Genomic DNA, 139,756 nt, shown 5'->3' on the forward strand with positions numbered 1-139,756 from the left:
TCATTCATTCATTCAACAAATATTTCTTGGCCACCTTATAATGTTCTGGACATCGTGCTAAGTGCTAGGATACAAGAGTAAAAAGAAATTGACATTGTATCTACATTTTTAGACTGGTAGTTTAAGAGGACAGACGTCAATTTTGAAAAAAATCTATGTGTTAACAATGTACCTGCTATTAAACACTGTGAAGAAAAGTTACGTGGAGATTGGACCAGGGTAGTAGGGTGGTCAGTACAGGCTTGATTGTGATGGACATCTAAAAGATGGTTAGGTGTCAACTAGGTGAATAGGGCCGAAGGAACTGCGTATACAAAGTCCCAGTACCCTGGGTGGGACATCAGGCGTATTCTAGGAATTATAGGCCAGAGTGGCTTGAGCTCAGAGAACAAGTGCAAACCAATGACCGGCAATAGGAATCAACAAATGAGTGTGGGGTAGGGAGGGGCAGGGAGATGGGAAGAAGTGAGATAATCATAATTTCTTCAACAAATTAACTCTGGATTCAGTACTGAGAACTAATTGTAGGAGGCACAAGTAGATGTGAGAAAACCAGTTAGGGGGCTACTGCTGGAGTCCAGAAGAGATAACTCTTGTGTGACCCGGTTGGGAGTGGGATAGATATAAAAAGGTGGACAGACACAAGAGGAGGTAAAAGCAACAGGATTAAATAGTAACAGGCTGGGTATGAGGAGGTGAAGGAAACTGTGAGGATGGCTCCTGCATTTCTAGCTGAGTCAGGGAATAATGGAAGCACACCAGACTTGAGCAAGACAAACTCTGCAGATCTTAATTTCTGTTTCTGCAAAATAAGAGGCAAACTTTAAAGTCCTGTCCAGTTCTACTGTAAAATTGTGTGATTGTGTTATGTAATTCAATCATTTATTGAAAATAAGGAGTGGCCTAATTAGAGTAGAAATTCCTTATAGGTAAATGTGTTATCTGTTGTTACATCAAAAAATTATCCCAAACTTCAGTGACTTAAAACAACAGACATTATCTCGCAATTTCTGTGGGTCAGAGATTCAGGAGCAGCTTAGCTGGTGGTTCTTGCTCAGGGTCTCTCAGGTGGTGGCATTCAGAATGTTGGTAGTAGCTACAGTCATCTGAAGGCTTGACTGGGGCTCGAAGATTCATCTGCTCCCACAGTGGCTCACTCACAGGGCTGTAAGCAGAAGCCCTTACTTCCTCACGGGATCCTGGCAGGAGGCTCCATTTCTCACCACATGGGCCTCTCCATAAGGCTGCTTGAGTGTCCTCATGACATGGTGTCTGGTTTGCCCCAAAGCAAGTGATCCCACAGAGGACCAGCCAGAAGGAAGCTGCAGTGCCTTTTATGATGTAGTCTTGGAAGTCACATGCCATCAATTCCACTTTATTCTTTTGTTAGAAGCAAGTCACTAAGTCCAGCCCACATTCATGGGAAGGGAAATTAGGCCCCATCTCTTGATGGGTATCAAATAATTTGTGGTTATATTTGAAAACTACCACAGAAAAGTTTAAATCTTGACACTTCGCGAAGTGCTGGGTACCTTTCCTTGACAGTAAATAACACTGTTGTATAGGTTTAAATTAAAATAAAACTACTGTGTTATAAACTAGAAAACAGCTGCCTAGAATACTCAATGCTAAGTTCAGGACGAATATTTATCATTTATTTATTTATAGCTCTGTAATGAGGCAAGGAAAGTCTAACAATGTACAAAGCTTAATGGGTCATAAACTAATAGATATTTGAGTCAAAAATTGTGAAATATCATGGTAAGTGATCCTCCATGTAAATGCTTTATGTTGTAGAATACATAATGAATTCTAGAAATTACTCATTGTTATGTATGAGAATCAAATATTTTATATGTGAATCACAGTCAGAACTGAAGGATTTTAGAGCTTGAAGAAAGCTTACAGATGGTCTGTCTAATCCAGCTCCCTTATTTAGTAGATGAGAAAACTGAGTCCATTAAAAAAAAAAAAAGAAAAAAAGAAAAAGATGTTCCTAGTGTCTCACATAGTCAGTGGCAGGAAGCCACTGCTGATGGAATGGATGGCCGTTTCACAGTAATACCGGGGAGGGGATTTAGTGCTTTTTGAGCTCCTTGTCTAGTTCTGAAAATCTACAATGCCTTAAAACAATCTCTGGGACAGGCCCAAAAGGTGTATGTAACATTCTCCCTCTTTTAACATTGTTTGCAAGTAAATTACAGACTAGTCCATTGGCTCTTTCAAGGTCACTTAGCAACTTGTTGGTAGGAATTGGGAATAAAGCCAAGGTTATAGATTTCCTCACTTGGACCCTTTCCACTCCATTTATTACTTACCTCTGAAATGTTATTGCTGTTTACCATGAACTAAATTGGCTTTATTACCTAAGCAGAGAGGATTAAGCAATAACTTTTACCTTGTCTTTGTTGAAGACTATATGCTCATATCTGTGATCACATTATGAATTATGTACCTATGTAATTCAATCTTAGATAGGGAGAGAATAAAGGTAGGAATCCACCTGTGGTTTCTTGACTCTTAGTTTAGGTACATTGGACATCAAACCTCTATTGACTGTACTGAAATTTTATAGCTTATATCAGCAGTTAAATTTGTATGGCTTACTAGGCATACAAAGCAGATGATAAGATAGTTTTATTTACTTTGCCTGTTTTTACTGAAGTCTGTTATATTGGTGAACACATTGTGAATATGTACTTAAATATGTAAGATAGTGTGAATAGTATGAAATATCACAGTTTACAGCAGAAGATTCTTATTTGTATTTTTTCTATGTATAGGTTTTAAAAATAGTGATTTTACATTGTTGTAGCTTTTTAAAAATAGTGAATAAAATTTTTAATTAATTACTTACTTAATTAATTAATTTGGCTGTGTTCGGTCTTTGCTGCTGCACGTGGGCTTTCTCCAGTTGCGGTGAGCGGGGCCTACTCTTCCTTGCAGTGTGCGGGCTTCTCATTGAGGTGGCTTCTCTTGTTGTGGAGCATGGGCTCTAGGCACACATGCTTCAGTAGTTGTGGCACGTGGGCTCAGTAGTTGTGGCTCTCAGGCTCTACAGAGCAGGCTCAGTAGTTGTGGCACACGGGCTTAGTTGCTCCGCGGCATGTGGGATCTTCCTGGACCAGGGAAACCCATGTCCCCTGCCTTGGCATGAGGATTCTTAACCACTGCGCCACCAGGGAAGTCCTGTGAATAAAACTTTTTGATGGAAAAATATTTTAGTATGTTATGGTGCTCCAGATTAATTTAATTCTAAACTGTAGTAAAATTCTTGGCTTGAACGAAACTATATTTTCCAAAGAAATAGTTGGAAATGAAAGCCCTATTTTATCGTGTTATCTATGTTCATTTCTCTAACAAGTATTTATTGGATGTCTCATTTGCTGTACTTATAGTTCATATATTTCCAGTTACTGAGTCCTAGAGTGCCTGTAGACACTTAAAAGTCAGCATCTTCCTAACCTGCCTAATTATCTTCATCTCTCAGTTCTACTGTTTTTACAATCCGCATTTATCTTAATGGTACCCATCAGAAACCCTGAAAACATTTTCACTTCTCCTTTTCTCTTACTTCTCAAATCTTTTGAAAGATTCTATTTCCTCTTTTTCATCCTCACAAACCTCCCAAGTTCAGACCCTCATCCTCTTGTTTTAGAGGCAAAACTGTCTACATAAGGCATCCCTCAGAATCTCAACATCCACTTTCACTGTCATGGAACCTCTCTCCCAAGCAATCCACACGGCTGCCAGTTACTTTGCTAATATAAATCGGATCACATTATTCCTCTTCTTAATACCTATTATGGGAATTCCCTGGTGGTCCAGTGGTTAGGACTCTGTGCTTTCACTGCCAAGGGCCCAGGTTCAATCCCTAGTCCAGGAACCAAGATCCCACAAGCTGCACGGCATGGCCAACAAACCAACCAACAAACTAAAAACAAACAAACAAAAAAATAATACCTGCTATGGACTCCTATTTCCTCAAGGATGAAGAACAAATTCTGAACTTCCCGAACGGACCTCAACTTACCTTTCTGAAGTCTCTGGTTGTAAATATTCTTATGTCTAAACATCAATGCCATCTTTCCACTGTGTCTCCCAAGCTAATTGCCTTTCCCCTCACTTCTCTTAGGGAACTTCTACTCATTCCTTTACTCTCCCCTTCTCTGCTTATCTTTCTCTTCTCTAGGCAGAGTTAATTACCCTCTCTTCTGTCTCCTTGACAATAATGTGTTTATCTTTATTATGGTGCATATTACACAGCATTGTTTATTTGCCTTTCCTATTACTGAATCTAGAGGGCGATGACCAAGTGTTGTTCAAACTAGTAAAGGCCTGGAACTCAATGTTAGTTCCAGATTAAAAAAAAAAACACCTTCCATTTATAAACCAGACTTGCAAAAATGAATTTTCTTCATTTTTAAGAAAGACTTATATGTGCTAGTGAGACAAATGCTTTATAACTAATCATTGGAATCCCAGAATGCAGAATTAGCCAATATATTGTGGCGGGGTAGAGCAGGATTCTAGCATGGAAGACTTAGTAATAGATTGTTCATCAGATGTTTTCTAAAAAAAAGTAGTTTTAGCAAATGTGATTTTACCACTTAAAATCTGAAGTGTTGGAATTAAACTGAGAAAGAAAATTTTCAATTAAGCCTTATTTTTTTTTTCTACTGCAAAAGTAATACAGAAAATACTGAAGAATAGAATAAGGGGTGGGGGGAGGGGTGCCCATAGAAACATTATCCTGAGACAACTCTGGGTTTCAATTTTTCCTTTTTTCTAACACTTCATAGTTTGTTTTTTTAAACATAGATGTGATCATACTACATGGTTAGTTTCATAACTTGCGGGGTTTTTTTTTCGCTTAATACTATACTTTTTAAATTGTTACCTAAAATGCTACAAAGTATTTATGGTTACTTTTAAGACATTTAGTTTCCATAATCTTTATTTTTGCATCTTATAAATAATATTGTGACATACAGCTTATGAACAAAACTTTTGCTCTATTTCAGATTATTTCATTCAGATAAAATCTGATACAGAGTATGAACATTTTTGTAGGTTGAATCACAGCACCAAATTGTTTCTAAATAGGTTGTTTCAGTTTACACTCCCACTCACAATGTCTGGGAGCACCCTTTTAATCTCACCAGCATTGAATATTATCCTTTACTTAAATGTTTACTAATATGATAGCTGACTGAAGTATTACAATTTTTGTCCTGCTTGCTGTTGAAGAGTATAGGATAAAATCAAGGCTTTGAAGTCAAATAATACTGGGTTTGGTCACAGCTCTGCAACTTCCTAGCTGTGTTATAATACATCAAGCAAATTACTTAACTCCTTTTTAAAAATAAATTTATTTATTTAGGCTGTGTTGGGTCTTTGTTGCTGCCCGTGGGCTTTCTCTAGTTGCGGCAAGCAGGAGCTACTCTTCGTTGCGGTTCCCGGGCTTCTCATTGCGTTGGCTTCTTTTGTTGCGGAGCACGGGCTCTAGGCGTGTGGGCTTCAGTAGTTGTGGCTCGCGGGCTCTAGAGCTCAGGCTCAGTAGTCGTGGCACACTTCCCAGACCAGGGCTCAAACCTGTGTCCCCTGCACTGGCAAGCAGATTCTTAACCAGTGTGCCGACAGGGAAGTCCCTACTTAACTCCTTTGAGGCTCTCTTTATTCATCGGTCTTTTAAAAAGGTCAATAATAATATTTACCCCAAACTCAGGGTTGTTGTAATTATTAAAAGAAATAGTCAGGTAAAGCATTTCACACCATGCCTGGCATGTGACAAACGATAATGAATGCTTCATTTTCTGTTGCAAAAGTATGTTTGATTAGTGTACTATCTAGGAATTTACACAATACTTTGACTATCTTTATCCACGCAGCTTGTTGTGGAAGGCTGGACAATCACCTGGATAATTCTTGCACCCCAGGGAGAAGGTCAGGGAGTAATCTTATAGTTAAAAATAAAAGCACACACCTGGTTCCCATTCTTGAGGAATCTAAAGGTTTTTGAGTTAACTCTTGGGGCTTTTAATTGTTCAGAGAGGTCTCAAAGGGCAATGGTGAAAACTCACTAAAGAGTAAATTTAGTGAAAGTAATCAGGGGAGGGAGTTCCTGGAAAAGCTATTGTCTTAGGGAAGGCAAATGCTAAGGCAGGAAGGATATGAATTATTTGTTCTATAGAAGTTAAGTACACTCGTGAGGTTTTATTTGAATCTAAAGTTTACTAATAAAAAGTATATAAAGCACTGCAAACAGAGCAAGCTCGGCGAATCTGATTTTGTGCACTTTCTCTTTCTATACTCAGAGCAAGTTTTGCTCTTTGAATCCCAGCAGAAAATACAAGGGGCTTGGGATTAGGTGACACAACATCGACCAGAAGTCTATCTAGTCCCGACCACTAAAGTCAGTGGGCTAGAGTCACACCATGATCAAATGCCTAACTTTCACAAAGCCTAGGATAATTTAGGTTTGGCTGCTCTTTGGGGTCCCACTTCCAACATTTCCCTTTTAACCGACTTCTTCCAACTGCCGAAGAATGCCAGAGATAATAAAAATTTATCAAATATCCTTGCCTGGATAAAAATCTGCACCCTCGATTGGGGCCATATCCATTGAGGTTTCGGTGGCGGTTTAAAAATTGCCCCTGAAAAAGCAAGTTTTTCTAGTTGGGTAAATTCTGCCAAAATAATGTAAAGTTCTTTACTGCATGCATAAATTCCTCTAAGGCAGGTCTTTTTCTCTCTCCAGGTCCAGGATTTTCAAGCTGAACAGCCAAGTAACACGCTCGACTCGGTTCTGGATTCCCTCGGGAAAGAATTCCTCCTTGGGGGCGATAGAAACGCCCTCGGTGAGTTTTCTGGCACCAGCGGGAGTTTCAAGTTTCCATCCTTCGAGGGGAGGCGGCGGGCCCACTCCCAGCTCCGGGTTGGGCGGCTCCTCTTCCCTGAGCACCGGGCTTAGCTCAAGCCCAGTCCTCCCCGGAAGGAGTCCCCCACCCCCGCGCTCTCCCTCTTTCCCTCGGGGCTCCGGAGCCGCAGCCCCGCCCTCGCGCATCCCCGCCTGGGACGGGGACCCCAGGCGACGCCCCGCGCGGCGGGCGGCAGCGAGCCCGCGGGGCTGGGAGGGGCGGAGGCGGGGCGCGGGAGGTCTGGCGGCGGCGGCGGCGGCGACTGCGGCGTTGCTGCTCGGGACGCGGCGCTAGGCCGGCCGGCCGGCAGGGGGAGGCGGGGGGCGTGGGGCAGCCCCGCCTTTCCCCCGAGGAGCCGCCAGGCAGCCATATTGCGGAGCTGTCTGCGGTGGCGGCGGCGCCTCTCGTCTCTCGCGGCCCATCGCTCCCTCCACCGCCTCTCCCTCCCTGCCGCAGCCGCGACACCCGGCGCCGCCGCTCAGCGCCCCGGCCACACTCAGGGCGGGAAGGAGCCGCCCGCTCTCGGGGTAAGCCGCCGGCGCCCTACCTTCCCCCACTCCCGTTCCCGGGGTTCGCCGGAGACGCAGAGGTGGCGGCGAGAAGTTTCGGGGCCCAGTGCTGCCTGGCGGCCGCGCCGCGAGGGCCGCGGTGTCGCTGCCCTAACAGCCCGGCTGGCCAGGCCGCATCCGGGGCCACGGGAGCCGCGAGGCTCTGCCCGAGTCGTGGCTGCGGCCTGAACACGCCGGTGCGCGCTTCTTCTCCCTTCGGGCGTGGGTCCGCCTTCAGCGTCCGCCCCCGGACCCCCTCCGCCTCGAGCTCGGCCGTGTTCCCGCCGATCGGGTGCGGCCCCGGGCTCGGCCTGGCTCGTCCCTTCTAGGCAGTTTGAGAATACAGATTTAAGCCTAGGAAAAATTACGTTTTGCCATGTAGGGAAGGAATTTATTACAACTTCTTCTCCCCGGCCTCCAGTTTGAAAGTAAGGGTGTTGAATTACTAGAGAACGTGTGTTCCGCCCTGGTGGCAAAGGGATGTTGCGTTACGGGGTTTGGGGCGCGAACCGCCCTCAGCCACCCGCACCCGCGCGGCGAGGGCCGCCGTTCTGGCCCCGGCTCTACCTGCTGCTTCTACTGCTGAAGGCGGCCTCCGAGCCCCATAACTTTCTTCGGCCTTTGAGGCAGCCCAGTTTAGTATCTTAGACCCCAGTAGACAAGTTGAGTACATTACAGTCCCCCCTTCCTTTTAAAGGGTTGTAAACTTAATTCCCGGGCTAACTTTGAAAGCGGGGGGGGGGCACTGCATTATTGCAGTTTAAATAGAGCACTTTACTTTTTATACAGATGTGGCATGGTTCTTTAACCATTCACAACATGTATTTAGCGTTCTTTACCATTAAGGAGTGGTTATTAATGAGGCTGGAAATAGGTTAAAAGTCAATTTCATCAAAGATACATTTTAAAATACAGTTGAGATTTGTGTGGAAGACATTTTAATGAGTTCTGTGGCACTAAGAGGGGCATGATGTAAATGTAAAAGCCCAAGATAATAAGGGTTTATTTGATAAACGAGCACTTGGACTTAGACATTGCAATCTATTGTTTATGGAGCATACATTTTTTAGAACACTAAATACTCTTTTATATTTCGGACGGAGATCTGAATGAACAATTGCCCCGTTCATTTTGCTGGATAAATAATGGCTTAATCCATTTGCCATAACAGCATTATTATCGATGGCTTTAAGAAGCGTGACTAATATTCAGGATTGCATTTTTTTTTTTTAAATTCAGTATTACATTACTTTAACCAGTGGGCTTTATCTTCCAGAGACTAATTACCTCAAATGTGGTAAATTGTATTGAATAAAACATTTCTTTTGAAGTTAATGGTATCCTGTAAAGTTGATTGCACTTTTGCTAAACCACTTTTTTAAATATATGATGGGATTTAATAAACAATACATTATTAGTGAGGAATGAAGACATGCATTGAAATTCTTTACAGTTTTATTTAAATGAGACAAAATTTGTGGCATTTTGGAATGTTAAATTCTTGCCCTAGTGGATTATACATTGTTTTGTTCACTCCTGTATTCCCAAGCATGGCAGAGCATGTAGGAGGGGCTCAGAAGTTAAATGTAATTAATTTCAGCGTGGGGAAAGTATGTTTAGTCTGTTCTTTGTTTTGGACATTTGTATTAACTGGCAATTAAACTGATAACCTTTTTTCTGTGGAGGTAGGAAATGACAGATTCTGCTGTTCTTTGTTTTGTTAACTCTCAGTCTCAGGGAGAGAACAAGGCTTATTTCTTCTTTTTTTGCTTCACTATTCCCAAGAGCAGAATTGGATTTTATTATTCATTTTTATCTTTGGCAGGCAGATGAAATGAAAGTCTTTATGTACTTTTGTCTTAATTTCAGTTCTCAATCTTCTAATGTAATCTGTGTATAGTCTAATACAGTGGAGCCTAAAATCTTGAATGATGATGGGAGTCTTGTTTTTTCTTCCATTTTTAACTTGATTCAGTTCAACTTGTGCAGTTTTAAAATGGCAAATTTTAACCAATATTTCCCAAAGACCAAAGCCTAAAAATATGTGTTCTATTAGGATTGTGAAGATAGCCATGTTGGTGAACATACTTGATAGGGTAGAGTTAATATCATATCGTGCTATTGCTGTGAATCTGGGAAGTTGAGGAAGTCACCCTTTCTTGGATGGCTTGGACCTCCTGCAGACCAGGAGCTAGTGGGCACTTCTCACGACCCTGATATTATCCTTGGGGTACTGGATTTAGTGGAACTGGATTGGGTTGCTGTAGACTCCAGCTTTACAAGGTTATTTTAAACCTCATGGTGTTAAAAGCCCTTCAGGGAACTTCCCTAACTTATGCAGCAAGTATATCCTCACCTGTTGCGTGATAGAAATGGCCAGTCTGACCCCAGAGAGTTCCTGAATTTCTAGCCTCTTTCAGAAGAATCCTGCCTTTACTGTTCATATTAGTTCCTGGTATATTTTTCAATATTAACTTATAATGAACATATTTTAAATCATTTTTAAAGACTATAAAATTAATAAATTTTATGACAAAGTTTAAAAAACCCAGAAAGATGTTAAGGAAAAAGTAAAAGTTCTCCCCAGCTTCCCAGAACCCATTCCCCCACCTCTCCCAGTCCCGGTCTCTTTTTCAGAGGTAATTGCTATTAACTATTCCTTATAGTATATAGAAAATGCCAATATTTATGCAAGGGTAAACATATACTTTATATATTCCTTATTTGCGATTTTAAAGTCTTTAAAAATAAGGTTATTTTGTAACAAACATTGAAAGGGTGTTTATTACTGTGTTGAGCCTTAAGTAATTAGTATTTCTCAGATTTTCATCATTTGAATGAAATAAAAATGGAATTTCTGGTAATCTCAAAAGTGTTCATATACATGTGCAAATTTTCTTGATTAATGATTGAAGGTGAATTCACTTTTTTTTTCTTCTAGGGTATGGTATATAACTGACACTGAAAAGTGGTGTCCTTTAAAAAAGGGTTTATGATTTTGAGTAGTGAAATGTCCCTATTATATATGTAGCTTTTTACCTGGGAACTGTTTGGAAAGGAAATATGGTCCATATGATTCAGTTCTTTGTTTTTTTGTTCCATTTAATGGTGAATCCTAGCTTTAACTTCCTGGAAGAGAGGGGTTCTTTCAGGTTATTAGTAGTTGTATAGGTTTTTTTTTTTTTTTCTTTGAATAACCAGTATGTATAGAAACTCTTGCAAATTCACAAAGTTATTTTTTTCCTATTGCAGTATCAGTTACCTTTTAGAAGAATTCTAAAGTACATTTTCTAGAGGCTAGTTATATATGTAAATACGGTATGCATATGAATAGGATGCTCTAGTAACACTGCTTCCTTTTCTGCTTTTCTACATAATTTACATACATTTGAAATAAGAAACTTTTGGGTTCTAGTAAAGTTGATTTATTTGAAAATGATATTCTCTTTACTGTTAACCATTTAGAGAAGAGGTCAGCAAACTGGTTTGAAGGCCACATTCAGCCTACTACCTTTTTTGTAAACAAAGTTTTATGTGAACACATTATGGCTCATTGGCTTACATATTATCTATGGTTGCTATTGTGCTACAACAACAGAGTAGTTGCAACAGAGGCTGTATGGGCCACAAAACCTAAAACGTTTACTTAACCTGGCCCTTTACAGAAAAAGTTTGCTGACCCCTGCTTTAAGGTATTATTCATACATTCAGACATTTATAATCATATGCCAAATATTCTTTGCATTTGTTCAGTAAGATAATGAGAATGTCACACTCTTAATGGGAATATACTTGTGCCATTTTGTATACCATAAAGTTTTTGCTTAAGTGCTCTTTGTGTGTATAAACTGGAGTTCATATTCAGTGTAACAGTGTTGTAAGCATAGTCTTCTGTGATGTGAATTCTGGGTGTTTCTTGTTTTGTACCTTAAAAAACCCCCAAAACTTCTTGTTTCTGTAAATTAACTAATAGCCTTTTGATAAATTAACCAGAGTAGTTGTTTGTAACTGAAAATCCTGTTAGTACTCAGAATGATGTGGGTGCGAGTATAATAGAGGGACCATTAATAAAAGGGAGAATGGGGACATAGGAAATCTCAGCCATGGTTAATTGAATCTAATCACCCTTTGGCTTCTATTGAGTGTGTGGGATGGACTAAACTTTTGTTAGACATCATGAGCGCTCTTGATATTTAAGCTGTCTCTAGATTCTAGACTTAAGGAAACTATAAAAACCTAGTTTGGTTATTAAGCAAAGTTGGTATATACAGTTGACACTCCACATCTGTGGGTTCTGCCAACCTTGGATTGAAAATATTTGGAAAAAAAACTCCAGAAAGTTCTGAAAAGTAAAACTTGAATTTGCCACATGCTGGCAAGTATTTACATAGCATTTACATTGTATTTATGATTGTTTACATAGCATTTATATTGTATTAGGTATTGTAAATAATCTAGAGATAATTTAAAGTATATGAGAGGATGTGTGTAGGTTATATGCAAATATAATATTTTATATTTATATATATGTATTTATGTATGTATATAAATGTACATATATTTTGTGTAAGGGATTTGAGCATCCCTAGATTTTAGTATCTGCAGAGGGGTCCTGGAACCAATCCCCTGTGGATACCAAGGGATGACTATACCTAAAGTGCTTACTATTTACATCTAATCATCAAGCAGCATGATAATTATAGATATTATTAAATGTGTCTAATTAGGTGGCCTTTAAATTTAATTTGATTGTCAAATTAAATGAGATTATTGAAAGAGACTTAGGTAGAGATGATGAAGGCCTGAATTCGGGAGACCTCATTGGGAGAAGTTTTTTTATTTTTCCTACCACGTTCATGGTTGCTGTCTATAGCCTATTGCTTTCTAGTTCACTTACTTTACAATGTAAAAGATGAGAGGAAAGTATTACCCTTGATAATAATCAAGTGAGTATTATATATGAACTTAATTTACCAACAAAATCAACAAACATCTGAGGCCTTACTGTGAGCCAGACACCATTCCAGTTTCTCAAAAGGGGGATTGGATATCTCAAAAGTTAGAAACTTAATGATAGAACTGCCATATAGCCTTATTGACTGCATGAGCAAATACTATCTAATTTTAAAGATATTTAAGAAACATATTAACTTTATTCTGTTTTGAAAATAAACTACTGTAATATCTAGTGTTTCAAAACATATATAGAATTGTGAGAATTCCTCAGGTTAGTTTGAGACTTTTCTTCTTTCCTTCTACCTAGGTGACTTACATGAACCTATCTTTGTTTTTCCATTTTTAAGCATTTATTATATGAATTTTTGATGTTTCCTTAACTGTAAGATGAAGAAGTTGGACTGGATTTAGTTTTCTTACCTTTTAACATTTAAACTTAATTTTTGCAAATGGTAATGTATTGTTTTTCCACCTTCCTAGGAAGCAATACAGGTATGGGGTTTCTTTTAAATTTAGAAAATTCATTTAGAAAAGAATTTAAATTCAGTGTAAAACTTTGCTTTGTGCCTTATATTTGTTTTAAGTGCTGGAAATTTGCTTTGCATTTCCAGTAATGTGTGTATTGCTTTAAAATGTTGAATATTTTATTTCCTTGAACAAAAGTCAGTTCCTACAAAAGCAAGCACTTAATACCTTATTTAGAACTGCATGTCACCCTTACAGGATATTAATTTACAGAGGTGACTATACCAGTATTAATGTGCACTTACAACAAGGCTTTAGAGGTAGTCTTTTTGACCTGAAAACAACAGAGCATAGAGCTTTAACTTCTTGAAAAGCTCTGGTAATTGGGATGAGCTTGTCTAAAATGATGTCAGAGGAAGGCAGAATAGGATAGCCAAAAGAGCACAGGACTTGAATTTAGAAGGACCTATGACTTTGTTGACTAGCCTTATTACTTTGGGCAAGTGACTTATCTGAATCTTAATTTCCTTAATTAGAAGAACAAGGGATTGTGATACTTATCTTGGGCCAAGGGAGGAAGGGCAGTTATTAGGAAGATCAGATAATGTTGGTGAAGTGGCTGAAGAGTGAGCATTCTACACATAATTCCATTTACTACCCTTATCCTTGCTTTTGGCCTTACTTCTTTTTTGCAAAATGGAACTAAAAATTCTTGTCCTCTCCTTCACTTGTGGAGTCACATGGCATTATATAGGTAAAAGTACATTATTATTGCTATTAAATTCAGTACTTAACAGAGCTAAAAAGTTTAATAAGCATAGTTCTTTGTATATTCAAGGTTTTAAACCTGTGGGTCTGTGAACTTGAATAGTGAAAAAGTTGCATCTTTATTTACACGTTTTCTTCCATTACGAATGTGGGCAGCAGTAGCAGAGACTGTTTCTAATAGAAATTGCAGATATTTTCATGATGCATAACTGTTATTGCAGATCTCAAAATGACATTTAATACCCATTATTACTTAAAGTTTAATTATTAGATACACTGGTAGATATTGTGATTTAAATGTTAACAAAGAAGCATATATATTACTGTATCATATATTTGTGCTTTTTATATTTTTGATATTATAATTCAGTATGATTGATTTTTTTAATGTAATATTGTGTATTTTATTTTGTGCATTTAAAAATACTTTTCTAGGAAGGGGTTCATAGGCTTTACCAGAGGGGCCCGTGTTGGGGAAAATAATGATTAAGAACTTTTTTTTGTAGATGCCATTATTGTGTTGATTTGACTGCCAGAATGACCTTACTAATTCAGTTTATACTTCTCTTTGTTACCCTGCTTCCCAAACCCACAGTAAGTTGTCAGAGGACTGCGGAGAGACCACAATTACGTTCAGAGAAGGTGTCTCAAAAGACAGAAAAATAAGTACAGTTAGGCTTGGGGAAAAGAAATTCTTAAGAGTAAAATTAGGCAGCCTGGTATAAATTATTGAAGCATCACTGTAGGCCCAGTATGGACAGACTTAGCACCTGTTTTACCACCTGACAGGTGGGGAGAGTCTGTTGTGTCACTGACTAATAGAGCTCAAGGTGTTAAGCGTGAGGCTGTTTTTTCCATTGTACTGCAGAAAAGAGGCTGTTTTAGGGTCACCCTCAGAGTTAAAGGACAAAGAGAATGTTTTATGTGAATGTTTCATCTGAGAAATGTGGCACTGTTTTAGTACGTATTCATACGTTTTCTGGAAATGGGATATATATATATGCTGGTGGCATCTCTTAATACTGCTTGCCATGACTGTGCTTCATTGGTTCTGTGGGAGTCAGAGTGGAAAAGAGGTAGGGTAAGACCACTTTAAGAAATTTAGGAAGAGTGGGGAGGAAGGAGGAAATTCTATTTCAATAATTATTTATTATGAGGGTAGAGGGGAGAAGAGTTGAGTTTTATTATACATCTTTGGTATACAGTGGTTTAGGTGATTATATGGTGTCATTTTTTTAGAGAAGAAAAGAAGGCACCGAAACAGTTTTCAAGATGAACCAGTTAGAGGTACAAACTCAGGACATATATCTAGGTACCTTGGCTTTTCATGTTACATTTTGTTAAATTGTCCATTCTACTACTAACAGATGCCAGTTTCAAGGAAAAAATATGCTAATACAATCAAAGGGGCACTAGAAATGTACTATTGAGGTTAAATAATATTATCGTGATATAAATATTTTTTAATGATCACTAAGTTGGCTAAAAACTTAGGTTTTAACTACATTTATACACAGCTTCATCCTAAAAAATTTAAGGTAGAATTCTTATGTATGTCATGATATCTTATGAATAAACTGGTATATAGAGAATTTAGTGAAATATATTTTTAAAATTCTTACCTGATTTTTAAAATTAGTAACTTAACAAAAATAAGACCCTGATTAGTATTAGTGCTCAGTTCTGTATATCCATATATCCTTTGTAAGGGTCCCTGTTTTTTTACTTAGTTATAATAGATGGCTACGTATTCTGCCTTGTCACTTATCCTTATGTAAATGTTGACACAGTTTGTCCCCCTTGTTATCACATAATTTCAACATTAATTGTGATTTTGATTTTAATCATTGGCTGTTATAATATCTTTGTACTGCTGAGAACATCTTGGTACAGATTACTTTGTTTTGTATTTATTTATTTGTGGTATATTTAGGAGAGAACACGGGTCTGAAAATACACATTTTTAGAAGCTTCTTTTAGAAGTCAACCGTATCCTTATTTGCAAAGGCTTTTTGTTAGGCCCCTCACTTCCCCACAGTTCATATAGATCATTTAGGCTTGTTGGAGATTTTAAAAGCTTAATGTGTATAAACTTGGTTTTGTATATGTTGGCCTGTGATATATTTGTACTTTTATGTCACCAGAGCACTCATATTAAACCTAAAACTTTAATATGGATGATTTTGCTTGAAAGGTCCTTTTCTATAGAGTATAATTTGAAGTAACTCTAATATAGAAAACTGGGATAAATTATTTCTTAAAGGAAAAGGAAAAAACTCTACCTTTATTTAGTTCCAGTATTTGAGTAATACAAAACTTAAGAAAGTCAGCAAAACCTGACATACGTGATGTTTATTTACCTGCCTAGCTGGTCCTATGTTTGATGAGTACTCTTTCTGTAATTTGAGTGCTGTAACTTTGTTTATAGTCTGGCATCCAGTTAGTGTTCACTTTTTCCCTTTGTTCTTCCTTACCAGTGAGAAATGGCACAGGAAGGGCAGAGCAGCCAAATGGTTTAGCAAACAAGAATGATCAGTACATGAGCAAGCTCTCGAGTATCTGCTAACTTCTCTAGGGTGTGGCCATGGGGCCTGATATGCTAATAGAATGCTAAATCAAGAAGGTAATGTAAAAATTGATCTAGGACAATTAAAATTCCTGGTACTGTACGCTGGTAGGAACAAACCTGAAACACCTCTATAGGGAGACATAGACAGCTCAGGGCTTGCAGGAATTCCACACTGGGGAGTGGGATAGGGACATGAGCTTTCTGTCCAAAATTACAAACTCCATAAAGGAACAAGTCATAATGAACTGGAAATAGAAAATTATATAGTGACATAAAACAAACATTATAGGGGTAAAAGGAGGATTCAATACAAATTATAAAATAGTATAGCATTGAAGTTTTTTTGAAAGACCAAAAGTGAATTTCTAGAAATTAAAATATATAATCACTGAAAATTTAAACTAGTGGACAGGTAAACCATTAAGAACACCTGCAGAGAATTAGTGAGTGGAGGAATGTTGAAGAGAGGTAAATAGATGGAAAGTGTGAAAGAGTAGGCATGGATTAGAGAATAAGATATCCAGTATGTATCTAATAAGAATTGCTGAATGGGAGAGACAATGGCTAATAATTTTCCAGAATTTAAGGAAAGCATGAGTCTTCAGAATAAGGAAGCCTACCAAATCTTCATCAAGATAAATAAAAGCAAATCTGAAGAACACACACACATACACACACACAAAATCTTAAAGGAAAGCAGAGAGAAAAGGCATATTACCTCAGAGAAATGAGTTAAATTGCCAGCAGACTTCTCCTCATCAGTAACAGATGCCAGAAGAAAACTAATATCTTCCAAATGCTGAAGGAATAAGTTACTTTATAATTCTATATGCAATTAAATTATTACTTAATGAAAAGAAATATTCATTAGATATAATAATTCTAAACCTTTACCCAATAACATAGCCTAAAAACATATAAATTAAAAACGGGCAATTTATAAGAAGAAATTAACATCCACAATGTGAGTTGGGAAAATTCAATACATTTTTTCTCAATTTGATTAACTAGACTAAACTTTGAGAATAGAGAGACTACAAACAAAACACTAAATACTTACTCTGGCTTGATCTAACTTATCAGATGCAAAACATACATTATTTTCATTTATAGCTGGAACAATCAAAAAAGAAATGAGGGCTTCCCTGGTGGCACAGTGGTTGAGAGTCAGTCTGCTGATGCAGGGGACATGGGTTCGTGCCCCAGTCTGGGAAGATCCTGCATGCCGCGGAGCGGCTGGGCCCGTGAGCCATGGCTGCTGAGCCTGTGCGTCTGGAGCCTGTGCTCCACAGTGGGAGAGGCCACAACAGTGAGAGGCCCGTGTACCACAAAAAAAAAAAAAAAAGAAATGAAACTGACCAAGCACTAAACATAAAGGAAATCTTAATGAATTCTTTGACTAGAGTATATAGTAAACTTAGAAATAAATAATAAAAAGACAGCACTCTGTCCCCAGGCCTCTGACCATTCTATTTGAAAATTTAAAACTTACTATTAGTAGAAATCATAATTGGAAACCTGAAACACCTAGAGCTAAACAATGAAAAAACTATAGGGCTTCCCTGGTGGCGCAGTGGTTGGGAGTCCGCCTGCCGATGCTGGGGATGCGGGTTCGTGCCCTGGTCTGGGAAGATCCCACACGCCGCGGAGAGGCTGGGCCCGGGAGCCATGGCCGCTGAGCCTGCGCGTCCGGAGCCTGTGCTCCGCAACGGGAGAGGCCACAACAGTGAGAGGCCTGTGTACCATAAAAAAAAAAAAAAGAAAGAAAGAAAAAACTATATATAAAAACCTATGTGGGAAACCACTAAAGTGATACTTAGAAAAATAGTGGAGTTTTAAATATAAGGTATTTTCCCCAAAATTATTCCCTCCAAAAGGAGATTTATTTTTGTTTCATAGGAACTGTCACATTGCAAGATGTTCTCTTTCTCTTGAGCATGGAAGTACTGTTTAAGAAAGGTGCATTGACCTGAAATGCCTTTACTACATGTCAGTTTGGAAAGCTCATGGAGCTCATCTGATAAGTGATTTAAATGTAAAAAAGAGGCTAAGAAGTCTAGAGGAGATCTGGTTTTAAAAGTCACTTAAAAATAACACATCTAATTATACTGTGGATATTAAAATATATTCCAACAATACAAATAGGAAAAAACAACCTCCTACTAATGTCTTCTATAAATGGGTAATTGTGGCTTGGGATAAAAATGTTAATTTTAGTGATAGATTCAGAAAGTACTTTATGGGGCTTCCCTGGTGGCGCAGTGGTTGAGAGTCCGCCTGCCGATGCAGGGGACATGGGTTCGTGCCCCGGTCCGGGAAGATCCCACATGCCGCGGAGCGGCTAGGCCCGTGAGCCATGGCCGCTGAGCCTGTGCGTCCGGAGCCTGTGCTCTGCAACGGGAGAGGCCACAACAGTGAGAGGCCTGCGTACCCCCAAAAAACAAAAACAAAAACAAAAAGTACTTTATGTAATCTGGAAAACTTACTGTGATTCAGAAGTTTGATATAGATGCTCATGTCTGGTGTGTGAGGAATTTAGATTATTTTACATAATCAGATGATAATTACTTGAAAATAGTCTCACTGGCAAAATAGGGAGATCATTTCATGTTTGGAATTGCCTTATGGTGGGACATACTTAGTTTGTGACTTTAATGCATGTTATTAGAAAAAAAATTTGGAAATTACTTAGGTAAACTTTCAATTTCAGGGATTAGAATATGAGCCTCAGAGTAAAAGCCAATTAATGAGAAGAAAAATGATCAGAAAAAGGACAGAAATTAACAAAACAGAAAAATAAAAGAAACAAGAAGATCAACAAAACTGAAAGCTGGTTTTTAGACCAATAAATGAAGCAAACTTCTGGCAAGATTAATCAAGCAAAAGCGAAGGCAAAAATTAACAGTATTAGGAATGGAAAGGGGATCATACTGTAGATGTAGTAGAGATATAAAAAAATCATGAGAGAATACTATGAATAACTTTATAGAAATATGTCACTAAGACTTGTGGAAAAAGCAGATTTGACTGTGGGGTGTAGGGATTTAAGCCATGTTTTAGCCATGTTGTATTTGAGGTATCATTTAGATATTGAGCAAGCCAAGTTAGCCAAGCAAGTCTGGAGATAACAGTTTTGGGAGTTACTGGTTTATAAATGATGTAAAAGGTTGGTTTTTGAGACTGTTTTAAGACCTGAGATGAATTTGATAGTAGGGATGAAAAGAGGATTTAGAAGTGGAAGATAGGACTGAAGTACAGTTAGATTCATGAAGGTAGGTGATTGTAGGTAGGGAATATTTATCTATCATTTCATAGCTAAGAGTTAGGAAGTGAGGAATTTAATACTTCTAACTGAATTCCATAGCCCACTGTATTAGATAAGAAATTTCTCTTGATGAAGTTCCCTGTATAGGGAGAGGTTTATTGACATGTGATTGGCTAAAATTTAGAGAAATGACCTTACTTCGATCCTTTGCTTTTATTTCAATTTGGAGAATTTTCAGTTTTATTAATAATAGTATCTTAAAAAGCAATTGATAATGTATTTTTAAAATACAAAAGTAATTCTATATTAATTTAGTTGATAGTGTAATGAATAAAATTTCTTGGCAAAGATATTACTTATATAAGCCGATTTTCAGGTAATTAATATATTTCTTACTATATGTTTTCAAATTGGAATGATAATCATTTTTTCCTGGATAACTAAATGGTTAAAAATGTTACATCTTTTGGTAGGTTTGTAGGGGGAAAATCCAATTTTGTTAGATGTTTGTGAGAACATTTACCCTAAAATAGCCCATTGTTTTTCCTGGATTAAGATTTACTTCTTTTGCCTGAGCGGGAGAAGATATAATTTAACATTGGTCTTCAGAACAATTCTGTATTTCCGTGAAGGCCATTAGCTTGCTGATGAGTAGCATGCAGATTACTGGTGTGCAGACTATGGCTGTTTTATCCACCTTAGGTGAAAAAGTTACTCTTATGTTATTTGTCTCTACTTGGACTTTTAAACTTTCAAGGAAGAAAAATAATTTTCTTTAAAAAGTTATCTTTTTGTAGTTTACATTAATCAGTATTTACTTCTTTGTCTTTGGCAGTACAGAAGAAAGGTTGAAAAGTGTTCCTGAATTCATTTCTTTAGAATCTGAGTCTATCTGTTCTCTTCTTTGCCGTCCCTCTTCTCTACCAGTCTGGGTATAGGGGTGAACTTGACTCAGAAAGAGAAAGCATTTGGCCCTTAGTAATCTTTCCTTTGCTATGTGTTGTCTGTAATTAAATGAAAATTTTTAGTTGATGATTGAGATGTTTTATACTATGTTATTTGAGGTGTGTGCTGTTTTAAATCACAGATATAAGTATTTTAAAGACTGTGAAATAATAGAAGACATTGAAAATTAGAATAAAATGAGAGCTCCGTGTTAATTGTAACATTTTAAAATGTTAGTTTTAAGTTTTCTTTATACAAATTATATTGTTAAGCAAAAACATTACTATATAAAAAGATAATAGATCAATTATGCTTTCTTTAACAGAAGAACAACAGAATTCATAAAAGTGAAGAATTTTTAAAGAGGGTGACAAAAAGAGAAGGAAAATGCCGAAACCAGTAAGTGTATTTTATTACTTTTGACACTGCTTACTTAATAAATATCACTGGCATTAAGTTCCTTTTGGAACAAGGCAAAGTATTATGGTAGAGTTTTGGGGGGAAAAAAAGCACTGATATTACTGTTGTTTGTTTTAGATTAATGTGGCTAGAGTACGGTGTTATGTGGGCCAGTGATGAAGAGGTTTAGGTGACACTGTAATTAAGATTACTACAGGTTATGGGGTCAAACTTAGTTCTTATCCTCGCCCTGCCACTTAACCCGACTGACCTTTGTTAGATTAGTTCAGTCTCTCCAATTCTTAATATCTTCACATATAAAATGGAGGGCTTCCCTGGTGGCGCAGTGGTTGAGAGTCCGCCTGCCGATGCAGGGGACACGGGTTCGTGCCCCGGTCCGGGAAGATCCCACATGCTGCGGAGCGGCTAGGCCCGTGAGCCATGGCCGTTGAGCCTGCGTGTCCAGAGCCTGTGCTCCACAACAGGAGAGGCCACACCAATGAGAGGCCCACATACCGCAAAAAAAAAAAAAAAAAAAATGGAGATATAATTAGTTACTTATTGGAGATTCTGGTGAGGATTAGAAGATCCTGGTACATATACATTCAGTGCTCAGTAAAAAGTAACTTAGTGTTAAACAGGAGAAAATAATGAAAGGTCAGAAAGATCCATGCAGTATTAATTTTCTCGTAATTCTAGCTTTGATGCTAGTGATACCAGTGCTGATATTATATATAGTCCTAGATTTTTGATTTAATGGTATATTATATATGATCATTTTATTAAGTTTTATAATTATATAATTTGTGACTAAGGTTTATCCTTTTATCTTAGGATAAATGTACTTTTCTTCATCTAACAAAATCGGGGGATTTTTTCAAGAATTTTTTGGCCAGTTATCTTTTTAAGAAAATAATTGGTTGTGGTTATTTGAATTTTCTGACATGAATGTCACTTCCGAATTACTTTTAAAGATTTAGCAGGTAAAAAAGTGCATTGTTGGAGGGAGAGAAAAATAGAAAGAAGTAAAAAGCATAATCAATACAAAGCAAGAATTAAATTTTTCTATTTGCAGATGACATAATTATGTAAATAACCTGGAATCTACAAAACTACTATTAGAACTAATAACAGAATTTAGCAAGATTGCTGGACATAAGGTTATATTTTTTAAAAATCAGTTTTCTGTTTTATATACTCGCAGCAAAATTCAAAAAATGAAGTAAAAATTCCATTTGTAATAGCATCAAAAACAAAGTATTTAGGAATAACTTTACAGAGGCTGTACAAGATCTCTACACTGAAAACTTATAAGTACTTAAAAAGAACAAAATACACACAAAAATAAACACTGGTCATAGATATGTCTAGAAAATATTACTACAATGTGTTCTCCCCAAATATATTGGTAGATTGAATGTAATTCTAATCAGTTGAATCCCTTTGGTAAAAATTGACTAGCTGATTATAAAATGTTTATGGAGGAGCCAAAACTTATGTGGAATAGCTAAAGTAATAGCTAGTGGGAAGCAGCTGCATAGCACAGGGAGATTAGCTCAGTGCTTTGTGACCACCTAGAGGGGTGGGATAGGGAGGGTGGGAGGGAGACACAAGAGGGAGGGGATATGGGGATATATTTATAGTATAACTGATTCACTTTGTTGAACGGCAGAAACTAAGAAAGCATTGTAAAGCAATTATACTCCAATAAAGATGTTAAAAAAAAAAAGACAAGGGTGGGGCTTCCCTGGTGGCACAATGGTTAGCAGTCTGCCTGCCAGTGCAGGGGACACAGGTTCGAGCCCTAGTCCGGGAAGATCCCCCATGCTGCGGAGGAACCAAGCCGGTGCGCCACAACTACTGAGCCTGAGCTCTAGAGCCCGTGAGCCACAACTACTGAAGCCCGCATGCCTAGGGCCCGTGCTCCACAACAAGAGAGACCACCATAGTGAGAGGGCCACAAACTGCAACGAAGAGTAGCCCCCGCTCGCTGCAACCAGAGAAAAGCAAAGCCCTCACACAGCGACGAAGACCCAACACAGCCAAAAATAAATAAATAAATTTATTTTAAAAAATAAATAAAAAAGAACAAAGGTGGAGCACTTATACTCCCGGATTTCAACACTTATTTTCAGGCAACAAAAATAAGACAGTGTGGTATTAAAATATTAGATAATAGGATCAGTGGAACAAATATACATCTCCACACACAAAGTTGTCACACAGTTCAATGGGGAAATTAAATTCTTTTCAAGCAATGATGTTGGAACAAAGAGTTATCCATACAGAAAAATATGAATCTTGACTCTTAAATCACAGTTAACACAAAAAACTAACTCTGAATGGATCACAGGCCTAAATTAAAAGGCCAAAACTATAGACTTTTAGAAGAAAATAGAAAACAATTTTGCAGTCATGGGGTAGGCAAAGCTTTCTTTGATAGTACAAAGAAAGTTGCAAGCATTAAAAAAAAAAATTAAACCTCAAAATTAAAAAGTTCGCTATTTGGAGAACGGAGCCCGTGTTTCTGCAGAGTGAGAACTCCCGGTTTGGGGGTCTCTTCCCTCTGCCGCCACGGAACTGCCCTGGAGCCCGAGGGGAGGCGGGCTTCCTGAGGCTGCCGGCTCTGGAGGGGCCCCGGCGGCCGAAGCCGCAACAGTTGTGGGGACTGCGGGCCGGCCGTGTGGATGAAAGGCTCCTGGTGCTGCAGCCAGGAGTCAGTGCTGTGCCTCTGAGGTGGGGGAGCCAACTTCAGGACACTGGTCCACAAGAGACCTCCCAGCTCCACATAATATAAAACGGCGAAAATCTCCCAGACATCTCCATCTCACCGCCAACACCCAGCTTCACTCAATGACCAGCAATCTACAGTGCCGGACACCCTATGCCAAACAACTAGCAAGACAGGAACGCAACCCCACCCATTAGCAGAGAGGCTGCCTAAAAATCATAAGTCCACAGACACCCCAAAACACACCACCAGGCGTGGACCTGCCCACCAGAAAGCCAAGATCCAGCCTCATCCAGCAGAACACAGGCACTAGTCCCCTCCACCAGGAAGCCTACACAACCCACTGAACCAACTTTAGCCACTGGGGACAGACACCAAAAATAATGGGAACTATGAACGTGCAGCCTGCAAAAAGGAGACCTCAAACACAGTAAGATATGCAAAACAAGAAGACAGAAAAACAGCAGATGAAGGAGCAAGATTAAAACCCACCAGACCTAACAAATAAAGAGGAAATAGGCAGTCTACATGAAAAAGAATTCAGAATAATGATAGTAATGATGATCCAAAATCTTGGAAATAGAATAGAGAAAATGCAAGAAACATTTAACAAGGACCTAGAAGAACTAAAGATGAAACAAGCAATGATGAACAACACAATAAATGAAATTAAAAATATTCTAGAAGGGATCAATAGCAGAATCACTGAGGCAGAAGAACGGATAAGTGATGTGGAAGATAAAATAGTGGAAATAACTACTGCAGAGCAGAATAAAGAAAAAAGAATGAAAAGAACCGAGGACAGTCTCAGAGTCCTCTGGGACAGTATTAAACACAACAGCATTCGAATCATAGGGGTTCGAGAAGAAGAAAAGAAAAAGAAAGGGACTGATAAAATATTTGAAGAGATTATAGTTGAAAACTTCCCTAATATCGGAAAGCAAATAGTGAATCTAGTCCAGGAAGCACAGAGAGTCCCATACAGGATAAATCCAAGGAGAAATATGCCAAGACACATATTAATCAAACTCTCAAAAATTAAATAAAAAGGAAACATATTAAAAGCAGCAAGGGAAAAAGAACAAATAACACACAAGGGAATCCCCATCAGGTTAACAGCTGATCTTTCAGCAGAAACTCTGCAAGCCAGAAGGGACTGGCAGGACATATTTAAAGTGATGAAGGAGGAAAACCTACAACCAAGATTACTCTACCCAGCAAGGATCTCATTCAGATTTGATGGAGAAATTAAAACCTTTACAGACAAGCAAAAGCTGAGAGAGTTCAGCACCACCAAACCAGCTTTACAACAAATGCTAAAGGATCTTCTCTAGGCAAGAAACACAAGAGAAGGAAAGTCCTACAATGACAAACTCAAAACAATTAAGAAAATGGGAATAGGAACATACATATCAATAATGACCTTAAATGTAAATGGATAAAATACTCCCACCAAAAGACACAGACTGGCTGAATGGATACAAAAACAAGACCCATATATATGTTGTCTACAAGAGACCCACTTCAGACCTAGAGACACATACAGACTGAAAGTGAGGGGATGCAAAAATATATTCCATGCAAATGGAAACCAAAAGAAAGCTGGAGTAGCAATTCTCATATCAGACAAAATATGCTTTAAAATAAAGACTATTAGAAGAGACAAAGAAGGACACTACATAATGATCAAGGGATTGATCCAAGAAGAAGATATAACAATTGTAAATATTTATGCCCCCAACATAGGAGCACCTCAATACATATGGCAAATACTAACAGCCATAAAACGGGAAAGTGACAGTAGGGAGCCGGAGGAAGATGGCGGAAGAGTAAGACGCGGAGATCACCTTCCTCCCCACAGATACATCAGAAATTCATCTACACGTGGAACAACTCCAACAGAACACCTACTGAACGCTGACAGAAGACCTCAGACCCCCCAAAAGGCAAGAAACTCCCCACATACCTGGGTAGGTCAAAAGAAAAAAAGAATAAACAGAGACAATAGGATATGGACGGGACCTGCACCAGTGGGAGGGAGCCATGAAGGAGGGAAGGTTTCTACACACTACAAGCCCCTTCGAGGGCGGAGACTGCAGGTGGCGGAGGGGGAAAGCTTCGGAGTAGCGGAGGAGAGCACAGCAACAGGGGTGTGGAGGGCAAAGCAGAGAGATTTTGGCACAGAGGATCGGTGCCCTCAGGCACACACCAGCCCGAGAGACTTGTCTGCTCGGCCGCCAGGGCGGGCGGGGCTGGGAGCTGAGGCTCGGGTATCGGCTTTCAGTCGGAGCGCAGGGAGAGGTCTGGGGCTGGCGGCAGGAAGAGACCCTGAAGGGGTTAGTGCTAGCCCGGAGGGAGTCCGGGGAAAGGGTCTGGAGCTACCGGAGAGGCAAGAGACTTTTTTCCCTTTTGTTGCCTGGTGCGCGAGGAGAGGGCATTCCCCTCCCTCCCCTCTGCCTGAGTGAGCCAGAGCCCCCGAATCAGCGGCTCCTTTAAACCCGTCCTGTCTGAGCGAAGAACGGACGCCCTCCGGCGACCTACGCGCAGAGGCGGGGCCAGGTCCAAGGCTGAGACCCGGGAGCTGTGAGAGCAGAGACAGGGAAATCTCTCTGTGCAGCCCCCGAGGCAGCGGATTAAAGCTCCACGGTCCATTTGATGTGCCCTGCGTCTGTGGAGTGCATGAATGGACAGCGAATCATCCCAAATTGAGGAAGTGGACCTTGAGGACAAGATTTAAGACTTTCCCCCCCTTTTTTTTCCTCTTTTTACAACGAATTATCCCAAATTAAGGAGGTGGACTTAGCAAGATTTCAGACTTTTCGCCCTTTTCCTCTTTTTACAACGAATTATCCCAAATCGAGGAGGTGGACTTGGAGAGCAAGATTTTTGATTTTTCCCCCTGCTCTCTTTTTGTGAATGTGTATGTGTAATCTTCTGTGTAAGATTCTCTCTGTATAGCTTTGCTTCCACCATATGTCCCAGGGTTCTTTCGGTCCGTGTTTTTTTTTCAATAATTACTTTTTAATTTTAATAACGCTACTATATTTCATACTTTATTCTATTTTACTTTACCTGCTCTTTCTTTTTTTCCTCCCTTCCCTTCCTCCCTCCCTCCCTCCGCTCCTCCTTTCCTTCTTTCTTTTTCTTTCCTCCATCCCTCCCTCCCTCCCACCCTTCTTCTTTCCACTTTCTTTTTCTTTCCTTCCTCCCTCCCTCCCTCCCTCCTGTCTTTCTTTCTTTCTTTCCTTCCTCCCTCCCTCCCTCTCTTCTTCCATTCACTCTTCCTTTTGCTTTCCTTCCTCCCTCCCTCCCTCTCTTATTCCATTCACTCTTCCTTTTGCTTTCCTTCCTCCCTCCCTCCCTCTCTTCTTCCATTCACTCTTCCTTTTGCTTTCATTCCTCCCTCCCTCCCTCCTTTCTTTCCTTTCTTTCCATCCTTCCTCCCTCCCTCCTTTCTTCCTTCCTTCCTTCCTTACTTCCCTTCTTCCTTTCTTTCAATCTCTCTTTCTTTCTTCTACTAATTATTTCTCTCTACTTTTTCTCACTGTTATTCTGAGCCGGGTGGATGAAAGGCTCTTGGTGCTGCAGCCAGGAGTTAGTGCTGTGCCTCTGAAGTGGGAGAGCCAACTTCAGGACACGGGTCCACAAGAGACCTCCCAGCTCCACATAATATCAAGCAGCGAAAATCTCCCAGGGATCTCCATCTCAACACCAGCACCCAGCTTCAGTCAACGACCAGCAAGCTACAGTGCTGGTCACCCTATGCCAAGCAACTAGCAAGGCAGGAACACAACCCCACCCATTAGCAGAGAGGATACCTAAAAACATAATAAGGCCACAGGCACCCCAAAACACACCACCAGACGTGGACCTGTCCACCAGAAAGACAAGATCGAGCTTCAACCACCAGAACACAGGCATTAGTCCCCCCCACCAGGAAGCCTACACAACCTACTGAAACAACCTTAGCCACGGGGCACAGACACCAAAAACAACGGGAACTACGAATCTGCAGCCTGCAAAAAGGAGACCCCAAACACAGTAACATAAGCAAAATGAGAAAGCAGAAAAACACACAGCAGGTGAAGGAGCAAGATAAAAACCTACCAGACCTAACAAATGAAGAGGTAATAGGCAGTCTACCTGAAAAAGAATTCAGAATAATGATAGTAAAGCTGATCCAAGATTCTATTTCCCAGATCCAAAATCTTGGAAATAGAATAGACAATATGCAAGAAACAGTTAACAAGGACCTAGAAGAACTAAAGATGAATCAAGCATCGATTAAAAACACAATAAATGAAATAAAAAATACTCTAGATGGGATCAATAGCAGAATAACTGAGGCAGAAGAACGGATAAGTGAGGTGGAAGATAAAATAGTGGAAATAACTGATGCAGAGAAAAATAAAAAAGAATGAAAAGAACAGAGGACAGTCTCAGAGACCTCTGGGACAACATTAAACGCACCAACATTCGAATTATAGGGGTTCCAGAAGAAGAAGAGAAAAAGAAAGGGACTGAGAAAATATTTGAAGAGATTATAGTTGAAAACTTCCCTAATATGGGAAAGGAAATAGTTAATCAAGTCCAGGAGGCACAGAGAGTCCCATACAGAATAAATCCAAGAAGAAATACGCCAAGACACATATTAATCAAACTGTCAAAAATTAAACACAAAGAAATCATATTAAAAGCAGCAAGGGAAAAACAACAAATAACACACAAGGGAATCCCCATCAGGTTAACAGCTGATCTCTCAGCAGAAACTCTACAAGCCAGAAGGGAGTGGCAGGACATAATTAAAGTGATGAAGGAGAGAAACCTGCAACCAAGATTACTCTACCCAGCAAGGATCTCATTCAGATTTGATGGAGAAATTAAAACGTTTACAGACAAGCAAAAGCTGAGAGAGTTCAGCACCACCAAACCAGCTTTACAACAAATGCTAAAGGAACTTCTCTAGGCAAGAAACACAACAGAAGGACTATACCTACAATAACGAACCCAAAGCCATTAAGGAAATGTGAATAGGAACATACATATCAATAATTACCTTAAATGTAAATGGACTAAATGCTCCCACCAAAAGACACAGAGTGGCTGAATGGATACAAAAACAAGACCCATATATATGCTGTCTACAAGAGACCCACTTCAGACCTAGAGACACATACAGATTGAAAGTAAGGGGATGGAAAAAGATATTCCATGCAAATGGAAATCAAAAGAAAGCTGGAGTAGCAATTCTTATATCAGACAAAATAGACTTTAAAATAAAGACTATTAGAAGAGACAAAGAAGGACACTACATAACGATAAAGGGATCGATCCAAGAAGAAGATATAACAATTGTAAATATTTATGCACCCAACATAGGAGCACCTCAATACATAAGGCAAATACTAACAGCCATAAAAGGGGAAATCGACAGTAACACAGTCATAGTAGGGGACTTTAACACCCCACTTTCACCAATGGACAGATCATCCAAAATGAAAATAAATAAGGAAACACAAGCTTTAAATGATACATTAAACAAGATGGACTTAATTGATATTTATAGGACATTCCACCCAAAAACAACAGAATACACATTTTTCTCAAGTGCTCATGGAACATTCTCCAGGATAGATCATATCTTGGGTCACAAATCAAGCCTTGGTAAATTTAAGAAAATTGAAATTGTATCAAGTATCTTTTCCGACCACAATGCTATGAGACTAGACATCAATTACAGGAAAAGATCTGTAAAAAATACAAACACATGGAGGCTAAACAATACACTACTCAATAATGAAGTGATCACTGAAGAAATCAAAGAGGAAATTAAGAAATACTTAGAAACAAATGACAATGGAGACACGACGACCCAAAACCTATGGGACGCAGCAAAAGCAGTTCTAAGGGGGAAGTTTATAGCAATACAATCCCACCTTAAGAAACAGGAAACATTTCGAGTAAACAACCTGACCCTGCACCTAAAGCAATTAGAGAAAGAAGAACAAAAAACCCCCAAAGTTAGCAGAAGGAAAGAAATCATAAAGATCAGATCAGAAATAAATGAAAAAGAAATGAAGGAAACGATAGCAAAGATCAACCAAACTAAAAGCTGGTTCTTTGAGAAGATAAACAAAATTGACAAACCATTAGCCAGACTCATCAAGAAAAGAAGGGAGAAGACTCAAATCAGTAGAATTAGAAATGAATAAGGAGAAGTAACAACTGACACTGCAGAAATACAAAAGATCATGAGAGATTACTATAATCAACTCTATGCCAATAAAATGGACAACCTGGAAGAAATGGACAAATTCTTAGAAATGCACAACCTACCAAGACTGACTCAGGAAGAAATAGAAAATATGAATAGACCAATCACAAGCACTGAAATTGAAACTGTGATTAAAAATCTTCCATCAAACAAAAGCCCAGGACCAGATGGCTTCACAGGCGAATTCTATCAAACATTTAGAGAAGAGCTAACACCCATCCTTCTCAAACTCTTCCAAACAATATCAGAGGAAGGAACACTCCCAAACTCATTCTACGAGGCCACCATCACCTTGATACCAAAACCAGGCAAGGATGTCACAAAGAAAGAAAACTACAGGCCAATATCACTGATGAACATAGATGCAAAAATCCTCAACAAAATACTAGCAAACAGAATCCAACAGCACATTAAAAGGATCATACACCATGATCAAGTGGGGTTTATTCCAGGAATGCAAGGATTCTTCAATATACGCAAATCAATCAATGTGATACACCATATTAACAAGTTGAAGGAGAAAAACCATATGATCATCTCAATAGATGCAGAGAAAGCTTTCGACAAAATTCAACACCCATTTATGATAAAAACCCTGCAGAAAGTAGGCATAGAGGGAACTTTCCTCAACATAATAAAGGCCATATATGACAAACCCACAGCCAACATTGTCCTCAATGGTGAAAAACTGAAACCATTTCCACTAAGATCAGGAACAAGACAAGGCTGCCCACTCTCACCACTCTTATTCAACATAGTTTTGGAAGTTTTAGCCACAGCAATCAGAGAAGAAAAGGAAATAAAAGGAATCCAAATTGGAAAAGAAGAAGTAAAGCTGTCACTGTTTGCAGATGACATGATACTATACATAGAGAATCCTAAAGATGCTACCAGAAAACTACTAGAGCTAATCAATGAATCTGGTAAAGTTGCAGGATACAAAATTAATGCACAGAAATCTCTGGCATTCCTATATACTAATGATGAAAAATCTGAAAGTGAAATCAAGGAAACACTCCCATTTACCATTGCAACAAAAAGAATAAAATATCTAGGAATAAACCTACCTAAGGAGACAAAAGACCTGTATGCAGAAAATTATAAGACACTGATGAAAGAAATTAAAGATGGTACAAATAGATGGAGAGATGTACCATGTTCTTGGATTGGAAGAATCAACATTGTGAAAATGACTCTACTACCCAAAGCAATCTACAGATTCAATGCAATCCCTATCAAACTACCACTGGCATTTTTCACAGAACTAGAACAAAAAATTTCACAATTTGTATGGAAACACAAAAGACCCCGAATAGCCAAAGCAATCTTGAGAACGAAAAATGGAGCTGGAGGAATCAGGCTCCCTGACTTCAGACTATACTACAAAGCTACAGTAATCAAGATAGTATGGTACTGGCACAAAAACAGAAAGATAGATCAATGGAACAGGATAGAAAGCCCAGAGATAAACCCACGGACATATGGTCACCTTATCTTTGATAAAGGAGGCAGGAATGTACAGTGGAGAAAGGACAGTCTCTTCAATAAGTGGTGCTGGGAAAACTGGACAGGTACATGTAAAAGTATGAGATTAGATCACTCCCTAACACCCACACAAAAATAAGCTTAAAATGGATTAAAGACCTAAATGTAAGGCCAGACACTATCAAACTCTTAGAGGAAAACATAGGCAGAACACTCTATGACATAAATCACAGCAAGATCCTTTTTGACCCACCTCCTAGAGAAATGGAAATAAAGACAAAAATAAACACATGGGACCTAATGAAACTTCAAAGCTTTTGCACAGCAAAGGAAACCATAAACAAGACCAAAAGACAACCCTCAGAATGGGAGAAAATATTTGCAAATGAAGCAACTGACAAAGGATTAATCTCCAAAATTTATAAACAGCTCATGCAGCTCAATAGCAAAAAAACAAACAACCCAATCCAAAAATGGGCAGAAGACTTAAATAGGCATTTCTCCAAAGAAGATATACAGACTGCCAACAAACACATGAAAGAATGCTCAACATCATTAATCATTAGAGAAATGCAAATCAAAACTACAATGAGATATCATCTCACACCAGTCAGAATGGCCATCATCAAGAAATCTAGAAACAATAAATGCTGGAGAGGGTGTGGAGAAAAGGGAACACTCTTGCACTGCTGGTGGGAATGTGAATTGGTACAGCCACTATGGAGAACAGTATGGAGGTTCCTTAAAAAACTAAAAATAGAACTACCATATGACCCAGCAATCCCACTACTAGGCATATACCCTGAGAACACCATAATTCAAAAAGAGACATGTACCAAAATGTTCATTGCAGCTCTATTCACAATAGCCCGGAGCTGGAAACAACCTAAGTGTCCATCATCGGATGAATGGATAAAGAAGATGTGGCACATATATACAATGGAATATTACTCAGCCATAAAAAGAAACGAAACTGAGCTATTTGTAATGAGGTGGATAGACCTAGAGTCTGTCATACAGAGTGAAGTAAGTCAGAAAGAGAAAGACAAATACCGTATGCTAACACATATATATGGAATTAAAAAAAAAAAAATGTCATGAAGAACCTAGGGGTAAAACGGGAATAAAGACACAGACCTACTTGAGAATGGACTTGAGGATATGGGGAAGGGGAAGGGTAAGCTGTGACAAAGGGAAAGAGAGGCATGGACATATATACACTACCAAACGTAAGGTAGATAGATAGTGGGAAGCAGCCGCAGAGCACAGGGAGATCAGCTCGGTGCTTTGTGACCGCCTGGAGGGGTGGGATGGGGAGGGTGGGAGGGAGGGAGATGCATGAGGGAGGGGATGTGGGAACAGATGTATATGTATGACTGATTCACTTTGTTATAAAGCAGAAACTAATTAAAAAAAAAAAAAAGAAAAAAAAAAAAAGAAAGTGACAGTAACACATTCATAGTAGGGGACTTTAATACCCCACTTTCACCAATGGACAGATCATCCAAAATGAAAATAAATAAGGAAACACAAGCTTTAAATGATACATCAAACAGGATGGACTTAATTGATATTTATAGGATATTCCATTCAAAAACAACAGAATACACAATGTTTCTCATGGAACATTCTCCAGGATAGATCATATCTTGGGTCACAAATCAAGCCTTGGTAAATTTAAGAAAATTGAAATTGTATCAAATATCTTTTCCGACCACAACGCTATGAGACTGGATATCAATTACTGGAAAAGATCTGTAAAAAATACAAACAGTGGAGGCTAACCAATACATTACTTAATAACGAAGTGATCACTGAAGAAATCAAAGAGGAAATTCAAAAATACCTAGAAACAAATTACAATGGAGACACGACGACCCAAAACCTATGGGATGCAGCAAAAGCAGTTCTAAGAGGGAAGTTTATAGCAATACAATCCTACCTTAAAAAACAGGAAACACCTGGAGCTAACAACGTAACCTTGTACCTAAAGCAATTAGAGAAAGAAGAACAAAAAGCCCCCAGAGTTAGCAGAAGGAAACAAATCATAAAAAGCAGATCAGAAATAAATGAAAAAGAAATGAAGGAAATGATAGCAAAGATCCATAAAACTAAAAGCTGGTTCTTTGAGAAGATAAACAAAATTGATAAACCATTATTAGCAAGACTCATCAAGAAAAAAAGGGAGAAGACTCAAATCAATAGAATTAGAAATGAAAAAGGAGAAGTAACAAGTGACAGTGCAGAAATACAAAAGATCATCATAGATTACTACAAGCAACTATATACCAATAAAATGGACAACCTGGAATAAATGGACAGATTTTTAGAAATTCACAACCTGCCAAGACTGAATCAGGAAGAAATAGAAAATATGAACAGACCAATCACAAGCACTGAAATTGAAACTGTGGTTAAAAATCTTCCAAGAAACAAAAGCCCAGGACCAGATAGCTTCACAGGCGAATTCTGTGAAACGTAGAGAAGAGCTAACACCTATCCTTCTCAAACTCTTCCAAAATATAGCAGAGCGAGGAACACTTCCAAACTCATTCTACGAGGCCACCGTCACCCTGATACCAAAAACAGACAAGGATGTCACAAAGAAAGAAAACTACAGGCCAATATCACTGATGAACATAGATGCAAAAATCCTCAACAAAATACTAGCAAACAGAATCCAACAGCACATTAAGAAGATCATACACCATGATCAAGTGGGGTTTATTCCAGGAATGCAGGGATTCTTCAATATATGCAAATCAATCAATGTGATACACCATATTAACAAACTGAATGTGAAAAACCATACGGTCATCTCAATAGATGCAGAGAAAACTTTCGACAAAATTCAACACCCATTTATGATAAAAACCCTGCAGAAAGTAGGCATAGAGGGAACTTTCCTCAACATAGTAAAGGCCATATATGACAAACCCACAGCCAACATCGTCCTCAATGGTGGAAAACAAAGCATTTCCACTAAGATCAGGAACAAGACAAGGTTGCCCACTCTCACCACTCTTATTCAACATAGTTTTGGAAGTTTTAGCCACAGAAATCAGAGAAGAAAAGGAAATAAAAGGAATCCAAATTGGAAAAGAAGAAGTAAAGCTGTCACTGTTTGCAGATGACATACTATACATAGAGCATCCTAAAGATGCTACCAGAAAACTACTAGAACTAATCAGTGAATTTGGTAAAGTAGCAGGATGCAAAATTAATGCACAGAAATCTCTGGTATTCCTATACACTGTAATGAAAAATCTGAAAGTGAAATCAAGAAAACACTCCCATTTACCACTGCAACAAAAAGAATAAAATATCTAGGAATAAACCTACCTAAGGAGACAAAAGACCTCTACGCAGAAAATTATAAGACACTGATGAAAGAAATTAAAGATGATACAAATAGATGGAGAGATACACCATGTTCTTGGATTGGAAGAATCAACATTGTGAAAATGGGTCTACTACCCAAAGCAATCTACAGATTCAGTGCAATCGCTATCAAACTATCACTGGGATTTTTCACAGAACTAGAACAAAACATTTAACAATTCGTATGGAAACACAAAAGACCCCGAATAGCCAAAGCAATCTTGAGAACGAAAAACGGAGCTGGAGGAATGAGGCTCCCTGATTTCAGACTATACTACAAAGCTACAGTAATCAAGACAGTATGTTTCTGGCACAAAAACAGAAGTATAGATTAATGGAACAGGATAGAAAGCCCAGAGATAAACCCACGCACATATGGTCACCTTATCTTTGATAAAGGAGGCAGGAATGTACAGTGGAGAAAGGACAGCCTCTTCAATAAGTGGTGCTGGGAAAACTGGACAGGTATATATAAAAGTATGAGATTAGAACACTTCCAAACACCATACACAAAAATAAACTCAAAATGGGTTACAGACGTAAATGTAAGGCCAGAAACTATCAAACTCTTAGAGGAAAACATAGGAAGAACACTCTTATGACATAAATCACAGCAAGATCCTTTTTGACCCACCTCCTAGAGAAATGGAAATAAAAACAAAAATAAACAAATGGGACCTAATGAAACTTAAAAGCTTTTGCACAGCAAAGGAAACCATAAACAAGACCAAAAGAAAACCCTCAGAATGGGAGAAAATATTTGCAAATGAAGCAACTGACAAAGGATTAATCTCCACAATTTACAAGCAGCTCATGTAGCTAAATAACAAAAAAACAAACAACGCAATCCAAAAATGGGCATAAGACCTAAATAGACATTTCTCCAAAGAAGATATACAGAGTGCCAACAAACACATGAAAGAATGGTCAACATCTTTAATCATTAGAGAAATGCAAATCAAAACTACAATGAGATATCATCTCACACCTGTCAGAATGGCCATCATCAAATAATCTAGAAACAATAAATGTTTCTAAAATAAAAATAAATAATTCATAAAGAGTCATGTACCAAAATGTTCATTGCAGCTCTATTTACAATAGCCAAGAGATGGAAACAACCTAAGTGTCCATCATCGGATGGATGGATTAAGAAGATGTGGCACATATATACAATGAAATATTACTCAGCCATAAAAAGAAACGAAATTGACTTATTTGTATTGAGGTGGATGGTCCTAGAGTCTGTCATACAGAGTGAAGTAAGTCAGAAAGAGAAAGACAAATACCGTATGCTAACACATATATGGAATCTAAGAAAAAAAAATGTCATGAAGAACCAAGGGGTAAGACAGGAAAAGAGACACAGCCCTACTAGAGAATGGACTTGAGGATATGGGGAGGGGGAAGGGTAAGTTATGACAGAGTGAGAGAGTGGCATGGACGTATATACACTACCAAACGTAAAATAGATAGCTAGTGGGAAGCATCCGCATAGCACAGGGAGATCAACTCAGTGCTTTGTGACCACCTAGAGGGGTGGGATAGGGAGGGTGGGAGGGAGGGAGACGCAAGAGGGTAGAGATATGGGAACATATGTATATGTATAACTGATTCACTTTGTTATAAAGCAGAAACTAACACACCATTGTAAAGCAATTATTCTCCAATAAAGGTGTAAAAAAATTATACTTCAATAAAGGCATTGAACCTAAAAGAAAGAAAAAAATTAAAAAAATAAAATGGGTTAATCAAAAAAAAATTTGCTGTTTGAAAGACAAGAGTAAGAAAGTAAAAAGGCAAGGCAGAATGGGAGAAAATAATTGCAGTATAGCATTCTTTTAGAACTCAATAAGACAACCCAGTTTTTAAAAAGTGGGCAAAAACTTTGAACAGATACCTCACAAAAGAAAATATATTAATAGCCAATAAGCACTTGAGAATATCCTCAATATCTTTGGTTATCAGGGAAACATAAATTAAAACTACGGTGAGATACCACTTTATATTTACTAGAGGAGCTATAATTAGACTGATAATACCTTGCCTGTAAGGATGTGGATCAGCTAGAACTCTTATTTCTAGTAGGAATGTGAAAGTTAAAAGTAGTTTGGAAAACTGTCTGAATAATTGAGTGGAGAACGTTTTTTATTCCTAAGAGTAAGGATTCAAAATTATATATAAGGCTTCCCTGGTGGCACAGTGGTTAGGAATCTGCCTGCCAATGCAGGGGACACAGGTTCGAGCCCTGGTCCAGGAAGATCCCACATGGTGCGGAGCAGCTAAGCCCTTGCGCCACAAGTGCTGAGCCTGTGCTCTAGAGCCCATGAGCAACTACTGAAGCATGCTCACTATTTATGCCTAGGCTGAAAAGTAGCCTTATATCTGTCTCTTCTGCTCATATTCTGTTGGTGAGTCCTTAGTCACATAGCTATACCTAATTGCAAGAGACATTGAGAAATGTTCTTGTAGCTCAGTAGCCATATAATTCTGTCAGATTTTGGTGGTCAAACAACAGGTAGTCTCTGCTACAATCATATGGTTAGTTTTAAGGAGAAAAATCATATAATAAATTCAGAGCAGTTGCTAAAATTGAACAACTATTTATGATTTAAAAGTAAAAACCAAGACTTCTTAAGCTAAGTGTAGAAGAAAACCTATAGCAAAAGTAATTCTTAATGTGTTAACAGTGGAAGCTTTTCTTTTAAGATCGGGAACAAGACAAAATGTACAGACTATCACTGCCGCTGTTCAACATTGAACAGAAAGCCTGTGCAGAAAAATTAAAAACTCTAGGACTGGAAAGGAGGAAACACTTTGAAGATGTTAAGGTGTTTATTTATATCAGGGGTTGGCAAATTATGGCCCTTAGGCCAAAGCCAGCCCACCACTTGTTTTTGTACAACCTTCAAGCTAAGAATGTTTCTTACATTTTCAATGGTTGGAAAAAAATAAAAAGAATAGTAATATTTCATGACTTGAATATTACATGAAATTCACATTTCAATGTCTATAAAGTTTTGTTGGAACACAGTATGCTTATTGTTTATTATCTATAACTGCTTTTCTGCTATAGCAGGAGAATTGAGTAGATGCAGCAGACAGTATGGTCTGCAAAGCCTGAAATATTTACTATTTGTACCTTTATAGAAAAAGTTTCCTGACCCCTGGTTTATATAAATACAAGAATTTACACAGACTCATTTTAACAGTTGGCAAGGGAGCTGATAAAATGATAATATAAAAATCAATTGCATTTCTACAGAAGTAAAACCAGAAAAAATTTTGGAAAGATGCTTCATCATATTTATGACCCTGTGTTTGAAACGCTTTAGGCTAGATGAGTTTCAGTATTTGGAATTCTTTGGATTTTAGAAAGGTGAATATACAATGTATTATGTGCATATGTAGTATTATGAAATTTCCACCAAGGTCTGTTGCATCACATCAGTATTTCTATAGATCAGTGTGTGAATATCCATTTGAGGTGGGATAAATTAATTCACCAGGTAGACTTATTTCAATTGTTTTTGCTAGAAATTAGCTAATAAACTAGAGTTTTCAGTGCATTTAGGATGTCATGGGATTATGAACTTATAATTATAATAGCTATAAAACCATAGGAGAAAGATATCTTAAATGATTAATATGATTTTTCTGGAGGAATTTATAAATATTTTTTAAAAAGATCTTAAAGAAGACCTAAGTCAATGCATAGAAACAACCATACACTTGGATAGTAAGAGTCAATATTGAAAACATGTCATTTTTTACCCCAAGAGGCTGATGAATTTAGTGTAGTTCCAATTTAGATCATAATGTGGTGTTTTGAAAAATTTATAATTATATGTGGAGTCAAGAGCAAGAACAAAGAGACAAGAATAGCCAAAACAGCTATGAAAATAATAAGGGATGACTTGCCATACCAGATATCAAGACTTATTTAAAGATACAGTAATTCAGACAGTATGGTATTGGCAGAATAGTTCAATTGAACAGTCACATAAAGATGAATGAATTGCAACTACTCAGAAAAACATCAATGAATCTTAGAAATATAATTGTGAATAGGCAAACTATAGTGTAGCAAAATTTTTGTTTAAACCTTTTATTGACATAGAATATACATATGCAAAAGAATATATAAGTGTGTAGTTGATGAATTTTCATAAAATATACATATGTAATCATTACCCACATCAAGAAAGACTTTACTAACAAGTATTATACAATTTTAGTACAGCTATATAGCTAAAAATCAAAAACTAAACAATATTTTACATATAGATACCTACATTTGTGACAGAACTATTGTTTTTTAAAAAGCTAAGGGGATGACAAACACAAAATTTAGGTTAGTACTTACCTGTGGGCATTGGGGTCAGGGAAATTCACAAAGAAGAAATACATTGGTGACATTTTTTGTCATTTCTAGTTTTTAAGTTGAATGGTAGATTTATGGGTAAAGGAGAACGTTTTTTTTGTTCAAAATGTTCTGACACCAAAAAGGAAAACATTTCCTTTATTCAGAATGTTCTGATACCAAATATGTGGGTTTTCCATATGAAGCAGTTCTCCAATTCTATGTGGATACCAGTTGTGTGTCCTGCAATTTAATTTGTTCTGACACAACTACCCAAAATTAACGCAGACCCACTGGACTGCTCTGGACTTCTGAAGCTAATCACAGGTAGTGCAAGTGACTCACACTTCTGTCTAACTTGGCTAAAGTTTGGGGATTCCCACGATCCCCTCTTCAGATTCTCTAATTTGCTATATATAACAGCTCACAGAACTCAGGGAGACACTTTACTTACTTACTATTACTAGTTAATATGAAGGGTACTATAAAGGATACAAATGAAACAGATGAAGAAGGTGAGGTCCAGAAGGGTCCTGAGTGAAGGAGTTTCTTTCTGTCTTTGTGGAGTTTGCAGTGCACCACCCTCTCAGCAGGAAGAAGCAGGGAAGCTCTCTGAACCCTTTTGTTTAGGGTTTTGTGGAGGTTCCATTTCATAGGTGTGATTGATTAAATCATTGGACATTGATGATCAGCTCATTCCCCAGCCTTTCCCCTCCTGGGCAGTCGGGGTAGGTGTCTAAAAGGTTCAATCCTCTAATCATGTGATTGGTTTCTCTGGCTACCAGCCTCCATTCTGAAGCTATTAGGGCCCATCTGGAGTCACCTCATTAGCATAAACTCCTTTATGGTTGAAAGGAGCTTATTATGAATAACAAAAGATCCTCCTCTCACATCTATCACTCAGGAAATTCCAGCGATTTTAGGAGCTCTGCCAGGAACCAGGATGAAGACCAAATATATATTTATTGTTATGTTACAGTGGGTTTTATTTTGTTATGCTTCATTGTCTGTATATGTTGCAAGTATTTTATGTGTATTAATATTTCCTAAAAGATTATTTTAAAGAAGGAGCTCTATAAGATTTTTTTGATTAGAGAAGGTATTTCAGATAAAAGTACATGTGTGGAGGTACATGTGGTTGTTAGCATGAGTAAAACATAAGGGGAAATAAGTCTGATTTAGAGTTCTAATAGTGTGAGTTAAAAGTTAAAAAGATAGTTTTTTACCATGTCATGGTGAATTCTAGGTGAAGATGCTATCCTGGAGTAAAAATTATTTTGGTTAAGGCATGTTACGTTTTTGGTGCGATATCCAACTAGAAAGGTATTTACACCCCAAAATTGGAATTTAAAAACGGCTAGCAAATAAAAAGCAATAGATGTATGGTTTTTATAAAGTGAAGAATAATACATTTGCAGTATAAATAAAACTAAATATTTGATTTTTGTATTGAAAGAAATATGGAATAGTGAATGACATTCAAAGAATTTGGAGTTATACCTCTGCCCTGCCATTTGATATCCATGTGTCCTTGGGCAAGTGATGGAAACTTTTCTATAGAAATGAACTTTTCTATAGAAATGCACATATCTCCTAGTATTGTTGCAGAGGCTAAATAAGAAAATGAAAAGTGCAGGTCCTCGTGCCCACTGTATGTTAAGTATTCAATAAATCAAAAACAAATATAAATAAATCAAACTATCACTTTAATAAAGAAAATATTAGGTACATTATAGAGTTGCTTTTTACTGCCTACATATGATACCACTTTATTTTATAAATCAGATAAAAGTATTTTCTCTTTTCTACTGATTTTCCCTTTGTTTTTATTGCAGATCAATGTAAGAGTAACAACAATGGATGCTGAGCTGGAATTTGCCATTCAGCCCAACACAACTGGCAAACAGCTTTTTGACCAGGTATCATTTACCAAATGAAGTATGTAATTTTGACACCATAGTGTGGATGCTACTGCATACTTCTTTCTGTGTTTTTCTATACCTTTACTTATAATGCAACAATGTAGCACTTGGAATATTTCACAGTACCTGTTCAAATGTCTTGAACAACTGTAGGGGATAGTCTTTCTCATTCCTAGATTTTGAGATATAGGACTTTTTAAAAATAATTATTAGCAGGTATTTATTTAACATGTGTTATGCAGATCATTGTAACGAGAACTAAAAGGAGTTCAAAGATATTCTCCAGGGCTTCCCTGGTGGCGCAGTGGTTGAGAGTCCGCCTGCCGATTCAGGGGACACGGGTTTGTGCCCCGGTACGTGAAGATCCCACATGCCGTGGAGGGGCTGGGCCCGTGAGCCACGGCCGCTGAGCCTGCACGTCCGGAGCCTGTGCTCCACAAGGGGAGAGACCACAACAGTGAGAGGCCCACGTACCGCAAAAAAAAAAAAAAAAAAAAGATATTCTCCATAGTCCATGAGTGGAATAGGTGGAGATCCTAGACAGCAGGTGTAACCAAGCAATGGGCTTGTGTTCCCTCAGCACAGAAAGCCAAACTCTTGACAGCGAGAGTTTGCAGCAAAGTAAGGGTTTATTTCAGGGCACCAAGCAAGGGAGTGGGAGACAAGTCTCAGATCCAGTCCAACCTGGTCTTGAGTTAGAGGTTTTTTTTAAAAGGGAAAGAACAAAGAAGCTGGGGTTAATCATCATCTTGTGACATTTCTTAATCGTAGAAGAAAGGATGTCTCTGGTTTATGATTCACTAGCCAGGTGGTCCATGACTTGGTGGTCTGTTAGCTTATCTTGCCCTGGAGAAGTAAGCTGTACATTAATGATGATATCTGATGATACAACAACGATTTTAGTACATTAATGATATTATCAACAACAGCAGTTTTGGTCACCTGACTCTGGTTTATTAGTGTTATCCTAAACTTGGTTTTAGGGGGACTTGGTTTCAAGGGGATGGCAGGAGCAAAGGCACAGGCTATAAACAGACACCTGACAGCAGTTTGATGTCGTCGGCTCATAATATGCTAGCCTGGAGTTAGAACATGTTAAAGAACTTGGACTACTGATATTGTCTTTTTTTTTTCTCACTCTTGAGAGCACATTTGAGCCACCCTGGGGAGCTTTCAAGAGGAAAAAAAAAAAGCAATGCTTGGAAACCACCTCTAGAGATTCTGTTAGTCTGGGACCTGCTCTAAACTATTAGTATTTTTATTTAGGCTCCCTAGGTAATGCTGTATATAATGCTGTAAGTAATCAAGTTTCACTGAGAAAAGGAGGAAGGAGATTGGTGACCAGAGGTCAAGTGGTTAAGAAGTGAATTGATTGCAAAAAGGAGGAAGGTAACTTTTACATAAACTTTTATTGATACATATGAGCAGGAGAGCAATAGTCTGTGATCAAGCTTACTATTGACCTTAGAATATGGGAGAGAGAGTTTCTGGCATTACAGCAATAAATAACATATTAGATAGCTACTGATCCAAAATATGATGAAATAGAATTTAAAAACTCCTGGGAAGTTGTTTCTTCTCTTGACAAAGTAGTAAATTTAATCTCTTGATTAGATAATTAATGAACTTGAACGCCCTGATAAAGTCTGTTTGGAAGATGAAAGGCTTTTTTTGGTGTGAGTGAGCAAATTTTTAAGACAACAACATAAACAGCTGCATGCACCATACGTTATAGATATTTTACTTTTGTGAACTAATATTCACTTCTGTTGATTTCTCTAGGTCTCCTGTTTTGTAAATACATAGTCTATCTTACTTGAATAAAAATGTAGATGCAGTTAGCATTTACTACTTCATAGCATATTGAAATGTTATTTATAGTGAGCAAAATATTTTGCGTTAGTCAAAAACTAATCAGCAAGTGGGCCTTTTTGGTATTGGATAGTGAGAAATGAAATACTTGTTTTTTACTAAGCAGAATTGCTTTAGTTTGGACACGAGGGAAAATAAAATTACATATATTATAATGCAGTAATATGTAGTAGTCGAAAAGTGTGGGCTCTGGAACCACACTACCTGTAGTAGAATCCCAGCTGTAGCTCTTTGACTTCACACAAACAAATACTTTTCTTTGCCTCATTTTTCTCATTTGTACAATTAGGATGATGATAACATTAGTCCTTCAGAAGGTTTTTGTGAGAACTAATTGAGACTCCGTGTAAAGTACGTAGAACAGTATTTGCTATACACATTTCATATTGTAAATGAAGAGGTCTAAATTAAAGAGTATTGTTATCTCTTATGGGCTCTCTCAGCAATTAATTCTTGTAGTCCCTGTTCTATTTCCTGATAACGAGAGCCAGAATGCTAGGATCTAAAAGCAGGCATTTACCTTGGGTGTAGTGAGTATATGGGTGGGCTGTCAGGTCAGTAGGTTCAGGGTCAGGCCAGGAGCAAACCTAGGGTTAGGAGTTCTCTCAAATGAATCCACCTGTAACAAAACCTCATTTCTTTTTTTTTTTTTTAAATAATTTTTTTAATTAGTTTCTGCTTTATAACAAAGTGAATCAGTCATACATATACATCTGTTCCCACATCCCTTCCCTCATGCATCTCCCTCCCTCCCACCCTCCCCATCCCACCCCTCCAGGCAGTCACAAAGCACCCAAAACCTCACTTCTGATTAGGATGTCAGCTTGAGGCCATCTGCCCTGTGGAGGACTCTAGTTGAGTGCTTGAGGTCCTTTGGTTTGCTCCCTGCTGACTCTTTCTTCACTGGCCTCCTCTTCCAGCTTCTGCTTGTGGGATTAGAATAGTAATACCCCCAAGGAGTACTCAACATGATCTGTTAGGATGCAAGAAAAAATATTAAAATGTTTGTCTATATTTTTGTCTTTCCTCTTTCAAATTATTTTTTTAAAATATGCTAATATATTTGTGTGATAGCATTGTATAACTTCTAAATAAATATACATATAATGTAGTTATGTGCCCAAGTATGTTTTTACTTGTAAGTTCATGATTTAAAGTTTCCTAGAACACTTTTAGAAGTAGGGAAAGATGGGGCCTCTTAAGGAATTTCACAACTGTGCTCTCATTTTTCCTGGTGTGTGTGTGATAGTCTGAAGTTAGTTAAGAGACTGTCCCTTGTGCCCCACTGTGGCAAATCCCCCTTTTACTTAGCAGCATTGTGAATCACAAAAAGCCTGGAAACAGAAGCTGAGGCCTGTGCTTTGGTACACTTCTCTCTGCTGCTCTTGACATTTCCTACTCCTGCCACTCTTAGCTGGAATGTTTTCTGTGGAGCTGTTGGGACAGCCTATCTTTTGCCAAAGTTGAATTATGTGGGGTCTCTTTTGTCCACATTAAAGTTTTGGTTGTGACTTCCCTGGTGGTGCTGTGGTTAAGAATCCACCTGCCAATGCAGGGGACACAGGTTCGATCCCTGGTCTGGGAAGATCCCACATGCCACGGAGCAACTAAGCCTGTGCACCACAGCTGCTGAGCCTGTGTGCCACAACTACTGAAGTCCACACTCTCTATGGTCCACGTGCTGCAACTACTGAGCTCGCATGCTGCAAATACTGAAGCCCACGTGCCTAGAGCCTGTGCTCCGCTACGAGAGAAGCCACGGCAATGAGAAGCTTGTGTACTGCAATGAAAAGTAGCCCCCGCTCGCAGCACCTAGAAAAAGCCCACATGAAGCAACGAAAACCCGATGCAGCCAATAAAAAAAAGAAAAAGTTGTTTGCCATTGATCAGCATTTGCCATCAGTATGGGTCTTTATATCCTTACCATTCAGAAATTTCTCAGTTTTTTTTTTTTTTTAATGTGGTAACCTTTCCTAGCACAGCTAAATGTTTTTTCTTATTTTTAATTTTTTGCGTATGTCATGTCAGTGAAATTTTTAAACAGAGAAAGTAAACTGAAGGGTTCAGTTTGCTCTCTTGAAACCAAAAGCCTGACATGTTTTTAGATTTTTGACATATATACATTAATATGTATAAAATAGATAACTAATAAGAACCTGGTACATAAAAAATGAAATTAAAAATATATATATTTTTTGAGCCTACACCCCGACCCACGCTCAAACGTCACACCCCCACCCCAACTAGGCCCCCGCTCGCCCCTAAACCCCACCCCTGCCTAACTTCCACCCCCCACCTAAACTCTGCTGCCCATAACCAAGGCTTTTTTTTCTTCTTTTTTCTTTTAGATTGGGGTTCTGTTTCATCTTGTTGTTGATTCATTTATATTTTAATTTTTTCTAATCTTTTATTTTTCTAATTTTATCTTATTCTTTATACTTTGTTATTCTGCTCCTTTTGGCTTGTTCCCCCCCCCCCCGTTTTTTTTTTTTGCTGTTGTGGTTTAGTTTTACCTTGTTGCAGTTGTTTCAATTATATTTTTATTTTTCCTAATATATTTTTATCTTTATTTTTTATTCTTTGTTATTGTACTGCTCCTTTCTCTCTCTCTCTCTTTTTTTTTTTTTTTTGGCCATGCCACCCAGCTTGTGGGATCTTGGTTCCCAGGCCGGAGGTTGGGCCTGAGTTCTTGCGGTGGGAGCGCCGAGTCCAAACCACTGGACTAACAGAGAACCTCAGACCCCAGGGAAATTAATTAGAGGGAGGCCTCCTGGAGGTCCTCATCTCAGCACCAAGACCCAGCTCTACCCAACTGCCTGCAAACACCAGTGCTGGACGCCTCAGGCCAAACAACCAGTAAGACAGGAATACAGCCCTACGCATCAAAACAAAAAAAATGAAGTGACAAAAAATATGTTACAGATGAAGGAGCAGGGTAAAAACCTACAAGACCAATAAATGAAGACAAAATAGGCAACCTACCTGAAAAAGAATTCAGAGTAATGATAGTAAACATGATCCAAAATCTTGGAAACAGAATGGAGAAAATACAAGAAATGTTTAACAAGGATCTAGAAGAACTAAAGAGCAAACAGACAGTGCTGAACAACACAATAACTGAAATTAAAAATACTCTAGAAGGGATCAATAGAATAACTGAGGCAGAAGAACGGATAAGTGAGCTGGAAGATAAAATGGTGGAAATAACTGGCAGGGAGCAGAATAAAGAAAAAATAATGAAAAGAATAGAGGACAGTCTCAGAGACTTCTGGGACAACATTAAATGCACCCATCAACATTGGAATTATAGGGTTTCCAAAAGAAGAAGAGAAAAAGAAAGGGTCTGAGAAAATATTAGAAGAGATTATAGTCAAAAACTTCCCTAACATGGGAAAGGAAATAGTCAAGTCCAGGAAGTGCAGAGTCCCATACAGGATAAACCCAAAAGAAAAACGCTGAGACACATACTACTCAAACTATCAAAAATTAAATTTAAAAAAATGTTAAAAGCAGCAAAAGCAACAAATAACATACAATGGAATCCCCATAAGGTTAACAGCTGATCTTTCAGCAGAAACTCTGCGAGCCAGAAGGGAGTGGCAGGACATATTTAAAGTGATGAAAGGGAAAACCTACACCCCAGATTACTCTACCTGACAAGGATCTCATTCAGATTTGATGGAGAAATCAAAAGCTTTACAGACAAGCAAAAGCTATGAGAATTCCGCACCAGCAAAGCAGCTTTACAACAAATGCTAAAGGAACTTCTCTAAGCGGAAAACACAAGAGAAGAAAAAGACTCACAAAAACAAAACCAAGTCAACTAAGAAGATGGTAATAGGAACATACATATAGATAATCGCCTTGAATGTAAATGGATCAAATGCTCCAAACAAAAGACACAGCCTGGCTGAAAGGATACAAAAACAAGATCCTTATATATGTTGTCTACAAGAAACCCACTTCAGACCTAGGGACACATACAGACTGAAAGTAAGGGGGTGGAAAAAGATATTCCATGCAAATGGATATCACAAGAAAGCTGGATTAGCAATGCTCATATCAGATAAAATCGACTTTAAAGTGAAGACTACTACAAGAGATAAGAAAGGACACTACATAATGATCAAGGGATCAATCCAAGAGGAAAACTTAACAATTATAAATATTTATGCACCCAACATAGGAGCACATCAATGCATAAGGCAAATGCTAACAGCCATAAAAGGAGAAATCAACAGTAACACAACAATAGTGGGGGACTTTAACACCCTACTTACGCCATTAGATCATCTAGACAGAAAATAAATAAGGAAACACAGCTTTAAATGACACAATAGACCAGATAGACTTAATTGATATTTTTAGGACATTCCACCAGAAAACGGAAGAATACACTTTCTTCTCAAGTGCACATGGAATGTGCTCCAGAATAGATCACATCTTGGGTCACAAATCAAGCCTTGGGAAATTTAAGAAAGTTGAAATTGTATCAAGCATCTTTTCCAATCACAATGCTATGAGATTAGAAATCAATTACAGGAAAAAACAGTAAAAAACAAAAATACATGGAGGCTAAACAGTGTGCTGCTAAATAACGAGATCACTGAAGAAATCAAAGAAGAAATAAAAAAAAAAACCTAGAAACAAATGACAATGAAAACACGACGATCCAAAACCTATGGGACGCAGCAAAAGCAGTTCTAAGAGAGAAGTTCATAGCAATTCAAACTCACCTCAAGTAACAAGAAAAATCTCAAACAATGTAACCTCATACCTAAAGCAGCTAGAAAAAGAAGAAAAAATAAAACCCAAAGTTACTAGAAGGAAAGAAATCATAAAGATCAGAGCAGAGATAAATGAAATAGAAACAAAGAAAACAATAGCAAAGATTAATAAAACTAAACGTTGTTTCTTTGAGAAGATAACCGAAATCGATAAACCATTAGCCAGACTCATCAAGAAAAAAAGGGAGAGGACTCAAATCAATAAAACTAGAAATGACAAAGGAGAGATTACACCTGACACTGCAGAAATACAAAAGATCATAAGAGAGTACTGCAAGCAACTCTATGCCAATAAAATGGACAACCTGGAAGAAAGGAACAAATTCTTGGAAAAGTACAACCTTCCAAGAATGAACCAGGAAGAATTAAAAAATATAAACCGACCAATCACAGGTAATGAAGTTGAAGCTGTAATTAAAAATCTTCCAACAAACAAAAGTCCAGGACCAGATGGCTTCACAGGCAAATTCTATCAGACATTTAGAGAAGAGTTAACACCTGTCCTTCTCAAACTCTTCCAAAAAATTGCAGATGGAGGAACACTCCCAAACTCGTTCAATGAGGCCACCATCGCCCTGATACCAAAACTAGACAAAGATATCAGAAAAAGAGAAAATTATAGACCAGTATCACTGATGAACATAGACACAAGAATCCTCAACAAAATACTAGCAAACAGAATCCAACAACACATTAAAAGGATCATACATCATGATCAAGTGGGATTTATCCCAGGGATGCCAGGATTCTTCAGTATAGGCAAATAAATCAATGTGATACACCATATTAACAAATTAAAGAATAAAATGCAGAAAAAGCTTTTGACAAAATTCAACACCCATTTAATGATAAAAACTCTCCAGAAAGTGGGCATAGAGGGAAACTACCTCAGCATAATAAAATCCATATATGACAAACCCACAGCAAACATCATTCTCAGTGGTGAAAAACTGAAAGCATTTCCTCTAAGGTCAGGAACAAGACAAGGATGTCCACTCTCAACACTGTTATTCAACATAGTATTGGAATTCCTAGCCATGGCAGTCAGAGAAGAAAAATAAATAAGAGGAATCCAAATTGGAAAAGAAGAAGTAAAACTGTCACTGTTTGCCAATGACATGATACTATACATAGAAGACCCTAAAGGTGCCACCAGAAAACTACTAGAACTAATCAGTGAATTTGGTAAAGTGGCAGGATACAAAATTAATGCACAGAAATCTCTTGTATTCCTATGCACCAACAACGAAAGATCAGAAAGAGAAATTAAGGAAACAATCCCATTTACCATCGCAACACAAATAATAAAATACCTAGGAATAAACCTACCTAAGGAGGCAAAAGACCTGTACTCAGAAAACTATTAAAACACTGATGAAAGAAATCCAAGTTAACATAAACAGATGGAGAGATATACCATATTTCTGGGTTGGAAGAATCAGTATTTTGAAAATGACTATAGTACCCAAAGCAGTCTGCAGATTCAGTGCAATCCCTATCAAATTACCAATGGCATTTTTCACAGAATTAGAACAAAAAATTTTACATTTTGTGTGGAAACACAAACGACCCCATATAGCCAAAACGATGTTGAGAAAGAAGAAAGGAGCTGGAGGAATCAGGCTCCCTGACTTCAGGCTATACTACAAAGCTACAGTAATCAAGACAGTATGGTACCGGCACAAAAACAGAAATATAGATTAATGGAACAGGATAGATAGCCCAGAGATAAACCCACGCACATATGGTCACCTTATCTTTGATAAAGGAGGCAAGAATATACAATGGAGAAAAGACAGCCTCTTCAATAAGTGGTGCTGAGAAAAATGGACAGTTGCATGTAAAAGAATGAAGTTAGAACACACTAAATTAACTCAAAATGGATTAAAGACCTAAACGTAAGGCCAGACACTGTAAAACTCTTAGAGGAAAATATAGGCAGAACACTGTATGACGTAAATCACAGCAAGATCCTTTTTGACCCACCTCCTAGAGTAAGGGAAATAAGAAAAAAAACAAATGGGACCTAATGAAACTTAAAAGCTTCTGCACAGCAAAGGAAACCATAAACAAGACTCAAAGACAACCCTCAGAATGGGAAAAAAATATTTGCAAATGAAGCAACTGACAAAGGATTAATCTCTAAAATATAGAAGGTGCTCATGCAGCTCAATATCACAAAAACAAACAACACAATCAAAAAATGGGCAAAAGACCTAAATAGACATATCTCCATAGAAGACATACAAATGGCCAACAAATACATGAAAAGATGCTCAACATCTCTTATCACTAGAGAGATGCAAATCAAAACCACAATGAGGTATCACCTCACACCAGTCAGAATGGCCATCATCAAAAAATGTAGAAACAGTAAATGCTGGAGAGGGTGTGGAGAAAAGGGAACCCTCCTGCCCTGTTGGTGGGAAAGTAAATTGATACAGCCACTATGGAGAACAGTATGGAGGTTCCTTAAAATACTAAAAATGGAGCTACTCTATGACTCAGCAGTCCCACTATGTAGCAATCCCACATATACCCTGAGAAAACCAAAATTCAAAAAGAGTCGTGTACCACAATGTTCATTGCGGCACTGTTTGCAATAGCCAGGACAGGGAAGCAACCTAAATGTCCATCAACAGATGGATGGATAAAGATGTGGCACATATATACAGTGGAATATTACTCAGCCATCAAAAGAACGAAATTGAGTTATTTGTCGTGAGGTGGATGGACCTCGAGTCTGTCTTACAAAGTGAAGTAAGTCAAAAGGAGAGAACCAAATACCATATGCATATATATGGAATTTTAAAAAGCAGTACTGATGAGCCTCGTAGCAGGTCAGGAATAAAGACGCAGACGTAGAGAATGGACTTCAGGGCACGGTGGGGGTTGGTGGGGGGAAGCTGGGATGAGATGAGAGAGTAGCACTGACATATATATGCTACCTGATGTAAAATGGATGGCTAGTGGGAAGCTGCCACATAGCACAAGGAGATCAACTTGATGCCTTGTGACGACCTAGAGGGGTGGGATGGGGAGGGTGGGAGGGAGGCTCAAGAGGGAGGAGATATGGGGATATGTGTATTCATATGGCTGATTCACTTTGTTGTACAACAGAAACTAACACAACATTGTAAAGCATTTATACTCCAATAAAGATGTGAAAAAATAAATACAGAAATAAGATAGAAAGGGAAAAAACTAAAGAGAAAACTGTAAGAGAGAGTTAACATTAAGAGAGATATACCGGGGCTTCCCTGGTGGCGCAGTGGTTGAGAGTCCGCCTGCCGATGCAGGGGACACTGGTTCGTGCCCTGGTCCAGGAAGATCCCACATGCCACAGAGGGGCTGGGCCTGTGAGCCATGGCTGCTGGGCCTGCGCGTCCGGAGCCTGTGCTCCGCAACGGGAGAGGCCCGCCTACTGAAAAAAAAAAAGAGAGAGAGATACATCAATCAAATAAAAAGTGTGGTGTTTGGATTGTGGCTCAAGAAGCCAACTATTAAGAAAAATTCATAAGACCGTAAGAAAAACTTGTGCTCTAGATATTTGATAGCAAGAAATAACTGCTAATTTTTTTAGGTGTGAATAATGGTATTTTAACTATGGTTTAAAAAACGAAAGATTCTACAACTGTCTGAGGGTATGAATGAACAAAACATGTTTTTAAATTGTTATAATACAAATTTACCACAACATAAAACAATTTTAAAAAATGACTTAAAATGATAAACAAATGCAATTTGTAAATCTCATTTGGATCCTAAGTGGAACAAATTAACTGTAAAAAATACATATTTTAAAAATATCCACAGAAATTTAAACATATTAGGGAACTACTGTTAAGTCTTTCTGGTGTGATAATGGTATTGTAATGTTTTATTTTTGTTTTTGTAAGACTCCTTATGTTTAAGAATTTTAAAATAAAATATTTACAAATAAAATGGTGTATCTGGGATATGCTTCAAAACAATCTGAGAGGGGAGAGGTGCTGTAGATGAAGCAAAACTGTCCATGAGTTTCTGTCAAAGCTGACTAATGAGTACATTTGCACTATTGTACTATTCTAACTGCTTATTTGTATATGTTTGAAGTTTTCAATAATAAAAAGGTTTTTAAAGCCAAAAAAAGTAAAAAGAAATATTTATTGTTTATTTTAAACCAAGAATGTTTATTACTTAAGAACTAATGTTGAATCTTTTTGCAAAGCTTTTGAAATCTTAATAAACTCTCACCTCCCTCATTTTATTTTAAATATAGAATTAAAAATATGCTTTTGTTGGCCTTATCCTAGGTGTGGATTAATAATCCTAGTTTTCCACTTTATTTACCCTAATACTCCTGAGTACCTACCACAGGCTAATCATTCTTGGAGATGACATGGATATTAAGATGAATAAGGCAGTAATCTCTGTCCTTAGTTTTAAACAGCCAAGGAGGGTAAATAGACACTCTACTAAGAATAGTTAATTATGATAAAATAAATGTTCAAATAGCAGTATCGGTAAAGTACTATGGGATTATCAGTGATCAAGTGATTAATTTTATCTAGATGATAGGAAAGCTTCATTCATGGAAGCATGTTAGTTGAGCTGGGCCTTGAGGAATACATTATTTAACAGGTGGTAAAAGTACAGAAGAAACATTCTAGACAGGGGAAGAAGCGTGACCAGAGGTGTAGAAGTGTAAAATTTATGGCACGTTCCAAGGATGGTTTTTTGCTCAGTGCGGGTAGAACATAGCATTTATGATGGTGAATGAAGGGAAGTAGGAATGGGGGTGAAATCAGCAGCTGGATACCCTGAGGCATGGCATTTACATGTCCTCAGAGACTCTTATCGCCAAAATGATACTATTGTCTGGGCTACCTAATAGTATAGTTTTGCGGGTGGAGTGCTAAACTGAAATAGGAAAAGTGGGATTATGACAGCTCTGTGTCTGTTCCCCAGATTCTTCTTTTTATCTGTTTGGGTCATGATGGGAGATGAGAAGGAAAAGGACATACAAAAAAGTGGATCAAATAAGATTGAAATGAAACTACAAATTTAATAACCAAAACCTGAATTTAAATTTTCAGAAACGTTCCTTTAATTACTATGTTAAATTTAGGAAAGATCTTTTCTGTAGCAAAAGAATAAACCTATAATTTCTATGTAGTTTTGTTCTTTTTTTGAAGTATAGTGCCATCCAGTTATAATGTGAGTGTTGAACTAAAATTGGCTTTTTTTTTTTTTTTAAGGTGGTGAAAACGGTTGGTTTGCGTGAAGTCTGGTTTTTTGGGCTGCAGTATGTGGACAGCAAGGGCTATTCTACGTGGCTTAAACTAAATAAAAAGGTAAAGCATGTATGATAACATCCAGCTAATAATTAAGGTTCTTTGAAGTTATCATGGTCATGAATTTGTGCCAGGAAAGCTCAGAGTCTGACTGAGTTCAAGCTTCCTTTTACAGTTATCTCTGTGAATCATTAGAGGTATCATGTCTTTTAATTTAGTAAGGTACCATCAACTTATCATCTTCGAAAACAGAAATGTTCATTTTTGCTATTTGAAAACTCAGAAGTAAAAAATATTATGAGGTGTTACTTAGTACTTTGACCTTAATTTAAACATCTTAAGGATAAGCTTCTCAAGGGAAATTTCAATTTAGTTATTAGTTAGGATCTGTGAACTACCGGTCACATTCATGAGCATAGAATCTTTTACACACATACATTTTTTACGGGTTTAGAATCTTAATGGATTTAGAATCTTACTTATGTTTTACATCCTACTTTGTTCCAAAGAGAAGTTTATGTGACTGTGGTCAGTTATTGTGAACTTAATATTTTTGACAGTACTTGAAATTACTGTTTCAGGTGACACAGCAAGATGTTAAAAAAGAGAATCCTCTGCAGTTCAAATTTAGAGCTAAATTCTTTCCTGAAGATGTTTCTGAGGAATTAATTCAAGAAATAACCCAGAGACTTTTCTTCTTGCAAGTTAAAGAAGCTATCTTAAATGATGAGATATATTGTCCACCAGAAACTGCAGTTCTTTTGGCTTCCTATGCTGTCCAAGCCAAGTATGGAGATTTTAATAAAGAGATTCATAAGCCAGGCTACCTGGCTAATGATAGACTCCTACCCCAGCGGTAAGTGAAACGTGCTTTTATGTTATAGTCTCTGAAAAATCATATTTTAGAAGTTTGTAAATGGTTGTGCTTTTTGTTGTTTGTTTGTTTTAGATTTTTAAGTTGCCAGCTGGATCAGAGAGTATAGTTTTAAAAGTTATGACCCAGAAGCTACATAGATTTATATACTCTATAATTACTTAAAGTTTCTGCCTCTTCTCATTCCCACAAGATAAGCAATAAATGGAGGCAGTGATAATTTGGGCTTGAGGAAGACATGACTATTGTTGCTCATTAGTAAAAATTCTCACACAGGTAGATGCTTAATAAATGCTTTTGGAAATAATAAGTGCCAGGCTATATTTCCTCCGTAGAATTAAAATTAAGTTTCTAACTTTTCAAAAGGCTTTTTAAACTCAGTTTTCAGACTCCTAGTCTAGGGCTCTGTTCTCATCTGCAGCATACTGCTGTCTCTACTGAACTCGGGTCTGCTCACCAGACCAGGCAGGAAAGCCAGTCTACTGACACCTGGTTGTGGTGAAGGAAAGTGTAGCATTTATTGCAGGTGCCAAGCAAGGGAGTGGGAGACAAGCCTCAGATCCACTGCCACTTGGTCTTTGAGTCAGGGGCTTTTTAAAGGGGAAGAACAAAGAGGCTAGAATTAATCATTGTCTTGTGACAGTTTGGGAGTCAAAAGTCTGGTTTAAGATTCTCTGGCCAGTGGTCTGTGGCTTGAGGGTCTGTTAGCTCATCTTGCCCTGGAGAAACAACCTGAGTTTGTACATTAATGATGATATCTATAATAACAACTTTAGTACATTAACAATGTTAGCGACAGTAGGACAGTAGCAACTTTAGTCACCTGACTTGGTTGATTAGTGTTCACTTAGCACAGGATTGAGGTCAGAGGGGACAAGGAAAGGGAATAAAGTTTTGGATAGAGAGATTAATCAAAAACTCAGTAAGAGAACTTGGTTTAGGGGGACTCGGTTTCAATATAACAGTTATTTTAAAATAGTATGGCATAGGAAAACATCATTAGCAGAAGACCTAGATTTTGAATGCTGATTCTACCCTTTGCTAATTATGTGGCCTTAGTACATAACTTAAACTCTTTAAGCCTCAGTGTCTGAATCTGCAAACGGGATAACAGTTGTGCTCTGTCAGCCTTACTGTTTATGATTACAGTTCATGAACTGTATGCTTTACAGTTTTAATTGTGAATACAAGTGTTAGTTGGTAGTGTTAGTTATAAAATCTAGAAGGTAATCAAATGTTACTTTTAAATATCTCAGTTCTTAATTATAGTAGTGTACATGACCTTGATACTAGAATGTACATGGGGATTTTTCTTTAGAATCCAGAGAAGTTATTACAATTCTTAGCTCAGATTCCTGAATTTCAAAATTTCTATTTAAAGGCAAAACTGTATATTAACCTAAAATTTCAGTTCTCTATCACTTCCTCATAGTATTTAAGCCCTTAGGTGTAATTTCTTTTTCATAGGTACTAAATATGAAGAAAGACAAAACTACTTTGTCTACTTTTTATTAATTTCCTTTGGTTGTAAGCATTAAAGATTATTTTTGGCTAATAAATTATATTCTGTTGTTATATGCTTTATAGGTACCCTTAAGTACAGTAGCTGTAATAATTGATTATTAAATGTTATACTGTTCTGCTCTTTAATATTACAACAATAATAGTTATCTTAGAAGGTAAAATAATGCATGTTGTTCACTGAAAGAATCAGGAATATGAAATACTTATTAGTCTCTGTTTCTTTTTGATGATTATTCCAGCCCAAAGTTCCTTTTCTCAGATTTTTTAAGCACTAAACTGAGTAACTGATTACTGGTACAGTAGAATTTCATTTCAGTTAAAAGTTTTTATTTTAATTGAGGTATAATTTATATATAGTAAAACGCCAGTAGATTAGCTTTTACATCAGAACATAAGGTAACGGTTATATATAATCAACATTACCCTTACAATTCTTAATTGTTCATAGAATAGTCATGTTTCATCTCAACAAGTGTAACATAGATAGTTGTCCTTTCAGTGTTAGATCAGATTGCTGTTTGGGTGAGTACCGGATGGAGTAAGGCTTACATTTAATAGTCACGTGATTAAAAAAAATTTTTTTTGATACTGGAATCACTTAAACACAATTAATTTCACTTCTTTTACATGCATATGTGCTGTAACCCACTCTGTTTAGAAGAAGGAAGATAGCACAGGCTGTTCAAGATTTGGTCTTTAACTTTGAAGGTCCAGTCAGGTGTCCTTCAAGTTGTTAGTCTAAGGAGGACTAATTCAAGCTATCTAAGTTTAAAAGAGACTCATAAAGTCAGAATACTAAGTTGTTGGTTTAGAATGGAGAAGATACCTTCAGTCGTCGATTTATTCCATGTATAGTATATAACAAACTTTTATCACTAAGTATCTGGGGGAAAATTAGCAATCAGCTTATTTGGTGAACCTAAATCAAACACAATAATTTGATTTTGTTGGATGTTTATAATTCTTGTATTGAAAAACCCAGATAAGCAATCTGTTCTCCCACAGTAGAGTTTAGCAATCTGCTGATAGGAATAATCAGCTCCACCAGACAGTATCCCTCTCTTTTAAAAAGAGCTAGATATGCATAAATGTTTGTGTACCAGGTTTCTGACTTGGGCATTTGGGTGGTTTGTAATACCTTTTCAAGGTAAGAGGAGAAGGAACACACTTCAGAGGAGGAAGATTTCAGTTTTGAACCTATTGAGTTTGAAATATCTCTAGTATAAGAGCAGTTTCAGTAGATTGTTGGGGGTTGAAGCCAGATTGTGGTGGACTGGGGGTGGTGATGTGAGGTATGGAAATGAAGGATGGTGAATATGAACAGTTCACGAAAGAAATGTGGCTGTGACAAAGAAAAATACTAAGAGGAGGGAAGCATGAGTTTATAGACATGTTCTTTAAAAGATGGAAAAGAATTAATTCCTTTATTCACTCTACAGATTTTTGCCTCTTTTGTTCTGGCACTGGGCATAAGTGGTGAGCAACATGGATGTGATCTTTGCCCTCTTAACACAAATAAGTATATAGGCATACCTCCTTTTTTCTCACTTTGCTTTATTGTGCGCTTTAGGTATTGTGTTTTTTACAAATTGAAGGTTCGTGGCAACCCTGCATCAAGCAAGTCTTTTAGCACTGTTTTTTCCATCAGCTTTAGCTCACTACATGTCTCTGTGTCACATTTGGTAGCTCTCGCAATATTTCACACCCTCCACTAGCAAAATGATTATGACTCCCTGAAGCCTCAGATGGTGGTTAGCATTTTTTAGCAATAAAGTATTTTTAAATTAAGGTATGTACATTGTCTCTATGGATATAATGCTATTGCACACTTAATAGACTACAGTATAGTATAACCATAATCATATATGCACTGGGAAACCAAAAAATTTGTGTGACTTGCTTTCTTGTTGTGGTCTGGAAATGAACCGAAAATATCTCTGTGGTATGCCTGTATCTGGTAATATATGTAGGCAGAGGACAATAAATGATGGAGTGAAGATCCTGAGAAAATAGAGGGATAAGTCTTTTAAAGTCCCAAATAGACAGATTTAAAGCCAGGTGGGACAGATTAGCCTTACCGTGAAGAAGATCTCCTTTTTCCTGGACAGAAGAAAAAAAAAAAGTGGGAATTTTTTCCTTTTTTTTTTTTTTTAGTTATTATCTCTTTTTTTTTAATTTAATTTTTATTTTATAGTGGGGTATAGTTGATTTACAATGTTGTGTTAGTTTCAGGTGTACTGCAAAGTGGTTCAGTTATACATATATATATATCCATTCTTTTTCAGATTCTTTTCCAAAATGGGAATTTTTGGATACCTGCAAACCAGTCATGCAGATTAATAATACAAGCACATTATACAAAATGCAAACGAATGAGATTTGAAATTCAGAATATAAAAAGCTAGAACATAAATCTTAGTGACATTTAATTTAATTATACCTTCAGATTTAGTTAACATTGTAATATCTGCAATTGGCTGCACTGATTATGCCCTCAAGGCTTGCCTCTTGGTGAGCAACAGAGGCCAGATGGCAAGGGAGTATAAAGACAGGAAAAATGTGGAAACTTAAATGCTGTAAAGAGGAAGACAAAAATCTCCTCCAAAGCAAGAGCTTAAAAGAGGATACATAGAGAAAATGGTGTGTAGTAAAAACGTCATGGTCTGTCTGAGGCCCCATTAAGGAATTCACTCTAAATAGTGAGTAACTTGTCCAAGGGAAGATTATATTCCAAGATTCCCTTATGCTGCTAAGAAATCCGTGGGTTTACCTTAAAATTTTTACATAGTAAAAAAATAATATTTTAATACCACAGCTTTTGCTATCAGTAAAATAGGATCTGAGTATTCATCAATAAAGTTAGATAATTGTCATCATAATTCCCAAGGAGAATAGAAATACATAGCAGGATAGTGTGAACACAGCAGGTAAATTATATGCATGCTGAATTTGCTCATTTGGTGTTAAAATATTTGTCGTTGAAAATGAGAATGTTTGTGTTTGCTTACATTTGCAGAAGAAACACTGGAAGGATACAAAAGAAACTAATAAATTATTTGAAGTGTTGGGGGGTGGTGAAAAAAATGCCTTTTCACTTGTATACTTCTTATATAAAAGTATTATCGATAGAAAATAACAAAATTAAATTTAGCAGCAAAGAAAGTAAATACATAGAGTCATAGAAGAATTAAGACCCAAGAATTCTGATTTTCAGTCTGTTCTTGTCTAATTTTTTTAATTAATCATGAGGAAGTCATTTTCCCTTTTTTTGGCCCAATATTTTATTCATTTCAAATATTTGAATTCCCATAAACTAGCCATATAACTATCTTAAAAACATATATTATGTAAAATAGTTTCAGGATCATAGAATCTTTTTATTTTGAGATAGTTGTAGATTCACACACAGTGGTAAAAAACGATAGGGAGGTCTGGGTCTTGAGTATCCTTCTCCCAGCCTTCCGTAATGGTAACATCTTGCATGACTTTAGTACAGTATCACAACTAGGATGTTGACATTGATGCAATCCACTGACCCCATTCAGGTTTCATCAGTGTTACTGCAGTCATTTGTGTGTATATATATATTTGTTAATTCTGTGCAGTTTTATCATGTGTATAGCTTTGTGTGACCACCACAGTTAAGGCACTGAATGATTCTAGACTTTTAAAAAGAATATTTGAATCTTAGAGGCATTTTCATAGATTTTTTTTTTCCTTGCAGTGTTTTGGAACAACACAAACTGACAAAAGAACAGTGGGAAGAAAGAATACAGAACTGGCATGAAGAACATAGAGGAATGCTAAGGTATTTGGGTGGTTATTTTCTTAGTATTTTTTCTCAAATTAAGTTTTTTTTTCCATAGCATTTATTATTACATCAGATTATCCCCAACAGATTATTGACATATAAATAAATATAAAGCACTAAATTTTAATCCAGATTGTTTTTGTAATTTGTTTGGTATTACTTTTACTTATATATATTAAAATTAGCTTTATTTCAATAGGGAAGATTCTATGATGGAATACCTGAAGATTGCACAGGATCTAGAAATGTATGGAGTCAACTATTTTGAAATAAAAAATAAAAAGGGAACTGAATTGTGGCTAGGCGTTGATGCTTTGGGTCTGAATATTTATGAACATGATGACAAGTAAGTAAATTAGTTGCATAGTGAACTAGTCGTTATTCATTGGTCTATATGGCTTTGCTCTTATGTTTGTAAAGTTCTTTTTGGGCTAAATCACTCTTAACTGCTTTTTTCCCTCCCAACTTAAAAAATTTGTTAGTGCCACATAGGCTCTCAGATAACATATATCTGTTTTCTCAACATCTTGCAGTTTCAGAGTTCTCAAGTGTATTTTTTAAATAGAATGATTGACTTTTATTTGAAGTGTGCTTCTTGATGTCTTGTGAGTTATGTCTAGTAACTTAATTAAAATTTGTTCTTGCGTAGATAAAGAGTGATTCCTTAAATGTTATGCCTGGCATGTAGGTTGAAATTGAAATTAACATGTATACATAAGGAGCAGTGAGACAATGAATTAATAGGTGTATAATTTACTGTATTTTGTAACACTTTTTTTTGAACATTTATCTTATAGGAATTGTTTTGAATATTTTTAGACATTAATGAAGTAGAATATTCCTCCTGTATCATGCATAATGGACAGTGTAATTTTACTTTGAAATTGACCAGGACTATATACGTCAGGCTCTTAGAGCACTTTTCAGTAATGATAGTTACAATTGCTTTATTCCTTTCTTTAATTTACTGTATCACATAAGCGTCCAAGTCTGTGCCAGTAATGCCTTCTCCTAAGATGTTTCTTTTTATTCTGGGTTGGCTCCAGAATTTTATTTTCATTATTTACAAGTATCTAATAAAATACACATTCCTAAGCAAATAGAATAACTCCAAAAGAGAGGATTTTACTAATTTTACTCTGATATATTTTTTCATATATTACAAAGCAAGTTAAAATGCTATATCATTCAGAAGAGAAAATTTTGAAATTTTTGAATGAAAAGCAAAAATGACTTCAAGAGTAATTTTTGTGGATGAAATCTTTTCTTCTTTTTCTTCCTTTGGAAAATTTTTGAATGAGTTTCTGTAAGAGTACCTATTATAGTTATGACTACAGATAAAGATGGGGAATGTGAAAGAGGGGTTAGCTCAAGATGGGAGGGATTGGGATTGGGGATTATGGACAAAGGGGACTTTGGACTTAACTGGAATGGTTCAGTTTCTTTTTATAATGCGAATACATTCATCTAAGGGATGCTTTCATTTTTTAAGGTTAACACCTAAAATTGGTTTTCCCTGGAGTGAAATCAGAAATATTTCATTTAATGACAAAAAATTTGTTATAAAGCCGATTGACAAAAAGGCACCTGTAAGTAAAATTCTTTCATTTTATGTATTAACTCTAAATTTCTGCCGCTTTGCTATGATACCACTTGAAGAATGGCATTGTTCATTTATTGAATTGCTTCTGAGGAATATTCTCTTTTCATAGTTTAACTTTCCCAATGATGAAATAACATTAAGAATACAAGGTTTTAATCTTTTTACAACATGTAAATTACTAGAGTTTTATTTTAACTGAGATTTAACTATAAGGTAGGTAATATTTATTAGGAGGTGGTTGAAAACAATCAGCATTCCTATTTTAAAAGAACATGTTGGTAGCTAGAATTAGTAGAGGTTGCCCTACTCTAAATTAACTTGTTTATAGAGCTTTGCATTATGAACTTTGTATTTTCATAACTTGAAGCCTTGAACTTAAGAAATCTTTATATTTAAATAGATTTTTTCATTCCTCTAGTGTCACGTATACTCCAGTATTTTAACTCAGGTATTGGAAAGACAAAGATATGGAGAACATTTCTAGGTTAAAAAGCTTAACAGCCTTGAACAAAGGTCCAGTTTTGAGATTAATGGCAAGAGGCAAAACAAACAAAAAATCCTCCTCTGACGTGAAGGAACTGATGCTCATAGTTTCTTTGGAGAAGAAAAAAGAATAAATGACATTTAATGCACTGAGAGGGTAAGAACATTAGCTTCTCCACGAAACTGGTAGGGAATGAAAAGGTGAGGAACCAGTTAGTGAAAGTATGGCATATACATGAGGAGTGAAGAAATTTTGATTTCTAAACTATATGGAATATGACATTAGAAGTCATAGCACAGGTTGAAATTTAGTACAGATTATTGTGAGTGACTGTCCTTCATGAAGATTTTAAATTTGGGCTCCTTTATGTTTAGGATTTTGTTTTTTATGCACCTCGTCTGCGAATCAATAAGCGGATTTTGGCCTTATGCATGGGAAACCATGAACTATACATGCGAAGAAGGAAGCCTGATACTATTGAGGTACAGCAGATGAAGGCTCAGGCTAGGGAGGAGAAACATCAGAAGCAGTTGGAAAGGTATGGAATTTATAGCCTTTCATTTATAATTGATAGGAATAGGTTATCTAAAATTTAAGAATCCTCATCAGTTTCTTTAACATACTCTAAATTGACATTTTTACATTAGATTCATTGTTATTAAAATTGAATGACAGGGACTTCCCTGGTGGTCCAGTGGTTGGGACTCCCTGCTCCCAATGCAGAGGGCCAGGGTTCGATCCCTGGTTGGGGAACTAGATCCCGCATACTTCAAGTAAATATCCTGTGTGCTGCAACTACCACCCAGCACAGCCAAATAAATAAATATTTTTTAAAAAATTGAATGGTAGCATGTATTATCACTATCCTCTTTTAAAATGAGTATGTATAATTTTCAAGTTAGAAAGCTTTGACAAATATTTCTGAGAAAATGGCTTTTCATGACTCCGTGGATGTGCTTTTCTTTTACTGTGCTTGCTTTTTACTGACAGACTTCGGTATGGATGTAGTAGTTTGAAATTTTCAAGTTTGTTTTGTTTGTGATTTGTGTGTCTTAATTTTTCAGGGTAAGAATGTGCTGAGTATTTGCTTTGAAACAGTGTCAGTGACATTGTAGAACTGAAGTGAACAGTCACACTATACAGAGCTGAATAACAATCGCACTCCCTACCAATGACACTGATATTTTTAACCATGGTTCACTTAGACTTTTGAAAAAGGTGTTAAATATATTAAATTGAGATTTTTGAAATGTAAAAATACTGAATAAAATCCTTGTCGACCCTGGAACCACATTACTGGGTCCAGCAACATAATTCCTAAACCTGATTCTATATTAATTCAGACTTTATGCTTTATTTGAAAAAATTTAGAGACCAAATTAAAGTTAACCTCTATTGAGGACATCTTTGGAGAATAACACAATAATCTAAGAATAGAGTAGGTCCTAAAGAAAAAAAACTTGATGACCCCTAACCATATATATAAAAACGTGTCATGTTGGCAATAACATGATTTGAATCCAGCAATTAAATTGACCCTCTCCCAGGTATAACTTTGCTACCTATATTTTTAGTGTCTGTATTAGATATATTTTTTTCTTAAATGTTCTATTTCAAATATTTTAGTAATTCATATTGCTCCCCTCAATTTGTCTGCCTTAGAGAAGTTTACTGCTTCACAAAACATTTTTTTATACAGGCATGAAACTTTCCAGTAATTCCTGACCCCACCAATAAAGATGCTAAGTTGGAATGTTACTTTGGGCTCTATCATTTTGCACTGCTCTCATGTAGCTTAGAATCACATTGTAGTTCCAGTCTTACCTACTTTTTAAAATAGTTCTGTATTGGGCTTTACTTTCTCTCTTTTCGTATCCAGCATAGCCTTTCCCTCTCTCTCTCAAAAGACAAAACTTTTTCTCTCTCTCGTTCTCTCTCTCCCCCTTCCCCCTCCCCCTCTCTTTCTTCCTTGCTTCCCTTCCCATCCCTCTAAGGTCTCCTATCTGGAGATAGGAGAAATTATATCTCATGAGATATATGAGAAATTATATCTCATACTCATCAAGCTGTAATATGTCCTGACCAATCTGCTTGTCTATGATGTTGATGTGTTATTTACATTCTTAACGTAAATATATTTGTCTATTTGTCTTTTGTTTCTCACACATAGAGAGGAGTGTAGTATAATTAATAAACACCATTTGGTGATGGTGCTATATTTTAGTTACTGTAAGGCCTAGATGAAAGTGGAAGATTTTAAGTTTCTTTCTTTTTTTTTTTTTTTTGGAACAGTGACAACCCCATGGTTCCTTTCTTGGATTCCATGAAAGGTTCCAGCATTTCATTAGCAAGCATTTATTGACTGCTTTGTACACAGTGGGAATTCAGTAATTGTTTAATTCATTTGAATGCCTAGAGAATGTTTTTTTATTAGTCCAGCCACATAGGGATTGGCGGTCTTTCAGAAATGGCATTCCAAGTCTTCATTTATTCCCTGCTTTACAGGTCAGAGAGAAATGACAGCTGTGTTTGTGGAAACAATTTTGGTCAAGCCCAATGACAAAGTAGCCAGCAGACATACTTGGGGAATGCTCAGAGGTATGCTGCCTGTGCTGCTGGAATCTCTTGGGCAAGAACAGTAGCTGGGAAGAGGCAGCAAGAGGCCTCTTTCCCTACAGTACGTTGGCATATGTGGCCATATTCTCTCCTCATAACTCTGTAACTTTTTTTCTTATAGTGAAAATGATCTTACAGGGTTATTGGTCCCTGTAGTCTGTGTTCTTAAGTTATTTGCATCCAAATTGAATTGAGTTTACAGTTTAGAGCCAGGTACCTACATGTCAGTTGTAGGTTAGCTATGGGATATTCTATGTCATGGCTGGCTGGCTGTATCACTAGGACTCAGCTGGTGCCATGCAGAGAATACAGGCTTTGGAATTAAATAAATCTGGGTTTGAATTCTCTTCTGACACTTGTTGAAAAAGTAACTTCTGACCCACTGTTCTCTTGCCCTTACTATGAAAATAATAGTCCTAGTTTCAGGAGTTTTTGTGAGAAATACTAGTGTCAGTATAGAAACATTTAGCAAAGTACCTGATGTTTTTAATAAATAGTAGCAGTAAATAATTCTTAATATTATGACTACATAGTCTGAATGGAAGTTAGTTTGAGAAGTTAGTCTGAATATGTTTTAATCTTCACGTTAAGAAAAATGTAATTGAGGCCATCTGATATTCTTTAAAAAGTAGTATATTTTAAAATATTTTTTGCATATTAGTACAGAGAATTGATAGTTTATTAATGTGTTATTTATTTCTTAAAATAGAACAGATTGGTCAAATGAGTATTTCCAAATCCAAACTCTAAGTAAAAATATTTACATCTGTGGTTTAGAGTAATCACAAGAGGCTTGCTTCATGGGGAAAGTGGGACTTCATTTTGAGAGTTAGAGACAGGGATACGATATTTTCAGTAGATGAAGCCAACCTAAGCAAATGTGTAAAGATAAGGATATGCACGGCATGCCTAGTGGCCTGTGAATGGACCAGTTTGGTCCTCTAACAAGGTTTAGGGGAGAAGCAAGCTTTTTCAGTTTCATAAGGGAGACGACAGGCCTGCAAAAACTAGGTGTCACTAAGAAATGTGGAGAGCCAAAGGCATTTGTATTAATTGAATGGGATGTTAGTTGGTGATGGCTGTAGTCAGGTGAGAATTCTTACTAAGATATGAGACACGGGCTTCCCTGGTGGCGTAGTGATTGAGAATCCGCCTGCCGATGCAGGGGACGCGGGTTCGTGCCCTGGTCCAGGAAGATCTCACATGCCGCGGAGCGGCTGGGCCCGTGAGCCATGGCCGCTAAACCTGCACGTCCGGAGCCTGTGCTCCGCAACGGAAGATATGAGACACAAGCCTCATAAGAGCGCAGCAGAGTAAACTTGGCAAAATGCTTTAAATATTATAGTCAAGTTAAATATCAGCTATACATTTATTCTCTTTTTCAGTACAAAGACTGAATTTTCCCCCCAACTTGTTTGTTACCTTCTATCTTATTTCCTGCTTCCATATCTCCTTTACCTCTGTCCTTGAGGGTGAACAAATAAAACATCAATAGGGAAAAGCTAAATAACACCAGTGCCTATCTCCAGAAGGGGCCATCTGTGTGCCAGAGCTGGACCTGAAAGGTTCTGAGTTCATGGAATATTATTACAGCCTTTGTCTTGAGATCCGTTTTGTGGTGTAAGTCCTCATAAAGTGTCTCAGGGCCTCAGGGAGGGAGGGAGGAAGGTAACTAACTGTCTTGGAGAACTGTGGCAACACTGGATTTGATTGAGCAGAGGCTGGGGAATGTTGGGGGTAGGCTATTCAACATCTTAGAGTAGCAGACAGCCTGGCACGGAAAAAAGTAGCTCTTGGCTATACTAGCAATTCCTTGAAAAGTACTGTGCTCTTGCTTTCACAGACAAGCCTGCCTTTTCAGCTTTCTAAAGAATACAGAAAGGTCAGCAGCCTCTGCAGAGGCCACCAGGCCCTTGCTTTGCTCAAGGAAGTTGGGAAACTCAAACATGTCCTTAAACCTCAAGCACCCCTGTCTCCTAGAGGGGTGGGGGCTCCCAAATTCTTACGTCTCTTTATCTGTGTATACTCTTATGGGTTGAATAGGATAGGAAGAAAGAGGTGAATGTGCTGCAGAGTGAGTCCAAGTCTTGGCGGCAGAGGGGTGCTTAGTTACTGACTCCTGGCTGTTGAGAAAGTACCTTGTAGGGAATTCTAGAACAGAGGTGGAGCTCCCCTCGCATGAATGAACTCCAAGCCCTAGATTATTAAATGCTGTGAGGATTCATTAAAACCAGCTGGACAGGTATGGTCACCCTTACACTTAAGGGTCTATCTCTTGCTGACTTGCCACAACTGTGCCTGTTTATCCCAAAACTGGGTTGATTCTCTTTTCATGTTAGAGGCATATAGGTACTAGGAGCTGTAGGAATTTTTAAGTTTAGGTTTATTGAGTAAGGAATTGATAACAGAACTTTGCTGGTAAGCTTATCAGAGACTGCAGGTTGAGAAACTACATGGATTGGGCCTGAAATTCAGAATTGACATCAAATGGCAGCAATGTCTTTTAGAAATATTTAGGTATATTCAGCTAAGTGTCAGATGAAATCATAATCAATTTTTTTTTTTAACGAGAGAAAATTATTCCCATTAAAGTAGACAGTATTATCTGATAATTAACATAGGGTCTCTTTTTCATCGTTATACTTCTGGCCCTCAACATAGAGTCCGACCCACAGTAGGCCCTTGGTAGATGTTTGATGAATGAATTTGGCTATATTTAGATATGTACTATCATTCTAAGGGATTTGTCAAAGGAGATTAAACTGGTTTGTCATCTTGTATCTAAGCATAAGTTGGTACTACCTTAGAAATTAAACTTCTATTAATTGTTAATGGTTGAAAATTGTTGCCCCCCCAGGTTATTTTGCTGTTTAAAGTGAAACAGCCTTGTTTACTCCCTTCAAGCCTTTGTTACGTCCCCCAGTGGAGGGCTCCTGCTAATCTAAAGACGGCATGTCCTTGGGTATAGCAGCTGTGCAGTTAACTCCTTTTGTGCTGACATATAATTTACTGTCAAGAGTTCATTTTAAACAGTCATTGACTAAACTTTTTGCAGCCTCACAACTGTATATGTAACAGTGTAGTCCTATATTCTTAACTATATGAGTTTTGAACAAATCTAAGTATAATGAGGACTCTGTTAAAATATTTATGCTGTAGTTTCTTCTTAGGCTTCATATGAATATTTGCATATATTAATTTGTAAAAGCACAATTGTAATTCCTTTTAAGGGCGCAATTAGAGAATGAAAAGAAGAAAAGAGAAATAGCAGAAAAGGAAAAGGAAAGAATAGAACGTGAAAAGGAAGAGCTAATGGAACGTCTGAGGCAAATTGAAGAACAGACAATGAAAGCCCAGAAAGGTAAAAGTTTCTTTTTGACACTGGATTCAAAATTGTTGCTCTGTCATCAGCTAATAATATTTTTTACTACTGTTAAATCTTATTTGTCTTATCTAGAATAATTACATTTAATTGCCAATTTAATACTTGTGGAATTACATCATAAACACATTTAAGGCACATTCAACTATACAAGGCTCATATATTCTTTGTCTTTCATTTACTTAAGCACTCAAATATTTTTATGTGTACCCTTATTATATATTACGAATGCCTGTATGTAGTAATTTATTCCTGTCACTATTCAGGGTTCCATAAACAAAAACATGTTTTCAATACTTTCTGGTATTTAAACAAAAGTATTTTATGGATATGTAAGAACTTCAAGGCATCTAGGTAATTAAAGGCATTTTAAGCTATTCTGACTATTTAAACTCTTCTAGAACTGTCTCTAAATTTAATTTCAGTATATTAAAAAAATGCACAACACATAGTAGAAGTGTTTTGTTTGTTTGTTTTTGGTAACATGTTTGGAAGAACCTACGACCTAGGCAGTAGGTAACCAAAATGCTACAGTGTATATATAGAAAGGATACATTGGATTTAGAGAGTGTGGTTTATATAAAGTAACTCTAGAATATACTAATTTCAAACAAATAGTGGGGAGAACAAAAGAAAAAAGATATTGAGCAAAATAAGATGTTATGCTCCTTCCTAAGCAGTAGGATCTAGGGGATAACATAAAAATCTACATTATTTATAAAATTAAATTAATACCTGCTTTCCTGACAACTAGTAGGACCAGCCATTCACTTCTGTTGGAAATAGCTAATGGTCTTATTTAAGGTTTATTTTCATTCCTTACATCAACCTACCGTGGTGGGGAGATGCTGTTGAGAAGTGAGTAGAATAACTTGCAGATGGGTAGCTAGAGGAGGAAGTAACAGAGACTTATAAATCCACAAACTGATCATTCCAATTGCAAGATGATTGGAAATAATATTTCTAAGAGAAGAAATAGAAAAAAAAAAAAACCTGGATTTTATTCTGACTCATTAGAAGCCTCATTTCTCAGAGCTAGAAAAGACCTAGAAAGTATTTAGTTTAAAGCCCAGAGGTAGTAAAGAGACTTATTTGCAGACCATAACACAAGGGTAGAACTTGTTTCCTGAATTCCAACTTGATGCTGTTTCTCCCACTCTAGGTGCTTTTTCATCAGTTAAAAAAGCAGACATTTGTGATGCGCCTACTTTGTGCTGTGTTTTCGAAAGACAGATACATAGCATGCATGGGAGTGAAGCCTGTGTGGTTGACAGAAATGAGATGTATACATTAAAAATATTAATAAAGTGAGGTAACATGTACTAAGCACCATGTGAAGAGTACGAGCAATACTCTTAGAGGAAGAATACTGTAAAAAAAAAAAAATCTGGAATATACTAAAGTGTGTTTTTAAAAAAGGTAAGTTTAGGGCTTCCCTGGTGGCACAGTAGTTAAGAATCCGCCTGCCAATGCAGGGGACACGGGTTCGAGCCCTGGTCCGGGAAGATCCCACATGCCTTGGAGCAACTAAGCCCATGCACCACAACTACTGAGCCCGTGCTCTAGAGCCCGTGAGCCACAACTACTGAGCCCACGTGCTGCAGCTACTGAAGCCCGCGCACCTAGAGCCCGTGCTCTGCAACAAGAGAAGCTACCTCAGTGAGAAGCCCGCGCACTGCAACGAAGAATAACCCCCTGCTCAACGCAGCTAGAGAAAGCCCCTGCGTAGCAACGAAGACCCAATGCAGCCAAAAATAAATAAATAAAATAAATTTTTTTAAAAAAAGGAAAGTTTAAAGAAATGTATGATACTGCTCTGATTTTAAAGAGAAGATTGAAGGATAGCACTTTTTCATTTACATAATACATTTTCTTAGAGAATAGCTATTTACTGAATCTTTCAATCTTATTTATTTAGGATGTATAATAAAAATATTAATGGTTTACATACAGAAAAGTACTCAAGTAAAGAAGCACCAAAGAATATAAGGAAGATAAAACATAAGAAAGCATATAGAGCATGCCTGTCAAGACAGTTTCAAATCAGTCATTCTAAGGCAAAGGACATCCAGTTTGTTTTTTTGTTTGTTTTGTTTTGTTTTTCTCATAATACAGCTTTTCCAGGCTGTAAACTCTAAACTCTGCATGGTTGTCTTGTAATTTATGCTAAATTCTCATTCAAATGCAGTAACTCTGGTCATATCTAAATCATGATATTTAGTAGATAAACCTATAAGTTTTTGTTTGAAAAGAAACTTCCATACTTCATTATTGTCATTTTCTTGAAAAAAAATTTTATTGAAGTCATTATTTGAAATGTCATAAATCATTAAATAGAACCAGTCTGACATTTTGCATTGTGATAATTCATCATTGTTAAATTATTTAGCTTCCTTTATCATTCTTTTAACCATCTTTAAAATATATTGGTGACTATATTTGAGATACAATACAGCCAAACTTGCATTTAGTCACTATTCCAACAAATATCAAAGTGAATTTCCACCTTCACAAAGACAAACCACAGGAAAGAGTTGGGGGTATAGTGATTTCATTCATTCTGGATACTTGTTAAGCACCTAGTACTTAATAAGTACACCCAGTACTGTTCTAGGCATTGTTCTAGGTATTGGGGATATAGTATTGAACAGATAACTTTCCTACTCTCATGTAGCTTACAGTTTATTGAGGAAAGACAGTAATAAAATTAACAGATAATAAAAATCATTTTATGTAGTTCTAAGTGCTGTGAAGGAGATAAACAGGATAATGTGATAAAAGTAGTAATAGTAAGTAGGAGGGGGTTTAGGTATGCATTGTTTACAAATAGGAGCCAAGCTTTAATTCTGTCATTAACTTATGACCATAAGCAAGTCATATTAGCCTCTAGATTTCCTTATGTTCCTAATTTCTAAAATGGAGGTAAATAATCCCTAATTTAGCTTTTTGAGATTTTTTGATATATAAAGTTATATTAAAGTTTTTTGTTGCTGAAATTTTTTCATAGGTATAATAATGTGCATACCTCTTAGGTGTAAGGCTCAATGAATTTTTACAAAGTGAATTTATTTTTGTAACTACCCAGAACAGGATAGAGAACATTACCTGCCCTCAGGGAACCCCACCTTGTGTCCCTTTGCAGTCATTTTTTTCACCCCAGATGTGACATATCATTCTGATTTATATCGTCATGAGGTTTAGTCTTACCTTTTTTCTAATAGCTCTGTTGAGATATAATTTACATACCACACAACAATTTGAAGTGTACAATTTAATAGCTTTTAGTATGTTTGCATAGTTGTGCAGCCGCCATCACAATTTTAGAACAATTTCGTCACCCCAGAAAGAAGTCCCATACCTGTTAGCAGTCGCTCCCATTTATTCCCAGTTCTCCCTCCCTCAGCCTTAGGCAGCTACTAATTTACTTTTTATCTCTATAGACTTGCCTTCTGGACATTTCATGTGAATGCAGTCATGCAAAATGTGATCTGTTGTGACTTGCGCTGAGCATAATGTTTTCAGGGTCCATCACGTTTTAGCGTGTATCAAGGACTTTATGCGTATAATGCTACATTTTACTTTTTCATCAGTTGTTTCCACTGTTTGGCTGTTGTGAATATGCTGCTATGAACATTTGTGTACAAGTTATTGTGTATCTGTGCGTTTTCACTTCTTTTGGGTATAAGCCTGGGAGTGGAATTGCTGGGTCATATGTTTAACTTTTTGAGGACATGTGCATCTGATTTCTTAAACAATTATATGTCATTTAACATTCCTACCAGCAAGGCATGTTTTCTCCACATCCTCACCAACACTTGTTAATATTTATCTTTTGGATTATAGTCACGATAATGGGTGCGAAGTGGTATCTCATTGTGGTTTTGATTTGCATTTTCCTAATGGCTAATGAGGTTGAGTATCTTTCCATATCCTTATTGGCCATTTATATATCTTCTTTGGAAAAATGTATTTTCAAATTTTCTGCCCATTTCTCCATCATTTTTTTTTTGTTTTTGTTGAGGTATAAGAGTTTTTTTTAATATTTGTGTGTAAATCCCTTATCATATATCAGATATATGATATGCAAATATTTTCCCCTGTTCCATGGGTAATCTTTTCACTTTGTTGATGGTGTTAAATTTGGTTTTAAATTTGGATGAAGTCCAATTTATTTATTTATTTATTTTGGCTTTTATTGCTTATGCTTTCAGTGTAATGCTTTAGAATCATCTTGCCTATGTTTGAACTACATAGAAATGAATTCATGTGTACTTACTTATGGCTTCTTTTTGCTCAAACTTATGCAGGTAGCTGTGGTTTGTTTTTTCACATTGTTGTGTAATATTCTATTGCATGTATTTACCACAGTTCATGCATTCTACTGGTGATGGACATTTGTAATATTTCCAGTTTGGGGCTATTATAAAATAAGGCTGCTATGAGCATTCTTGAACATAGCACTTGGTGTACATACCTACTAGTTTGTGGGATGTACACATCTAGGAGTGGAATTTCGGGATCACAGCTGTATAGAGCTGTAGTAGATACTGCCACCAGTTTCCCAAAGTGGTTGTATCAAATTTCATTCCTACCACTGCTCTACATCTTCATCATTACATTCACCACTCATTATTATCAGGGTTTCTTTTTTGTTTTGTTTGTTTAGTTATTCTGGTGAATACAATGAGTACAGTGCATTTTCTTGATGACTGATGATTTTGAGCACCTAAGCAAATGCTTATAGCTGTCTGTGAAGTGCCTTTTCACTTATTTTGCCCATTCAAAAAACAAATTGGATTTTCTTCTTTTTCTTATTGATCTGTAGGAGTTCTTTACATGTATTATAAAAACAACTCTCCGTGGTTTACCTTTTTCACTCTCTTAATGGTGTCATTTAATGAAAAGACAGTCTTAACTTTAAGCTCCATTTATCACTCTTTTTCCTTATGGCTGTGAATGTATTATTGTTTACTACCTCCTAGAAACTTTGTTTTACCTTTCACATTTAGGTCCACAGTCCATATGTAAGTGATTTTTATAAGAGTCAAGGTTTGTTTTTTCCCGTACATATTTCTAACTGACCCAGACCCATTTATTGCAAAGACTTAGTACCATACATAGCATCACCTTTGTCACAAATCCAGAAGTCTATATGTATGGATCTGTTTCTAGACTCTGTTCTGTTCCACTTATTTATTTATCTATCCTATTGCCAATGCCACAGTGTTCAGTTACTAGTTGTACCTAAAAAGATTTTTAACTGACGTGTCATAAATAAGTCATAGGTATATAATAAAATGGTAGGAAGCATGTTTCAAAGACAAGGCAACTTTTGGGCTCCCATGTTACTTAACTTTATCTTTTATCTTTAATCTTTTATGGTATTAGTTGTTAATTATTACACATTATATACTTTCATAAATTATAATCCTGAAATTGAGAAAAGGAAAATAATTACTTGAAAAAGTTAATACAGAGAGCCATTTAGTTTATAACAGGGCAAACTAAGTCTCCAGAAGAGTTTAATATCTGCCAAGGCTGGACTTCTCCATTTCAGTCAACGGACTGAATATTCTGCATATTTCACAGAATAAACCCTCTCCTCCCATGGTATTGCTAGGTGATGCACCTCCTGGATCATCCCTGTGTTGGTAGTTTTCTCTTTGTTTGCTGTATTAACTGTACTTTTCCTTTCCTCTCATCTCTGGTAGCTTCCTTTTCTACTTATTCACAATCCTTTTCTTAATAGAGAGCTCCTGGAGAGGAAGTTCTGGAGATGGAAAATCCAAGAGAGGAAGATCAGCTGTTGAAATGTCTTTGCTGCAAACCTCTATGGGTTGAGGATGTGATAACAGTTTCTCAGTGGGATGACAAGCTCTGTAACTCTGATTTATCTTCTAAGTTGGCATTTATAATACAGCTTTTCTGTTGGGTTTCCCACCGCTGCCCAAGTCTGGTCTTTTCAGATTTTCTTCCTTTAATCTTTCATTCTCAGCCACAGGAGGAGCTTCACATGCTCTTCACATTTGCAGTATTGCTGTTTATTTGGTGGTTATAAATGTTTTATCTTTTTTGACGTGGGGAGGGGGCTTTTTTTTTTTCCTTCAATGCATGATTCTAGTGCAGTGGCTTACTGTTTTGCTAAAATAAAATTAGTAGTGTATTTGGGTCCCTGTCAAAGAGCTCCTGAATTTTTAGCTGGTTTTTCTTTATAGAGGGCCTGTGGATTGTGAACCTAAATGTTAAAGGTAGAATGAAGTTTCTAGAAGTTAGTAAAGGAGAGAATGTGTTCATAACCATAAGGAAAAGATTGATAAATTGAACTTTTATAATTATAAAGGGGACTCTGGCCCTTGGCATCTTTGCAGAGGGTTTGTAGGACCCCTGACAATCTGTTTCTATGTTATTGTCAGTGTTCCTCTGGCCTTTGATTCTTTCCCCGTGCTTTGCTTTTTTTCCACCTCTCCTAGATGAGCAGTGTCAATCATAGTATTTTTTTAATGACCTTGCTTGCAAACTCCAATGTCTGGATAATCTATGGGCCTATTCTGTAGTCTGTTTTCTCTTTTTGGGGTGGGGGGAGGATGTCAGGGGCTCATTTGGTCCTATCTGGTATACCTGGTAATTTTGATTGAATGCCCAACATTGTATATGAAAAGTTATAGAGACTTTGGATGGTGTTATTTTCCTTTAGAGAGGATTTAATTTGCTTTTGACAGGCAGAATATGTGCAGATCACCTGGATAGAGTTAACCTGGGTTTCAGGCTTTGTTAACGTTGGTCTCTTTCTGGTTTTCCCATTGCTAGTCTAGCCCTTTGGGGTGTCATCTGAAAGACTGCATATTTACTGGGGCCCTTCTGTCTTAGAGGGCCTTGAACTCCAACCTTTGACTCCCAAGCTGCAAGAGAGTGTTAATCTCTCTGATCACCTCTTTACCCTCTTACAGCTGCTTTTTGCTTGTTTCCCTATGTGTACATTTTAGGAGTTGGCAAATATCTTGAGGAGAAATACACATAGATTTTGAGACTTTTCTGTTTACTCCTTTTCAGGATCTTGTCCTTTCAAGCCTTGGATGCTTTGGCAGCCCCAAAGTCTAAATCTCTGTCTTCTTAGCCTGATAGAATACTACAGGCTCTGCCTCTATTCCACTCCACTGGGAATATTATATACCTATTTTTTTGCATATAAAATAAGCAAATACATGATATACACACAAAGATATGTTTTTCTTTCCACTTCTTTCTTTTTTTTTTTTTTGTTGGCAATAATCTCAGATATTATTCAAAAGCAAGACCACCCACCCCAATTACTCTGGTTATCCCTTCATAATGAACATATCCTACTTTTACAAAATTTTTCCTTGTGTCTACTTCAGTAAATTTTTTTTTTTTTTTTTTTTTTTTTTTTTTTTTGGTGGTACGTGGGCCTCTCATTGTTGTGGCCTCTCCCGTTGCGGAGCACAGACTCCGGACGCGCAGGCCCAGCAGCCATGGCTCACGGGCCCAGCCGCTCCGCGGCATGTGGGATCTTCCCGGACCGGGGCACGAACCCGTGTCCCCTGCATCGGCAGGCGGACTCTCAACCACTGCGCCACCAGGGAAGCCCTACTTCAGTAAATTTAAAAATTAATTTATTGTCTCAATTCTCTTCTAATTGTTTGGCTGTGGAAAATTGGCATATTAGATTGCACTGCCTGGACCAGCAACCAGAAGATCCCCTATAAACTTGTTAGAAAAGTAAATTCTCTGGCTCCATCCCACATCTATTGAATCAGAACCCGTAGGGGTGGTACCCAACAATCGAGTTTAACAAGTCATCCAGGAGATTCTGATAGAAACCATTTGAGAAACAGTGGCATATGAGAAACATGTGCTATTTACTTAATGGACAGGCAGACATGGAAGTGAGGGAATATATCAAATAAGAAAATAAGTAGTGGCCCAAGTGCTTTGACTCTAAATGGGTACAGAACAAGAATAGCCATGAATGAGACTCATAAACTGGTTCTATTCAGATACATATGAACTGCCCCTCTCTTCTGCTTGATTTCCATGGGCTTACGTTAGTGTAAAACCCCAAGTACATTTGTCTTGGGCAGATCTGTAAATTCTTCAGCATATGGACACTGTAGAGAAAGAAGTAGGATTGACCATTTCCTCCTAATCATCTCCCAGGCTGCATTACCCAATATGCAGTCTGTCTACGCACATGTTTCTGTCATCTGCCAAGCGGGGGCAGAAAAAAAAAATATAAATATATTTATATAAATAAGTACACTTATATAAATATAGATTTTTATATAAATAAATATAATACATATTTTTAAAATCTTCATTTTGGGTAATGTTTTTTAAAAGTACCAAAATGGTCATTATTAGAAAAAGCAAAACATTTTTGGCCTTCCTTATATCTTTTTATGACTTTGTTTTGTTTTTAGTTTGATTGCTGGGACTAAGGCACTAGATACAATTTTTCAATGCCTGAGGGCTTATAGGGTTTTAATCTGGCTCAGAATTCTCCACTTCCACTTCTTTCTTAAACAAAAGGTACATATATCCTTTTGCACGTTGCTGTTTTCAGTTACCATTGCTTAGATGTAGTACAGGTATTCTAAAATTGCTTTTTCAGTAAGTAATTTGTAATCATATTCTTAATTCTATGATTTCTAAGAATCTTGATAATAGAACTTTTATTTTCTTTTTTTAATATATAATAGTATTAGTTCTTTTCCCAGGGTAAAAATAAACTATTACCCTAGACTGGAAAGAGGAATAAAAAAATCTATAATCTTGAGATATTTTTTATTATTATTATTTTTTTACTAATACTGTTATTTATTTTTTATTTATTTATTTTTTTTGCGTTACGCGGGCCTCTCACTGCTGTGGCCTCTCCCGTTGCGGAGAACAGGCTCCGGATGCGCAGGCTCAGCGGCCATGGCTCACGGGCCCAGCTGCTCCGTGGCATGTGGGATCTTCCCGGACCGGGGCACAAACCCGTGTCCCCCGCATCGGCAGGCGGACTCGCAACCACTGCGCCACCAGGGAAGCCCCCCTTATAATTTTTATAGCTTCCAATCTTTGCCCTTGGGGGTGACATAAGAGTTGATTTGGCTTGCCAAGTCTTAGACCTGTCAAAATCAAGTGATGCTTGTGTTCAAACCTGATTGAGAAAGGGAAGCTTTCACAAATTTTATTAGCTTGAACTTAGAATAACTTCCCTGGTCTACACCTAATTAACTTCCATAACCATCTACATCAATATACTGTGTACTGTTAATGAGAGAAACAATTTATTCTTGTAACCTTTCACCTTTGTTCTGAAAGAGCTAAGATTCTAAAAGAAGCCAGATTTCCTTCGTACTCTCTTCTCACATGCCAGACCTCAAAAATTGTAGGTTCTCGATTTTTTTGACCCAGATAGGCAAAACATTGATACTATTCACATTTCTCATCTAATCCTTCTCCTCAAGGGCTTCTAACTGGATCCAAGGTCTGGAGGGATGTTTGTTTCATATAAATATATATATATATATATATTTTGGCCATGCCGCAGACCTTGAGGGGTCTTAGTTCCGTCTTAGTTCCCCTGACCAGGGATTCAACCCTGGGCCACAGCAGTGAAAGTGCCGAGTTCTAACCACTGGACCTCCAGGGAACTCCTGAAATATTCTAATTTGTGGGTTCACAAACTTTTTCTGTAAAAGACTGGATAGTAAATATTTCAGGCTTTGCAGGCCACATGGTCTGTTACAGCTATCAGCTCTCCCATTGCAGCATGAAAGCAGTCATGTGCAATACCTGAACGAATGAGATTGTGTTCCAGTAAAACTTTATTTACAAAAATACGGCATTGGGTTAGGTTTGGTCACTGAGCCATAGTTTGCCAATCATAGTTAACTGGAGAGGAAAGAAAGGGATCATTGTGGGATATATGACACTTCAAAACCTTCCTTTCTAGACTAGAGACTAGAGTAGATTTGAAGCTTTCAGTTCATTTTCAACATTAAAAAAAAATTAGAGTTTTGTGTAATTCTTAATATACCACAAAACAACCATTGCTCTGTCTACTATTCCTCAAATTAATACTTAGTACAAAAAAACTGTTAGAAAATAAAGAATATTTTGAAATTTAACTTTGTAACCCAGACTTATTTTTCTTTATTGGCTCATAGTACAGAAAGAATTTTTATTATGAGAGAAAATAAGGCGTTGTTTTCATTTGTAAACTTCTCTTATTATTTGTTTGCTTGTTTAGAAGCAGGATACAGCTGTGAACTTTGTGAGCTTTATTTTATGTATTAGTAAGCCAGATGGAAAGAATGATCATAAAAAAAGTTAGATGGGCTAGCTCTGATGTCCAAGTTTTAGAAGACGTATACTAAAATGAATAATCCTAGAATTTAGCTTCAGTAACATCCTTCGTTATATACATTTCATCTTTATAGCCAAATAGTCTCATAGAAGTTTTACATTTTATCTAGAATTTAAAGTCATTTTTCTTCCCAGTCTTCTCAAAACCTCCCAAGTCTTAACTGCAGTTACTTAAATTAGTTCTGACCAAGAACAACAAAATGAAGAACAGTAAGGTGATTTGTACATTACAGTTAGCTTTCAAATCTTTTGACATATAGATTTTCAGTTTTTCTTTTTTTCTAAAGTATACAGAAAGGGAGAGTCATTCTTTGTAGGACATTGCACCCATCTTAATAGATTACATTCTCTTGTCTTCTGTCACAAATGTCCTTGCTATTGAACAAAGATTGTCAGAATAATATTTAAAATTAGTACTTTCAAATTGATTTCAAATCTTTTGGCTTTGTGCTAGTAATATTTTCCTTTCTCAACTCATTAGAATAAGAAAGGAGAATTAACTTTATGATCTGTACACTTATGGATTAAAATTCACCTCATTTATCTCCAAATATTACTTACTTGTCTTCATGCTTGAGGAATGGATATGTACTAATAACTGAAAATTTTCAGTAATTCATATAATTCATATCAAAATTCCTCTTTTAGTCAGTAAGTATTGTTTTCAGTCTTAATGTCTTGGGTTTACTTATCTAATACTTAGTTTAGGTAAGTAAAAACTTATTTAAGTTTTAAAGTGTTATTTTATAGACTTTTGAAACAGATGGCAGTTTGTTTAGGTCAAAACTTCAGAGAGAGGTTTTTTTAAAAATTTTCATTGGTGTATAGTTGATTTACAATGTTGTATTAGTTTCACGTGTTCAGCAAAGCGAATCAGTTATACATATACATATATCCCCTCTTTTTTTTTTAGATTCTTTTCCCATATAGGCTATTACAGAATATTGAGTAGAGGTCCCTGTGCTATACAGCAGGTTCTTATTAGTTATCTATTTAATATATAGTATTGTGTATGTGTCAGTCCCAATCTCCCAGTTTATCCCTTCTCCCCGCTCCCCCCAATCCCCTGGTAAACATAAGTTTGTTTTCTACATCTGTGACTCTGCTTCTGTTTTGTAAATAAGTTCATTTGTACCTTTTTTTAGATTCCACATATAAGCAATATCATATGATATTTGTCTTTCTCTGTCTGACTTACTTCACTCAGTATGACAAGCTCTAGGTCCATCCCTGTTGCTGCAAATGGCATTATTTTGTTCTCTTTTATGGCTGAGTATATAGGTACCATTGTATATTCCATTGTATATAGGTATCACATCTTTACCATTCATCTGTCAGTGGACACTTAGGTTGCTTCCATGTCCTGGCTGTTGTAAATAGTGCTGCAATGAACATTGGGGTAATGTATCTTTTTGAATTATGGTTTTCTCTGGGTATATCCCCAGGAGTGGGATTGCTGGGTCATATAGTAGTTCTATTTTTAGTTTTTTAAGGAACCTCCATACTGTTCCCCCTAGTGGCTGTACCAACTTACAGTCCCACCAACAGTGTAGGAGGGTTCCCTTTTGGAGAGTATTTTTAAAAAATAAAATAAAGGATGTGCTTCTAGCTTTATGACATAACTTGAATTACAGAGAATTTTCATTTCTTTGCATTTTTGAATTGTGTAATAGAGTTTTAAAAGTTATTAGGCTTTTGCCAAGTTAAAACGAGGTAATGTTCATTTGCGTATGTGCTAGTTTTAAGAAACTGTACAGATTAGATTCCTTGCTACTATTTTGACTTCTTTTGATAATGAGAAAATTAGAATTAATCATTGTTTTGGGGGATACATATATTTGACAGAACTAGAAGAACAGACTCGAAAAGCTCTAGAACTGGACCAGGAACGAAAACGAGCAAAAGAAGAAGCAGAAAGGCTTGAAAAGGAGCGTCGAGCTGCTGAAGAGGCCAAATCTGCTATAGCAAAACAGGCTGCCGACCAGATGAAGAATCAGGAGCAGCTGGTAGGGAACCTGGGTTCTGTTAGGGGAAAAGAAAAATTCAGACAAAAGCATGGACGAAATCGGTCCTGCAATTTCAGAGTGTTTATTCTCTGAGCACAAAGGTGTTGGTTAATTATGTTTTCAAATCCCCTCACTGTGGGATGTGTGCACTCACTGCAAGGAACTTATATCTTTTTATTCGAATGTATTTTAAAGCAGTAAGTAGAATAACAATTATGAAAACCATAGACCACATGGACCATTTTCTGTATTCAGACAGAGGAATACCCATCATCACAAATGAAATACCAGTGTAAAAATAGACAATTTGGAGGTTGCAGTATTTAGTACAGTAAATAAATGATCAGTATTGTGCAGCCACTACCAAAAGTGTGTTGTAATGTATCCAAAATCAACAGTAAAATTTTGTTTGCCAATGAGTACCAATAAAATAATAAAATAAGTTCAAATAATGGAAACTTAAAAAAAAAAAAAACACCTTTGTAAAATTAAGTATATTATACCTTCTGGAAAGCAAACCAAAGAGACAAGTGTGGAAATAACAAAGTGTGGAAATAAACCTAAAATGTTTATTTCTTCTTTTAAAAGGAAACCTAAGAATAAAACCATAAAAGACACATGGAGCCTGTTGCTAACAAAAGGTTCTGATTTGCTTAGATTTTGTATAAATCACTGGCATGTTTTGCTTTAGATAAGTTGACAGTTACGTATATTCTAAACCCTGTAAGATAGCCGTAGGTTAACTATAAGATAGATCATAATTGATTGGGGTTTTTTGTGTATTTAGTGGACTTGCAAGTAATGAGGAGTAGGCATGACACCTAGAAGATTTGGGATTTAAATATTGGTTTAGGCATTTCCTTGCTATGTGTCTGGGTCTTTCTGAGCCTCAGATCCCTCCCTTTGAAAAAAGGAATAATGCCACCTAATAGTATTGTTGGGGAATCAAATGAGATTATTTGACAAAGTGCTGTTTAAATTATAAAGTGTTATGTAAATAGAATTCTTTTTCCTTCTGTAGGCTTTAACAGATAGTTTATTGATGAAAGTTAAAAAATAGCTCCTAGGTTCCTGCTATGAAAACAGGAATAACTACATGTATATAGAATAATAAAATTTTTTTCACTTTGTCTCATTAGCTCATTATACCTAGTACAAGTAAGATATTTATGCTCTTAAAGAAATAGTTCCTTTTTTTAAACAGAAGACTGTCTATGAAAAACATATAATACAGTCCATGTGGGAATTCCCTGGCGGTCCAGTGGTTAGGACTCTGAGCTTCCACTGCAGGGGGCACAGGTTTGATCCCTGGTCGGGGAACTAAGATCTCGGAAGCTGCACGGCATGACCAAAAAAAAAAAAAAAACAGTCCATGTACATTAAAGCTTTTTTGACTTAATATAAATGACTGAAAATATATTACTTTTTAGTATTGGTAATTGTTTTGTTTATTTTAGGCAGCAGAACTTGCCGAATTCACTGCCAAGATTGCGCTTCTAGAAGAAGCCAAGAAAAAAAAGGAGGAGGAAGCTACTGAGTGGCAACACAAAGTAATCATTTGTTCATCACTATAAATTATTGAACATCTATTTTGTACCCAGCCGTATGTGGAATTTATAGAGATAAACATAAGTTGCTGTCATGATTTAGAGGGGAAGAGGTACCTCTGTATGAATTTGTATGTACTGTAGTAAATACTAATCTAGTGATAATAAGCTAAGTACTTTGGGAACACAGAAGAAATGTTTAATTTCTGAGGGAATGAGGCAGGTGTTGGGGAAACCCTTATAAATTTAAGCCAGCTCTTGAATAATACATTCAATTTGGGGGTAGAAAAGATGGGGACTGAAGAGGAAGTCATTCCAGATGGAGGGAAGTGAATGAGCATAACAAGTATAAAAGCACACGACAGATTTGAGGTCAACTAGTAAGTGAGCAAAACTTAGAGTCTGTTTTCAGAAATTTTGAGAGTTGTGGCTAGAAAGTTAGAGAGGGAATTAAGTTGGGAAAGGCTTTAAATAACAGCCCTGCTAAGGCAAGATGCTGGGAAATATCTGTAGACGTTGGGCTCTGAAGATTTCAAAACAGGATTGTAACATGATCAAGCATGGTTTTATAAAAACAGTTTAGTAATCAGCATGAAGGATGGATTGGGACAGTGGGCAGGATTACTTAAGAGCTAATGACTCACTAAGGATGTGGCATTGAGAAAAAAGAGGAACAGGAATTACTGAAGGACATTTTGTGGTAGACTCAAAGGGGAATGGCAACCAAATGACTGGATGTAAAGCTGAATTATAAGAATGCAATGAAGATGATACTGAGATTTCTGAGTTCCTAAGTAGATGAAACCATTGGTGTCTGAAATGGCATAAAAGTGAAAAATTAGGCTTTATTTGGAGGGGTAGGGAATATAAGATAATGAGAATTTAATTCAAACTTTAATTTTAACTCTTAAATGGAACTATAATAATGACAATTTTTTACACTCAAAGGTATATAGTTCTCTGATTTTTCTACGACAAAATGTACTTATTACAGAAAGCAGTTTTGTTTCCCTCTTAAATTTTCTTTGTAGCACTTCGGATTTCATAGGGAAGTTTTTGGTATTGAGAGTTATGTATATATGTATATATCAATAGAACTCTACAAAAGGAAAAGCACAACTTTTTTTAACACTACTTTCTTTATTAGAATTGTATAGATCCCTTTATATAGGGATCTATACAATCTATATCCCTTTATATAGGGATCTATATACAGAGTGAGATCATACTGTACATACTATTCTGTTTTAGTCAGTTTTCATCTCATCTAATATTAGACTATATTCAAAATTTTTTCATTTAGATATAATTGACATATAACGTATTTTTAGGTGTACATCATGATGATTCAATATTTGTATCTATTGTGAAGCGATCATCACAGTAAGTGTAGTTAACATCCATCACCATATATAGCTACAGAAATTTTTTTCTTGTTATGTAAACTTTTCAGATTTACTTTCTTAGCAACTTTGAAATATAGAATATAGTATTATTAACTGTAGTCCATATGCTGTACATTATATCCCCATGACTCATTTATTTTATAGCTGGGAGTTTGTACTTTTTAACTCCCTTCTCCCATTCCTCTTCATTTATACCTCTGGTAACCATCAGTCTGTTCTCTGTATCCATAAGCTCGGTTTTTTTGTTTGTTTGGTTGGTTGGTTTATTTTTAGATTCCATATATAAGCGAGATCATTTGGTAATTTGTCTTTCTCTGTCTGACTTATTTCACTTGGCATGATACCCTCAAGGTCCATCCATGTTGTTGCAAATGGCAAGATTTCCTGGGACTTCCCTGGTGGTCCAGTGGTTAAGACTTCGCCTTCCAATGCAGGAGGTGCAGATTCAATCCCTGGTTGGGGAGCTAAGGTCCCACATGCCTTGGGGCCAAAAAACTAAAACATAAAAAAGCAGAAGCAATATTGTAACATATTCAATAAAGACTTTAAAAATGGTCCACATCAAAAAAAAATCTTAAAAAAAATTCCTTTTTTATAGCGGAATAGTATTTCACTATATACTAATATTTATACCACATTTTTTTATCTGTTTATCTACTGATGGACATTTAGGGTGCTTCCATATGTATCTTGGCTATTGTAAATAATGCTGCAGTGAACGTGGGGGGATGCATTTATCTTTTCAGGTTAGTGTTTTTGTTTGATAAATATCCAGAAGTAGAATTGCTGGATTATATGGTAGTTCTATTTTTGAGTTTTTTAAGGAGGAATCTTCATACTGTTTTCCACAGTGGCTGTACCAATTTACATTCCCAGTGAAAGTGAACAAGCGGTCCCTTTTCTCCACATCCTTACCAACATTTGTTATTTCTTGTCTTTTTGATAATAGCCATTCTAACAGGTATGAGGTGTTATCTCATTGTGGTTTTGATTTGCATTTCCTTGATGATTAGTGATGTTGAGCACCTTTCCATGTGCCTGTTGGCCATCCCTCTGTTGTCTTTAGAAGAATGTCCTTTCATATCATCTGCTCAGTTTTTAAAATAGAATTAGGATTTTTGTTTTTTTTTTCTGTTGGGTTGTATGAATTCTTTATAAATTTTGAGTATTAACCCCTTATCAGATACATGATTTCCATATCTTTTCTCCCATTCTGTATGTTGCATTTTCATTTTTTTGATATATATATTTTTTGCTTTCAGAAGCCTTTTGGTTTGAAGTAATCCCACTTGTTTATTTTTGCTTTCGTTGCTTTTGCTTTCAGTGTCAAATCCAAAAATTTATCACCAAGATCTATATCAAGGAGCTTACTACGTGTATTTTCTTCAAAATTTTTATGGTTTCAGGTCCTACGTTCAAATCTTTGATCCATTTTGAGTTGATTTTTCTGTATGGTGTACGATAGGGGCCCGGTTTCATTCTTTTGCATGTGGCTCTCTAGTTTTCCTAGCACCACTTATTGCAGAGACTGTCCTTTCCCCAACCCCTATTCTTGGCTGCTTTGTTGTAAATTAATTAACCATATATGTGTGGGTTTATTTCTGGGCCGACTATATTCAGAATTGAACCAAAAAGTCTTTTATAGCTAATTTGCCAGGCCAGTGTCCAGAGTAGGACTTTGCATTGCATCTGTTTGCTCTAAGTCTCTTTTAAAGTAGGACAGTTCTTCTTTTTATGATATTGGTTTATTAAAACGACCCACAGATTGTCCCTCCTCCTGTATTTGTCTAATTCCTTTCTTATGGTGTCATTCAGCTTGTCTTTTTATCATCAATATTTCTTGTAAGCTGGAAGATAAACCTAAAAGTTTGAAGGATTCAAGTTAAAAATTTCTGGCTATGATGCCTCATAGGTGAGACTTTCAGATAATTTATCATCCAAACTAGAACACTTTTGAGAGTGAAAGCGGGTGTTGTTAATAATTACACCAGGACAACAGTGTAAAGCAGTACTTTTCCAGACAAACCAGCACAATATAATTACTCAAATAATTGGTGATGTTGGATACTTCCTGTTGTATTATATCAGAAGACATTTAATATCTGATTAACCCACCATTAGTTGTTTTAATTGATCATTGGACTAGAGTAATAGCAGTCTGTTTCCTCCATTGTCTGGTTATATTTTATCGTTGCTAAAATGTAATCTATTCGATGTGGAATTCTTTGGCATTATACTTATATCCATTTTCTCATCAACCATTTGTATAACAATTTTAGCAACAGTTGATAATCCTTGCCAGAATTAATAATTTTATTAGGGTTTTGCACAGTGGTGTCTTTAATTCTGTCATGTACCTGCTGGCATTCTTCTATAAAAATAAGCTTTTATCAATAGGGCCTGTTTTCATTACCCTGAAATATAGTTTATATTAGAAAGAAAGGATAATAACTTGATTTTTTTTTGATGTGGACCATTTTTAAAGTCTTTATTGAATTTGTTAACAATATTGCTTCTGTTTTGGTTTTTTGGCAGCGAGGCATGTGGGATCTTAGCTCCCTGACCAGGGATCAAACCCGCACCTCCTGTATTGGAAGGCGAAGTCTTAACCACTGGACCGCCAGGGAAGTCCCAGGATAACTTGATTCTTTTAATTACCAATTTTCAAAGTAAGTTGCTGATAAACGTATTTTTCATGTTCAGGCTTTTGCAGCCCAGGAAGACTTGGAAAAGACCAAAGAAGAGTTAAAGACTGTGATGTCTGCCCCTCCTCCACCTCCACCACCGCCAGTCATTCCTCCGACAGAAAATGAACATGATGAACATGATGAGAATAATGCTGAGGCTAGTGCTGAATTATCAAATGATGGGGTAATGAACCATAGAAGTGAGGAGGAACGTGTAACAGAAACACAGAAAAATGAGCGTGTTAAAAAACAACTCCAGGTATTTAAAATTTGCAGTTGTATGCACATTTAAATATAGTTTGCATTTTCCCCATTTGTTGAGACAAACTTATTAAAAAAGGAACATTTGATTTTTGGAAGCCTTTACCTCTAGCTGGCCTTGTGATTGGTTTGTAAGTACTTGGCCTACAGTCACGTTATTTCATTTTTCTGTTGTATGTCCTTGTTACCAGATGTTTGTTAGCCTTGTGTAATGAGGCCGTAATTAGTAAGCTATTATTTAATTATAACTTGAGCCATGTTAAAAGTAAAACATAAAATACTGTGTTTAAAAAACAAATTTCTTTTTTAAACAGTATACATTAAAAAGAAATGATAATTTAATAGACTACTTGTATGACATTACATAATCTGAATTTTTTTGTTGAGATTTTGTAATGGCAAAAGGTCAGTATATTAAATGTACATAATTAGATTAAAATAGTAAATTTTAATATTACACCTATTAGAGAACTTAATAGAATCAGTTCTCTAATTTTTAAATTTGTGAAATCTTTAAATATTAATAAAAGAAAATGGGGTGATAGTTGTAATAAATGTATTAAGACTTTTGGAGAAAGCTCTCATGGTGTAGAATTTAGAGCTTACAGTAACATTCAATAACAGCTATATTGAACCTTTTGTAAGTCATTTCAAGTATTAGATGAGAAAGTTCAAGGAAATTTAGAATAATACACAAACTCATCACGGTTGCAGAGTGTAGAAATGAAAGGCCATGGGTATTCCTCTCTAACCACTACACCCCACCATTACTAAAAGTACAACAAACGTAAACACTTTAAAGAAAAAGATTTCACAGTGGAAATTTTAATACACTAAAAAGTCAGAGATTTGTTATATATGTATTTTGTGTCTTTAAACCTCTTCCATAGGTTTTTAAAATCTAAAAAAAAAGTTAATAATGGTCATACTTTTTATTTTTTAAACATAGGCATTAAGTTCAGAATTAGCCCAAGCCAGAGATGAAACCAAGAAAACACAAAATGATGTTCTTCATGCTGAGAATGTTAAAGCAGGCCGTGATAAGTACAAGACTCTGCGACAGATTCGGCAAGGCAATACAAAGCAACGTATTGATGAGTTTGAAGCAATGTGAGAGCTGTTATTTTGCATACATGTTCTTCATAAGCTGAACCACCAACAGAGAAAAGCAGGCCTTTGCAGATGTGATGGAATGCATCTCACCTTGCCAAAGCACTTACACCAGTTTGACTGTGGTAGCTAAAAGACATTTAAGGGGAGCTTTTCAACATTAAGGCAGTGTGATATCATGCTTGGTTTTCTTTTTCTTTTGGGCCAGGGAATGGAGAACAGTGTTCCATCACCTCCTTTTTCACATTTTTCATTTTCCATTTTTTTTTTCTATTGAAGATTAACACTAATTATCATGTCTGACAAATGTGTATGTATGATTTAAGCACTTTGTACATTTTAAAGGATGGTGGTGACTTAATGAGTGTTTCGGTAGGACACTGTTTTTTCTTCTTGCATATTTTACCTGCATGTATTTCCACATTCTCTCTCATTCATGTTTTCTCAGAGTGTATTTCTCATACCTTGGTATGCCCTGTAACCATAGCACTGCCACTATACAGATCATTGGCAGTGATTAAAATGAGCATAGGTGGCAGGGTGGACAGTCTTTCATCATTGTGTAGAAGATGGCTATGAATCATGAAAAGGATTAGAATGTTTAATAGTGTAGTGTACAGCTAGTGGTTAATTTTTTAAATCCCAATTTAATAACATTATTGGATATTTGTTATTTGCTTACTTAATTATGGTCATCTTTGACAGCTGAATTGATTGGTGTTTCATCTGTCATCATTTGGTTTTCTTTGCCCACTGATCTTACGAAGGTATAGACAGCAGGTAGTAAGTAGTTCCCTAGGAAAGTTTACTGATGAAACACTACTGCAAATAACAGTTGTCTCTGAAAGATTCTTTCATAGATTGATTTAGAAAAACAGATGTTTAATAAAAGAAAAAGCACATTTGTTGGTAATTGATTATCATCATTAATAAAACCCTGGACCTTGCTAGAAGGGCAGCATATGAAAACAGCAGTCCCGAGGAGGGGACAGTAATACTACCTCACTACTATACCTGCGATGACTGGTCGTTCAAACACAGTGAAGTGTGTAAGCTCTATGTTTTATAATACATAGTGATACTGTCAATCATGAAGGAATATTTTTGAGATTTCCTTTTCCTTCAGAATATCTTAGAGTGCTAAATTTTAACTGCCTTTTTGTTGAACTGAACTGTGGGACTCTGATTTGTATTAAAATTGTTAGCGCTCACTGGTATACTGTCTTCCTGGAGGGGTGTTGTATGTCTAAGGAAGTGTGTGTGTGTGTGTGTGTGTGTGTGTGTGTGTGTTTGTGTGTGTGTTTGAGAGAGAGAGATTGCCCTTGTAGCATATGACGATGAATGTTTGTACCTTCATTTCTTGATGTAATTATTACATAATCATTTTAGCATATTTGGTTTCTAAATCATTGTGCTTATTTTTTTCAATCTAACTAAAAATACTTAAATTTGGTTAGTTCTATTTTAGAAATTATAATTTTATAGGTTATATTAATTTCAGTTATGTTTTACAAAGAAATCTTTCCAGTTTGAAAGATGTTCAATATTCACAGGTTCTAACATTTTCTTTATTATAAAACATTTAGATTTGGAAATAAGGAAAGCCTTGTTTTCTCTGTGTGGTTCAGCTACTTTCCATTTGGTATTATGCGTTCAAATTTACATTTATCTATTAAAATTGCCATTTTGTTAGACATTTTTCATGCACAATAGATTCAAGTTGTGTCTGAAAATATCTCTGTGCTTTTTTGATTTTGCTGACTTTAAAAGGATTAATCTGGGCAGACATTATGAAAAGGAAAGGTTGCATTTAATATATTTTTTGGATTTAGTAGGACAAAAGATAACTGGTTAACCTTGAAGTGACTGTTGTATGGTGGTTGTGCACATGCTTCAAAGCACTGTGGAAGAGGACATTTCTCCTTGCAGCACATTAGAGGAACAGATGATAAGCCCTACTATTCATGGTTTAAAGCATGTGTTCACTCTTCCAAAACATTAAAGCAATTGCCATAATAGGTGAAAACTTGGATTTTTATTGGATTTTTGTTAATTTGCTTCATTTTGAATTGTGTGCACTACCATTCCTACATCAGTTTGATATCAGTGTTGAAAAATTACCAGTTATATTTGCTGTTTATAATCTATTTGTAGATTAGAATTAAAATGGATTTAATCCATTTTTAAAGCTGTGTGAATTTTTCTAAACAGGAACAACTATTTGCAATATGGGTTTTCATTAAACCAATTATAACTTTTATTATTAGCATTTGAGAAGCACATGTTCATATAGCAATGTAAAAATATATTAATGAGTATTTGGTAAATTCCAACAGGCTTATACTATTAGCATAATTTTGTGTTGTACAATTAAGTTACATCTATAATTTTGGATAACATTCATTGATTAACAATAAAGTGACAAAAGCTCATGTCTTCATGCTTCACTGTTGTTATTTAACATGGATTTCTTATATATTTCCTGAATATTATAATCTCTATTAGATCCATAAATCATTATATCTTAAAAACAAGAAGTGGATAGGAAAAAGTTCAGAATTCTCATACTTTTACTCATTCCCCCGAATTATATATCTCTTTTGATATGGAAGTAATAGTGATAATTCTCCGGAAAAGTTAAATCATTAAATTAAATTGACTCTCTTCATAATAGAAAATCATTTAAGATTTCTAGTCATTGCTTTTCTTGTATAGTGAGTGTTTACTTTTCCTAAGGAAGAAACAGTTTCACTGTCCTTGATTAATCTCACCATTAAAATGCTAATGTTCTTCAAAGAACTGTATATATACTAAGTGCTTCTTACTAATTTTTATCATAAAGATTATTCTTCTTAAATAACAAGTGATAAATCTGTTCTAAGCATAATAAAAGCCAGTTGTCTTCTCAGTTTATAGTAATATTTAGCTGTCACTTTATTATTTCTGTTCTCAAAGACAGGTGGTGATCTCTTTATTCTGGTCCTCTTAGAAAAGAAAAGGGAATTCTGTAGTATAGATTTTGCTTTATGTCTAATTAGAGTTCTGTTTTTAAGAACTAGAATTAGCACTTAGAAAGTTATATCTTACACTGTATTGGAACTCACTCCTGGTTATCATTGGAAAGAGTTCCAATGTTAGTGCTGTGATTAAAAATAAAAAATGCACATCACTTTCTGTCTCAGTTCTTATTACCTGTTGATTGGTGATATTTTTAGAATTGAAGATAAAAGATTTTTTAGACCCCACAGTATCCCATTTTATGTATGCATAATGAAAATAGTCTTTTAAAATCTAAAACTTAAAACTGAAGTATAGGAATTACTGCCTTTAGAATTAATTTAGTGAACTGATTAGTGAACCCAAGCTTAGATATATTTAATAAGAATAAGGGGAAACATTTAAATATGGAACTACACTGGTAGACAGTCCTCTTTAAGTTTGTTCTAAATGAACAGAACTTTAGCTTTTCTTATTCTGTACTTCATTCTTTTCTTAACTAGGAGATAATCTTAAATATTCTAGTGTGGTTTATCATGTAGAATGACAATATTCTAGTACATTTCAAAAGCACAGTGATTCAGCAGATACGATAACTTCATAAAATGTCAAGGCAGTATGACTCCTCACATTCTACACTGTTCGCAAGGAAAACTTGGCTCACGATCGTGTTTCATGTATTAAAACTTATCACCTTCCCATCCGTGGCCTTTCCAATTAAATAATCTTAATTCCCTTTTTTTCCTACTGGACCTATTTTTTTTAAATTTAATTTTATTTTTTTATACAGCAGGTTCTTATTAGTCATCAATTTTATACACATCTGTGTATACACGTCAATCCCAATAGCCCAATTCACCACACCACAATCCCCACCCCCCTGTGGCTTTCCCACATTGGTGTCCATAGGTTTGTTCTCTATATCTGTGTCTCAACTTCTGCTCCGAAAACCGGTTCATCTGTACCATTTTTCTAGGTTCCACATACATGTGTTAATATACGATATTTGTTTTTCTCTTTCTGACTTACTTCACTCTGTATGACAGTCTCTAGATCCATCCACGTCTCAACAAATGACCCAATTGTGTTCCTTTTTATGGCTGAGTAATATTCCATTGTATATATGTACCACATCTTCTTTATCCATTTGTCTGTCGATGGGCATTTAGGTTGCTTCCATGACCTGGCTATTGTAAATATTGCTGCAGTGAACATTGGGGTGCATGTGTCTTCTTGAATTATGGTTTTCTCTGGGTATATGCCCAGTAGTGGGATTGCTGGATCATATGGTAATCCTAGTTTTAGTTTTTAAAGGAACCTCCATACTGTTCTCCATAGTGGCTGTATCAATTTACATTCCCACCAACAGTGCAAGAGGGTTTCCTTTTCTCCACACCCTCTCCAGCATTTGTTGTTTGTAGATTTTCTGATGATGCCCATTCTAACTGGTGTGAGGTGATACCTCATTGTAGTTTTGATTTGCATTTCTCTAATAATTAGTGATGTTGAGCAGCTTTTCATGTGCTTCCTGGCCATCTGTATGTCTTAGGAGAAACGTCTATTTAGCTCTTCTGCCCATTTTTGGATTGGGTTGTTTGTTTTTTTAATATTGAGCTACATGAGCTGTTTATATATCTTGGAGATTAATCCTTTGTCTGTTGATTCGTTTGCAAATATTTTCTCCCATTCTGAGGGTTGTCTTTTCGTCTTGTTAATGGTTTCCTTTGCTGTGCAAGAGCTTTGAGGTTTTATTAGGTCCCATTTGTTTATTTATTTATTTTTTATTTCCATTACTCTAGGAGGTGGATCAAAAAAGATCTTGCTGTGATTTATCTCAAAGAGTGTTCTTCCTATGTTTTCCTCTAAGAGTTTTATAATGTCTGGTCTTACATTTAGGTCTCTAATCCATTTTGAGTTTATTTTTGTGTATGGTGTTGGGGAGTGTTCTAATTTCATTCTTTTACATGTAGCTGTCCAGTTTTCACAGCACCACTTATTGAAGAGACTGTCTTTTCTCCACTGTATATCCTTGCCTCCTTTGTCATAGACTAGTTGACCATAGGTGTGTGGGTTTATCTCTGGGCTTTCCATCTTGTTCCATTGATCTGTGTTTCTGTTTTTGTGCCAGTACCATATTGTCTTGATTACTGTAACTTTGTAGTATAGTCTGTAGTCAGGGAGTGTGATTCCTCCAGCTCCGTTTTTTTCCCTCAAGAATGCTTTGGCTATTCAGGGTCTTTTGTGTCTCCATACAAATTTTAAGATTTTTTGTTCTAGTTCTGTAAAAAATGCCATTGGTAATGTGATAGGGATTGCATTGAATCTGGATTGCTTTGGGTAGTATAGTCATTTTCACAATATTGATTCTTCCAATCCAAGAACATGGTATATCTCTCCATCTGTTGGTATTGTCTTTACTTTCTTTCATCAGTGTCTTATAGTTTTCTGCATACAGGTCTTTTGTCTCCCTAGGTAGGTTTATTCCTAGGTATTTTATTCTTTTTGTTGCAATGGTAAATGGGAGTGTTTCCTTAATTTCTCTTTCACATTTTTCATCACTAGTGTATAGGAGTGCAAGAGATTTCTGTGCATTAATTTTGTATCCTGCAACATTGCCAAATTCATTTATTAGCTCTAGTAGTTTTCTGCTGGCATCTTTAGGATTCTCTAAGTATAATAGTATCATGTCGTCTGCAAACAGTGACAGTTTTATTTCTTTTTTTCCAATTTGTATTCCTTTTATTTCTTTTTCTTCTCTGATTGCTGTGGCTAGGACTTCCAAAACTATGTTGAATAATAGTGGTGAAGGTGGACATCCTTGTCGTGTTCCTGATCTTATAGGAAATGATTTCAGTTTTTCACCATTGAGAATGATGTTTGCTGTGGGTTTGTCGTATATGGCCTTTATTATGTTGAGGTAGGTTTCCTCTATGCCCACTTTCTGGAGAATTTTTATCATAAATGGGTGTTGAATATTGTCAAAAGCTTTTTCTTTATCTATTGAGATGATCATATGTTTTTTCTTCAGTTTGTTAATATGGTGTATCACATTGATTGATTTTCGTATATCGAGGAATCCTTATATACCTGGGATTAATCCCACTTGATCATGGTGTGTGATCCTTTTAATGTGCTGTTGGATTCTGTTTGCTAGTATTTTGTTGAGGATATTTGCATCTATATTCATCAGTGATATTGGTCTGTAATTTTCTTTTTTTGTAATATCTTTGTCTGGTTTTGGGATCAGGGTGATGGTGGCCTCATAGGATGAGTTTGGGAGTGTTCCCTCCTCTGCAATTTTTGGTAGAGTTTGAGAAGGATGGGCTTTAGCTCTTGTCTAGATGTTTGATAGAATTCACCTGTGAAGCCATCTGGTCCTGGACTTTTGTTTGTTGGAAGATTTTTAATCACAGTTTCAATTTCATTGCTTGTGATTTGTCTGTTCATATTTTCTATTTCTTCTTGGTTTAGTCTTGGAAGGTTATACCTTTCTACGAATTTGTCCATTTCTTCCAGGTTGTCCATTTTATTGGCATAGAGTTGCTTGTAGTAGTCTCTTAGGATGCTTTGTATTTCTGCGGTGTCTGTTGTAACTTCTCCTTTTTCGTTTCTAATTTTATTGATTTGAGTCCTCTCCCTCTTTTTCTTGATGAGTCTGGCTAATGGTTTATCAATTTTGTTTATCTTCTCAAAGAACCAGCTTTTAGTTTTATTGATCTTTGCTATTGTTTTCTTTGTTTCTATTTTTTTATTTCTGCTCTGATCTTTATGACTTCTTTCTTTCTGCTAACTTTGGGTTTTGTTTGTTCTTCTTTCTCTAGTTCCTTTAGGTGCAATGTTAGATTGTTCATTTGAGATTTTTCTTATTTCTTGAGGTAGACTTGTATAGCTATAAACTTCCCTCTTTTGCTGCATCCCATAGGTTTTGGATGGTCGTGTTTTCATTGTCATTTGTCTGTAGGTATTTTTTGATTTCCTCTTTGATTTCTTCAGTGATCTCTTGGTTATTTAGTAACATATGGTTTAGCCTCCATGTGTTTGTGTTTTTTTACGTTTTTTTCCGTGTAATTGATTTCTAATCTCATAGAGTTGTGGTCAGAAAGATGCTTGATAAGATTTCAAAATTCTTAAATTTACTGAGGCTTGATTTGTGATGCAAGATGTGATCGATCTTGGAGAATGTTCCGTGTGCACTTGAGAAGAAAGTGTAATCTGTTTTGGGATGGAATGTCCTATAAATATCAATTAAATCTGTCTTGTCTATTGTGTCATTTAAAGCTTGTGTTTCCTTATTTATTTTCATTTTGGATGATCTGTCCATTGGTGTAAGTGAGGTGTTAATGTCCCCCACTATTACTGTGTTACTGTTGATTTCCTCTTTTAGAGCTATTAGCAGTTGCCTTATGTATTGAGGTGCTCCTGTATTGGGTGCATATATATTTGTAATTGTTATATTTTCTTCTTGGATTGATCCCTTTGATCATTATGTAGTGCACTTCCTTGTCTCTTGTAACTTCTTTATTTTAATGTCTGTTTTATCTGATATGAGTATTGCTACTCCAGCTTTCTTTTGATTTCCACTTGCATGGAATATCTTTTTCCATCCCCTCACTTTCAGTCTGTAGTGGGTCCTAAGTTGGTCTCTTGTAGACAGCATATATATGGGTCTTGTTTTTGTATCCATTCAGTGAGCCTCTGTCTTTTGGTTGGAGCATTTAATCCATTCACATTTAAGGTAATTATCGATGTGTATGTTCCTATGACCATTTTCTTAATTGTTTTGTGTTTGTTTTTGTAGGTCCTTTTCTTCTCTTGTGTTTCCCACTTAGAGAAGTTCCTTTAGCCTTTGTTGTAGAACTGGCTTGGTGGTGCTGAATTCTCTTAGCTTTTGCTTGTCTGTAAAGCTTTTGGTTTCTCCATCGAATCTGAATGAAATCCTTGCCGGGTAGAGTTATATTGGTTGTATGTTCTTCCCTTTCATCACTTTAAGTATATCATGCCACTCCCTTCTGGCTTGTAGAGTTTCTGCTGAGACATCAGCTGTTATCGTGATGGGGATTCCCTTGTGTGTTACTTGTTGTTTTTGCCTTGCTGCTTTTAATATGATTTCTTTGCGTTTAATTTTTGACAGTTTGATTAATATGTGTCTTGGCATATTTCTCCTTGGATTTATCCTCTATGGGACTCGCTGCGCTTCCTGAACTTGGGTGGCTATTTCCTTTCCCATATTAGGGAAGTTTTTGACTATAATCTCTTCAAATATTTTCTCGGGTCCTTTCTCTCTTCTTCTTCTGGGACCCCTATAATGCGAATGTTGTTGTGTTTAATGTTGTCCCAGAGGTCTCTTAGGCTGTCTTCATTTCTTTTCATTCTTTTTTCTTTATTCTGTTCCGCAGCCATGAATTCCACCATTCTGTCTTCCAGGTCACTTATCTGTTCTGCCTCAGTTATTCTGCTATTGATTCCTTCTACTGTAGTTTTCATTTCATGTAGTTTTGTTCATCTCGTTTGTTTGTTCTTTAATTTTTCTAGGTCTTTGTTAAACATTTCTTGCATCTTCTCGATCTTTGCCTCCATTCTTTTTCTGAGGTCCTGGATCATCTTCACTATCATTATTGTGAATTCTTTTTCTGGAAGGTTGCCTATCTCCACTTCATTTAGTTGTTTTTCTAGGGTTTTATCTTGTTCCTTCATCTGGTACATAGCCCTCTGCCTTTTCATCTTGTCTGTCTTTCTGTGAATGTGGTTTTTGTTCCACAGGCTGCAGGATTGTAGTTCTTGCTTCTGTTGTCTGCCCTCTTGGACCTATTTCTTAATATCTCCATCTTTAGTGATTTTAAGAGCTGCCATTTTCCCTCTGGAAAGATGATGACTTTTTGCTTTGTTGCCTCAATATTTGAACCTCTCTTCAACTGTGATAACAAGAGTTTTCTGATTTGAGGTTACATATGCTGCTTTAGGAATTGAAGTATCTATCCATCATTATTCATCACAAAATTTTAAGGTTAATGATTGTGACTAAGATAATTAATTACCCCATGGCACATCTTTTAAATTCAGGTTTATATTTGGCTTGGGTTCCCTAGCTAGTAATGGTTCCAGGTTCTTATTTAATGACCTTCATTTAGCCAATACACTTTTATTAAGTATGTGCTATATTCTAGGATATAGAAGCAAGATTAGAATGACTGTGACCCTTTGTTTTGGACTATCTTAAAATGTGAAACTTCAAATATTTATCTTATTTCTTGGATCATTTGCAATAATCTGTTACAATACTAAATTTCTTTTAAGATGGCAACACATTCTGTTGACTGATGTTATTTGTATGCCCAGATTCCTCCGTGCTCATATCTAGTCAGTTGCTTCCATCCTTGTAATTTATTACTCTGTTTTAATTGTTCACTTATATTTAATGAACATTTTTAAAATTTAGGTTCATTTTGGTAATTATGCATGTCATTTAGTTTGCTCCTAAAAGTAGTTTACTGGTTTTAGTTTATCTTTAGTAAGTCTATATAGCTAAATGTACATCTTGGTAACATGGAATCAGAATTTCTGAGATTTATGTAATAATCCTTGGGAAAATTCCTTTTGATAAAACGTGGATTTTTTATATCAAATTCTTCTTGTGCTGTGTTACAATGTATGCCATGATAGCTCTTAACTTTTTGCAACTTAAATTAAAATATTTTGCCTTTTGTTTTAGACCTAGAAATGCAAGTATGTCTTAGACTCTTAAAGCAGTACTACCTTCTCCCTCTCTTTCCTTTTGTTTATACTGAAAAGTCTATGTAATTCAGATCTAGCATTTGAGTCTTATATGCCATCATTCCATTTATGTAATTATTTGCTTTTAAATTTTAGCTAATTTGGATAAAATGATACACTGTGTCATGGAGGAGACTACTACAACATAAAGAGCAATAGAAGAAAATAAGCAACTGGTAGAGAATAAGAATACACAGCACAGTTTCTCACGTATGCTTGTTCTCTGATAAATTGCTTAATTTTCATTTTATAGGTCAAATTTTAAACACTGATCAATGTTTAAAGATATCCTAAAAAATAAAGTGCCTAATTTAGAAGTGTTTCTAACTTTATAGAAAGACTCATTTTATACCCAATTGACAAACCAGTCAGTATATAGTAATTAGTAATCTGTATTAAGTACTGTGAAGTTCAGTGGAGTTGGGAGATTTCAGTTGAATCTTCATTACTATATTGTGTTAAAATATATGTAAGACTTACCGTTTTAACCATTTTCAAGTGTTCAGTGACATTAAGTATATTCACATTACCATTTTAGCCATTTTCAAGTGTTCAGTGACATTAAGTATATTCACATTGTTGTGCAACCATCACCACTATCCATCTCCAGAACATTTCATCATCCGAAACAGATTCTCTGTACCCATTAAATACTAACTCCCCATTCCTCCCTCTTCCCAGTCTCTCATGACCACTATCCTAATTTCTGTGCCTTTGAATTTGACAATTCTAGGTACCTCATATAAGTGGACTGACTCCTATCTGTCCTTTTGTGTCAAACTTATTTCACATAACGTAATGTTTTTCAGGTTCAGCCACATTATAGGATGCATCAGAGTTTTTTTCTTTTTTTTTTTTAAGGCTAAATAATATTCAGTTGTATGTATATACCACATTTTCTTTATTCATTCATTGGTTAATGGCCATTTGGATTATTTCCACATTTTGACTATTGTGAACAATGCTGCTATTATGTACATTGGTGTACAAGTATCTGTTCGAGTTACTGCTTTCAGTTCTTCAGTATATACCCAGAAATGGAATTGCTGAATCATATGGTAATTCTGTGTTTAATTTTCTGAGGAACTGTCAATACTGTCTTCCTCAGCCACTGCATTATTCCCACTAGCAATGCATAAGGGTGCCAATTTCTCCACATCCTCACCAACAATTTTTATTTTTTGTTTGCTTGTTTGTTTTTTGGCTGTGCCACTTGTGGGATCTTAGTTCCCTGACCAGGGATTGAACCTGGGCCACAGCAGTTGCTGAGTCCTAACCACCAGGGAAGTCCCTTTATTGTTTGTTTTTGATAATAGCCATCCAAGTGGGTGAACTGGTATCTCACTTTGGTTTTGATTTGCATTTCCCTATGATACATTTCTCTCTGATGTTGAACATCTTTTCATATGTTTATTCACCATTTGTATCTTACTTGCTGAAGTGTATATTCATGTTTTGACCATTTTTAAATTGTTTTTTGTTGAATTGTAGGAGTTCTTTGTATGTTATGGATGTTAGTCCCTTATCAGATACGTGAGTTGCAAACATTCTTCCATTCTGTGAGTTGCCTTTTTATTATATTGATACTATCCTTTGATGCACAAGTTTTTAATTTTGAGGAAGTTTAATTTATCTGTTTTTCTCTTGTTGCCTGTGCTTTTAGTCTTGTGTTTTTTGAAGAGACAGAAGAGAGATTATGTACAATGGTCGAAGTCTAGAGAGATGAAAAGTACACTGTCTTGACTACAATACAAAATGTAATTTCTTGTGTATTGACTGCAGGATGATAAAGCTAGAGTAGGTTGGGTCAGGAATTTATGGAGTCTTTAATCCTCTGCTGAGGTGGTTTAGTTTGATTTGAAGACATCTGGTGCCTTTGGGAATGCAGTTACAAAAGGGAATAATAACTAAACTTTGCTCCAAAGGAAAATTCATGCTGCTATGTAAAGTATACTAGAAAGTGCTATAATGTAATTAGCCTGAAGAAAAGCTGTGGTCATGGGAATGATATTACTACCTTCTGAGTATTTAAAGGAAATATGTAGATGTATTTTGCTCTCATGTTTGCTATATGTAGTAATGTTTTTCCTTCTGCTTATTTTCCAAATGACCTCTTCTGGGGACAGTTAAGACCTCTGTTTTATCCGTGACCTTTTAAGAATGGGTTCTTTAGTGGCACAAAAAGAGAACTAGAAATTAAAGACACCCAAGAACAAATGGATTTGATTCTGAGTTCTAGTTGCAGGTCGTTGTACTCTGTTGTGCTCTAGTTTTATAAGCAGTTTCATAGTTCTGAATTAGATTGTCTGTTTCAGAGCATTTCTCTGGAATCAGATATATTTTGATTCCAGATTCATTGTTTCACTAAAATGTAATGAACAAATGTTAATATCCATGTAGTTTTGAGTTATTAATACTTGTTTATAGTTGAAAAACTATTACTGCAGAGTGTGCTTACAACAGTTCTATCAACATCCTTTTGCTCTCAAATGATTCTAATAATGTAGTGACTGGAAGAAGCTTGAAGGGTTTTTTGAAATAGGTTTTAAGGGGTTAGAGAAAAAAAGTTCTTTCAGATCATTATGAAGGGGTTATATTCATCAAAACACAACTCAATGAAGATTATCTCAGAATATATACACACAATTAACTATTCACTGGCTGTGACAGCTTTGAACAAATTACTTTGGAAATTTCTGTAGGTTTTTAAAAGTTGAGAATCATTTGATTATGCTCATCAACTTAACTTTCTTGCTAGATTTGATTCATATGCTTATGCCCAAATGATATGTTAGGGTTTTTTTTTTCCCCCTTATTTTTGCTTGTTTTCCTCAGACAATTCTTAATACAATATACTTCTCAATTTTTAGGCCATAAAAATTTTGAATATAGGTATATGATCTTTCGGTAATCTAAGTTACAGGTGGATGGTTTTCCTCCCCACTAACTTTAAAATATGGTGGTTTATCATTGGTATGTAGATTAAATGTAGAATTTTGCAACTTCTTAATTTGTGTGTTTTAACAGTACTTTCTATCAAAAGACAAAATCAGTGTATGCAAAAGGAAATCATAATCAAACATCTGTTTACTTTCTTTTAAATTCTTTTTTTTTTTTTTTTTTTTTTTTTTTTTTGCAGTATGTGGGCCTCTCACTGTTGTGGCCTCTCCCATTGCGGAGCACAGGCTCCGGACGCACAGGCTCAGCAGCCATGGCTCACGGGCCTAGTTGCTCCGCGGCATGTGGGATCTTCCCGGACCAGGGCACGAACCCGTGTCCCCTGCATCGGCAGGCGGACTCTCAACCACTGCGCCACCAGGGAAGCCCTTAAATTCTTTAATTAATGTTTGCAAATGTACTGCATGATAGCACATTTAGTTTCTTAGAACTTTTACATTGATTAAACTATCATTTTTTTCAAGAAATATTAAAATCTTTAAAAAGTAGTTGATTATAAGGATGAAAAATGTTTTTGTTGGTAGGGTCAAAATCAAATCAAATCACTACTTATTTAGCTGTTTATATGTATTCTTAAAATACCTTAAGAGAATACCTCCATTTTGTAAAAATTAGAGTACCAAAGAGTATAAAACCTGAAATTAGAACCCAGAACCTAACCATCTGAATAATTTATAATCTAGTTTAATGTGCTGGTCCACATTACATTTCAGTATAAGCTGATGTTTTAAGAATGTTTATAATGAATTGGGGGGACATAGGCTGTATCAAAGGCTTTGAATCAAAATGTATAGAAAATATATCCATTGGAGAAATAGTTTTATCTTTAGAGGAGATTATTGGCATTAATGTTTTAGGAATATTCTCAAGCATTAGGAAGACTGGAAACCAATATGTCTTCTAGATTACTGATGTGATGTATACAGGTAGGAAAATGTTCTCCACTACCTTATTTTTGAGCAATTATGCCTTTGTTCTTAGGCATTACAAATTTAAGAGGTTTTCAGTTTAATGATATTATGAAAAGAAAGCTGAATGGGAAATGAGGAGGCATGGATTTTTTTCCATAAAGTAATGTTTAATACATACATACATATGCATTCATAGATGCAGTCCTTCTTCCAGTGATTTACAGAGCAGTTGCTATTTATGCAAAGCACCGGTAGTGTTATGGGAGATAGATGTGACCCTGTGACTGTGTCAAGGAAATTTTAGTTAGGGACTTGGGATGTGGACTGAAATTAAGGTACAGAAAGTAAAAGTAGTAAAAACCAAAAGAAAAATTGAGATAAAATGTTCAGGAGTTAAAATGAGAGGTTATTAGTAGGTGCGAATTAGCATACAAAGAAGCATGATATTGACTTGATTAATGAAGCTGGGAAATATTTTCTTCATTTATGAAATTACAGCTGCTGGGGAGCATCAAAGTTATAAATTAATCACTAGGTAGGCTAGCTAATGTTAACTTGGTTCTCTGCCACTAAGGAATTGCATTTTCTTTCATATCAACGTGTCTGGTTTTCTTATAATAGAATTTATTGAATGTAAGCAACCTTAATAATAATGGTTTATATTAGAATAGCCAGTATTGAAATGTAATTTAATATTAAAGTTTTCTTATAACCCTTTTGTTAATTACTTATTTAACTTGCCACTAAGTTTACCATTTTTTTTACTATAAATTATTTTTTTACTTTAAGTAAATATCAGGATACCCATTACCTCAAACAGTACAGGTAGAATTTCCTTCTCAGACACTGGTTAATTGTCTGTGTTGATTTTTGTAAGTGTATATAGCAATAGTTTGTATCATAGCAAAGCTTCAGAAAGCTGGGATATTTAAGGATTGTTCTTTTCCCCTTTGGTTATTTTCTTTCTTTTTTAAATATTTATTTATTTATTTATTTGGTTGCACCGGGTCTTAGTTGTGGCAGACAGGCTCCTTAGTTGCGGCTCCATGGCTCCTTAGTTGCGGCTCGCCAGCTTCTTAGTTGCGGCATGCAAACTCTTAGCTGCAGCATTCATGCGGGATCTAGTTCCCTGACCAGGGATTGAACCCACTCCCACTGCATGGGGAACGTGGAGTCTTATCCAACTGCACCACCCGGGAAGTACCTGGTTATTTTCTTTGGAGATTATTTTAAGCATTAAAATAACTGTTATTGCCAGAGTCCCTCTTTTTTATTAAAAAAACGACTTTCAGCTATGCATAAAGAAAATTGTTCTTAAAAAACTAGAAATTAGGTATTATAGCTATTTTAAGAAAAGCATATTTTTCATTGGCTTCCAGTATTATCATGTTATGTGTTGAAGTTGCCAAATACTAAAGGTGCTTTAGGTCATACTTAGCTACTTTATGACTGAAGTGTAATTTTTTTAAAACTTGGTTAAATCATTAAAATTAAAAAAAATATAAGTGAACATGAAACAAAATTCAATAGATAAAAATAGGGTAACACAAAGAAGTAAGCCTCCTTGCTTTGTCCTCTAGCCCTGCTGCTCTCCCCAATGGTAACTATTTTTTTTCAACTTGTGCCTCCTGGAAATTACCTGTACATGTAGAAGCATGCATATGTTGTATACTTTTTGTTGTTTACATAAGGTATAACATTCTGTATACACAGTGTTATGCTTCTTGCACTGAATGGTGTATTTTGGAAATCATTATATATAAGTACAAAAATACCACAGTATTTAATTATGTGGATGCCCCTTAACTTCTGATGAATATTTTTATTTTTACTTTGCTTTATATACAATACTGCCATGTATTGTTGTACAAACACTGCTTTTATTTTATCCTGTTTAAGATATTGTGTTAGGAGGGTTTTTTTTTACTTAAATGATGTAGGTGCACTTTTTACATTTTAAAAATTTAAATAGTAGTATGTGCTTATTGAAGCACCTTTATAAGAAAAGTAGGCACTTTTCCTTTTCATAAATCGGATTTCTGTATTTCAGGTTTAAAAGGTGACATAGCTGTAATGGCCTTAATGTTTCACTTTTGAGGGCTCAAGTGTAAAAGATCTGCCAGTATATAAAAATTCTCTGACTTTTTCAAATTTTATAATCAGAAAATGCTATTTTTAAAAAAGAAAGAAATCAGTACCTTTCTAAAGTTACTTTGGTAGCTTTTTGGTTTTTAATTTCCTTTGAGTGCCACCATTTCCTCAGTGTAGAGTTTTCATTTGCTTACTTTTATTAAAATGGAAAATGACAAGCTCAGATCATTGCAAAACACTCGACCACGACACCAAGCAACAGGAAAATTATTTCAAAGAATATCAAAGTTTTCTTTGATTTTTAAGGAGGTAGATCAACTTAATTCATCCTATTATGTGATCTTTCTTTCTGACTTTAAGAAAATGTCCTTTGATTTCACACCTCACTTTTCAGATCAGATATTGCTCTTATACCTATAAACTTTTGGTTCTTAAGTGATTTTCTTGGGCACCAAATATTTTGGGGGGTACAGCCTAATTAATTTCAAAGTGCTAATGATATTTCATGTTAATCAGATAGAAGAAACACTGATCTTAATGGTTTGCAGTCTCCCTCTCTCCCCCTGTTCCCTGAGATTCACAGTAAATTCTAAGCTGATGTACCGGAGAGGCTCATAAAGTCTAGGTCCTCAGTCTATAGTGTTCACCATCTCTCTGTTGCTCTTTCAGCTGCCTAGTGCTACTGAGTTCTGATCCCTGCTGTTTCTGCATAAGTTTTCAGGCATACTCAGAAATTGTCAAGTCAAATTACAGACTTCATAGCCCATGGTTATCCGCATTCTAAGGGTTCAGGGATCCTTTCCCAGATTCTCTTGCTTTTTCAGCTATTGTTTTTGTTTTTTATAGTAGATACTTAGATCCAGGTTTTATTGGTCCAGAGCACATTAGATACACAGGCAGTCTGACTGGCATTTAGAGTGGAATAGATGTGAAGCAGCATGATGTAGAGTTAATTGCATCTGGGTTTGAATTGTGGCCTGGCCACTTTCTGATGTGTGACATTAGGAAGCCACTCAGCCATTTTGAACCTCAGTTTCCTCATCTGTTAAATGGGAGTAACACTATTGATTTTATGAGCATTGACTGGAATACATGGAATACTTTGTTTACAGCTTGGCATATTAAAGGTGTTTATTAACCTCTATCATTTTGTTTTTCATAATATTTTTGTTCATCTGTCAGTATTGTGGGTATTAGTATTTATACTCCAGTCCTTTGGATTCCAGTTTTTATGTCTTCTTGCCTTTTAAGGATTTTATTTGTGATTCTCTTTAGATGGTATTGCTCAGCATATGTTTATTGAGTGTGTGCCAGGCCCTGTGCTAAGTATGTAGAGATAAAATAGACATGGTTTGTCCTGAGCAGTAAAGAGTTGATGGTCTACTCCCAGTAGACAAAGTAAATAATGTGTGTGTATGAGTAATGTTCCCTCCTCAACCTGTTAATGTTGGAATGTGCCAAGGCCCAGGTCTGCCCCGTCTACACTTGGTTCCCTTAGTGACCTCCTCCAGTGTTGTTGCTTGAGATACCATCTGTATGCTAAAAACTCAAATCTCCAGCCAAAACTCTCTACCTTGAACTCCAGATGTGTATATCCAACTATCTACCTAACATGCCCACTTTGATATCTAATAAGCATCTCAAACTTGCTATGTCAAACCAAACTCGAGGTCTTCTCCCACCCTCTGCCCGCTTGCTCCTGTCTCAGTCTTCCTCTTCTTCCCTCCTTTCAGTGGATCTGGCCCAAACCTTGACTATAATGTGATTCTTCTTTTTCTCTCATAACCCACACCCAATCCAACCACAAACCTGTTGGCCCAACATTCAAAGTATATAATATATTCAAAAAATGACCACTTCATACATCCTCCACAGCTATCACCCTGTTCCACATACCAGGATTGCTTGTATTATTGCTAGAGCCTTCTGATGGAGTTTCTGGATTCCTCTCTTGATATTCTACAGTCTATGAAGACAGTAGCCTTAAAAAGGTAAGTCAGATCCTGTCATGCTCAAAAATTCTCCAGACCTTTTCCATCTCAGTAAAAGCTATATCCTTCTCAATGGTCATTCAGAGCCCAAGATCATTTGATTCCTTGTCACTCTCAGACCTCATCTGCTGATTTCCGCTTTTCTCACTGAATTGAGGTCAACTGGCTTCCTTGTTATTATCTAAACTAGCCAGTGCTCCTGTTACGTCAGCCTGGAATGCCTTCTCTCCCCAGGTATTTTTATGATGCACTTCCTTGCCACTTCCAAGATTTTGCTTAAATGTCACCTCAATGTGGCCTTCCCTTACTACCCTATTTAAAATTACACTTTCCCCAGTATTCCCTACCCATGTCTCTTAATTATTTTTCTTTATAGCACTTAACTATCCAACATACAATATATATTTTTAATATTTTAATACATATTTTATATTTATATATATTTTAATTTTTTTACCTATTTGTATTGTTTATTATCTGTCTTTTTCCACTGGAATGTAAGCTTCATGAGGGCAGGAATTTTGCTGTTTTGTGCAATGAAATGTGCTCAGTGCCTCGAGCAATGCCTGGTGCGTGATAGAGCTCAATATTTTTTGTTAAATGAATGAGATGGGTGAATTCTGGGAGCTCGGAGGAAGGCATCTAATCTTGGTGGAAGGCTTCCTGGAGGAGATGATTCCTAAGCCAAGCCTTTAAGAATGAGTTATTCTTAATGGCGGGAGGGCGGGAGGGGCAAAGATAAGAGGGCTATCCAGATAGCGGAAACTATGTATGCAAATACCTTCAGGCACAAAAAGACTTGGAGTGTGCTGGAACTACCTGTTTGTATTGAGAAAGTATAAACTTTGAGATTCAGAAGGTGGTGCTATGAAACACTGGAGAATCATGAGGGGAAGCAGGTGTGGATGTGCCTGTGATGCTTTTTTTAGACAATTTTAAGTTTGGAATGCTGATGGAAAGTCATAAGAGTTCCCAAGGAGAAAGTGTAAGGAAAGAACAGCTAGTACAGAGCCCTGGTGAGCACCAACATTTAAGGGCTGGCCAAAGCAAGAGGAGTACATTCAGGAGAGAGCTGCAGAAACACAACAGGGCAGAGTTAAACATCCTGGGTGACCACCAAAGCCATAGGAAACAGGTCTGTTACAATGTTTCAATGTACACTGGCTTTGGCAGTAAGAACATCATGGAAGAGAGCAATTGCTTTGGAGTTAAGACTAGTTTTTCGCTTAGCTTAACTGTACAGTATCTTCTGGGAGGTGTTTTCCACAAACACAGAACAGGAAAATGCTATTTCTAGTAGTGTCCTCCGTCAACTCCAGATGTCTGAAGCTGACACTGGCATGAACCCCACCCCACAGCCCTTCTCCAGTCCATGAGACTGTACCTAGTAAGTGAAAATCTGTATGCATGTTTATCTTTTAGGGGTGCAGCATGTGTTATTTGAATGATTTAATCCATTCAAATAATTTCATTCACTAAGCACTTGTTAAGTACTTGAAGTTAGGTCCTGAGGATTCATCAATAATTTTTAAAAACATTCATAGTCTAGAGGAAGAAATGAAGAGTTAAGATATAGTGTGACAGACAAGTAGACAAGAGATATTAATACATACAAAGATCTGGGGAACAACAGACCTCTTGCTAACATCTCCAAGGATGTAGAGGTTATTGCAGTTGTCAGCAGTTATCTCAGGAACACGTACAGTTTTCCCCCAGCTTCCCTTTAGGGCTGAGGGAACATCTCAGTGGATGTCCAATGGTCGTCTCAATGCTGGCTTGCACAGGGGTTCCAGGAAAATATACGTTAGGAGTAATTTCCAGTACTAGAACCAGGGGTGTCAGCTATGTAAGCAGAGGCTGATGGAAGTCTGGGCCTAAAGCCAGCTCTAGAGTTGAGCAGGGGATAGTAGGACTGCCTTGGGCTGTGGGTTAGGAAAGTCCACTTATAATTTGGGCTACTTCTAGGTACCTCAAGATAGGTAAAAATGAGTTTTGTGTATGTTCTGGAGCTACTAAGGAACTTTTAGTAGGAGGAGTCCTTGAATTTATTCATCCAAATATTTTAGTGCCTAGTACCTTCCAGGTACTGTGTACCTACTAATCATTGAGAATATAATAGTGAAGAAGACTACATCCTTACTAATGGACTTACTTTCTATGGTAAGTCATGAAACACATGCAGAATAATTTAAAAGTTGTGAATCGTATTAGATTGAATCATGTAAAATTGCTAATATTCAACTATCTTTGACCTATAAAAGCAGCAAATTTGTATCAATGCTGTGAAAGAAACAAGGGACTGAGTTGGGGAAAACAGAATGATAATCGGGGATAGGAAGGTCGGAAAAAGTCTCTGTGAGGAACTGGCATATAAGTTGTCACCTGAAAAAAGAGAAGCCTAGCTTTTTAAATTTAAATCAAGGTGGCAAATGCAAATGCCCAGATGGATCAAATGAGCACACTGGGCCTGGTGGGGGAATCTTCACGCCCTGTCTAAAGAGGGCGGCAGCTCCTCAAAGCAGTGCTACTTTGATTTTCCAAGATAAGCCAGCAAACAGCTTTTTAAAAAAAACATCCAAAGAATAATGCTTTAAATATTTAAGTAGAAATGTAATTTTATGTGAAATCTCTCAAATTTTACACGTCAGCTATTTAAAAAATTTTAGAAAATGTTTTGCAAGCCAAACAATATATCTGCTCTCTTGGAAGTGGCCCACTAGACACCAATTTACAAGATTCGCTTTAAAGCATTCCAGGTAGAGAGAACAGCATATGCAAAGACCTTGAGGCAAGAAAGGGCTTACTGGTTCAAGGAACAGGAAGGAGGGCAGTATGTCCAGAGCTAAGTGAGCCCAGGGGAGAGTTGTTTTTGAGATGAAGTTGGAAAGGAGCCAGATCTCAAGGAGCTCACACAAGCATAGTGGCAGAAATGGAGGTACAGACATACAAATTTAGTGTGTACCAGACAAGCGTGCACCTTGGGACCACACCTGTGCCTGGAGGAAGGGACACTTTCCTAATCTGTACAAAGATATCATAAATGCTGCAGGTGTCCTTGGAGGTAGGTGCACTATCCCATTTTAGAGTTCAGTAACCTGCTCAAAGGCCACCATAGTGGCAGAGTCTGCATTTGGGTTTGGGTTTCTTTGAATTGAAATCTTCCCCCACCCTTTTTTTTAAACTACAAAATGCCAACTTTCCAATTGAGACATGTTTACATGACGGTGCCCTTCAGAGGATTTTCTTGTCTGCATAACTTAAAGTGAATGTATTCATTAGTTTAGAGGCCAAAGAAGAATGCTCTAAATATTATGTTGAACACAGAGTAACAGTGACCTGGAGATCAAACCCCATCAAACTGGGGACCAGACTTATTCCACTGTTTGGTGTGGGCTAGTAACGCCAACCTGTGAAGAGTTTAGTGCTCTCATTTTCAAGAAAAGGTGAGTATAGCTTAAAGATTTGAAGTTGAAATATACGATTTACACCCGTGGGTGTGAGAAAGCATCCTTTTCTTTTTATTGAGTGTTAAAGCCCTCGAAATCAAATGAAGGGTCTGTGCTCAGGGGATCTTAGAAATCTAGAAAAAAATGCAATTTGAGAATGAAGATGGATATGTATAGAAATAGGCTGTTTGAGCTAGTTAATAGATGTTAAATAAAATATTTCAGAAATTTGGTGAGCAGGACTTCGGTGATAAGAACTGAACTTGGTCTAGAAAAAATTCAAGAGGTTGAGGATCAGATTGCCTGGAGAGTTTCAGCCTGGGAAAGAGCCAGGGAGGAAGGTGGCCACAGCTTGAGGCCTGAGAAATAAGTCACAGTGCAGCCTTGAGACAGGCTCACAGTTTAAGTGAAACACCTGAGGAAATGCCTGTGGAGGAAATTGCTTAACTAGTTTTCAGAACTAAACGTGATGGAGTATTTCATTAAAATTCACCAGTCATTTTTTTTTTGTCAGTTATTAGAATATTGAAGACAGAGAGAAAGTAAATTAACAGCATTCTCCAGATGCTCTGTGTGGGTTATTTGATTTACCTTGTAGATAAAAATGGTTCTGATTTGACTTTCCTAAGAATTTTTTTTGAACTATTAGATTTTTGCCTGTGGAATTAAAAGGAAAATTGTACATTTGAGAGGAAATCACTATGATTATATTTTGCTTCAAGGTTAGTAGATTGTAATTACTGAATAAAGTAGGAGTTGGCAAACTTTTTCTGTAAAGGTAGGTCCAGATATTAAATATTTTCAACTTTGTGTGCCAGATAGTTTTTGTCACAAGTACACAGCCCTGCTGTCTTGGCACAAGAGCAGCCATGGGCGTATGTAAGTGAAGGAGCCTGGCTACCGGCCTTCCAGTAAAACTTCATTCATGGACACTGAAATCTGACTTTCATACAATTTTATTTTATTTTTTCATACAGTTTTTTTTTGCGGTATGCGGGCCTCTCACTGTTGCGAAGCACAGGCTCCGGGCACGCAGGCTCAGCGGCCATGGCTCACGGGCCTAGCCGCTCCGCGGCCTGTGGGATCTTCCCCGACTGGGGCACGAACCTGTGTCCCCTGCATCGGCAGGCGGACTCTCAACCACTGCGCCACCAGGGAAGACCTTAAACAGTTTTATGTCTTAAAATTATCTTCTTTTAATTTTTAAATCATGGTCTTTACAAAAACAGATGGGGAGCTGGATTTGGTCCATGAGCCATAGTTTGCTGACCTCTGAATTAAAGGATTTTAAAAACAGTTACATTCTTCCAAGGGCCAGCGGTGTGGCTTTCTCAGCTGTCTAGATTGTTTATTTCATGGTAGAGGGGTCTTATTTTGTAGTAATGAAGAGATTTCCCTACACATTTGAGAAACTTCTAGCAGTGGTTCTCAAACTAGCATACATCATTATCACCTGCAGACTTTGTTAAAATGCAGATTGCAGGGCTCCTCCTGAAGTTTCTGATTCAGTAAGTCTACATGGTGCCTAGGAACTTGGATTTTTAACAGGTAAGGCTAATGCTGCTGTTCTGGGACCACACTTTGAGAGTCACTTATTTAGAGATGAGGGTGTCAGACACGGTGGGAATAACACAGTTGCTTCTTTTACTCAGTGTCCTTAGAGTAGCTGTTGACTTCTCTACCTAGACGATTTGAGACCTTCAAAATTCTAATGGTTCAAAGACCAAAGATAATTGGAACAAAATTTATAACTTCCCTGTCTATTGTAGTAGTTTTCCTCCATCAATTTCTAAAAGTTTTAAACATTTACAAACTAGAGATTGTTCTACAACAGTGCCTAGGAGAAATATAAAGAAATCTGTTATTATATATAGTATATATTCTTATATAGTATTATACATGTAAATATATATATAATAAGTACTCATGCATCAGTGTTTAAAGTAGTACATTGCCAGTAACTTTGGCATTCTGTATTCCTCCTCTATCATGTCTCCCTTTTCTTTGATTTTAACTGTTTGTATCTACAATATAATGTCTTCTTTTCATGCCTATGAACTTTACCTACTTTGATTACATACATGTGCACACACACATCCATTTTGATGAATATAGCTGTGGTTCATTCATTTTCACTGCTGTGAGGGTGTCTGTTTTATGAATGCACTATAATTTATCCACTCCCCTGATAATTGACACTTGGATTGTTTCTAGTATTTTTTATTTTACAAACAATATAACCTGAAATCTTCTTGAACATATTTCCTAGTAGTGTGAGCAACAGTATCTCTACCTAGAGAGGGGAATTGTTCAGTTACAGGGGCATTTCAACTTTTCTCTGTAACCATCAACTTGTTTTCCAAAGGAAGGATATACCCACACTGACTTCAGCGCACTTGATATCACTAGCTTTTTTAACTTTCTGCCAACTTGATAGGTTTAAAATGTGCTTTTAGTTTGCATTGTCTTGATTACTAATATAGTTCAGAATTTTTCTTAAATTTATGGGCCTTTCATGTCTCCTCTTTGAAGTGACTTTTTTTTTCCTGTTTTCTTTAAAAGTTTCTCCACCTTGTTTTGATAGAAATGTATTAATAGATTAATTTGGAAAAAAATTATATCTGTACAATAATTAAGTATTCCTAGTCATGAATATGTAATATCTCTCCACTTAGTTATGTCTTCCTTAATACTTCTCAGTAAAGCTTAAATTTTTCCATTTAGATCATATATTTCTTTTGTTAGATTTATTATTAAGCATCTTATTTTTACTAGTTTTTTAATAGTTAATTTAAAAACTATTTGTGGGGCTTCCCTGGTGGCGCAGTGGTTAAGAGTCCGCCTGCCGATGCAGGGGACAAGGGTTCGTGCCCCGGTCTGGGAAGATCCCACATGCTGCAGAGCGGCTAGGCCGGTGAGCCATGGCGCTGAGCCTGCGCATCTGGAGCCTGTGCTCCGCAAGGGGAGAGGCCACAACAGTGAGAGGCCCGCCTACCGCAAAAAAAAAAAACAAAAAAACAAAAAAACAAAAAAAACTTTGTGGCTGGTATATAAAAATGAAGTTGATTTTTGTTTGCTGACCTTATATTCAAGAACCTTGCTCAGTTCTTATTTTTTCTCATAATTTGTGAAGGCTTTTGGGCTTTCTACATAAATAGTCATCTTCTACAATTAATACAGTTCTTAGTCTGTCTTCTCAATCCATATAACTTACTTCTTTTCCTTATCTTACTGAGTTGATTTGACTAAAGCTTTCAGTACAATGTTGAACATAAGTGCACCTCATTTCTGATTTAAAAAGAATGCTTCTAACGTGCCATGACATGTGTTTGCTGTTTTGGTAGATGACCTTTATCAGGTTAATGAAACTTCCTTTTATAGATATACGCCTGTTTTTCTAAGAGTTTTTTTTTTTAATAAAAAGTGTGTTTAAAATTTATCAAATGCAAAATCTGTGTGTATTGTGATGATGTGTGTGCTTTTTGTCTGTTAACGTATTGAATTAATAGATATTTCTAATATTAAACCAAGTTTCACTCCTGGGATAACTTGATATGATGTATATCCTAACCTGTGGTTTGGCACTCCACGAACACTGAGTCACCTGTATTGTGAATATCCTGCCCCTCTGATTTGTATGTATCTTCCACTCACCGCCCCTCCAACAAGTGTTGCTGTTTTCTAGAGGTATTTTAATTTCATGGCGCCACCTGGTGGCAAACTTTCAACATTTCTGACGATGTCTCTTTGCCACCTTTCTTTTAGGCAACTGTATGCATGTAGTTTCCTCTGTTATCACTGTAACCCCTCATTTAACTTTATTTTCTCTCTTGTACCTTAATATTTATTCACTTTACTCCCCCATCCTCCTTTCTCTTGCTCCTCCAAATATTTTTCAGTATACTCATGCCAGTCATTCTCTTTTCCTTCCTTTTTCTTCTCTCTCCCCTTTTGTTCCTTTATGGGTACTGTAAATCTACCTCAATTATGGTTAAGAATGATGAGAATAGTGCTGGTTACTAGGGTAAAAGATACAGCAATACATTTAAAAATGACATTTGGTACAAAATGCCAGCTCTGCTAACCTTCAAAGGCCTTGAAAATACTTAAAATTCTCTTTAAAGTGTTCTTAAATTCAAGTACTACTTAATCACCTTCTAATTAATTCTGCCCATTTAACATCAAAGTTCACTATTAAGGAAAAATTGTAAAACTGCTTTGTTTCATTGTTTCTGTGTTCCTTTATCAAAATGTGAGGGTTCTGCCGTATTTTGCTGCAAGACTCAGTTTTTCATTATGCATTAAACTGCTTGGAAACCAAACTAATCATCTATAACATGGTTTCCATAGGAAACAGCCCACCACAGATGCCCTTTTGATATATAACCCATTTATAAGATAGAGATTACCATTTCCAATTGCTTAACTCTCAAGCATAGAAAATACTGTAAACAATATTCTCCCCAGTCAGAAAACTAACACATGTATAAGCTTCATTGATTTAGCAATTTCTTTTTGGAGTTAATTGTGACTTTGTCTTTGGTGTCTGTAAGGGCTATGTCTGAGAATGGCAAGTGAGTCAGCTGAAGAAGACAGAACAGAGAAAGTAGGGCTGAAATTGATCTCTTTAGCCGCTGTAATGCTAACATGGCTGCAGGGGAGGTGGTTTTGATTGTGTGTTTGTCTTACTCACCCTAGTCTTAGTAGGCAGGTACAGTATATTGAGCATTTGCTTATTCATAGATAGCAAGTGTTGATTTTAAAGTAGGCACCACAAAGTATTTTGGTACCTAAGTCTGGTTGGTGCCTGAAAGATATTTTAATCAAGAGAGAACCTCAAAATATAAAATCTGATCTTCAGCATTACTCTAATACTTAAAAAAGATTTTGATGGCTTTGAGATCTGGTAGTCTTATGAAACTGACTAGTTTGTGCAGAGCTGCTGCAACTATTAGAATTCTAGCATCTTTTTAAAAAGGAGCTTTAAAGTTATTCTTATTTCCACATTGTAATAGTGGAGATTCAAAAGTGATTGAAAAAGAAAAGTTAGAGGTTAAAGATTAGGAAGGAGATTACTTTGGCAATTTGGTTACCTAGAAGGCTCTACATAATTCAAGGTGACAAGGGTGCTTCTGGCTTCTGTACTACAGTATTTGGCTTCCTTCTGTGTTCTAAATGCTTTCTAACCTTTTGATGTCTCTTTTAAAAGGTGGGGACCCAAACTGTATGCATTGTTCCAGATGCGTTCTTGCCAAAGCAGTATAAAACAAATGTAACAGTTAGGAAGAAGGCTCCCTCCCTCACTGGGTAAGTACAGCTGGCAGCCTTGACCAGGGCTAGCCCACCTTCCCATTAGACCTGCCATACCCTCTCCACTGCAAAAATGCTGGCGGGACCCTGTAAAACCTGAATCTGTTAATCCACAGCCCAGAGCCTTTCATCTAGTGAAATGCCAGTCAAAAGAGCTGACCCGGGGCTTCCCTGGTGGCGCAGTGGTTGAGAGTTCGCCTGACGATGCAGGGGACGCGGGTTCGTGCCCCAGTCCGGGAAGATCCCATATGCCGTGAAGCGGCTGGGCCCGTGAGCCATGGCCGCTGAGCCTGCGCGTCCGGAGCCTGTGCTCCGTAGCGGGAGAGGCCACAGCAGTGAGAGGCCCGCGTACCGAAAAAAAAAAAAAAAAAAAAAAAAAAAAAAAAAAAAAGAGCTGACCCGGAGCCAGCCCTACCATTACAGCACCTAATCCCACCCCCTCCAGATTTTTTCTCAGTTGTTTGCCTCTCTTTGGCTCTTGCCAATCAAGAACACTGAGGTCAGATAGAGTTTATTAAAATGAAATTTTACCTATAATCTTGGTGAGCTGATTAGACATGCTACTTTAGACTGTTTCCTTACCTTTGTGAAAGCACCCCCTTGATGTAGAGTATTATAGTGCAAGCTCACACATATAACACTTGTGTGCTGCTAGAAGGTTTTTTTTTTTTTTTTTTCTTATTTAAAAAAGTGTTCAGGGCTTCCCTGGTGGTGCAGTGGTTGGGAGTCCACCTGCTGATGCGGGGGACATGGGTTCATGCCCCGGTCCAGGAGGATCCCACATGCCGTGGAGCGGCTGGGCCTGCGCGGCTGGGGCCTGTGCTCCGCGGCAGGAGAGGCCACAGCAGTGAGAGGCCTGTGTACAGCAAAAAAAAAAAAAAAAAAAAGTTCAGATATACTTAAAAATGAAGTGCCATACCTATATATTAAGTAGAAAAATTCCAGAATTGGTTCGTAAGCCAGTTTAGTATTATGCATTGATCTCAATTTGGAAATACTTAAAAATCGTTGATCAATGTGATTACCATGATAAGAGGTTGTTTCAAAGTTCTTTAATTGATTTTTTGGCCCATCCCATTTCTAAATAAAACTACAGCCACGTGGTTTATCTTGTAGATCTTGAATGGTACATTTGAGTTCCCCCAACTTGCTGATTAAACCTCCCACAATTCTATAAACCAATCTCTAGCTATATGGGAATATATTTTAGATAACACTTTAAGATGTGGAATAACTGTCTGTTATAACAATATTATTTTTTAGGTTCTTTTCATGTGACATGGAAAAAATGGTGATATATGTTCACTTAGGCTGTGGAACTTTTAGAAATGATTTGCTTCTTTGGCCTTGACTTTATTTCTTTATTTCTTTATTTTCTAATCCCAAACTCCCAATACTTCCCTGCCCACCGCCCCCCGCCCTTGGCAACCACAAGTCTGTTCTCTATGTCTGTGAGTCTGTTTCTGTTTTGTAGATAGGTTCATTTGTATCATATTTTAGATTCCACATATAAATGATGTCATATAGTATTTGCCTTTCTCTGTCTGACTTAACTTCACTTAGTATGATAATCTCTAGGTCCATCCATGTTGCTGCAAATGGCATTATTGCATTCTTTTTAATGACCTTGACTTTTAGATTGCTATGAAACGAGTTTAAGGTCATGCAAGAATCTCTGACATTCCATGACATCACCAAAATATTTTCATTGTTTCAAAATCCACTTGAAGGCCTTGTGACACATCCATCATTGTTTGCTTTCACTCATTTTGAAAGGGGTGTTTGTGATTCCATAGAATCCAGTTAATCTTATTCTTGATATTTGAGCTAAAATCCTTGGTTAAAACATGTTCTTGGGCTTCCCTGGTGGCTCAGTGGTTGAGAGTCCGCCTGCCGATGCAGGGGACACGGGTTCGTGCCCAGGTCCGGGAAGATCCCACATGCCGTGGAGCGGCTGGGCCCGTGAGCCATGGCTGCTGAGCCTGCGTGTCTGGAGCCTGTGCTCTGCAACGGGAGAGGCCACAGCAGTGAGAGGCCCGTGTACCGCAAAACAAAAACAAAAACAAAAGCAAACAAAAACATGTTCTTAATGATCCATAGATTGCCACAAACAATACTGTTCTTAGCTATTCATCTTTAAATCATTTCTTCCAGTGCAGGCATTTATGTAACTCTTGCTATTTTGTTTGCTGATTGGTAAGATCCTTCCAACTGAAATTTGCCTGATGTTTTGCCATTTTTCCTCATTGATTTTCACCCTTTAGTGTTTTTGCTTTTTAGAGCAAATCCTTTGAGTAAGTTTGACTCTGCTGTTGCCATCAGAAGTAGGAAAAGAAAGTTTCTGCATGACTTACCAGAAAAGTCAAGATCAAATGACAGAGGTTTTGAATTGTCCAAAGATGAATTTATTAAAGGATCAAGGGAGTTGGCAATCGCTGCATCCATCAGCTTGAAAAGTCACATAGTTGACAGCCTCAGAAGAACAGCTGGGCCCCTCCTTAGTTGATTGTAGTGTTATTGACCCAAGAAAAAGGACAGGAACTTTTGATAGGTTTCTGGTCCTACTGCCACTGTCCTGAGGGTTTCTCCATCAGAATCCTCACCCTCTTCCTTGTGATCAGGCAGGCCCGTGGGATTATTGTGGCGAGGAATTACGTGGATAGCCATGGATGAACTGCAGCTGGCTGGTTTCTTCAGGGATAGAACACCCTGCAGCCTCGGGTGTCAGGCTGTATCCAAATCATGAATCAACCCCAAAGGCCTCTGGTTGTCTGGCGCATCCAGACCCACGGGCTTCTTGCTCTCAACCTTCAGGCCTTGTCATTTCTCTGAGGTGCTAGGCTGATTTTAGCTTAGGAGGCTGAGTTAGACCTGATCTGATGACCTTGTTTCCTAGACCCTGGGGTCGGGGGGTTGTGGGGGAAGTAGCCTGAGGTGGGTAAGACAGAGCTGGTGTAAATAAGGTGACCAATCCCTTGGGGACACCTGCCTCACAGGCTGCTTCTCTTGTGATTCACGTCACAAAGGCTTATAAGACTGTGACATGAAGGAGAGTGTGTTTATACCATGATCTCATACCCACATCATGATTCTGGATCTGAACATTGCAATATCTACCATGTTGGATTCCATTTTTTTTTATTTTTTATTTTTTGCGGTACACGGGCGTCTCACTGCTGTGGCCTCTCCCGTTGTGGAGCACAGGCTCCGGACGCGCAGGCTCAGCGGCCATGGCTCACAGGCCCACCCGCTCCGCGGCATGTGGGATCTTCCCGGACCGGGGTTCGAACCCGTGTCCCCTGAATCGGCAGGCGGACTCTCAACCACTACGCCACCAGGGAAGCCCCAATGTTAGATTGCTTTTGAGACCAAAAATAATTTTAGCAAGGCTGAGGTCAGAGTGTAGAGCCTGTGGAACCACCTTTGTTTTGGTGCAATTTGTACGTCATCGTGTTTCCTTGGCGGCATTCCATCTCCCTTCATAATTCAGTAGTAAACTCTTGTCTTGGCTCCATGTTACTGGAAAGGTGATCAGGGTCTTGCCCTTTTCAACCCTATTGTGGTAATATTTAAAAGTTTAGTTTTCTTCTTTCTTTCCTAACTTTCCTGTTCACTTTCTGTGTCTTCATGCAGGTCCCTGGCATCTGACACACATGGCGAGCTTTAGGATAAGGTCGTACTAAGACACGCCTGATGTTCTGAATGTCTGTATCCCCCAAAGTCAAGAATCTCAGCTGGAACCTGATGGACGATGTTCCCTCAATCAGGGCTCTTGTTGATGGTTCTTTCCACACCTCAGTCGACTGTTGGTTTTCCCTGTCTTGCTATTCTGTCTCTCTCCTCACCCCTCTCGATTGCCTTTCCTAGGAACAGACCTTAGAGAGGTGGGCCAGGACGTGGGAACTCTGCCCTGCACCCGGCAGTCCTAAGCCAGCATCCTCTGCATCCCGTCTTCAAGGCACCATCCCCGCAACAGATGCCTGAAGGCACAGGCTTCTGAGAACCCACTTTTTTTGCATGACTAGCTTGTAAAGAGGGCTATGCGGAGAGAATTTCCAGGAACTTTCCACTTAAAAAAAATGTATGTGACTTATTTTGGGCTTCGAACTGAGAGCAAAACCAGTGATATGCAGCTCTGTTTCCTGGCACTCATCTGTGGCATCTGGAGAAATTGTTGCCATACTCCCTTTCCTGTCTGGGCTGTTTGTATAACTGTATATAAATGTAGCAATAAATATATTCTAACACCAGCCTGGGGCATTTAGTTTCCGCTTGATTCTGCACACCGGTGGTAGGCAGTGAATATCACGTTCTCGAGGAATTGCCCTCCTGACCAGCGGGCTTGCCTCCCCCTTCTCAGTTTCTCATCTTCTCTGATTTCACAGAGTGTTAGCTTGGAGTTGGCCAGTGTTTGGAGAAAGAAGGTTGAGGGGTGCGGTGGCAGAGCTGGGACATGAAGCCACATTATTAATTCACTAGGTTGCACTATTCCTGACGCTCCGAGGTGGCTTGAATGTCTGAGGACTGAAGCTTAGAGGATTGGGTGACAATTTGCAACAGGAGTCAGCTATTTTATAGTCACTCTTAAGTCCTTCAGGAATGTATTGTGCTTGGATTATGACAGGTACTCACCTGCCAGTCACAAAGTTACCCCTTAAAGATTTTCAGAAAAACCACACAAAATATGCCAACATGATATTGAATTTTCCATCTGTCCCTGATGTTTTTCAAGGGCACTAAGTAAGTCTGGTTGTTTTAGAAACAGTGCCCTTCTAAAGTGGACACATAAGCAAATAAACTTTTTATTTGGCAGAAATAATGCTGTTTGTCTACTATCAAGAAATATTTGTTCCCAAACTGGTCTCATAATTTATTTGAAATCTTTGCTTATCAGGCATTTTTATAACTTAAAAGATAACCACATACTTTGTGTGGTTTCTTATCAAATTGCTGTTTGCCAGGCCTCTCCTTGATTATAAGCGGCAGGTGGTGTAGAACCATTCAGCCCTAAGGCCTGGGGATGCAGTGGAGCCAGAAGCTGGTGTCCTGTGGCCGAGGTTCACAGGCCGCGCCTGAAAGACTGCGTATTATGTATTAAAACAATACAGACTGGAAGCACTTGAGGAAATCACCTGGTTGGGGCCCTTGAACCACTGATCAGGTAACTGTCTGAACAATCATGCCAGGTGTGTTCTTACTTTCACCTTTTAACAGATCCATCAGAGAACCTGAGGCTCAAGGTCAACAGGTAAAGAAGGCACAGCGTGGGCTGCTGCCGCCACAGCAAATTCCCATGTGCTACCACCATACAGACCTCTTCCACACACAGACCGGTCTAGCCTGGACTGGTAATACAGGGGGGAAACTATTAAAAAAGAGGCAGGACAGATTATCAGTTGCTTCTGGTTATAGTGCGATGATATAAACATAATTATAGATAATGCCATATAACCAGCAGTTCATAAGCTTGTTCGTGGAGCTGTGGAGGGTTGAGGGTTTTCAGACGGTGGGTGTCAAGCCTGGGCATGGGTCGTGACTAAGACCCTGGATAGGTCACTTCAATGCCCTGGGCCTTTGACGCGTCTGCCGGAAAATGAGGTGTTTGGACTAAATGATTTCTAAGATCCTTTCCGTTCTTTGAGTCTCCTCCTTTGGAAAGGGAAGGGAGTTAGCCTACTTTTAATGCTAAAGAGGAAGGTCATGGGATGGCATAGGTGGGCAGCTGAGAGGCAGAGGACAGTTACGAAGATTGCTTATTTTCAGGTAACAAGAAATGCATGAAGATCATGACAAAGCACCATTTTCGTCACACCCCTTCTGAGGAAACAACATGTTTAGCTCTCACTCCCCATGGGAGAGGAAACCGGCTGGATTTCTTCGTGGGCTCTCTTCTCGTCTGGGCAGAAAGGCTGCTGTCTGCACTGCGCGCTGGGATGGACAGGTGGGGACTTGAAGCCTCAGAACCAGAAGCCACTTTTCTTCAGGAACTGCTCACACCCACCAGATGGGGCAGGGCCATGAAGAGCACCTCAGGCGCTTGGGAACTGCTGGACTTCAGTCCTGGTCAAGCAAAGCTGACAGGGGTGTAGCCACCCAAAGGGAGAAAAGCTGATCTCTTCCAGTCACGAATGATCCACATCCACTCTTAGGAGCGCATTGGTGGGCAGACAGTACTCTTTAGCACAACACTCCTGCCCTCTTGGCCCCCTCCTTCCTTTCCAGGCAGGTGGGGCGGATCGCTTGAGCAGTGAGTTTGGAGAGGAGCTGTGTACCCAGTCCTGTTCTCTGTCCACAGGAAGCACACATGATTGTCGGCTCCTCCATGCCCTTGTTCTGCTGAGGCAGGCCCTGGCTCCCACAGGAGAGGGGTGCCTGTCTCATTTGGGATTCGCTATTAGGGAGTCCAGTTGCCTTAGGCATAAGCCTAGATTCCCAGCATTAGCTTCATCCGTGATAAAGGTGATCTCGTGGGCTTCACCTGCTCATTCTTTTGCTTTAATTCTGAGTTGATTTCACCCAGTGCTTTTACTTTAAACTTTATGAGCATGATTATCGTCCGGAGGGTTTGTGAAACCACAGATGTTGGCCCCACCCCCAGAGTGTCTGATTCTCAGGTCAGGGGTGGCGCCCAAGGACGTGCACCTCTCCCAAGTACACAGGTGAGGCTGCTGGACTGGGGACCACACTTACAGACCTAGGGGGCGCCGGAACGGGAGAAGGAGTTCTGTTTACTGGTCCCGTTAAGCCCCAGAGTTGAATGTTCTCAAGGCTGTCTGGGTCAGCTGGGGCCAGCAAACACTCTTCGGTCTGTATGAGTCATTCTCGCAAATCAGTGTCCTCTTCTAGCGCACAGCCTTGGGCAGGAACAAATGGTTATGGATTATACTCATTTCTGTTCTAAGTAAAACACGAGATGAATCAACGCCAGCCATAAATCAGCCCTGAAATGCGGATTTAAAAACAGAGTCCAAGATGTGTGTGCGGTTCTCCTTTGATAAAACCTTGCAGAGTGCCGTGCACAAATCAGCATTTAACTGGGTCTTTTTGTTAATGCTGAAGCTACTGCATTGAAAAAACTTTTCATTGAAATATAAAGTACAAACATTTGCAGTTTAGTGGACAGTGTGAAGAATCTTCACGAAGTGAATGCATTAGTGGAATCAGCACAAGGCCAGAAAGAGAACATTTCTTCCCTCCAGAGACCCTTGTGCTTCTCTGTTACTAGATTCTCCTCCAAGGGTAAGTGCTGTCTTGAATTCTAACAGGAGAACTAGGTTTTACTACTGTGTTCTTTATATAAACGCAGTCATTCCGCTCATACTCTTCAGTGAATGGTTTCTTTTACTCAACAGACGCTTGGATTCTTAAAAATCACATGCGTCCAGTGTGCCTTGTCGCTTACCTCTCGGCACTTCACTCTGGCCCCTCCGGCCACTGCTATGGGGCTGTGCCCCGCTCACCACCACGCATTCCCCTCCTGGCCTGCCCTCACTTGTCACAGCTGGGCTTCTCACCCCCAGGTCTTCCCACAGGCTCCTGTCCCCGTTTCCATTAGCCAGAATGGGCGGGGCTCAAGCCTGGTCCCCTACAACGCCCAGGCCTTTTAGGCTCATCCCTTGCTCTGTGTGCATCTGGGGGCACGTTGCTCCCCGCGGCTCTGCAAGCACCTGGTTTTCCCTGCACCGTGCAGAACACATGGTTTCTTAGGCACTGTTGCAGGCGGGTAGAGATTGGGGAACCCCATGTGGGCTTCCCACCACCTGCCCCTGTGTGACACTTGTCTCTTCTGTTCGTATTTCACTGGTCAGAAATAAGTCACATGACCCCTCTTAGATCCAGGGGGGCTGGGAGAGGTTGGGGAGCCCAGGGAGTATTTGGTGAGCGTCACTATCTCTGCTACGCTGTTCGGTTGGACTCTTCCAGGCCAGGCTCTGTCCTTCTTTGCCCTCGGGCACTCACCACACTCCCTCTCCTCTGCATTATCCTACAGTATTTATATTCTCTACACCACTGGTTCTCAACCAGGGCGATTTGCCTCTCAGGGGACATTTGATAATGCTTGGAGACATTTTTTGTTAGGACCTGTGGGTGTGTATGAGATACTGGCATCTAGCAGGGAGGGACCAGGAATGCTGGTAAACATCCTACAGTGTGGCCCCTCAAAGAATCACCCAGCCCCAGGAGTGCCAGACCCCCCCCTGCTGAGAGCCCCACTGTCCCTGGTGCTGCTTCCCTTGTGCACAGATCTTGCGTTACTCCCAGCAGATCACGACGGCGTGGGAAGACAGCCGGGCTGGCCTGTGGCCTGTGGCCCGTCCCTTAGAGGGGGCCACTAAAAGAAATGAAGTAGGTGACCAGGGTATGGAGTGGTGGTGGAGAAAGAAGGGGACAGGACAGTTTACCCAACCTCCTCCTCAAGGACAGCAGGTCTGGGTGGAGCCCCTCACCTGCAGACCCTCACTGCACACAGGGCAACACTGACCTCAGGGGCCCCTGGGAGGAGCCAGGGCCCTGGAACGTGGACACACAGACCTCTTGCACCATGAACCTCTCGCATCTCTTTGGCACCACCTTTTTCCGGTGTGGTGGCTGAACCAAGGAGCCCACGTTAGCAAGTGTGAGTCATTACTCTTCCTGTCCTCACAGTGGACTGGCTTCTGTGGCCTGAAGTGAGACTCATTCTAATTCCAACTCTGCCATCTTCTGCTGTGTGAGTTTGGGCAACTTGTTTAACCTCTCTGGGCTTTACTTTCTATAAACAATAGAAAGTACTTTTTTTTGGGCTGTGTTGGGTCTTTGTTGCTGCACGTGGGCTTTCTCTAGTTGTGGTGAGTGGGGGCTACTCTTCGTTGCAGTACACGGGCTTCTCATTGTCGTGGCTTCTCTCTTGTTGCAGAGCATGGGCTCTAGGCGTGCAGGCTTCAGTAGTTGCAGCACGTAGGCTCTGTAGTTGTGGCTCACGGGCCCTAGAGCATGTGGACTTCAGTAGTTGTGGCACGCGGGATCAGGAGCTGTGGCTCGTGGGCTCTAGAGCGCAGGCTCAGTAGTTGTGGCGCATGGGATTAGTTGCTCCATGGCATGTGGGATCTTCCCGGACCAGGGCTCGAACCCATGTGCCCTGCATTAGCAGGCGGATTCTTTTTTTTTTTTTTTTTTCATAGAAAGGTTTTAATTTTATTATTATTCAACTATGCCAATTTAAACCTGCATTCAATAGAGAAGTTATTCTCAATATTTTGGAATTTGATACCTAGTCATTTCATAGTCATTTTACTTCATTTATTTAAATTTATTTATTTATTTATTTATTTTGCTTTATAACAAATTTAATCAGTTATACATATACATATGTTCCCATATCCCCTCCCTTTTGCGTCTCCCTCCCACCCTCCCTATCCCACCGCTCCAGGCGGTCACAAAGCACCAAGCTGATCTCCCTGTGCTATGCGGCTGCTTCCCACTAGCTATCTACCTTACGTTTGGTAGTGTATATATGTCCATGCCGCTCTTTCACTTTGTCACAGCTTACCCTTCCCACTCCCCATATCCTCAACTCCATTCTCTAGTAGGTCTGTGTCTTTATTCCTGTCTTACCCCTATGTTCTTCATGACATTTTTTTTTTCTTATATTCCATATATATGTGTCAGCATACAGTATTTGTCTTTCTCTTTCTGACTTACTTCACTCTGTATGACAGACTCTAGGTCCATCCACCTCATTACAAATAGCTCAATTTCATTTCCTTTTATGGCTGAGTAATATTCCATTGTATATATGTGCCACATCTTCTTTACCCATTCATCCGATGATGGACACTTAGGTTGTTTCCATCTCTGGGCTATTGTAAATAGGGCTGCTATGAACATTTTGGTACATGTCTCTTTTTGAATTATGGTTTTCTCAGGGTATATGCCCAGTAGTGCAATTGCTGGGTCATATGGTAGTTCTATTTGTACTTTTTTAAGGAACCTCCATACCGTTCTCCATAGTGGCTGTACCAATTCACATTCCCACCAGCAGTGCAAGAGTGTTCCCTTTTTTCCACACCCTCTCCAGCATTTATTGTTTCTCGATTTTTTGAAGATGGCCATTCTGACTGGTGTGAGATGATATCTCATTGTAGTTTTGATTTGCATTTCTCTAATGAGTAAAGATGTTGAGCATCCTTTCATGTGTTTGTTGGCAATCTGTATATCTTCTGTGGAGAAATGTCTATTTAGGTCTTCTGCCCATTTTTGGATTGGGCTGTTTGTTTTTTGTTATTGAGCTGCATGAGCTGCTTATAAATTTTGGAGATTAATCCTTTGTCAGTTGCTTCATTTGCAAATATTTTCTCCCATTCTGAGGGTTGTCTTTTGGTCTTGTTTATGGTTTCCTTTGCTGTGCAAAAGCTTTGAAGTTTCATTAGGTCCCATGTGTTTATTTTTGTCTTTATTTCCATTTCTCTAGGAGGTGGGTCAAAAAGGATCTTGCTGTGATTTATGTCATAGAGTGTTCTGCCTATGTTTTCCTCTAAGAGTTTGATAGTGTCTGGCCTTACATTTAGGTCTTTAATCCATTTTGAGCTTATTTTTGTGTATGGTGTTAGGGAGTGATCTAATCTCATACTTTTACATGTCCCTATCCAGTTTTCCCAGCACCACTTATTGAAGAGACTGTCCTTTCTCCACTGTACATTCCTGCCTCCTTTATCAAAGATAAGGTGACCATATGTGCGTGGGTTTATCTCTGGGCTTTCTATCCTGTTCCATTGATCTATCTTTCTGTTTTTGTGCCAGTACCATACTGTCTTGATTACTGTAGCTTTGTAGTATAGTCTGAAGTCAGGGAGCCTGATTCCTCCAGCTCCATTTTTCGTTCTCAAGATTGCTTTGGCTATTCGGGGTCTTTTGTGTTTCCATACAAATTGTGAAATTTTTTGCTCTACTTCTGTGAAAAATGCCAGTGGTAGTTTGATAGGGATTGCATTGAATCTGTAGATTGCTTTGGGTAGTAGAGTCATTTTCACAAGGTTGATTCTTCCAATCCAAGAACATGGTACATCTCTCCATCTATTTGTATCATCTTTAATTTCTTTCATCAGTGTCTTATAATTTTCTGCATACAGGTCTTTTGTCTCCTTAGGTAGGTTTATTCCTAGATATTTTATTCTTTTTGTTGCAATGGTAAATGGGAGTGTTTCCTTGATTTCACTTTCAGATTTTTCATCATTAGTATATAGGAATGCCACAGATTTCTGTGCATTAATTTTGTATCCTGCCACTTTACCAAATTCATTGATTAGCTCTAGTAGTTTTCTGGTAGCATCTTTAGGATTCTCTATGTATAGTATCATGTCATCTGCAAACAGTGACAGCTTTACTTCTTCTTTTCCAATTTGGATTCCTTTTATTTCCTTTTCTTCTCTGATTGCTGTGGCTAAAACTTCCAAAACTATGTTGAATAAGAGTGGTGAGAGTGGGCAACCTTGTCTTGTTCCTGATCTTAGTGGAAATGGTTTCAGTTTTTCACCATTGAGGACGATGCTGGCTGTGGGTTTGTCATATATGGCCTTTATTATGTTGAGGAACGTTCCCTCTATGCCTACTTTCTGCAGGGTTTTTATCATAAATGGGTGTTGAATTTTGTCGAAAGCTTTCTCTGCATCTATTGAGATGATCATATGGTTTTTCTCTTTCAATTTGTTAATATGGTGTATCACGTTGATTGATTTGCGTATATTGAAGAATCCTTGCATTCCTGGAATAAACCCCACTTGATCATGGTGTATGATCCTTTTAATGTGCTGTTGGATTCTGTTTGCTAGTATTTTGTTGAGGATTTTTGCATCTATGTTCATCAGTGATATTGGCCTGTAGTTTTCTTTCTTTGTGACATCCTTGTCTGGTTTTGGTATCAAGGTAATGGTGGCCTCGTAGAATGAGTTTGGGAGTGTTCATCCCTCTGCTATATTTTGGAAGAGTTTGAGAAGGATAGGTGTTAGCTCTTCTCTAAATGCTTGCTAGAATTCTCCTGTGAAGCCATCTGGTCCTGGGCTTTTGTTTGTTGGAAGATTTTTTATCACAGTTTCAATTTCAGTGCTTGTGATTGGTCTGTTCATATTTTCTATTTCTTCCTGATTCAGTCTTGGCAGGTTGTGCATTTCTAAGAATTTGTCCATTTCTTCCAGGTTGTCCATTTTATTGGCATAGAGTTGCTTATAGTAATCTCTCATGATCTTTTGTATTTCTGCAGTGTCAGTTGTTACTTCTCCTTTTTCATTTCTAATTCTATTGATTTGAGTCTTCTCCCTTCTTTTCTTGATGAGTCTGGCTAATGGTTTATCAATTTTGTTTATCTTCTCAAAGAACCAGCTTTTAGTTTTATTGATCTTTGCTATCGTTTCCTTCATTTCTTTTTCATTTATTTCTGATCTGATATTTATGATTTCTTTCCTTCTGCTAACTTTGGGATGTTTTTGTTCTTCTTTCTCTAATTGCTTTAGGTGCAAGGTAAGGTTGTTTTTTCGAGATGTTTCCTGTTTCTTAAGGTGGGATTGTATTGCTATAAACTTCCCTCTTAGAACTGCTTTTGCTGCATCCCATAGGTTTTGGGTCATCGTGTCTCCATTGTCATTTGTTTCTAGGTATTTTTTAATTTCCTCTTTGATTTCTTCAGTGATCACTTCGTTATTAAGTAGTGTATTGTTTAGCCTCCATGTGTTTGTATTTTTTACAGCTCTTTTCCTGTAATTGATATCTAGTCTCATAGCATTGTGGTCGGAAAAGATACTTGATACAATTTCAATTTTCTTAAATTTACCAAGGCTTGATTTGTGACCCAAGATATGATCCTGGAGAATGTTCCATGAGCACTTGAGAAAAATGTGTATTCTGTTGTTTTTGGATGGAATGTCCTATAAATATCAATTAAGTCCATCTTGTTTAATGTATCATTTAAAGCTTGTGTTTCCTTATTTATTTTCATTTTGGATGATCTGTCCATTGGTGAAAGTTGGTTGTTAAAGTCCCCTAATATGATTGTGTTACTGTCGATTTCTCCTTTTATGGCTGTTAGTATTTGCCTTAGGTATTGAGGTGCTCCTATGTTTGGTGCATAAATATTTACAATTGTTATATTTTCTTCTTGGATCGACCTCTTGATCATTATGTAGTGTCCTTCTTTGTCTCTTCTAGTAGTCTTTATTTTAAAGTCTATTTTGTCTGATATGAGAATTGCTACTCCAGCTTTCTTTTGGTTTCCATTTGCATGGAATATCTTTTTCCATCCCCTTACTTTCAGTCTGTATGTGTCTCTAGGTCTGAAGTGGGTCTCTTGTAGACAGCATATATATGGGTCTTGTTTTTGTATCCATTCAGCCAATCTGTGTCTTTTGGTGGGAGCATGTAGTCCATTTACATTTAAGGTAATTATCGATATGTATGTTCCTATTCCCATTTTCTTAATTGTTTTGGGTTCGTTATTGTAGGTCTTTTCCTTCTGTTGTGTTTCTTGCCTAGAGAAGTTCCTTTAGCATTTGTTGTAAAGCTGGTTTGGTGGTGCTGAACTCTCTCAGCTTTTGCTTGTCTGTAAACGTTTTAATTTCTCCATCAAATCTGAATGAGATCCTTGCTGGGTAGAGTAGTCTTGGTTGCAGGTTTTTCTCCTTCATCACTTTCATTATGTCCTGCCACTCCCTTCTGGCTTGTAGAGTTTCTGCTGAGAGATCAGCTGTTATCCTGATGGGGATTCCCTTGTTTGTTATTTGTTGTCTTTGCCTTGCTGCTTTTAATATAATTTCTTTGTGTTTAATTTTTGACAGTTTGATTAATATGTGTCTTGGCGTATTTCTCCTTGGATTTATTCTGTATGGGACTCTCTGTGCCTCCTGGACTTGATTAACTATTTCCTTTCCCATATTAGGGAAGTTTTCAACTATAATCTCTTCAAATATTTTCTCAGTCCCTTTCATTTTCTCTTCTTCTTCTGGAACCCCTATAATTCGAATGTTGGTGCGTTTAATGTTGTCCGAGAGGTCTCTGAGACTGTCCTCTGTTCTTTTCATTCTTTTTGCTTTATTTTGCTCTGCATCAGTTATTTCCACTATTTTATCTTCCACCTCACTCATCCGTTCTTCTGCCTCAGTTATTCTGCTATTGATCCCATCTAGAGTATTTTTTATTTCATTTATTGTGTTTTTAATCGATGCTTGATTCATCTTTAGTTCTTCTAGGTCCTTGTTAACTGTTTCTTGCATTTTGTCTATTCTATTTCCAAGATTTGGGATCTGGGAAATAGAATCTTGGATCATCTTTACCATCATTATTCTGAATTCTTTTTCAGGTAGACTGCCTATTACCTCTTCATTTGTTAGGTCTGGTGGGTTTTTATCTTGCTCCTTCTCCTGCTGTGTGTTTTTCTGTCTTCTCATTTTGCTTATGTTACTGTGTTTGGGGTCTCCTTTTTGCAGGCTGCAGGTTCGTAGCTCCCGTTGTTTTTGGTGTCTGTCCCCAGTGGCTAAGGTTGGTTTAGTGGGTTGTGTAGGCTTCCTGGTGGAGGGGACTAGTGCCTGTGTTCTGGTGGATGAGGCTGGATCTTGTCTTTCTGGTGGGCAGGTCCACGTCTGGTGGTGTGTTTTGGGGTGTCTGCGGACTTTTTATTATTTTAGGCCACCTCTCTGCTAATGGGTGGCGTTGTGTTCCTGTCTTGCTAGTTGTTTGGCATAGGGTGTCCAGCACTGTAGCTTGCTGGTCGTTGAGTGAAGCTGGGTGCTGGTGTTGAGATGGAGATCTCTGGAAGATTTTCGCCGTTTGATATTATGTGGAGCTGGGAGGTCTCTTGTGGACCAGTGTCCTGAGGTTGGCTCTCCCACCTCAGAGGCACAGCACTGACTCCTGGCTCCTCAATTTGGGATGATTTGTTGTCTATTCATGTATTCCACAGATGCAGGGTACATCAAGTTGATTATGGAGCTTTAATCCGCTGCTTCTGAGGCTGCTGGGCGAGGTTTCCCTTTCTCTTCTTTGTTCTCACAGCTCCTGGGTCTCAGCTTTGGATTTGGCCCCGCCTCTGCGTGTAGGTCGCCGGAGGGCGTCTGTTCTTCGCTCAGACAGGACAGGGTTAAAGGGGCAGCCTCTTCGGGGACTCTGGCTCACTCAGGCCGGGCGGGAGGGAGGGGCACGGAGTGCGGGGCGAGCCTGCAGCGGCAGAGGTCGGCGTGACGCTGCACCAGCCCGAGGCGCGCCGTGCGTTCTCCCAGGGAAGCCGCCCCTGGATCCCGGGTCCCCGGCAGTGGCGGGCTGCACAGGCTCCCGGAAGGGCGGTGTGGACAGTGACCTGCGCTCGCACACAGGCTTCTTGGCGGCGGCAGCAGCAGCCCCAGCGTCCCACGCCCGTCACTGGGCTCCGCGCCTTCAGTCGTGACTTGCGCCCGTCTGTGGAGCCCCTTTAAGCAGCGCTCTCAATCCCCTCTCCTCGCGCACCAGGAAACCAAGAGGGAAGAAAAAGTCTCTTGCCTCTTCGGCAGCTCCAGAGTTTTCCCGGACTCCCTCCCGGCTAGCTGTGGCACATTAGCCCCCTTCAGGCTGAGTTCTCGCCGCCAGCCCCAGTCCTCTCCCTGCGCTCTGACCGAAGCCCGAGCCTCAGCTTCCAGCGCCGCCCGCCCCGGCGGCCGAGCAGACAAGCCTCTCGGGCTGGTGAGTGCCGCTCGGCACCGATCCTCCGTGCGGGAATCTCTCCGCTTTGCCCTACCCAAGTATGTGGGGAGTTTCTTGCCTTTTGGGAGGTCTGGGGTCTTCTGTCAGCGTTCAGTAGGTGTTCTGTAGGAGTTGTTCCACGTGTAGCTGTATTTCTGGTGTATCCGTGGGGAGGAAGGTGATCTCCGCGTCTTCCTCTTCCGCCATCTTACCCGGAAGTCCTCAGCAGGCGGATTCTTAACCACTGCGCCACCAGGGAAGTCCCAGAAAGTACTTTTTATAAAAGAATAAATTGATTTTTACAACACATTTTTTTCCCCACAAATAAAGTCTGTAGGTGCTCAGAACCCATTTTTGGTTCCTTTTGGCTTAATTTAATGCAGCAGTGCTAGTCCTATCACCCTGGGGAGCCTGTTCACTTGGCCCAAAAGGTGACCTGAAGGTAGAAATGAAGAATTTGGGATGAGTGTCGAGGAGCATTTGTGCGTGACAATGGGGAACAAGGTCACCTGAGAGAAGGCGGCTCTTTCACTCATTCATCTGACAACTGTTTAGGATCATCCGCTGGGTCCCAGGCAGTGGTCTCAGAATGAGTGGTTGAAAGGGGTCCCTGGCCTCCCACTTCCCCTGGCGCCAGGGCCAGGCCCGGTGGTGCCTCACTCGCCGATAATTCATGGTAGAATTGGAAGCTGCAACTTTGTCCTCCAGGAGAGCTGCTCAAGCAGCAAGCCCAGCTGCTGTGCCTTATCCCACCAGCTGCCTTTCCCATGTTCTTTCCTTGTCCTGAAGCCACCGGGAGTCGGGGGGCGGGGGGCGGAGTGGGCTTTGGGAGGGCAGGAGGGGGCCTAGAGCCTACAGATGGCTACGTGGGGAGTGTTTGTACTCAGTCATCAAGTTCACTCTCACGTGTGCCCGTTGGTCCAAGGTGTGAGGTGACTAACAATGCCTGGGAGTAAAAGCTGCCCTTTTCTTCAGGCTGCTGCTGGGGATGCTGGAGCTGATGGAAAATGACTCTGCTGGGGCTTCCCTGGTGGTGCAGTGGTGAAGAATCTGCCTGCCAATGCAGGGGACATGGGTCCGAGCCCTGGTCTGGGAAGATCCCACATGCCATGGAGCAACTAAGCCCGTGCACCACAACTACTGAGCCTGCAAGCCACAACTACTGAGCCTGCACTCTAGAGCCCGCGAACCACAACTACTGAGCCCGTGCGCCACAACTACTGAGCCTGTGCTCTAGAGCCCATGTGCCACAGCTACTGAGCCCACATGCCACAACTACTGAAGCCCACGCGCCCAGAGCCCATGCTCCGCAACAAGAGAAACCACCACAATGAGAAGCCCGTGCACCACAATGAAGAGTAGCCCCCACTCGCAGCAACTAGAGGAAACCCGCACGCAGCAATGAAGACCCAACACAGCCCAAAATAAATAAATAATTAATTAATTTTAAGAAAAGGAAAATGACTCTGCTCTGGTAAATGTCACCCTCGTCTGCGTGGTGACCATGCCTTGGACACCTCCCTTTCCTCGCTCTGTTGGGAGATGATAGCTCAGCTACGGACTGCACAGCTGTGTCCTGACTTTGTCCATTGAAGGGTGAGAAACCCTTCAAGTCCACATATCATAACCCCAGGGCACAGGGCCCTTGGCCCCACTGCCGGCCAAGCCCTGAGGCTCCAGCTCCCCGACCTCCTGTCCCCCCAGGACCAGGGCAGTGGAAGGGGCCAACCTCAAGTAGCTCATGGCTTCAGAGTTTGGACCTGCGGCCCGCACCACTGAGTGTGTGCAGCCTGGGTCCCAGCCACCACCTGAGCAGTGCTCACTCAGGTAGAGCCAGCCTCCCTCCCAGGTGATGCCTGCAATGTAATCTGTTCCTTCATCACACACGTATTGAGCAACCAAACATATCAAGCCCTTGCCTTCATGGAATTCTGTTTCCAGCTGAGGAAGATGAGTAGTAAACATACTACGTGGTGAGAAGTGCTGCGCAGAAATGGAGATGGGCCATGTCCCTGAGGGAGTGCCGGGGTTGCTGTTCTATTACTGGTGGTCAGGAAGGCCTCCCTGGGGAGGCGACACTGGAGTAGAAATTGAGGGAAGGATCCATGCAGGTACCTGGAGGATAAACCAGGCAGAGGGAAGCACAAGTCAAAAGGCCCTGAGATAGGAGGGTGCCTACTTTTGAAGCTATAGAAGCAGCTAGAAGGCCAGTGCAGGGGCTGCAGTCCCACAGAGCAGAGCCAGGGTGATCATGGTGCTATTTGTTGCCCACGAAGTGGCCTGGGGAGCGGGTGACAAGGGAGGATGGGACCTGCCATCCCGGAGGTGATGGGAGAGCGTGCCGGCCGGGAGCAGCCTCAGTCCTGGCCCCCAGATTCTGGAAGGTGCAGTGGGGGAGGAGGAAGTCCAGGCCCAAAGCTGGAGGTGTTCGGGAAATCCTTGGCTGTATTGAGGGCACTGGCTGTAGTCCGACCTGGCTGCCACACAGCACGATGGGACCCGAAGGACAAGGCAGATCTACACATTTGACCCCAAATTTTGCAACTGGGTAGCTTTCGTCAAGAGCAGGGTGCAGAAGCCTAAGGATAAAGGGTGCCCTAGGGAGGGTTTCCAGTAGGGGAGTGACTGTCTCTATTTATAATATATATACAGAATATTCTGGCTGCTCTGTGGAGAGTAGGTTTGGGGGCAAAAGTGGAATTGGGGACGATGAAGCCTTAACGTTCTAGAGAGAATTTATAGGCCAGGGAACTGACATTTGCTGGGCAGCCGCTCTGGGCCAGCGCAGGACTTCAGGATGTGGCATTAGTCACTACTCTGCCTCAGGCACAGGATTTTACTGTCACGAAGACCCACGCGGCAAAGCCCTAGTCAGCATCACCCGCATAAAAGGGCCCAGTTTGATTGGGCTTCAGAGGTGTGTCCGGCCGTCCTCCGCTCCTGCCCACTGAATGGGCCTTGTGTCCACCCTCGGGTGGGCAGTTGCATCCAGCAGTCTCCCTATCGCCGACCTTCCCATCGTTTCATCCTCCTCCTCAAGATTGTGACCCTGTGTAAAAATCTTCAGTACTTCTACTGGCCCCAGTATTGCCTGTTTGTGGGGACCTCAAGCACGCATGGCTTCAGGAGCCAGGCATGACCTGATGAGGGGGTGCGGCCCCGGCTGGAGGCGGTCAGTGCAAAGCACCACAAGAAAGCTGTGCCCACGCGTGTGCATCCGGCATCCCACCAGGCTCGCGCGCCCCACTGGTCATTCCACCCTGAGTGTCTACAAGCTGGCCTCCCATTCTCCTCTCCTTGAACTAAGTCCTTCGGCTGCTCTGAACCTCTCTGTTTCTGTCCTCGGAAGTTGCTCTGTCACGTCTCCCCGCCCGGTCAGTTTCTTCTGACTTTTATATTTTCTGCTTCCCCAAAGCAGTCGACCTCTGGGACCCAGGTGCAAGGCTGCTTTCTTTGTGAAGCTTTCCTGTCTGCTGGGAGGCTGCCCAGGCGGAGGAGCCTGCAGGACACAGCCCAGAGGAATGAAAGCACTTGTAGCACATACTTTGCAGGGTCAGTGGTCACGGCGGCTGTTGGGGGACAGAGGTGCCCTGGATATCACTGTGACGGGGGCTCTGAATATTGTAAGGAGCTCTGGCTGCGTCACACAGGAAGTGTGTGTGTGTCGGGTGTGGGGCTTCAAAGGCTTCTAGGAAGTGCTGGTTAAGTCTGGTCTGGCCACAGGGAGTGGGTGGATCTGAGAGGGGCCGCGTAGGGAGGCCGACCAGGGAAGCGGGTTTCCTAGAGGCTGAGCCAGCGCAGTGGGGAGGCTGGGCAGGAGGTGATGAAGTGAGGTCTGGAAAGGGTGGCATGGAGGCCTTGCAGAGCTGCTGTGTGTGCCCTGCAAGCTTTTGGGGGTGGCGGGGGAGGCAGAGGGAGGCTGGGCCAGGCTCAGGGCTCTGGCTGGAAAGGGAATTCACATCTTTCAGCCACTATTATGTTCCCGGTTCTAGTTCTTATTTAATTATACTGACACCTCTGGAAGGTGGGTCAAAAGATCCCCCTTTTTAATAGAGGAAGTAGCTGAGCCGCCTCGAGATGAAGGACCTGCTTAGGGTTGTAAGTGTGGCAACGGGGCACTAGGTTGGCAGCCGGGTCTGTGTGTCTCCAAAGCTGCTGCTGTGCCCACCCCTACCCGCCCCGCACCTTCCCGCGCAGGACTTAGCGCCGCTGTTCCCCAGGCCAGAGTGGCTGGACTCTCACCATTCCCTCTCGCTGGTGCCCACCACCCAGCTCTCCGTGCTGTTAGCGTCTCTGCTTTGCCCCAGGCCCTAGGCACAGTATTACTGCGAACTACAAGTTTTTGCTTTACAACCCAAAAGACCCACTGTCTCTCAAAACCATTTCATTTCCCCTGGGACCGTACAATTAGCCTCCGAAACGTTGGGTCTCCCGGAGGGGAGGGCCGTGTGGACAGAGCTTACCGGTGGTAGCTGGGGAGGTGGTGCACTTTGACCCCAGGCAGAGCGGGGGAAATTGTCTTGTGCCTCCCATTCAGCAAAGGAGGCTCCGCAAGGCAGTCTGGTGACACTGCTACCTGTTTAAATGAACACACAGACCTGCAAGATGGGCCGCAACTTTGGAACCACACCTGCAGGGCTCCCCAGGACCTGAGCAAGCGAGCTGTGGCGACTGCCCTCTAACTTCTGCTCGGGCCGCTAGAGCTGGGTTGCTCGCTCCTTGAATGCACATATATTTTAACGACGGAACTAGAGCCTGTGGCTCGATTCAAAGGTTCCCTGCACCTTCCCTTTAACCACCTGGCACTTCCCACTCCCGATCTGGGAAGTGGCATCAGGAGTCTGTATGTTAAACTGTTCGAGGGATGGGGGAGATCTTTCAGAGCCAGTCGCCATCCTCTTCTTTCTTCTTTCCCCAGGCCCACGGCCACCTGGTGATCTCAGTCCCCAGGCAGACTCTGGCTGGGGAGGGTGAGGGGCCAGAGCTGAGGATGCTCACCTTTCTGGGTGACTCAGAAGCAGGAAGAGAGGGCAGGGCGTGTGAGGGCAGGAGCTCCGCTCCAGGCCCAGTAAGACCCTGGGACTGGTGGCCCCATCACCCACGCTGCCCCTTGGGCCGGTGGCCTCGTCCAGGCCCTCTCTCGCCCCTCCCACAGCTCCCCGCCTGCCCGAGCTCCACATAATCCATGAAGTTGAGCTTGGACCAGGAAGTGCATTTTTCTCCGCCCCCCCCCCCCCCTGTGATTTCAGACTCAAGCAGCAGTAAGCGGCAGCTTGCAGCAAGCAACAGCGAGCGGTAGCTCGAAGCAAGATCTTCGTTCCAGGACCGGGAGTCCTAACAACTAGACCACAGGGGCCAGCAGCTAGGGCCTGGATCTCTAGTTTTTGCCTGCCTTGCCAGGAATGAATTCAGGCGAGGAGGCGGAAGGTAAAGAGAAAAGCAAAACGTTTATTGGAAAAGCAGAGTACATGCGGAAAGACACACGGCTGAACTCAGAGAGAGTGGCTCCTTTGGGAAGTTTAAATCCTTTATAAGGGGGCAGTTTCTCGGGTCTTCGTCTCCCTTCTGGCCAGTCATCTTGCTTTGTCCGAGCGCCACCCCCCGCCCATTTGTCTCAGGACCCTCCCCTTAGGTGCGCACGCACCTCTCAGCCAAGATGGATCCCGATGTGAAGGCGTCTGGGAGAGGTAGGAGTCACCATGGCCTGGAGTTGTTCCCTGACCCCCAAGGAGTCTTTCTGCGCATGTGTAGTGTCTCCCTTGCACCAAGGAGGGGGGAAGCGGAGATCCTTTGATCCTTTACTCAAACAAGGTTTTGCCCCTCTTTGTTCTCGCTGTGACTGTTACCTTAAGGTGTCCGCAAGAGACAAAGCTTGGCTATTTACCCTGTCTCTGTCATTGCTTCTATCTCAAGAGAGCAAACAGGAGGCTGATTTTAAATGTCTGACCTGGAGCCCACCTACCTCCTGTGTCAGGAAATGCAAGCAGGGGGCTAGTTCTAAGTGTCTGGCCTGAAGCCCACTTCTCCTGCCCCATGAAATGTAAATAGAAGGCCAGTTGTAAACGCCTAACCTGGAGCCCATCTATCTCCTGCCTCACCCGCTTTATCATTTGCAGCATTGTAACGTGTGCTGCCTCCACAACTGCGCAAGGCGCTTTGTCCTGCTCTCGTTAATTTGGTAACAGACAAAGCAAACCAAGAAATCTCTGGAGTTTACTGAATGGCATTTCATGTAGTTACAAAATTGTATTTGCCGCCTCTCTTACTCTTTTCATATGCGTATTTGAAACAATTATTGAAATGCATGATAATTACATCTTTGGAGAGTGGAGGAGGGAGCGGAGAGCTTTGAAGGATGAGGTGGTGACAAAGCCTGTGCCTGGGACTCGAGTGTCTGGTGTCAGCGGCCCCAGGGTGGAGGGTGCCCTGTGCTCTGAGCCTAGCCGCTCCAGCCCCGGAACCAGAGCGCGGGAGGCCAGGGGTCGGGCGGACCGGAAGTGCATGGCAACATTTTATTTCCCCTTCTTTCAGTATTCTCTCCCTCATCTGGCTCTCCTGGGGAGCTGGGGAGGGAATTTGTTCAACCACCTAATTAAACTTTTCTGTTTCTAATCTCATGCTGCATTTGTGCAAATAGAAAGCATGGGAAATGCAAATGGCAGCTGCCTCACATAAAAGGTGCTGTGTGTGCAGAGGGCGTTGTCAGGAGTCTGAAAGCCAAATGGGGCTTCTCAAAAGACACCCGCGAAGGGCTCTGTGCACGACTGGAAACGTTAGAACTGAATGTACTGCCTTTTACTCTCGAGGCCTACAAAGAGCGCCAAGGAGTGAAGACAGGGGTCCAGAATGTGAAACAGCTTCCTTCCACCACAGAACTCATTAGTCTTGCTCATCGGAGAGGCTGCAGGTCTGTGCGATGAGCCTGGCAGCTAGCCTGGGTCCTGGGCCAGGGCTGTCCTCACAGACCTCCGGACAGGCAGCTCTCTGGGTAAACTTCCTTCCCACACAAGAGCCATCTTTGTCATGAAGCTACACGAATGAGCGTGGAAGGTGGCAGGGGGTGGATGGCGGGGGGAACAGAAGTTGTAGTTCAGAGTTTTCCGGGTCTTGCCCCGCCCCCAGGTAAGTCAGCATGTTTAAGAATGTGCAGCTAGTGCCACTGGTGATCATTCCTCAGACCCAAATTCTAGTAAAATACACACCAAAGATGATCATGGGCCCATTCCTATTACTGTCTTCCAGCAGAGTAAAAAGGAAAAAGGATTTTGGAAGCATGCAGAGAGGCATTTGCCTTTGAGCAAGTGCTTTAAAGTCAGTCTTCTCATTTCTAAAATAGGGATAATGCCTATTGCATGGGATTTTAGTTTAACTTATCCATAGTTGATCTAAAACCTTCGCATGGGAGTGTTCTCCCCACCAGCCCTCTCTCTCCAACGTTAAGAGCAGCAGTTAGTTATAAATCAGGAGGAAATGATAAGTTGAAAACAATCATCACCCAATTTCATGTGACACCTCCCTGGAAACGTGCATCATCCACCTGAAACCACAGAGCACCGGCTTCTCTGTCCAGACTGGCTTTGCAGATTCTGATAGTGAGGGACCAACATCCCCTTCCACTCGGGTCAGGGGAGAGGGGTGCACACAGGTCTGCCGAGTGTCATCTTCAGGAGCGAAACTGGAGCTCGGGGGGGTCAGTCATGCAGCCCACAACCTACTGAACTGTGAGCTTCTGGAAGAGTTGCCTTCTGTTTTATCATTGTTATTTTTGTTATTCCATTTATTCCCCCATTAAGATATTATACAACACCCTTAAGCCAAGAAGGGCCTAACAACAGGGGTAGCAAGGACATGGGGTTCCAAGAAGAACCCTTTAAAGTGTCACTCCTGAAAGCCATGTGGGCATGGAATATATATTACACTGATGACTAAAACCCAACTCCTCTGCAACATAACGTATAAATAGGAAGGCTCTCATGAAAACATCTGAAAACGACTATGTATAAGCACCTCGCATTCACCTAACAATGGCTGTCATTTATTAAATGCACACTGGATCTACCTGTTCGGAGGGTTGACTCATTTAGTCTTAACAAACCTAGGGTTTGGGCCATTATTACCTCCGTAACTTGCCCATCTCTGCCTGTAGGATGTGTGCAGTGGGATCAAGCCTCCAGAGGCTGTATTCTTAATGCCCAGGCTGATGGTTGCATGTAGAGAGAAATACATTTTTTAAAAGGTTACTTTAAAGATCTTAAAAGAAAACCTTTAAACTGTTGAAAGACTAAAAAGAATCCTTATAAAAGCCTTAAAACACCAAATGAACATCATTAACTCAAAAACAGCATCAAAGACTGAGGGTATAAATGCTATAAAGTACATACTTTAACTGAGAGGCCCAACTAGAGGCATTTTGTTTTATTTTGAATAAATTTACCATTGCAGTTGCTTTTTACAGTCTCCTCTTCCCAAATGTTACTTGATTCATCAATGTGTATGAATCCTTCCTCTTTAGACAAAGATGGGGGAGAAATAAACTATTAGCTCTAGTCAGCACTGTAGCCTAATCTCATATTCTCTGAGATTCTGAGCTCAGATTTTCCCACCTAATACTTCTTGTGGATCTGCTGAGTTCCCTGCCAACCACAGCTGAACATCAATAATCAAATCTGCTGACAAAGCTGAAGTAAGTTACCTAGATGCATAAGACCCCAGTTAAACAGTTTAAGTGGGAAAAAAGAGAATACCCGACCATGGCAAATAGCAACTTTAGGGAAAAAAATAGTAAGAAAAGCAAAAGTCTGAAAAGCAACGAGGGGAAAAAGATCTGCTATCTGAAATAAAATGGTTTCTTATACACTGACACAGGACATGAGTATGTTTTAGCATGCAAATCGTGAGATCATTTCAGAATTGTGACCATATTTGAAGTGGAAAATTCCTAGCAGGTCACAAAAGAAACAAAGTGAACCTATTGGGGGCAGCATTAGTAAGATACTAAACTTGATTCATGCAAGGAGAGATGCAGAAACTAGAAAGATCTATACAACAAAGACTCACTGATAGAAATGATTAGAACCGTAAGGTAGGACTAGTTGTCTTTGGCATTTAATTTTGATTTTCATATGAATTAATCATGGTTCTAACATAACCACTGATACTGAACGTGTGCTTGTCCTACAGAGGATGCCTGTGTCACTAGCCACTGAACGCAGGGAGGCCGTGGGACTAGGGAAGGACGCTTTTACTTATGTGGTGTCTGTGCTGTTGCATGTCCAATTTTTCATGAAACAAAAACAAACCACCATAAGAAAAACAAATTTTTTAATGTTTTTTCTCAGTGGCAGAATCACATAGCTGTTTTGATTCGGATTTCCAGTAGGTCTAAAATACTGCTTTTTGGAGTTGTAAAAATCCCATTACACAAACACACAGAACAGGCATAGGATAAATAGAATCACATCAGTTTATCAGACGGTTGCTCTACACATATTCTTTGACTTATTTTCTTATAAGAAAAGTTTGAAGGATCAAATTGGAACTTCTACACTCAGCAAATAACTCTGGTTTGGAAGGAGAAAACCTAGAAGGAAAAGATAAAATCAGTAACTGGGTTCACTGGCAATGCCGTGTCCACATCTCTGTGGAAGTGTGCATGTGGATGAGTGTATTAGCTGGGACGTTTATAATTTCCAAAAACTGAAGGAAATCTAAAACATATTCTTTATAAAAACAAACCATTGCTCTTCAATGTCTTTTTCCCTTGAAGCACAAGCTGCTTCAAGAAAGGGGTCAAAAGCTTTAATGAATAATTTGTTATTCACCTGAAATATCTGGAAAGAAAATTGGGTACATGGTTTAAAAATTTTTACACATTCTATAAAATTGAATTGAAACACGCACAGACTTTTTTTTTTTTTTTTTTTTTTACTGCCAAATTGTCAAGTGGTCAAAACCTTAAATTGTTTTTAAATCCAAAAGACTAAAGACCTTAGGGAAAAAGCCGCTTCCAACACACGAAAGTGTTATTATAACAGAAGCAAAAAGCAGGTGAACAGAGGGCATTAAAGAAAAAAAATTAACCATTTAAAACAGTAAACACCTGTTAAAAGCTAGAGTTATATTCCAATCCTAAAAAGAACGTATAATTACTTAAGTGGATGGCAACGTTCAAAACTTTACTGTTCCAGCAGAAATGATATTACGATGTTAAACAATTTATGAAGCACTGTGAATGAACATGCTCAGTGGTGTGTACTCCAATGAATTTAAAATCACACAGGATCATGTTAAGAATATCATTCACCAAGGACAGTCCTAAAGTGTCTTAAAAAAATCTATACTAAAGGTTTGGACAGAGAAAGAAGGGATACACTTTGTTTCCTATAAAGTCACAATACAGCAAGTGCACTCACAGTTACACTAGTCACAATTTTTAATTTTACAGAATAAAGTTACAGTATGTAAACTTACAATATATTGATCTTCTTTAAAACCATTTTTAAAGAAGGGCGGATCTGTCATTTTTTAGAAATCAAAAACTAGCAGAAAAATGTAACTGATAAATGCAGTCTTTACAATATTTTATGGCTAATTATATGCTAATTTTCAAAACACAACAGAATTTTTGGTCCATTAGGCCCTTAAAAAAAACAAAAGGCAGGTAAGGATTCCCATTTATCAGTAGAAATAGAAAGTTCATGAAAAATTTCCAATAATTATTAAAACATCTTCTTACACAATGCTTTTTCGGAGTGGTTAAGCACAAGAAATATCTCTAATAAATAATGGGTGTGACCAGGCAAAAAAACATAAGTGGATTAAGATGCTTTCATATGTGACTGTCTCACAAATCTTTCGAAGGCCATCAATAACGGATTTTCTTTGAATGCCAACTAAAATATAATTATTATTTCTTACGTTAACATATATCAGGATTTACTGCTTAACATGCCTGTTCTTCTCCCTCTAGGGCAGGAATCAGCAAACTATGGCCCA

General features: G+C 38.5%; 1 protein-coding gene across 3 annotated transcripts; it reads left to right on the top strand.

The window, feature by feature from the left end:
- The first annotated feature begins 20,808 nt into the window (after positions 1 to 20,808).
- RDX (radixin) lies at positions 20,809 to 113,067 on the top strand. Of its 3 annotated transcripts, XM_079708697.1 has the most exons (14): positions 20,809 to 20,835; positions 40,905 to 40,988; positions 52,891 to 52,986; positions 53,508 to 53,782; positions 59,049 to 59,132; positions 59,335 to 59,481; positions 60,628 to 60,724; positions 61,597 to 61,760; positions 67,069 to 67,199; positions 79,440 to 79,600; positions 81,058 to 81,150; positions 85,257 to 85,499; positions 86,451 to 86,611; positions 112,986 to 113,067. In XM_079708697.1, the coding sequence occupies exons 1-14, from the start codon at positions 20,824 to 20,826 to the stop codon at positions 113,050 to 113,052; spliced, it is 1,815 nt and encodes a 604-aa protein (XP_079564823.1). In that variant the 5' UTR covers positions 20,809 to 20,823; the 3' UTR covers positions 113,053 to 113,067. The 3 variants fall into 3 exon arrangements, with proteins under 3 accessions (XP_079564823.1, XP_079564821.1, XP_079564822.1); XM_079708695.1 differs by lacking the exon at positions 112,986 to 113,067 and having other exon boundaries at positions 86,451 to 86,630; XM_079708696.1 differs by lacking the exons at positions 20,809 to 20,835; positions 52,891 to 52,986; positions 53,508 to 53,782; positions 112,986 to 113,067 and having other exon boundaries at positions 40,915 to 40,988; positions 86,451 to 86,630.
- Positions 113,068 to 139,756: the final 26,689 nt, after the last annotated feature.

Source organism: Hyperoodon ampullatus (genome assembly GCF_949752795.1).
Source record: "Hyperoodon ampullatus genome assembly, chromosome: 7".
In the NCBI taxonomy this organism is placed as follows: domain Eukaryota; kingdom Metazoa; phylum Chordata; class Mammalia; order Artiodactyla; family Ziphiidae; genus Hyperoodon; species Hyperoodon ampullatus.

Bases quoted from the DNA above. Each gene is read 5' to 3' on its own strand.
- RDX (XM_079708697.1), top strand. The intron at 59,133-59,334 runs GTATTTGGGTGG...TTATTTCAATAG, and splicing joins GAACATAGAGGAATGCTAAG to GGAAGATTCTATGATGGAAT. The intron at 79,601-81,057 runs GTAGGGAACCTG...TGTTTATTTTAG, and splicing joins TGAAGAATCAGGAGCAGCTG to GCAGCAGAACTTGCCGAATT.